General features: G+C 50.2%; 2 protein-coding genes across 6 annotated transcripts; both read left to right on the top strand.

Moving 5' to 3' along the window:
• The first annotated feature begins 2627 nt into the window (after positions 1 to 2627).
• On the top strand, positions 2628 to 4304 carry LOC149747665 (uncharacterized). The gene is made up of 2 exons (XM_089922552.1): positions 2628 to 3345; positions 4160 to 4304. The coding sequence occupies exons 1-2, from the start codon at positions 2660 to 2662 to the stop codon at positions 4269 to 4271; spliced, it is 798 nt and encodes a 265-aa protein (XP_089778678.1). The 5' UTR covers positions 2628 to 2659; the 3' UTR covers positions 4272 to 4304.
• A 28855-nt stretch (positions 4305 to 33159) lies between these two features.
• On the top strand, positions 33160 to 133870 carry NCK2 (NCK adaptor protein 2). 5 transcript variants are annotated; one of them, XM_089922550.1, is made up of 6 exons: positions 33160 to 38089; positions 65550 to 65731; positions 83291 to 83416; positions 95340 to 95578; positions 114376 to 115085; positions 132615 to 133870. In XM_089922550.1, the coding sequence occupies exons 4-6, from the start codon at positions 95353 to 95355 to the stop codon at positions 132807 to 132809; spliced, it is 1131 nt and encodes a 376-aa protein (XP_089778676.1). In that variant the 5' UTR covers positions 33160 to 38089; positions 65550 to 65731; positions 83291 to 83416; positions 95340 to 95352; the 3' UTR covers positions 132810 to 133870. The 5 variants fall into 5 exon arrangements, with proteins under 5 accessions (XP_089778676.1, XP_089778674.1, XP_089778675.1 ...); XM_089922548.1 differs by having other exon boundaries at positions 95337 to 95578; XM_089922549.1 differs by lacking the exon at positions 83291 to 83416.
• The last annotated feature ends 7767 nt before the right edge of the window (positions 133871 to 141637 follow it).

The following is a 141637-nucleotide window of genomic DNA, read 5'->3' as shown; positions in this document are numbered from 1 at the left end:
TACATCCATTCCTTTTCAGATTCTTTTCCCATATAGGTCATTACAGAATAGCGAGTAGAGTGTCCTGTGCTCTACTAGGTCCTTGTCTGTTATCTATTTTATATATAGTGGTGTGTATATGTTAATCCCAATCTCCCAGTTTATCCCTCCTCCGTCTAGTCACTCCACCCCAGTTTGAGTTATTACCTTTCTAAGTGTTGCAGACTTTTTTTAAATTTATTTTTACATTTTTATCTTTTATTTTTGTAAGTGTCGCAAACGTCTGACCACTCTTTTTTTCTTACCTTTCGGCGTTCTTTGGTACAGGCACCAAATGAGTCATCCCGCCACCATGATGATGTCCACACTTAATTCCTGTATCTCCTCGTCTCATCTCCTCAGGATCCTCTGCAGGCATCCTTTGCTCCCTTCTAAATGGAGTATCTTCTGTCCTCCTGGAGTCCTCCCACTTTCCCCCTATCTGTCCTTAGGGTTCTAAGCTCCCTCCCCATCTGTTTCCAGCTTTCAAAATCCTAGCGTTTGCATCATTCGGGGGTTTTGGTTGCAAGAAGGGAGAGTACCTCTGGCTATCTTAAGCAGAACAGGGACTTACTGAAGGATATCAGGTAGTTTGCAGAGGGCGGGGCTGGAGGAGCTGGGAGAGGGGGGAGACCAGGAGGGTTCATGGCCTCCGTAGGGAAGTTCTGGGATCCTTCCGGCAAAAGCAAACTCCATCTCTTCCTCCCTGGCCTTTGGTACCCTCTCCAGTTTCAGAGTCCTGAGTGGGAGGGATTTATTGGCCCATCCCAGGCCATTTGTTCTTACGGGGCGTCTGGGAATAGAAAGGCTGAGGAGGCCACTCTGCTTCCTGCCAAGGCCAAGGATGGAGAGAAGGAAGGAAGAAGTCGAATTGCAATGACTTTCTCCCAGGAGCTGAGATGCCTGGTAGCCTCTTGGCCAAGCCTGAGGTCACTGGAGGAGGAGCTCCCTCGGGAAGGAGATAAGTTTCCTTCTGAACCTGGTGATGTTGAAAAGCTGAGGAGCTGCCCAGAGGGGCTGCAGGTGAGCAGGAAGCTGTCCAGGCCTGCCGATCTGGGAGTTAATCACTGAACGTCAGCCTGGAAACGTACAAAACATGATCAACTCTCTTTAAAAAAAGGCACGTATCAGAAGAAAAACAAAGGGCCAAAGTGTGCTTTGGGAATGTGACTTTTAGAGTTTGGGAGGACAGCATGCCCGACAAGGACAGACGTGGGCAGGTCAGAAAGGTAGCTGTGTTACATAATCGAACAGACAACCACATTTCAGGAAATAGCACAAATGCCATGTGCTTTGGAAAACTGCATGGGATAAAGACCGAGAAAGAGACATTGGGTTTTAGATAATGTCCTTGGTGACTTTACAAAGAATCAGAGAAGGGGCTTCCCTGGTGGTGCGGTGGTTGAGAGTCCACCTGCCGATGCAGGGGACGCAGGTTCGTGCCCCGGTCCGGGAAGATCCCACATGCCGCGGAGCGGCTGGGCCCGTGAGCCGTGGCCGCTGAGCCTGCGCGTCCGGAGCCTGTGCTCCGCAACTGGAGAGGCCACAACAGTGAGAGGCCCGCGTACCACAAAAAAAAAAAAAAATAAAAAAATCAGAGGATGAGGACTTCAACTCCTGATTCAGCGAAGGAAGGTTATAAAACAGACAAGCAGTAAAAAATTGGGTCAATGTTGTTATACCCATTTTGAGTAAACTAATTTAAAATTGGGCCAGACCATTTACTATAATTCTGCTTTCCTTATTAGGAAGACAAAGTTTTCACAAAACAATGGACTGAGGGAACTTCTTTCTCAACACCATGGAGCAGGTGGCTGTCCAACTCCCTGACTTTGGACCCATCCTGGCTCAGTGCACTGTATCCCCTCCAGCCACTGACCACTGACTGCTTCCTACTGCCAGGAAGCATGCCGGGGACTTACAGAGGAGCGAGGTAAATATTATCTCCCCATTTGATAGATTTTAGATAGGTTCAGAAACACTTGTTCCGGAGTTGAAGAAGCAGAGAGTCAACCACTCAACTGCGACTTCAAAGTTATACGGGCTCCAAGGACCCTCCTTGGGTACTTCTGTTGGGGAACAAGGAAGGGGATGAGCCATTCGTTCAGTGACAACGCCTTGTCACCTTGGGTAAACTATTATTGCTTTAATATAATGAGAAACCAGGAGCCTAAGAAAGAATCTCATTAACATGGATCCGGGCTATTCCACCAGGAAATCAGAATCATTTGAATACTAGGATTTCCTTTTGGGAAGCCATATGGGGAGGGGATTGATGACAGACATCTGGATACATGTGCCTGTTTAAGGAAACTTGCATCTTTCCCTCTCCTCTGGGGTTACAGGTAAGCATGTGGCCAGGTGACCGGAGGGTCCCACTACCAGTGACAACTCCTTCTGGGGCCCACATTCCCACAGCTCCTTCCAGGATTCTGCCCGGTGGGCGGGCTCGAGCTGGACACGAGGGAACTCAGGCACACACTTTGGGTTTCCTCCCCTGCTTTTAAGAAGTGCTTCCGACGATAATAGAGAGTCAAAAAGTGTCTGGTTGGGAAAGTAAATAGATACAAGGCAAATAAATAAAAATGCCCAGAAGCAGTTACAGAGAGGAAGTGACATTTTTCTGTAAGTCACTTTTCTGATGGACCGCAGGCCTGCCTCGCCGAGGGTGCCAGGCGAAGGCTTCCCGGAGGGGGGCGGTGGCCGAGCCCCAGGGCGTCCCGATAAGAAAATCAAACAAAAAGACGATGGAAAGACCACACGCCGGTCCTTCGATACCGAAGTTGCTGCCTTGCTCGCCTCTCCCGTCCTCCTATTCGCTCCGCCAGCGCGCAGGGTCGGAGCGGGGCCTCCCCTCCCCTCCCCTCGGCGCCCCGCTCGGCTCCGCGCAGGGTCCCCCGGGCCGGGCTGCGCCCCCGGCCGAGCCGCGAGCCGCGAGCCGCGAACCCCGCGCCGGTCCCAGCGCCGCCCGAGCCCGGCCGCCGTGCGCGCCCAGGTGGGTCCCGGGCGGCGGGCGCGCGGGCCTGGGCGGCCCCGCGGCGTCACGGGGCGGAGCGGAGGAGGCGGAGGAGGAAGGGCGCGCGGCGGCCGCTGCCGGGAGGGGCGGGGGCGCCGCGGCGGGAGCGGAGGCCGGAGCAGAGCGGGCCGGCGGGCGCGGGGCTCGGCGGCGGGGGTCGGCCGGGCCCGCGGGGTCCGCCCGGGCCTGAGCGTCCGCCGAGCGGCGGGAGGAGCGAGGGGCGCAGACAAAGAGCGGCGCCTGGGCGGGCGCAGCGCGGCCGCCGCCCGGGACCCGCGCCGCTGCCCCGGCCTCGGCGGGCGGCGCGCGAGGTAAGCGGGGCCGGGGCGGGGACCGGGGACCGGGACCGGGGCCGGGGCCGGGGCGGGGGCCGCCAACTTGGGCCGCTCTCGGAGTTGCGGCGCCGCGGGGCTGGCGGGGCGGGGCGCGCCGGGGCCGGGGGCCGGGTGCCCTCGCGGCCTGGCCCGGCGGCCGCCGGCATCTCCGGCTCGTCCCCTCCCCGGGCCGGGCGGGCTGGGCGGGCCTGCGCGGCGGTCCCGGGACTGGGCCCGCGCGGGGGCGCGGAGTGGGGGCCGGGCGCGCCCCCGGGGAGGACCGCGCGGATCGCAGGCTCCGCTCAGGACGCGGGAGGCGAGCGCGGCCCACGGAACTTCTGTGGGTCGCGACTGTTTGCGAACCCTTGCGGAGCTGCTGTCACTTGGCGTACGGGAGGCTCTCCGGGCCGGGGCGCTTTGTGCCGGGGCCGGGTTCCGCATCCTGCCCGAGATCACCGGCCCCGGAAACAAAGTTTCTCACGATCGCGCTGCCCTGGGCTTATTCTGGGCGATCGAACCACCCAGCGGTTCTGGAAGAATTCGGTGTGTGACTTGAGGGCGTAGACGGTAACTCCCCTGGTGAGCGCAGTCGGCGTGGAGTGTGCGGGCGGTGTGATCGCAAAACGCTTTCGTTTGTGGACCGTGGAGATCGCCCTGGAAGGGCTGCGCGGGTGCCCGGGGGTTCCGGACTCACTGGCGTCTCTACAGCGCGGGGGACAAAGCAGGAGCGGGCTCGGGTCGGCCTCTGGCACCCAGGACAGGTCAGGTCGGCAGTGTCCCCCGTATTTGGCTTTGTTTATTTTGCCAACAGGTTTAAGGCTGAACCTGGCAAGTTCGCGTCTGCACAACGGGATGAGCAGGCCGCAGCGCTGGGCCCGCGCAGGCCCACCCCTTCCTTTGACCCCAAAGAAACTGCACCCTGAGAGGCCACCGGGTGTGGCTTGCGGGACCCACAGGTAGGGGCGTCCTTACCTGGTCCCGGCCCAGTGTGGCTTTCTCCTGGGCTTCGCCAAAGGGATTTTGGTAGGAATGAGAGTTATTCAGGGTGTGTTTCATCCCACTGCATTTGATACCGTAAGCCACAGGACTTAAAACGACTGAAAATGAAATTAATCTGGGCTGCTTTAACTTATCAAAGCAGACCTAAACTTTGCTTCTGAACACTCCCTTAATTCACTTACCCAGTGGCCCTAGATGAACGGGTAAATTAATGACAGGATTCAGGCGTGGGTGGTGGGGTTGTATAAAGAGGGTAGCAGCCAGCGAACACGAGCAGATCGAGTGGGCCTAACCGGGAGACTGAGCTGTCGGTGTAGGCTTTTAGGTGTTTGGAACAGGGGTTTCCCCAGATGTGGGTGTTAACCGTGTTTCTGAATTAGTGACCAGGAGGGAAAATCCTACTTCGATGTTTCTCTCCTCCAGGTTGGTTAGATGTAGCTTTGAAGAAAGAGGCCGGACCGTAGTGGCCCTCTGGCTGTGGCTAGTTGAGGCTGAAATTGGGAACTTAAAGCAGCTGTAAGCTGGTAGTTACCTAGAGGCCTCACCTGGGTCCCGAGCTTCTCAGCTGCTACCTAAATGCTCAGCAGGATTGATCCTGGGCCACGGGATAACATTGCCGTCTGGAGGATAGGCTGACCCGTCCCCTTCGCTCCCCATTTAAGGTGGGGCCTGATTAAGGTGATTGCAAGTAGCTGTGCTCATTTGTCAGGCTTTGAGGTTTTCTTTATTACGTGCCCTATACTTCAGTTCTCTTCATCCCTCATCTCTTTGAAGCTGCCATATTTCCCAGCCTCTGTTAAAATATTTGCATTGGGGGATTATTGAGGTTTTCCAACAAACAGATCATATGTACACAGTATTTGAGACATGTGTTGTCATCCACTGTAAACATACCTGACATCTTTCTTGTGTGTGTACAAACTGGATAACCTTTTAAAATACCCTAAAGTCTTCTCCATTGCCCAGAATGACCTGGAGCTTTTTCCTTGGTCACTTCATTAGCATTGGCTGGATGAGGCTGTGTTACACATGTTTCTCCGGGATACGCATGCTTCTAACTGCCCAGAATGGCCTCCGGTGAACCAGGGGAGAGGGCCGGGGACATGCTTCTCCTCTATGAAAAATCAAGCGGAAGATTGCTCGCTAGAACTGTAGGGTGGGTAGTGGACCATGTTTGGAAATCTAGTAAGCTAACTTTTTTCACAGATGAACTGGAAACTCCCCACAACTCCCCACAACTCAAATCCGAGGCTTGCGAGATGAGTTTTCCCATCCAGATGAGTTGCAAATGGCCCTTCCAAAATGTTTCTCTTTCCTAAAATGAGTGATGGAAACCCTTTGTGGCCTGTTTTCAAAGGCTAAAAATGACATCGTGCTGATACTGTTAAATGCTCGAGTTAAGACAGTTTAGAAGGAGGTCAAGAGAGCCATTTAACGGTTTCAAAGTATGGAGCTGAAGTAAAGATAGTTTCTTGTTTCTTTAGGCCATTTTAGTAACACAGTTTTAAAAATTAGACTTTTTTTTCTTTTCCTACATTTCACTTTGAATGGATCCCAAAGTGTGTCTGTTTCTGAAGGTATAATTAACATTAACCAGTTATAACTCCCTCCCCCAACACACACACACGCATTTGTCACAGTTGGCCCCGTGGCTTGTGTTCATTCCTTGTACACACGGATGCCCAGAAAATACTGATTGAACACGTGAATATTGAGTTCTGAGCCTGTCAGTCATTAAGGCTCTAGGTTCATAAGGTTTTGCTTCCAGCACGTCCAGGTCCAGACAATGGGAGGATTTGGTCTGGTGGCCTCTCTATTTGGTAAATTCTCTGTCAAACGAATCACTTATAGTCCTGAAGCTAAAATTAATTTAAAAAAAAAAAAAAAAGCAAGAGGAAAAGCAAACCCAGCTACATAACCCCCTGGTGGGTTGCCTAAATGTTTTACTTTTCAATAGGTTGTCTGTCCAGGTTAACCTGAACTGGAAACTCTGGGCAGAGCATTTGTTATCCTGGCCTGGTAAGCTAGCCATTTAGTGTCCTCTTACCTCTTTTTATACCATTTTTTAATGTTTTTAAGAAAAGAAGCTTCAAGTGCGCTCAGAATCGAAATACTGCAATTTCCCCTTTTGAGAGTTTTGGAAAGTGGGATCGTTTTGCTGGTTGGCAGTTAAATGAAGATCTGAAACGCCCAAGTCAGATAAAAATAACAGGTACTAGTGTTCAGATGGAAGATTATGGCTTACCAATTAGCTTTCCCATCCACCACCATACTTAGTATTGAAATAACATGGTGACGTGGGCTCCAGCCCTGATGTCTGTGTGAGGACCCCGGAGCCCAGAGACAGTGGTGGGGTGACAGAGCCCCCTGGCTGCTCAGCAGGAGGAGATGACCCCCAGAGGTGCTGGGCATGGTAGTCCCTGGGAGGCTGTGGGTCTGCCGCAGGTCCTGATGGGTGGAGTGTGTGGGCCCCTGCCCAGCTGCAGGTGGGAGCAGGGCGGGCAGGTGAGTTCACTCTGGAGGTGACCTCCTGTCCTGATTTCGGTGTCTGAGCCCGTTGGCCTGGACATTCTCTGTGAGTTGAAGGGCGCTTGTCCCCATTCAGTGTGTGCACGCCTGCTCAGGCTGCCCTCACAGATCCCACAGGCTGAGCGTGAAAAGGAAGCTTATTTCTCACCCTTCTGGAGGCTGTAAAGTGAGGATCCAGGTGCTGGCAGACTCAGTTCTCGGTGAGCCTCTCTTCCTGCTGTGTCCTCACACGCCCTGCATGTGGGGCGTTCTGGCGTCTGTTCCTCTTCCTAGGAGGACACCAGTCCTGTTGGGTTAGGGCCCCACCCTTCTGACCTCATTGAACTTTAGTTGCTGCCAGGGCTCTTTCTGCAGATGCAGGCCCGTCGGGGGTGAGGGCTTCAACATGTGAATTCGGGGGGCAGTTCAGTTCATAACAGTGCGCCACTGTGTTCAAAACCAGGCTGATGACTTTGGGGCTTCCTGTGGCTTCTGTCACCCCGATCTGGAATCTGGTGCTTGAGGACATCTGTGGCGGGGAGGGGAGGGGCTGGCAGCTCAGTGCTCATCATGCAGCCTCCACACGCGGGGAAGGCGGCCGCTGGGATCCAGATACTTCAGGCTTTGAGGAGAACCGTTAGGAGAGAGAACTAGCCCTGACCAATTCCGTCTGTGGACGCTTCCTCTCAGCCGGTGTTGGCTCAGCTGCAGCACGGTTTTTGGATCAGGATCATGGTCATATACAAGATGTACGGGAAGTGCTGGATTTGGTATGGAAGCGAGAGCGTTTCCTGGCCACGGATGGAACCTGGGGCCAGGAACATCGCTGGGGCTGCTGCTAAGACTGTGGATCTGCTGGGAGCCAGCGTCCCCTTGGCGGGTGCGGGAGGGTTCGGTGACGTCCACCCTGATCGCTGCCTGTGTTGCTGGCCTGGGCCAGTGGGAGCTGTTCTAGGTGATCACCTGTGTGACCACAGCTCTCCAGCTGGAAACCTGTTCATTCCTGACTCAGTCGGTCATTCCAGTGAATCATCCGACTTCCCTCCGGTCATTTCCACTGAAAACTCTGAACATCACAGCTGTTGGCACCGCCTCCTGACCTGCCTGCCTTCTCGTTAATGTCCCCAGCATTGACTCACTACGTCATCCTGGACTCTCCCTTGCCTCCCAAATCCCAATCTTATTAATTTTACCTCCAAAAGATCTCTTTACACCTGAGCCCTGCGGTACTTCCCCTCTCACTGGCATTGGCGGAACACCTCTTTCACCACGCCTACCACCCTGCTTATTGCGCCCGGGTACCTGAGCCTGGCCGTGGTCCCGTCGCTGGCTCTCCACTGCCCTCGGGTCAGCGTCCCCCATCCTCAATGTGGCTACTGTGGGCCTGCGCCACGGGCTCCTCACTGCTTTCTCAGCCTCTAAATATGCTTCCCCGCCCCCAGTACACACTGGATGGCAGCCTGCTAGTTGTGATAACGTTTATTGTCAGTTTATTTTTAAAGACTTCTGTACTTTGGGGCCGATTCAGTGTTACCCTTGTAATAACAGCATCACGGTGCAAGTGCCCCAGAACTATACCTGACCCTTAAGGAAGGAGGAGAGGCTGGTGCCGAAAACGCTGCCTGTGTCTGTTTTCATGTGGGGTGTTTCCTGAAAACGCCCCTTGAAGATTGTCAGGAGCCGTGCTGTCCCATTGAAATATAATGCGAGCCACAGAGGGGGTTTTAACTGTCTAGTAGCCGCATTAAAGATGTAAAAAGAAACAAGTGAAACTAATTTTCACAGTCTGTTCTTTTACCTGGTAGAGCCAAAGTATCTTTATTTCCACGTGTTCAACATAAAACGTTATTAATGGGATGATTCACATTCTTCTATTTGTGTGAAGTCTTCGAAAGCCGGCACGTGTTCTCCGTTCATGGCGTACCTCTCCCCTCGCAACATTTGGGTGTTCAGCGGCCCCATGAGGCTGGTGGCTGCATGCTGGAGAGCACAGGTCTGTACACTTTAATGATGCAAGCTTCATTTAGTCTGTGTTTCCCTAAGTTGAGATAGCTGAAAAGACATAGAGGAAGCAACCTGGGATCATAATAATGGTAATTTTTATTCTGTAGTGGGAAAGGTGTAATCTGTAGTTCTGAGGAATACTGTGGTATTTCAGGTACTCAAGCAATTTTAGAGTACTCAAACCAGATGTGGTTACCTATAATCAGGATACTTGTATATTTTACAAAGGTTTTAAAATGTGTGTAGAATTCTAGAGGTTAAGTTACCAATTCAAAATAACTTTTTGGGAATGTTAGTGTTCAGTGTATTTCCGATATATTTAAGTACTTAATTTCTAAGTATAGAACCTAAAAGTCATATTTCTTTAGTGATCACGGGCTTCTTTCCTAACGCACACACACCACACGTTGTAGTGACTGTGCTGACCACGTTACACAAAATACTAGCTCATTGAATGCCTTCAAAAGTTGAGTGTGGGGCTTGCCTGGTGGCGCAGTGGTTGGGAGTCCGCCTGCCGGTGCGGGGGACGCGGGTTCGTGCCCCGGTCTGGGTGGATCCCACGTGCCGCAGAGCAACTAAGCCCGTGCGCCACAACTACTGAGCCTGCGCTCTAGAGCCCGCGTGCCACAACTACTGAAGCCCACGCACCTAGAGCCCGTGTCCCGCAACAAGAGAAGCCACCGCAATGAGAAGCCTGCGCACAGCAACAAAGACCCAACACAGCCAAAAATAATAAATAAATAAAAATAAATACATTTATATAAAAAAAAACCTGCGTGTGATTTCTTGCTGTGTTTCTCTTTATAGTCGAGGATATGGAGACATAGCAGGTCAGGCTGCCAAAGGTTCCAGAGCTGGTCAGTGGCAGATTTGGAATTCACACTCAGGCTGTCTGACTTCTGAGGCTCTGCTCTTATCCACTAAGCTAGGCCACCATCTCTTCATTAAGGTGTATCTGAAAATGCGTAAACAGAGCTGTAAACTTTTATGATGGTGTAAGATTGGAGGAACATAATGGAAAACCATTGATAGGGAGCAGAGCTTGGAGGTCGTTCATTCTGGGAACCTCTTACCAGCCAAGTTATGCTGGAGGCCCGGGACTTTGGAAGGACATCGTGAATAAGCACCGGCTGCTCCAGTGGTCCTGGCGGGTGTGCCGCGGAGAGTCACAGAGGCGCACCCGTGAGCGTCCCCGGCCTTGCAGCTCGTGCCCGCCAGCCCTCCTTTCTGAGTACCAAGAGCCAGGGGACCCCCAGACAGGCATACTCTCCAGCTCAGAGCAGGGCCTCAGCACCCCCTGGAGGCTTCCTTCAAACTCACATGGCTGGACACACACCAGAGTGTGTCTGCAGGGGGGGCCTGAGAATTTGCTTTTCTGATGAATTCTCAGGTGATTTGGAATTTTGGAAGACTGCTGATCTAACTTTGTGGGAACTTCGACATCGGCTGCCGTCCTAAGCGAGGCTCCTAGTGCCGGACCATCCTAAACTCGCCCTTCCGTTGTTGGAGGGCCCTGGAAGCACTGGGTAGCCTCCCCTCGGGGCAGATGGAACTGACATACAATCGAGAGTGTGGTGCTGTTGGGGGGACTTCTGTGTGTTTCCAGGTCGGAAGGCGGTCTCCGATGGGCTATCACGCGGGCAGGCTCTCTGAATTCACAGGCTTAGGTTTGCAGTCCAGCTGCTTCTCTCCATGCAGGCTGTCCCAGGAGGAGCAGCAAAGATTTATTTACTTAAACAAGCTTAATAATTCTCCCAGCCGCGGTGAGGGCGGCCAGCTCGGGAGGAATCTTAGAAGAGGGAGAGATGGGCGTGAGACGCTTAGAGAAGGCGCCAGTGGCTGTCTCATTGGACGAAGCCCATCAGTGTCGGCATCGATCTTCCTTAAAGGATGTGCCTCAGTTTCGTATCCTATGAGTTTTGGCTGAGCGTTTAAGGATGTCTGCAAGTCAACAGATATTTTAATTATGTCACTTGCAAGCCTGGCTACAGAAGAGTGGTTCTGTCTCTCTTTCCCCCTTTCCAGCTGTGTTCGTTTTAAGGGCAGTCCCTTTAAAAGCCTGTGTCCCTGTTTTCAAGTCCGTGTGTGTTGGGGGCAGGGGTGGTGGGGAGATGTCGGGATTGGGGATAAACAGCTCTCTTGTTGCTCTGAGTGATGGGAACCAGCTTGGGGACATGGACGTAAAAACTGCAAGCTGCTGGAGTATTTTTAAGAGACCACGAAATAACGAGGGATTCAGAGAGTTACTTTAGAATCAGTTTCAGGACATTTGATATAGGTGAATAGTGAATTTTCACCAAACTGCTTTCTTTCTTTCTTTTTTTTGCGGTTACCGGGCCTCTCACTGTTGTGGCCTCTCCCGTTGCGGAGCACAGGCTCCGGACGCGCAGGCTCAGCGGCCATGGCTCACGGGCCCAGCCGCTCCGCGGCATGTGGGATCTTCCCCGACCGGGGCACGAACCCGTGTCCCCTGCATCGGCAGGCGGACTCTCAACCACTGCGCCACCAGGGAAGCCCTGCTTTCTTTTTTAAGGAACATACTTAGCAGAATCTGGCAAGACGGCTATAAAAGCAGAATTTTCCTTCTTTTGGTTCTTACCTCTGTATTTCACATTCGTGTGTGATTCCCCGACCCTGGCCATGCAGCTTAAGTCATCTGCCTTCCTTACCTGCACTCGGGTGGTTTTCCTTTATGTGTTCACTTACTGCCTTCTTCGGACTGGCCTGGCTTGTGTGTACAGGCTCCCCTCCCTTTATTAAGACGCCTGTGCTGCGTCATTTCCCTTCTTAGGGTCTCCGTCGTAGGTTTCTCTCATATGGTTCAGGAGATAAGACCCGGTGGTGACTATAAAGAAACTGTCCTCTTAAAACTGGGGGAAGGACAACCGACCCTCTGCTGTTGTCATTTTCACTTTGAAGGGTGCCTGGGTGGAACTGAGGCTCCGTCGAGGGTCGTAGATGAGGGCTCCGGTGCTTGAACTTGACTGTGCCTTGCGCCAGGCGAGCTCAGCCCGGGAGGGAAGGCTGCCCTGCTTTCTGGAAGAAGGAGGTCCTCTTTTCCTTAATGTCTCAGCTCGGAGAGGGTTGTTACAGTCAAAGGCAGAAAATGTTTTCAGCATACTGCATACCTGAAAATTCCCATTCGTTTTTGAATTTTCCTAGCTGGTAGACTTGGGTTAAGAAATAAAAGCAATTCACTTTGGCAAATACAAGAGGATACCTTTTCAGGTGTTAATATTAAAAAAAGAAACTTGATGGGACTTCCCTGGCGGTCCAGTGGTTAAGACTCTGCGCTCCCAATGCGGGGGCATGGGTTCGATCCCTGGTTGGGGAACTAAGATCCCACGTGCCGCAGAGCACAGCCAAAATAAGTAAGTAAACAAATAATTAAAAAAAAAAAAAAAAAAGGAACTTGAGACGTGACCCTCTACTCTTGTATGTAAATTAGTGGTTCTCAACCAGGGGTGGTTCTGCCCCTCTGGACAATTGGTGGCGTCTGAGGACATTTTCCAGTTGTCAAGACTGGGGAGTGGTCCTGGTACCCAGTGGGCAAAGACAAGGGATGCTACCCAGCACCACGCAATGCAGCAGACTGTCCCCACAGCAGAGGGTTAACTGGCCTGAAAAGTCAGTGTTTCAGCAGCCTTGTTACGAGCGACTGCTCGTATACTTTGCTTAAACCTTTCAATTAGTGGCCCATGTATTCTTTCACGCAGTTGCCCTCTTGGAGATCATGTTTTCCCTGCAGTTTGTTTTTTTTTAATAAATTATTTTATTTATTTATTTTTGGCTGTGTCGGGCCTTCGTTGCTGCACATGGGCTTTCTCTAGTAGCGGTGGCTTCTCTCATTGCAGAGCACGGGCTCTAGGCGTGGGGGCCCCAGCAGTGGTGGTGTGCAGACTCGGCAGCTGTGGCTCGCAGGCTCAGTAGTTGTGGCACACGGGCCCAGCCGCTCCGCGGCATGTGGGATCTTCCCGGACCAGGGCCCGAACCCGTGTCCCCGGCACTGGCAGACGGACTCCTAACCACTGCGCCACCAGGGAAGCCCTCCCTGCAGTTTTATAAACATGAAAAATAATACCTATTTAGAAAGCTAAACAGTATTTATACACCTCCACAGTTAAGTATATAAAGAAGAAAGTTTAATATAACTGAGTTAACCATGGTTTATCTGTGATATTGTTGGTGGTAAAGTATGGCATGCATTGTTTTTTAAATTTTCTACTTCTCCCTCTTTGGACCAGATAAATATGAAATGCTGATTTTGTAGGAAGCATTATGAAGTCTGGCTGAACCGTGGTGACAACACATTCCCTTTAGAATGTCCACAAACAGGGAAGTAATGGGGTCCCTTAGCAGTTGCTTTTAATAGGTAGTTGATTTTCAGAGTTTGGTTTAATCAAAGACCTCTGTTTACTTAGCTCAGAATCCTTACAATTGGTGATTGTTTATAGGAAAAATACCCTGTTTTTGTTGTTACTAAAGTTTTTAAGATCCTAGGTTCGGCCTGCTAATCTTTGAGCTGGTCACGTCTGTCAGCTTTTGAACGTTTTATTTCCTTTTTTTGATATAGTTCTAAAATAAACTCTTCAGGGGAGAGAGAACCAAAATATCACAAATTAGACCTCATCCAGGGAGGAGGAAAGGGAAAATGATAATTGGGTTGTTCGTCTCTCTCAGCGTCTGGCTCAGCGGCAGAGCTGCCTGTTAGGTGGCCTGGATCGTCATGTTCTCTCTGCCCTTCTTTTTCTTTAGAAGCAGGCTCTGACTTGATAAAGTCAGAGAAGCCTAGAAATTGAGAGGGCTGCCAATTAGAAGTTTCCTTGGCTTAATCTAGATCTGTTTTCTGTAAATCATTTCCTGTTGTATTGCTCTTCCCTTTTACTTGGTCACTTCTTGTATCTGCTCTCTTCCTGTTCTGTTGCTAGGATAAACACAGAATGAGCCTGCTGGAAATTTTTGAACTTTTCTCGGTGGAGATGGTTACAAGTACAGTCAGTCTTTTTCTTTCCTTAACCTCCCATCCTCGTGTGCACTGAGAAGGACCTAGGAAAGGTCAATAGTCACTCTCTGGACAGACTTGGAGGTTCTGCAGTTGTGTGCTGCCTATTAACATTGTGTGTGTCTAATTGTTCTGTGTGTGTCACTGTATCATTTGATCCTGACTCATCGATGGAGGAGCAAGTACTGTGACTTGGCCACTGTGGAGAGAAGGAACGTGAGGGTCACAGGGACAGGGGCTGGCCGCAGGGGTCCTGCTGTCAGGTCATGCCCTGGATCTGGAGCTGCGGACGCAGGGCTTCCTTAGGGCTTTGTCTTTACGGTATTGAAATCCCCTCCTCCCTCAAAATAAAACGTTTGCCGGCATGCAGTAACTTCCTGACTTTTCATTATGATAGGGGCTGGCTTAAAACAGCCTCATCCTGAACTTCAGTAATAGCTGGTCTAAATGTGAACTCGGAGACGTCTGGTTTCCTGTGAGCAGTGAGGGTGCGCGTGTCCACCTGCTGCTAGTTTGGCCCAAGCTGCCCGGCTCGCTTCTAACACCTCTCCACCTCCGTCTCACCTTCTGCGAAGCAGGGGCTTAAGGCTGATGTTTTCAAAGACCTTTTGTGGCTCTGCCTTCCCTGTTTAGAAATTGCAGCTGTGCAGTTCCTTATTCGAGAAGGGTCTTCAAAACAGAGTGGGCTGAACCGGCCTGCGCGTGGTAAACTGAGGCTGCTGGTCCCTTTTTGTGAATCTGGCTGGAGGACCGAAGGGCACGTGTGCGGGGACAAAGGACAGGCTGCCTTCTCCATCCCGATCTGACCCACAGATCAGACTGCCGGACTACGTTGCTGTCCCTGAATTGTCACCCAGTGAATACTTTTGAGTGCCGGCTACAGCAGAAGCACCGTGCTAGGAGCTATGGACATACAAAGGTGGACCACTCAGAGCCCTGCCCTCAGGGAGCTTGTGAACCAGCAGAGTGATTTTGCAGGTTCACGATCGACTCTCATCTCAGTGTACAAAATGAGCGCCCATGCTTCTCTGTGGGGTCCTGTGGGTGGTGCAGGGGAGACCCATGGAAAGTCCTCAAGGCCAGGGAGAATTCATTTCAGATATTCTCGGGAGAGTCAGGTAGCCCTGAGACTGTGGAGTGTCCGCTGAGCAGGGATGGTCCCAGTTGCCGCTGGTAAAGCTCTGTGGCCGCATTGCAGCTAGGGCTGGCACCCTGTCCTCCCCCGACACCAGCCTCCCTTCCCGGGACGGTGCTGTCTTCCAGGGCCTGCGTGAGGCCATGCTGTCAGTTTGCTTAGAATGAACATGTGGTTTTGGGGTCAACTACTCCGTAATTTTCAGATTATGTAAACTCTGCTTACATGTGATTTATTTGCCTACGACTTTTAGCTCTTAAAAAGAAAAAGAACAAAACTACTTATTGCTGCTTTTAATGGAATGCCGGTGTCAGGAAGCCCACTGATACTTCTAATTCCTTTTTTTTTTCTAATTGATGACGGTGTAAGTGCATTAAATTGCCGTTACATTTTAATCTAGAAAAGATTTAGTCAGATTACTGCTTCGCCTGGATTGGTGATGAATATTGTAAATCCGTCCTGTTCAGGCATTTTGCAGGTTTGTTTTTTATCCTGATTGTCGAGTTCGAAGTGTTTCCTTTGAAATGTGAACGATTTGTTCGCTCCATTATAGATGTTATTTTTTGGTATTTTTTCAAATGCAGTGTTTCAGGTCGTTGACCTCGGCTTCATCTAGTTCCCAAATCATCGTGCCCTTTTAACAGCAAGTCGGTGGACCAGTTTCTGTGTTTCTGTTTAGCATCCGGAAATAATTTAATCCTGGCATTCAGAACAATTCAAATCATAATTAGTGATTTGTCCTCTGTTTCACACTGAACTAGTTTACGGTTCCTCCTTTAACTTTTGATGACATGGGTTAGGGTAAAATAGTTTTTGTGATGCATTGTAATTAATTTGTGATACGCTGTAATTAATGCTTTGTGTTTAAGTGAAGCTTAATTTGAGAATAACGAGAATTTAATTTGAAGTATGAGTTTTGTGTTGGCCGTTTTAAAGATTGATTGGAATACATTGATTCCTGGCTCTCAGGGACCTTAACAGGAGAAACTTTAATGCCTGCTAAATAAGTCTTTTTGGGTCTCATTCAAGGAAGCAAGGTCTTTGTTGTCGTTTACAGACTTGTGCAGAGAGTATGATTTTATGTGTGTAAGTACAGGTCATGTGTTCTCTGAGGAATAGCAAAAATTGTACTGTTTCAACCAAGTAAATAACTTTATACTGTCGTGTTGAGCTAATCAATAAATGTGTTTATCTCCTTTTACTGAGTACGCTTTTTACTAAGTTTTCCAAAGTACACTTTGTAATTGTTGAAGGGCGTTCATGTTATGCTTTGCATATATGGATTTATGTGTAGTATGTATAGTACATATATATTTTAAAATAAACCTTTAATTTTAGAAACGTCTTAGATTTATAGAAAAATCCCAAAGAGAGTACAGAGAGTTGCCATACCCAGCATCCGGTTTCCACTGTTGTTAACATCTTCCATTACTCTGGTACACTGGTCACAGCTCATGAAGCAAGACTGGTACTTTATTGTTAACTAAAGTCCATACTTTTTTGGATCTTCTTACTTTTTCCCTAATGGTCTTTTCTATCCCAGGATCCCATCCTGGAAACTGCATTCCATTTACTCATGGTGTCTCCTGAGGCTCCTCTTGGTTGTGACAGTTTCTAGACCTTCCTCCTTCTGACGATATTTTCAGTGTTGAGGAGGACCAGTCAGGTGTTTTGTGGAATGTTCCTCTGTTGGGATCTGTCTTGTGTTTTTCTCGTGATTAGGCTGGATTACAGGTTTGGGGGAGAAGACCACAGAGGATGAGCACCCTTTTCATCACATCCTGTCAAGGGTGCATGATATCAACGTGGCTTGTCCCCACTAACCTTGACTTTCTGGCTGAGGTCGGCTCTGCCAGGCTGTCCACTGCGGGCCCACTGGGGAGTGACCCAGGGCTCCTCTGTTTGCGCTGCAGCCTTGGAAGGAAGCCCAATGCCCTCAGAGGTCCGGTGGAGGGAAATGGAGTCACAGCCGTGAACCCTGCCCTGCAAAGGTCAGTCTGGGCCAGAGGAGGGCGGTCCTCAGTGCCCGGCTTGTCTGAAATGGTTCTGTCATGTGTGTGTGTGAGCGAGAGCAGGTGAGTGTGTGCACGTGTGACGATGGGGGTGTCTGTGGACTTTGTCCAATTTGGGCAAATAAAAACCAGCAGCAGATCTTCCTGGTTTCGGCACAGGCCCGATGCTTCACGCTCTGAGATGGCCATCCTGTGCTCAGGCAGACCCGGTGAAGGGGGGGCGGAGGCCTGAGATGGTTCCTGCACGAGAGGAGGTGCTCAGTGGTGACGGAGGTCCTGCTGCGGTCCCAGCCCAGGGAAGGTGCACTGCATCTGTGGACACAGCCGCTCTGGCGGCCCTTACCAGCTGCCCAGGTGCCCTGACGCGGCTCCAGGTGTGCATGCTAGCAGATTGGGGCTGCGGGGCGTGGGGCTTTCCTCCAGGGGCTGGTCAGGCGGAAGAATGGTTGGCCTTTCTCTGGGGTGCAGAGAGGGTCAGGTTTAATAGGGCCGGTCGCCTCTTTCACTTTCCTGTTTGTACCTCCCCTGCCACGGACGGGATGCTTTGAGGGTGGAGGTGGAAGGCGCCCTGTGGGGATACTCCTTACCGTTCCGCCCTCCCCAGAGCTACGTACATTAGAGAGGATCAGTTACGTTCATTCGTGTTCATAGAACTTGTATTAGTGCATTTTGTCTATTAAAATTGACTGCATATAAACGTCTGCTGTGGCTTTTTTGAACATTATTTTCTTTAAATCCATGCCTCCGTGTTAAAGTATAATTTATGATTTCTATTTTGACCTGTAGCTTCTGATAATTGTTAAAAACTCTTTTACTGAAGTTTTTTGTTTTGACTGGGGTTGTTTATGTGAGTTTTGGCGTCTATGTGTAGAAGAATCATGACATGAAAATGAGAACTCCCACTTTGCTGGGAAACGTTTAAGGACAGCACTTTTGGAATTGGCTGGGCTCGGGTTTTCTTTATAGCAAGTCTGCTGGAAGCAGCGTTCCATACGTAGAAGCAGGGCTGAACAAGGTGGCCTGTTCAGCTTCCTTCCAGCTTCAAGTTGGAAGAGGACTTGCTGGAGGAAACGGTAGTGAGTAGGCGGCAGAGCGTCAAACCAGGGGAGTGGGAAGGAGTGGGGGACCGGTCCAGCCTTGGGCTCCCGGGTCGGGCTCTCTCCTCACATCCGCACGCGTTCCTGTTACAACAGCACAGGAGCCTCTGCTCTGACGGATCCTCCCTGGGGCCCCGCCCGAGTCTGGAATCTAGGGATTTGTTGAATCCGCCCTGGTTCGTGGCATCATGGGAAGTTCTGAGTGGTTCCCCAAAGGCGGTTCTTATTCCGGGGGCCCTGTGGGGAGAGGATGGACTTCAGGGGGTCCGTGGCCTTGGGGTGAAAAACTTACATTTTTATCTTCACTAGCTATTAATTAGTGTTTCCTTCCATTGTGAAAGTAGGGAGCACAACCCGTGACGTTCACGGCCATCAGAGAAGCGAGCGGGGCTTTTGCATCACCGCGTCGTGGTGGTTCCAGATGGTTGGGATTTGGGCTACTCTCATCTTCCTTTGGTTACGGGGGTTATTAGACCTGCCATACCCTCTTGGTTAGCGTATTCCTAAAGAAGCACATGTGCATCTCAAATTCTTTTTTTAAATCATACTTTAGTAACTGTCTTCTCATACAATTGCATAAAATGAAAACCATTTAAAAGCATCCTGAGCGGGAGGCCCTGGGCCTCCCCTTCTGACGGGGGGGAGGGCGTGCATGGCACAGGGCGTGGGCCTGGCAGGTCCGGTGCTGTCTTGTCTGATGACGGAGCTGCTGGGACCCAGGCCTCGGGCCAGAGATGGTCCACATGGGCATCGTGGAAAGTAATTTAATTCTGTTGCCTCGCAGAAGTCTCTCCAGTCATGCGGTGATGACAGAACATCCCCCAAGCGCATAACATAAAATCCTTTGTAAGAAAAACCCAAGAATAATTGTACTTAAATCAGATGGAAGGCCTAGTCATTGTTTTTGTAAATTTAATTATTTCAATCGTCAGAGTGGGAAAATACATATCCGTTTATTATCTGAAAAAAATGAATGTAAATAGTGTTCTGGGGTTTGGGATGAGTTAATAGCCTAGTGATTGGGTTGGGCTGTGGATTCGGGACTTAGGGGTTTAGAGTAACTTCCAGCGTCAGGAAACTGTCAGGGACTTTTAGAAATCTCTCGCATTAAAGAGTTTGACTTTTTGGTTCTCGGGTGTTAATGGCAGAAGGGTCCCTGGAGTCTTTGACCCGGTATTGAACAGAAATACGTTATAAAATAAGAAGTGGCTTGGAAGAAGAGTTGGTGCACGGAGCTGTGACTACCAGCTGCGGGGCTGTGGAGGACTCTTCCTCAAGAACGAACACGTCAGTAACGACCGCAGACCTTTACCAAACGTTCCGTCTGCCCTCCCCTAATATTGCTCTTGACTGCGCCCCTGCAGGCTGCCTCCGCCCCGTGTAAATAGGGAATTTATCCGAGTGCGGTCCTGGCGGCCTTTCTGGAGCGTTTTCACGTGGGTGTGTTGTATTTGCACACGTGTGCGGTGACCCTTGGTGGCGGCTGGCTGGGCGCCTTCACCAGGCAGGTGGGGGGGGGGGCGCAGCAGACACCCGCATCCCTAACGCACCGGCATCCCTAAGGCACCCGCATCCCTAAGGCACCCACATCCCCGCTGTGCCTGCCTCTCTCCCAGCTGCCCTTCCCTAGGGGCAGAATGGTCCCCGTCACTTGCTCTGGTCTCCGCAGGTACGTTTGCAGCACTGCCAGGTACAAATATGAACGTGCAGGCTGAACATACACCTTCCCATATGAGACCTGGCTTTTTGAGACATCTTTTCTGGCACTGCTCTTTTTGTCTTTTTTTGGTGGAGTTTCTTTTAATGATAAAGGCAACCTACTAACTAACTCTTAAAGACCGTATTTAAAAAGGAAAATGCTTCCTGTCACCTTAACATCCTAAAAGAGAGACTTTTCACGTTTGTCATTAGTCCTTGAAATTATGTGTGACCATTTGTACAGTTTCATATTCTTCTTAATATGAGCATTTTCCCACCTTACTAGTAATTTGGTGATGTTTTCTTGTTGCCCAATGTCCCGTAGAGGGACAGCGCCCTCTGTAGTGTAAGGTGCTTCCCGCTGACTTGGTCATTTAAATTCCTGCTCCAGTAGATGAGGTGCCTGTGTGCTCCTTTATATTTCTTTTCTTCTACTGAGCTGTTCCTTGACATAAGTTCCTCGGCGAGGGGTTGCGGAGTTAAGTGGTATGGATGTCTTTATGGTTCTTGATAGGTGTTTCCAAAACCCCCTCTTCTAAAGGGGCCGCGCCAATTCTCGGTCAGGTACAAGCATCAGTTTCCCCCAGGGTGTGAGGGCCCCTCTGGACAGGCACCTGGAGTCGACAGGATCCAGAAGGCTTCGCCTCAGAGTGACCGTGAAACAGGGCCAGAGCTCTCTGCTGTCAGAACTCCCTCCCGGTCATCCGAAGGCCAAGCTTGGAGCTTACTTCCTAGCTGGTGGCTGTTCTTTTTTTTTTGCGGTACGCGGGCCTCTCACCGTTGTGGCCTCTCCCGTCGCGGAGCACAGGCTCCGGACGCGCAGGCTCAGCGGCCATGGCTCACGGGCCCAGCCACTCCATGGCATGTGGGATCTTCCCGGACCGGGGCACGAACCCGTGTCCCCTGCATCGGCAGGCGGACTCTCAACCACTGCGCCACCAGGGAAGCAATGGTGGCTGTTCTTGAAAGGACTCTGTGACAGCATCTGGAGTGTCCCCAGCATGTCTTGTCCCTTTGAGGGTGAATTTAGTTTTTGTTAGTAACGGATCATTCTTTGGAGCCTTGTTTGGGGCGTAAAGGGGGTGATGGAATAGGATTAGCTTGGTTTTGGTCACTGGCCAAGTGAGACAGAGGTAACGGGACCACTCTTGTTTAAACAGTAATCTGATCTCGAAGGACCATTTCAGAGAAAGCGTTGCAAGACGTTTCCAGTACGTTTGCACGCCTAGAAGAGGTACGTGGGAAGAGAGTCTCTAGCCGGGTGTGAGCTGTCTGTTGTCCGGTAACAGGTGAAGTGCCCAGGTGAGCTGTGCAAGCTCCAGAGATGACACAGCCGCATGGTTTGGAGCCGCCGTGTGTGGTTCCCAGCGGAAGGTGACTGATGGCATCCGGGCCTGACAGTCCTCACTGCCCCGCAGCCGGCTGTGCTCCCTACCAGGCAGGACTCCCTGAAATGACAGCCCTGCTTCTGTGTCGGGTTTCCGTGACCAACCCTAGCCGGCTCAAGGCAGAGTAGAGATCACTTTATCGTGTACCCTTTAAAAAGATTTTCAAAGAAAGTGAAGGAATGAAGGGGGGGAGGGGAGCACGATGCGGGCAGGGATGGGCAGGGGCCCGGCCGTTCCAGCTGCGGGGTGCTGGGGGCCACAGGGAGGGGGCAGACTCCATGGGTTTCTGTCTCCCTCGCCTCCTAGTTTCGATGCTCTTTTGCGCTTGCGCTGCGTCCCCTGGGGGTTTATCCACCAGGCCCCCTTCAGGGTGATCCGTGCAGAGAAGCCAGGAGTCAGGGTCCCCAGGTGCACAGCCTGGCTGCCTCGCTCGGTCCCCACACCTCCTTTCCTCGGCCTTCCCTCCGCCTGGAGGGCGGGTGGGATTTTTCCCCCAAACCATTTCCATCTGTAGTGAGTCTTAGATTCATGAGCCAATATTTTTAAAAGTGTTCAGATTAGTTTGATAATTGACTGGAGCCTTCCTGCTGCATTTTCCTGCTGTGCTGAGACTGTCGGTCAGAGTCGGGAGTGGAGAGAAGGCTGGCGTGGGTACCTCGTCCAAGAGGACCTGGCACCTCGAGTATGGCGGCGCTCACCCCCCCATGTGCGTGGCATCTGTGCAGGAAGCCCCCCAGGTCAGGACACATGTGGGCCCTGCTGTTCCCCTCCCTCTGCAGAGGCAGGACCTACACTGACCAGGAGGCCTCCTTATTCCTCCATCTGTTCCCTGGGTGAACGTTTTAATTTCATTTTTGTCACGTGTGTCATCCACGTTGAAGCGAGTCATTTGCTGTGAACTTACTACCTCTAGGGACGATACCTAAATGGCCTGCCGTGATGTCCGGTAAAAGTAACAGTGAGTGACCTTGCAGGCTTTCACTTCCCCGGGTCAGCCTTGTTTCAACAATACCCTATTTTGTGAAAGGTATCCCTTATAAATGTTGTATTTTGGCATACCGATGTTAGATAGAATCACGTATTTAGGAATGTCTATTTCTGTTCATGGTGTTGTTAAAAAATAAAATCCAACTGAGTAAGTGTTAGAGATCTTACTGGCTTTATTCAGCGTTCATGAATCGGCCAGCGTCCCATCTGCAGATAGAGAGGAGCCTCGAGGAGCTGGACGGATGAAGGACTTTCATCCTCAGAAGGGAGCAGGGACAAGGAAGTGACGCTGGACAGAGCGGGTGGGTTATTACAGGGTCACTTTCCTGTAGGGGACAGGTGGCAGGAGTCTACCAGGCGGCTGACCAGTGCTGGTCAGGCGGTTCCTGACCCACTGGGTTAAGATTCCGTTTCTGGGAGAGCGGAAACTGTAATGAGGTCTCTGTTTGGTGACGTAGGGTTACAACAGGTGACTCCACTTGGGGGCCGTGGTCTTGCTTTCAGCTCATAGAGCAGGGGTTGGCATACGCTGACCTGGGGGCCAGACCCGCTCCCAGCCTGGTCTTGTGAGTAGTCTTATTAGAACGTGGCCTGTGTTTGTCTTCCCGGTACGGGGGCAGAGCTGAGTCATTGCAGCAGAAACTGGCTCGCAAAGCCTGAGATATTTATCTGGCCCTTTTCCAGGAGAAGTCCGCCCACCCTGGTGTGCAGGGTCGCACGGGGGTGAAGTCGGAGGTCCTCGCTTTGTCACTTTGCTGGCGGGAGCTCGGCGCCTTTCTGTGCTAAGAGGCTGGGATGCTCGTCACTAAGGGGGCGTTAGGGTGAATCCAGCCCACGGACCCTGCACACCATACACCCTGAGTGCATATCAGCTCTTTCTTCCCGTTGTTGTCACGCACACCCTCCCATCCTGGTAGCCGCTTGCTTTCTACATGTAAAAATCTGAGGTGCAAAGAGGGTTTCAGTCCCTGAATTTTCAGAAATGAAGGCATTTAAAACAGCGCTGCTCACTAGAACTGTAATATAAGCCACAAATGTGAGCTAAATAGGGAACTTTAAATTTTCTCGTAATCTCATTAAGAAAGCAGGAAGAGAGATGAAATTAATTTCAGTAATGTGTGTATACAGCCCAATATCATTCCAACTTAGAAAAAAATGACCAGTGGGATATGTGATTTTTATTTTTATTTATTTATTTTTTTAGTCCATTATTTATTTATTTAATTATTTATTTTTGGCTGCGTTGGGTCTTCGTTGCCGTGGACGGACTTTCTCTAGTTGCGGCGAGCGGGGGCTACTCTTTCATTGCGGTGCACGGGCTTCTCATTGAAGTGGCTTCTCTTGCTGCAGAGCACGGGCTCTAGATGCGCGGGCTTCAGTAGTTGTGGCACGTGGGCTCAGTAGTTGCGGCTCGTGGGCTCTAGAGCAGAGGCTCAGTAGTTGTGGCGCACGGGCTTAGTTGCTCCGTGGCATGTGGGATCTTCTCGGACCAGGGCTCGAACCCGTGTCCCCTGCACTGGCAGGTGGATTCTTAGCCACTGCGCCACCAGGGAAGTCCGGGATATGTGATTTTTAAACGTTTGTGCTTGTTTCTTCCGTGCCCGTCTCTAGACCCGGTGTGTCCTTAGAGCAGGACACAGCCAGACCGGCTGCATCTTGGGCGCTCAGTAGCCGCGGGACCAGAGGCTTGTGAGTGCAGGTCTTGGATCCTCTGGCGCCAGCTGTGTCTCCCGTACTTCCGTTGCATTCTGACCCCAGCTACCGAGAATTGGTGCAGAGCCCATAGGTGAAGAGCTCAGTCCCACAAGACCACCCCTTCAGATGCCAGGCATAAGTCCTGAGGCTCCTGTGCTTCTGACCCACTGGCCATGAACTGGGGCTTCCCGTGACTGCCCCCCGCCCCCTTTGGGTTTGATGATTTGCTGTAATGACTCAGAATCGGGAAAGCACTTTACCATCAGTGGCTTATTAAAAAGGATACAGCTCGGGGACAGCCCGAGGGAGGAGAGGCATAGGGCCGGGGGGACGGGGGGTGCAGAGTCTGAGTACCCTCTCCTCCCAGCACATTGGGGTGTTTAGCAGCCCGCAGGCTCCCTGCATCTTGTTCCTGCAGTCCCCTCCTCGCCCTGGTGGGGTAGACAGCTCTTACTCTCTGGTCTTAAGGCTGGTCCTTCCTGGCCCCATCCCGAAGCCATGAGGGGAGGCCAGCTCTGGGCCACTTCATTAGCCTCAGCTTGGGCGTGGGGTAAGGGGCTGGTTACCAATAACCAGGGACGTTCCTGTCGCTCCGGGCATTCCCGGGCCTTAGGAGCTCTGTACCGGGAACTGGAGAGCAGGACCGCGCATATCTGAGCCGCATCGGGACGCCTGGCTGCACCCCCACCCTTCCTCCTCCCCAGCGGGCTGTGCCCCCTTGGAGAACATTCCTCCTCTGTGAAACAGCTGATGCGGTCTTGTTTCACATTCTTCTCTACCCTCCGGACTAATCACGGCTCTCACTGTGCTGCTAACTCCCCCAGTTCCCGGTTCTCAGGAAAAATATAGTAACATTTCTAGGGAAGCTCAGAGATACAGACTGTGTAAGTGTGGCACAAAAATTGCGACTCTGCTTCTAATAACTTCAAGAAGAATAATGAAACTGTGGAAGATAGGCATCTGTGGCTGCAGGTTTTCTGAGAAATGGGCTGTGTGGAGAAGCCATCCTGCCGCCTGCTGCAGGTGGAACCGCAGGGTCAATTAGATCTGGGTCCTGGCAGCTCCTGCTGCTGGGAGCTGGCTGTCAGGCTCCTCCCCGGCGTGGACCGTGTGCACTGAGGATAGCCAGTAAGACTGGTTTAGGAGGAAAGCCAGGGAAAAACTGGGATTTTTATTCCTCACGTAGGCTTTGGTCTCCCTTCCTTGTGTGATGTTTCTGCATTCTTTTTTTTTTTTTAATTTTAGTTATTTTCTTTATTTTTGGCTGCATTGGGTCTTCGTTGCTGCGCACGGGCTTTTTCTAGTTGCCCCAAGCAGAGGCTGCTCTTTGTTGCGGTGTGCGGGCTTTTCATTGCAGTGGCTTCTCTTGTTGCGGAGCATGGGCTCTAGGCACACGGGCTTCATTAGTTGTGGCATGCGGGCTCAGTAGTTGTGGATCGTGGGCTCTACAGCAAAGGCTCAGTAGTTGTGGCACATGGTCTCAGTAGTTGTGGCACGCGGGCTCTAGAGCTCAGGCTCATTAGTTGTGGCGCATGGGCTTAGTTGCTCCGCGGCATGTGGGATCATCTCGGACCAGGGTTCGAACCCGTGTCCCCTGCATTGACAGGGAGATTCCCAACCACTGCGCCACCAGGGAAGCCCATCTGCATTCTTAGTGTTGACTTCTTAGCTTTTCTTTGCAGTTTGAAATCCAGGATTCTGGAAACAGTTCAGATCTTGGCCAACCAGGAGGACTCTGTCTCAGGCCTGTTGTCTCGCCTCTCGAGGCCTCAGTGGCCTTCACTGGAAAATGGGTTGTCGTGAAGACAAAAATGAGGAAAAATGAGTGAAAGCAGAGAGTCCGGGAGCTGTGTGAGTGGGGCATGGCTGCTAAAGAAATTTCTAAGAATCACAATTTTAAAAAATGCAAAAATGTAATCAGAATTTTAGACATGGCCTACGTGAAATTCTTCAAACCTTAAGGGCATGATTAAAATTTCTGTTACTGTGACTTGAGTTAGAAGTAGACTTAGTGCTAAGCTCTGTCTAATGTTGAAGATCTTTAAAGGGTGGTGTTTGTACCTGGCTTTTATTTTTCTAGGAGTTATAGCTACATCAGTGATAAAATGCAGTGTTTTTCTACAGCTAAGAAGTGCTGAAACTTACTGTAAAATGCATGTGTGTGATCAAAATGATCCCATTTAAAATAATTTTATTATTTTAAAATTATAAATAATACATTTATTTTAAAATTAGAAAATTAATAATAATTTTATTATTTTAAACCTATCATTTCCGAAGGGTGTGCTCCAGAAACATGGGCCTCTGATCTGTAAAATAAGGGCGTCCCACTTTAGAGTCTGAATCATGTGTTAAGTCTCACTGGGCTGCCTGCCTATATGGCCGCCGAAACTCAGTGGTCTGAGTTAATTTTTGTTGTTTGACATTCAGACACCTTGATTGTAACAGGTCAAGAAAAGTATGCTTGAAAAAGTATCTTCAGCCTTTTTATTCCTTCAGATATTCAAGAAAGTCATTTTAGGGGAGTAAGCTCTAGTGCATTAGACAGATTTTTCGGTTGCTTATCATTTGTTTTCCATGTTGACAATCCTGCTGTTGACATCACTGGTTCCGTCCTCTTTCATAGTTTTCGTTCTGACTGTATGTATAGTGGGAAGCATGAAACTAAGTTACGGTTTGGACAGTTATTTTAAGAGTATTTTCTTTCTCATCACATGGCTTAGGTGATTTATTTTAAATGTTATTTTCTTGTGACTAAAGGATAATTTTTTAAAAGCTAATGTTTCTTAAGTAGAGGCTGTCTTAGCTCGAGCTGCTGTAACAAAATACCACGGACCGGGGGGCTTAAACAGCAGACCTTTATTTCTCACCGTTCTGGAGGCTAGAAGCCTAAGGTCAAGGGAACAGCTGATTCAGTTTCTGCCGGGACCTACTTCCTGGCTTGTAGACGCTGCCTCCTTGCTGAGCCCTCACGGGGTGGAGAGAGGGCTCTGGCCTTTTCCTCTAAGAACGTTTATCCCGTCGGAGCCTCACGCTCTTGACCTCATCTGGACCTGTAATCACCTCCAAATGCCATCACCCTGGGGATTCGGTCTTCAGTGTATGAATCTGGGGGAGACACAAACGTTCAGTCATAACAGAAGCTACTGAGACGCGCTGTGACTTCTTAAACCTTTCTAGAAAAAGCACGTGCCTTGGTTTAACACAGCTTGCCGTCGCTCCTACCTGACTTTCTTCCGTCTGAAGTGGAAAACCCTTGTGGTGTCCAGGGCTCCCTTCCGTTGACAAGCCGGCCCACCGCTCAGCTCTGTGCTTCTCCTGCAGCTGCTCCCAGGGCTTCTGGCTGACCCGCTCCCTCCCAGGGCGGTTGGAGGGCCTGATTTTCCGTTTCCTCCCTGTCGCCGTCTAGAAATTTGCTGCTGCGGAAGCGTCCAGAACTTCAGCTTGAAGCCTCGGGGAGCTGGAGCAGGCACGCTGTCCCCTGTCTGCGGCCGTGCCCCGGAGCCCTTCCCAACCGCCTCTCGGAGCCTCTCGGGGATGCTTGACCTTTCTGGCCCCAAGCTGGGGAACCACGAGTTAGACTGTTGATTTTAACTTTCTCAAGGCCCAGCTCATACACTCCGCTTGCTTTCTTAGTCCCCAGAGAGAACCTTCCAGATAGAACCGTGTCCCACCCACCTGCCCATGGCTAGTGAGGGTGATGCCTGGAGGAAGGAGAGCGCGTCCTGGTCCCTCCTGTGAGCGTGGGGCGCGTCCTGTTCTCACTTGTATCCATCGTGCGGACGGCCCGTCCCATCTCAGACTCTCTGGAAGGGGCTGATCTCCGGGCCTGGACCCCCTGCCCCCGTGCAGGGCAGCCTCGCGTTTGGACGCCTGGCCGCACCGAGCCTGGATGTGTCACTGCGGGCTCAGCTCGGGACCCTCCCTGCAGAGGACGCGGCAGGAAACGGCACACCTTTGGGGGCTCTGAGTTTTGTTTCCTGAGCCCCTTCTGGAATTGGCTTCTCGGCCAGGGAGGGCATCTCGGAGGGCAGCCACGTCTCCCGTGCCCTGCTTGTGACCCTCCGCGATGTGTGTATGTAGCCTGCAGAGCAGGGGACTCTGGGCTCAGTGGAAAGGCTCCTGTGTCGTCTGCGCCCCTCCCACCTACCCCCCCCTTCCCCCAGTCCTGTGAGAGCGCGCGCACTATAGTGACTGGCTCGGTTCGTGCAGGCGGATGTCATGAAGTGCCGCAGACTGGGTGCTTATAAACACGGACGTTTATTTCTCCCAGTCCCGGGGACTGCACGTGCAAGACCCAGGGCGGCGGTCAGTGAGGGCCTCGCCCTGTGTCCTTACTTGGTGGCAGGGGCCGGCAGCTCTGTGAGGTCCCATTCAGGGGGCTTCGCCCTCACGACCTGATCCCCTCCCAAAGGCCCCACCTCCAGGCCCATCACTTCGGGGGTTAGGATTTCAGCGTGTGAACTTGGGGGGGATACAGACACTCAGACCATAGCAGCGACCGCTCAGCACATCATAGTGCGTTACTTAAATGCTGTAGCTTCTCGGTCTGTGGTCATCTTTTCCTTGAAAGGTTTCAAGCTTCAGTCTCCTGTTCAACAAGTATTTGAGTGTCTGCTCTGAATGCTGTGGGAGGCCCTGGCGCCCCTACAGGGCAGGGGGCGGCCCTGCTCCCCCAGCCTGCGACCCCGGCGGCTTCTCAGAGAGCGTGCGGTGGTGTGGACTCCTTTGGGTAGTTTGAGGATCATTTGTTTACCTGATTTAGTTTGTTTTTTTCAAAAAACAAACCCTATTTGTATCATAGGAAAATGCCAGAGCCCCCAGGTGAACCACACGTCTAGGAATCCTAGCAGGTGTCTCCGTGAAGGAGGTTTTAGGTACAGGGTCCTCTGCACAGCAGCCCTTCCTCTGCCCTGTGTGATGATGGTCTGATCGACGCTCAGTGTTTTCTATATGAGCAAAAATAAAGCTGACGTATTGGTCGGAATCTGGTGGCCTGTGTGGGGAGGGTAGAGGGGTGCCTTTGGTGCCGAGTCCCTGGAGTGGTGTGTCCGGGCCCCAGAGCCCCTCCAATTGTCTGTTAGGGCAGCGGTCCACGGCCGGTCTGGTCAGCTGTGGCCAGAGGACTCACAGACCCCACCATGGGGGACACTGGCAGGTGTGGGTGGGTCTCAAGTCGTGTAGGGCCCCATCACAGAAATCTGTGTCCACGAGCAGATCCAGGTTTAACTCACGTTTATTTAGCAACTTGTATGCGGTATCTGTGGGACTCCCATTGAGTAATACCTAGTATATCATCGATAAAGCAACTTTTTCTTTGAGTTATGTGTTCATCTAATGAAATACAGGTACAAACTTTTATATGACGTGTAATTGAAAAAAGACTTTCTAAAATGGGTACCAGATTGAATCGTTTAGAAATTCAGTGATGTCCAATCGTCTGAATACCCTGTGATCTGATTTTGACTGAACTGTACTTCGTGAAAAACAACAATCAGTGATGATCACGGGCGAGGGCGGCGTTTACGTGCCCGTTCTGCGCTAAGTAATTTGCACTGTGTGTGGCGCAGGGGTACCTAGTTGATGAGAATTTGCTTGTTTTGATGTGGATTTTAAATTCTTGACAGTTTTGAAATATAGAGAGTGGTAACCCCAGCAAGCATGTCACACGGCCCCAGCGGTCAGCAGCTGGGGACCACTCTTGTCCCATCTTCGCCCGTCCCTCCACCCCCTGCCGTGCTCCCACTGCTTTATTGTAAAGCAGATTCCAGCTATATATCATTTCTTGATATTATTTTTAACCAAGAATGTAATTTTTAACTTTCACTTCAAATTGGTTTGTTTGAAATTGTGTTTCCTCCCATTTGTTTATTTTTCTCACATGTCATGATAGCCCCTTGATATGCCCTTTATTGTCTCCTTTGGGCTTTAAACGTTATTGATGAGTTTGCGGCTTAATTTGAACGGCTTCTGCTGTAGAGGCGCTGTCTGTCTCAGGCTGCCTTTCAAGTGAAGAGTCCTCAGCTAATGATGCCCTGTTGACAGTTAGGTTTTTTCCCTTCTGACCGCCGTGCCTGGTGGCAGAAGTGAGCGCCCCACTTCCCAGTGTATAAGCGTCCCAAGGGCCGCACTGATTCACTGGGATTCTTCTGACGTGAACTTTGTTCCTGTATGCGCTAGTCATGTTCCTGATCTCCTCGTCTGTGAACAAGGTGGACTAGCTGGTTGTTAAAGTTCCCTTTTGGTTTTGCGGTTGCAAAAAACAAAAAACCCAGAAAAACCCAGTATGAGGCATGATTGCTGACCCCCCGTTGCTTAGGGAGTTCATGACTCCCACCCAGGACGTGGCTTGAAGAAAATGAATGTGTGGCGTTTTGCTGTGGCACAGCACGCGGATGTCCCTAACTGCAGGCCACCTCCGGGAGAGGTGGGTGCGAAGGAGGCCACGTGGGGCCCTCGGCCGTCCCCAGGAGTCCTGGCTGGGTCTGCGCTGCTGTCCTGTGTCACCGGCAGCTCTCGCTTCCCTTTCCTGTCCTGGGTGGGGTGGGAGGCCCCCAACTTTTGTCCCACTTATAGTGGTCACATCCTGGATTTCCTGTAACACACTCGGTTCCTATCGTTTTCCCTTATTTTCATAAAGCATTCCAAATGTCTTGAAATTTCAACGTCATCTGGAAGCAGCCAAAGAAAGTTTGGGGGCGGGGGCGGGACCCTCTGTCACCAGGCGTGTGACAGGTAGGCCATCTGTGTGGCTGGTGCAGGGCCACCCAGCTGTGGATGCCAGCTGCTCCCTGTGCCTCCCCTCCCCGCCCAAGGAGGGCTGTGTGTGAGCATGCTGGTTGTCCCCTGGCCCAGAGAAGGATCTTTGACGTTTGGAACATGACTAGGGAAAGGAACTTGAGAATTTTCTCCTAGGTTTGGTTGCTGAGTGGCTGTTGAGGGCTGGCTGCCTCCATCCCTCCTGCGGCCCCCCTCCTACGGCCTCCCTCCTGTGGCCTCCCCCTGCGGCCTCCCCTTCTGGCCTCCCTCCTACGGCCTCCTGTGGCCTCCCCCTGTGGCCTCCTCCTGTGGCCTCCCCCTGCGGCCTCCTCCTTTGGCCTCCCCCTGTGGCCTCCCCCTGCGGCCTCCCTGCCCAGCAGGTTCTAGTGCTGCTGTCCTGCAGGCCGATGTGGGCTCTGCCCCAGCTCCAGGGATCGTTAGCCATCAGACCGCAGGTGACAAGTGAGGAGTGACACAGCCCTCTCTGGTCTCCTTCTGTTTCGACTCGACTTGGAGTCACCACTGCCGACCTCCTTTTCCAGGTGACTTCTGCTTTACCTGGGCCGCAGGTTCTTCCTTGCGGCCTCTCTCTTAGGAAATGGGAAGCTGTCAGGAATTTCGGCCAGGCCGGATCGGACAGGGGGTGCGTATGAAGTGTGAGAAGGGCTGCAGCAGCCACGGGAGAAGGTGAGTCACCCAAAGACGGGAACTAAGAAACTGCCGCTGTCCTCGGTCTGGGGAGCAAATACAGGACCCCTGCACTGCGCCCCGAGCAGGAAGTGGAGCTGTGGGCTCACACAGGCCCCCAGCCTCGGGAAGCAGCTGGAGCCTCCCGGCGAGGACCGCAAGTCTCTGCCCTTCCGCCTGCCTTTTAATGTCGCACCAGGGCCGCTGTCCGGCTGGCTCGGGCCTGGGAAACAGAGCTTTCCAGCTTTCCTCCCCGGCGGCGTGAGAGCGGTGCTGATGCCCATACCAGCAGGCCACAGGTGGTGCGGGGGCACTCGAGATGTGGGCGGAGCGAGTGACCCAGTGCGCTGGCCTGTGGTGGGCAATGGTGGTGGCTGCCGTGCGTCTTCCCTGAGGGGTCAGAGGTGGACCAGCAACGGTGGGGGGGGGGAGGGTCCACTCGTCCCGCAGACCTGCTCACCCGCTGGTTTTGACACGCGAACCAGAGCAGGGTTGGCACGGCCGGCCTGGGCTAACAGAGGTGACCGGCACTGCTGGACTTGGATAACAGGTCGTGGGCGCCCGCGTGTGCGTTTCTCATCCAGGTGCTGAGTGTGAGGCCTCGGGGGCCTGCGGTTCCCCTGGCATGTCACGTGGTGGGTGGAGGGACAGGCCTCTCTTTGAAGCCCTGGTGCAGACGGTTCACCAGCGACAAGCAGGAAACAGCCCCAGGCATCTAGAGGATGCTGCGCCCTCCTGGCTCTCACCGGAAGAGAAGCTTGTTGGGGTGATGGCTCAGGAGGGTCGGGCCAGGGCAGAGGGCTTTCTGTGTCCATCCGCCTAGCTTCCCTCTGACTGTGGGAGGCTGTCTCGTTTCAGGCTAGACTTGGCGTGGCTCCCAGCTTCTGTCACCACATGTGCCTCTGTCTTCTCCAGTGGGCCTGGGGAGGTGACACACGCCCTCTCCAGCTCCCTGAGCAAGAGAGGAAGTTGTCACTAGGGCAGGTGTCTTGTCAAGGGATGTTGGCGGCGCTGGGTGGGGCATGTAGGGGGCCTGGGAAGCCCCTCCCTCTGTCCCCCTTCCAGAGCGCATGGTGGAAAGTGGCCTCCGCCAGCCGCGAGGGGAGGGTTGTGTGTCTGTCACTGGCTCTGCTCTGAAGCCCACCTCCCGGGTGGGGTGCTCGGCCAGTCAGGGGACCATCCCCCACGGGGTAGAGGGTGTGTCCTGCAGGACAGCCACCCTCATAATAACCACGCGCTGGGCGTAGGGAAAAGGGCCCCAGGGCAGGGGGCAGCGTGGGCTCGGGCAGCCTCCCGTGGGGTTTGCACGCCCAGCTGGCCTCCCCGTGCACTGCGCCTGGACGGGAGGAAAGGATGCCCTTGTCACCGTGCTGGTTGTGCACATAAATTGGGATAAAGATTATTTTAGAAAGAGCTTTACGAACATGCTCTAACAATATATAGTTTTCTAAATGCAGAAATCTGGTTTTAAAAGACTTAAGTTGAGAAATTACTGAGAGTAATTTTATGAACAATGATTAGTGTTTATCAGAATCACTGAAAAGGCCAGCATTCAGGGCTCTTCATCTCTTCGCAGTAATTTAATTAAGCGGCTGCCTTAGGTCAATTGTCATCTAATCGTTGTAGTGTCTTTTGCGTATCAGAGTGTGGCAGTGTCCCCCTCTACCCCCGGCCAGGGGGAGGGTGCAGCATCGCAGCTAACCTTGGTTTCCGGGGCCCGACTTTGGCCCCCGAGTCCGGACGCCGTGGAGGACCAGCTGGTGCGCCGTGTGCTGTGACTCGGCTTGCGGTGCAGGAGGGAGGGGGGAGCCTCCCCCGACTCTGGGGTGGGGGGAAGGGGTGCACAGGAGAAGGAAGGGGGACGGAACTCTGATTTTATTCCACGAATCAGCTTTGGCGTTGGACTTCTTGGTGAGTCCATGGTGTATAGCCCACCCCTGTGTACACACACACATCCCGGGCAGAATGTTTATTTTGGGGAGCTCCTAAATCTGTACGATGGGCTTAATTTTCTTAGCTGTAGAGAAGGAGGAACTGACGTGAGAAGAGCAGTTTGGGGGACCAGCGCTCACGGGAAGCGGGTGTGATCAGACTCCCTTCTCCTTCCTGCTTACGTAACATCGCATACACTTTACCACTGAGAGTTCTCTGGCGTTTATGTGTTTGCTGTCCCTCGATTGTTTAATTCAGCTCTCCTCTGATTTTCATAAGCCACTCCTGCTTCTGTTTGTTTACTGTTGCCTCTTCCCATGATATGGCGGTTTTTTGTTTGTTTGTTTTTGCGGTACGCGGGCCTCTCACTGCTGTGGCCTCTTCCGTTGTGGAGCACAGGCTCTGGACGCGCAGGCTCAGCGGCCATGGCTCACGGGCCCAGCCGCTCCGCGGCATGTGGGATCTTCCCGGACCGGGGCACGAACCCGTGTCCCCTGCATCGGCAGGCGGACTCCCAACCGCTGCGCCACCAGGGAAGCCCGATATGATGTCATTTTAACCAAGTATATTTTGGATGCGTGAGAAACTAGGCATATGTTTTTTAATTGAAAAAAATTTTCTAATTGCGTGATTAATCAAGAGTAATGAGTTTTATTGTAGAATATTTGAAAGGATTTAAACGTGGTATTTTCAGTATTAAAACCTTTGCTTCTCAGCATCTGGGATAAGTTGGGGCCTGATAGTCATAAACACGTAGATGTCCATCACCAAGTTTTCATACTTTGGCTTCATATGTGTGAATTCATCTAAAGGACACACACACGCGCACACACACACACACACACACACACACACGTATTTTTATTTGGTCTCTGGGTTAAAATTCTTATGTCCACCTGCGCATTCTGCTTCTCCCTCGTGCCCTACAACCTGTCCAGATGGAATGGAGCAAGGTGATCGTATTTTTGTCTACACCAGGACCCCTTTGCGAGTGGACAGTGGCGCTGAGCCTGCAGCCACAGGGCTAGGGTAGCGTGTGGTCACCGGAGCCTTGAGAACCCGGCCCCTCCCTTCTCATTGCCCACGCGGGACCTTTGTCTCTCGCTGGCTGTGTGTTCTGCTCCAGATTTTTCTCCCTCTCATCAGCCTCTTTATTGCATTCGACTTTGTAATACATACGCCTCACTGTTTCACTTCTCTCCTACGAGCCTCTGGGTCCCCACGTCCTGCTAAGGATCCTGCCCGTGGAAACCATTTGGCCGGAGCTGTCCGTGGAGAAGCAGCAGCTGCGGGGGGTTCGGGTGGCAGTTATGCTTCTTTCCAGCACTGGCGGCACCGAGCGCGTGTCCCCAGAACTGACCTCAGATCACACGGGCTGACGCAGCGTCCCTGACGTTCCTGATCGTGAGGCTGGCTGGTTTTGGTGGGTGAAGGCGCAGTGACTGCTGCCCGCTGCAACGTGCCCGTGGGTGAGATGCGCGCTGCCCCTTTATTTCAGGTCGTTACTAGCACCGCTTGCAGCTGATCTGTCGGTGGGGGCAGCTGTCCCGCCAGCATACAGGCAGTGAGCTGCTCTGGGGCCAGGCCCTTTCCTGGGCACCTCGGACTGATGGACGGGAAGCTGCCTTGCTGGAGCTTGTCGGCCAGTGAGGGTTAGGGGAGGGCAGAGCTCTGAGAGTCGGTTGTCTCCCCTCCTGGGATCTGCTCTGCTTTCCCCTGCCGCGGGCCAGGAAGGAGAGAGCCTGGCTCTGGGCTGCCGCTGGACTTGCACCAAAGCGGCGGCAGCGAGCCTTCACGTTGGGCTCTCTTTGAACTACGTACGGATCTAGAAGGGACACGCAGCGGCAGTGAGAGTGTGCTGAGTGCTGTTTAGAAGTGTCCAGGGCCCTCTGTAAGCTGCCTGAGCCTGGTTGGCCCCCAGCCCCACTCCCCGGGGAGCCTGCACTTTATCACTCACTGGAGGAAGCTTCCCTAACTCCCTTCTTGCGGGCGGGTTTGTTCGGAATGGCTGAGGCTGTGCCGAATCCAGGAGGACGGACGGCATCCCCACAGCACCTGCGGCTCCTCGTGAGCCCCTGCCCCAGGCACGCTGTGCTCAGAGACGCCGATGGTCATGTCAGGGGTCAACCGCCCGGGCACGGTGATAGATCTTTCGAAACTGAGAGCCTGGGTTTGTGCTTTACGGGAACATCTTATTACAATCCGATGAGCAGGCACGTGCGGGTACTTTTCTATCTACCGAGGATGGTGGAGGGCAGATGGTAAAATAAGATACGCATCGTCCCGGGACATGCCCCTCCCTGTGGGGGTCTCTTCCGCCTCAGGTGGGTGGAGATTGCTCGGGTGGGAAGGGGCAGAACCCAGGGTCCCGTGTGATGCTGTTGGCTGATGACAGTTCAGCACCGATGGTGGGCACGGAGTTGGCCTCAACCCCGATCGCTTCTGCAGAGCGCTTGGCAACTTGTGAACTGTTCCGCGTGTTACGTGCCTTATGTCTGCTGTGTGTATGAGATGATGTAGGTTAGTAGCTGCTGGTGCTGATAACGTTACTGACTTGTCAGTGTTGGTATTTGATTTTCAATACGTATCCCCTGGAGGTGACTTTCTTGACCCTCCCCTATTAGAGCTTTCATTTTGTGTAAATGATTAAGTCACTTCTTTGGTGTTTCTTCAGAGCATTATAAATTTCAAAGAGCGTTGTTTCGTGGTCAGCAAGTTGAGTGATTATCGCGGTGTATTTCTTTCCCCAGAGATGTGAGAGCACGTGTCTGATCCCAGGTGTTTTTAATTTCTTTGATCCAGCTCTAAAAGAGAATCCTTCGTGTTTTGTGTATGGCTTTACAGACATTTTTAAAAGCCCCCCCCCCAATTATTAAAGTCGAAGAGGAAGTCATTTGCTTCTTTATCAGGTCTGGCTCCTTGGTGCCACTTAGTTTTCGCTGAACTGTAGGGTGTTGGCCGTGGAGGCTGGAGCCTTTCGGAAGAACAGCCACCGTCTGGCCTTGGAGGCTTCCCTGAGTTCCCAGAAACTCACCGTATCGGTTTCCTAGGGCTGTGGCAACAAACTGGGTGTCTTAAGACAACAGAAATCTGTTGTCTCACAGTTCTGGAGGCTGAAAGTCGGAGGTCAGGGCGCTGACACTCCCTCTGTAACCTGCAAGGGAGTCGGTCCCTCCTGGCCCCTTCCAGCTTCAGGTTCCCGGGTCGTGGGCGCCCATCCTTGCCTCCCGAATCCCTCACGTGGCAGCCCCTGTGTGTCTGCGTCTTCTTGCCAGGACACCAGTTGCATAGGGCCAGGCTCCCTTTGCTGTGCTCCGGCTGTGATGGGTGCAGTTGGGAGGGGAAAAAAGAACGTCCGTCCAACCTTCTTCCATGGCCATCTCGGCCCGACCCCGGCTCAGCTGTTGGGTGCTGGCCTGTCCCTCGAATGGGCTTGTACAGTTGCCGTGTCACAGGTAAATTCAGAGACGTCACTGCTCTGAGCACAGCAGGTGGAAGACCAGCCTCGTATCTGTTAGAAGAGGACACGCTTAGCAATTCGCGACCCTAGCGCCAAGTTGCTGTAGATAAATCCCTTTTCTGTAAATAAAAATACTGCTGCACGGAACAGCTGACATGGGTCCTGGAGAGGTGGGAAGCAGGCCCTGCCACTCCCTCCCTCGGCCGCTGTGACCCCCGCAGGTCCCCCGTCGGGCACTGGGGGGCCGCGGAGGGACGCATGCATGTTCGCAGCTGCTCCTGGCACAGGTCGGCCCACAGGGCAGGCGCCTGGCCTCTCGCGGCTCCTCCGAGGCTCAGCCCTGGCAGCAGGCAGCGTATGCGGGGTCCTGGGTTTGCCTGGGCTCAGCCAGTCCGGCCCCTCCCTGGGAGGCATCAGGGCACCCCTTTAGCTCTTGAGGCGGAAATGCACGGGGTGTGGCTGCCATCTCAGCTGGACCCTCCCATCGCGGTGGATGCAGCCTCGCCGGCCTCACTGTGCTCTGTGTTTCCTTCTCCTCCCCCTTTCCCCTGACGGCCCCGCCGGCAGCGAGCCCTGAAATGCTGGCTGCTCTTCTTGTTCTTGGAGGTATGGGCTCGGCTGCTGTGAGATATTTGTCGACAAGGTTGACACCAGGGATGAGGGAAGAGGGCAGATCACCCAAAGATATTTTGAAAGAAGAACCCAATAAGCTAATGAGGAAGTAAATAGGTGGGCTGAGGGAGGAGAAAAAAAGTCTTAAACGACTTAGAGCCTAGCCCAGAAGATGGGAAGGATGGAGGCCTGGTTAGTGGCCTCTGCATTAATTTGTTCCTGATTAGATGTTACTGAGATGTGAACTGGTCTACAGCTGGATAGGAGTTGCCTCCGATAGAATTTTCGGTCAAAGGCAGAGCTAGTGAGTGATTCAGGGCGCCCATGTGCTGGGACTCTGCATGGAGCTCACGTATAACATGCTTTCTCTTTAGGATAAAATAGCTTGATGCAGACGTGACTCCGAGCTGGCCCTTCTTGCTGGCCGTCAGCTTTGCACCTGAATTGGCATGTGCTGACCTGTGGCAGTTCCCGCAGTGGGCGGGTTCCTAGGGAGGCAACCCTTACTTAGAAGGAGGATGTAGTTTTTCCACTTTGCTGCCCTGGGGGTTGTAAACCAGGTTGGCATGAGGAAACCCAATGAACATTCCAAGTAGTAGTCCTGTATAAATGTGTCCAGGTTACATTTGTCTCTGGTAAGAGATTCAAAATGGAAAAGTTCAGCTCTTGGAGAGTGAAGACAGCAAGGCAGCCCGTTCCCTGAGTGTGTGGTGGGGATTCATGCAGAGGCCCCGGGGACGGGTGACAAGGACCTTCCTTCCTCAAAGTAGGAGTCATTTGTGTTCTTTCTTTATGTTATTGCTTGGGACAGTCAGAAATCTGAATGAATTGGGGATTTGCAGGACAAAATGAAATGCCCTTTCCCTGCGATGCATTTTAGGGTCACCGTGTAATTATCTGGACCCGCTTCCGCTAAGGGGCAGGTCCCTTCTGTCGGATGCTGCCTCCATGCCGCAGCCCAGCGTATGGCATTTGGCAGTGATGTAATCCATTTTTATTCAGGAAAGTGTTTACTACGTTATTTTGAACAGAAATTTGCCATCTTTCTTCCCACTCCAGTGGTGTGCCCAGGGAGAAGCATTGCCACCTGCTGCTTGAGCTGGGGGGTAGGGGAAGGGGGAGGAGGGGTTAGGGGTGAATTCTCTCCCGTAGCAAGGTGTTTAAAAGAGCCTGTTCAGGCCCGTAAGTGTTGGTGCTGCTTTTACTGAGGCGAAGGGACACGTTAAACCCAAGAAACACTTGGTGTTTCTACTGTGAACCAGACACTGTGCTGAGTGCAAAGGAATATATGTCGTTCTCCCCGCGTCCCAGTGGGGAAGGGTCCAGGGCTATGCAGTGTGAAGAGGTTTGTGGGTTTTTACAACATAGGTGAGCATAAATGCACTGACTCATTCCTATAATAAAAATAATAATCACATTTAAATTGAGCACATCTGTGGGTCAGGCTGTAATAAACACTTGCTTTTTTAAATTTATTTTTTATTGAAGTAGAGTAGATCTACAGTGCTGTGTTCATTTCTGCTGTACAGCAAAGTGATTCACTTATACACATGTATTCTTTTTTCATATCGTTTTCCATTATGATTTATCCCAGGAAATTGAATAGAGTTCCCTGTGCTCTACAGGAAGACCTTGTTGTTCATCCATCCTGTATGTAATAGTTTGCACCTACTAACCACAGCCTCCCACTCCATCCCTCCACACCCCTCCTCTCCCTTGGCAGCCACAAGTCTGCTCTCTATGTCTGTGAGTCTGTTTCTGTAACTTGCCATTGAAAGGTTCTCGCTTCACCTCGTGGAAACCGTAGCGCCATCACAATTGGGAACAAAGGCATGAAAGGCTTGGCCTGGGGAGGGCACGTCTGCTCCCTGCTCCGGGCCTGAGGTCCAGCCACTGGTCAGTGCCCCGAGTAGCCAGCAGGGGAGTGACCTCAGGCCACTAGCCTTTCTGACATTTCCCATTTCAGTGCTCCTAGGATACACACAAGTCGTTCGTCCTGTGATGCTGGTTGCGTGGAGATGTGGGTGAAGTTAGGAAACCGTGGGTGCACTTGGGCAGCTGGAGCCCGAGGTGGCTGTAGTGTTTATAGACAGATGGGAAAAGAACTGGGACCATCCTTTGCCCCCTCCACCGAGGGGCCTGGTGGGAAGGTTCCTTCCCTTGAGATGTCCTAGGAGAGAGTAGTCGAGGTATGGTCATGGGGGTGTAATTCCTATTATCCAAAAAGATAAAAGGGACTCAATCAAAAGACAGCCGGTGGAAAGCTGGACTCTGGTTATTCTCACACTCTTCATGGACCCAGTGGGTTTTCCTGCCCTGGGCATATGGGAAATGTCAGATTTACAACAGCTCCGGGGGCCTGGAAGCCGCCTGAGCTCCTCTGACTGGCTGGTGTCATTCCAGTGTCCCCAGCCTGGAACCCTCCCCTCCCCTGCCCCGAGGTGCCATTTGCCTTGGGGCTTGGCAGGAGGTCGGGGCAGGGGGCTTACTTCCCGGGACCTGCTGTGTCTGTCTGTTCTCGCTGGTGTGCTCCAGCGAGCCCCTGCTCATAGCTGCTGGTGGTGAGATAGGTCCATTCCCGAAAGATACCCGAGGGAGAGGCAAACGATTCAACCCAGACCGCCTTCCCCGGCACTGAGCATCTTTCACCTCTTTTTTCTTCGCGTCTTTTCATCTACGTACGTGTGGCTGTCGCATTTCTCCTTTACCTCCTGCCTCACCAGCGTTATTCTCATGTCCCTTCCGCCTTCCGTTTCTCTACCAGTTAATTCATCCACTCATCCAGCCTTTGATGGATCCACTCTCCTGTGGAGGGCAGCGTGACTAGGGTGCTGGACGGACCAGCAAATTGCAGACATCTCAGCACCCGATGTGGGGGGGGAGGAAGCGTGTAGACAGATGCCTGTGATACCGAACACATAGGACAGAGCGCTTATCCTGAGTCCGTAACTACACAGTCACCGCCACCTGAGCGCGAGCTGGGTGCAGGGCCTGGTGCCCGGCACCCCCCTCGTCCCGGCCGCCCCGGTGCCCCTGGGCTGGCCCCGGAAGGCCTGTGACTGGGGGCCTGGCCTCCCCACCTTGGGGTTGGCCTTCGCCTCCCCTCGGCGCTGTGCCCGCCCCTCTCTGGGCCCGAGATGCCTGGGGGTTCCCTCCACTCAGGGCCGTGAAAGTTAACCCTGTAAAGGACCTGGCACCTGCCGGCCCCTGGCAGCCCCGTGAGTGCTGTCTGTCTCCCCAGATTAACTGTTCTTCTTAACAGGGATAGTCGTTCTGCAACTACTGTTGCTTTTGTCCTCATCTCTTGTCAGATATTGGACTGGCCAAAAAGTTCGTTCAGCTAGCGAATACATGGTTCGATAAAATTCTCGGTGAAAATGAAAAATGTGTCTTTCGGTCACTCCAAACCGAACAAACTTTTTGGCCAGCCCAATCATAGGAATACTGTATCTTTAAACATTTACGTATGTATATGTAGCTGTACCACCTATCACAGTTCGCATAGGGCATGTAAGACTCTTCTGTTTACCATTGCAGAACTGACTGACCTTCCCCCAGTGTCCCTTCTCCTAGGGCTTTCTGGTGTTTGTTTTCTTCCAGTGTTCTACATCCATAAAATGCATACTTCCCCCCCTTGTTCTCTTCTTTCCTTTTCTTCATTCTAGGAGAGCTTAAGTCAGTTATAAACCATTGCCATTCCGTTCCCTGTGCCTTAAGACAAAAGCCGCCTGTGCTAATTCTGTGTGTTTTGACGCAGGATGACTAGAGAGGACCACAGAGCTCTCACTTACTGGTTTCAGTTCTTAAAAGTGTATCGGAGTTGCATTTCATCTTTCCAGAATTCTAAATGGCTACAGACAAATTCCTATTGAAAATGTATGATGACCGTGATCTGCTTAATGCACATTCTCTGCCAGTCTCCCCTCCCCCAGGCCTCCAGTCTCCAGTGCTTGGGCCAGTCCAGGGCCTGAACTTGTCCTCCTTCCTCAGCTGATTGACCGGGACCCTCCCGTGGGGTGATGACCAGGCCGAGGGTGAACTTGAACCCGGGTGTTTAGTAACTTCTTTCAATGAGAAAAAAATTAACCGACTTCTTTTGATCCAAATAAGAGAGTTCTTTCCCAGTGAAGAAGTTTCTCTGAGTCTTTCTGATGAAGTTGATTCTCTTGCCAGGTACCATCCTAATAATATTGCCAATATAAAGGTCTGAAAAACACCCGGTAAAGCATTATTGCCCATCACGGCCTCTTCTGAGGATCCGGCCCTGTGTTTCCTGGTTCTCAAACTTGAACTTGTTCCAGATTAACCAGATGGCTTTTTAAGACACAGAATGCTACCCCCACCCGACCCGTGCCCAGTTCCTGCCTCAGGAGTCTGGAGTGGGCCCCAGTAATTTGCATTTCTAAGAAGCTCCCAGGTGATACTGCCGCTGGCCCACTGGTCCCGGCGCGCAGGTGGAGCCACCAGATAAGGAAGAACAGCCGGGGCGTTGGTAGCATTAGCTGACCTTGTACACTTGGATGTCGGCTCTGCCTTCTCCCTGCTTTGATGGGGGGTGTCTGCCTTGGAGTCTAACATCCTGGTGTCCTCAGGCATCCACTGAACGCAAAAGAACAGAAGTGGCCCATCTTCAAACACCTCAGTGTTCATTGCTTTTGCCGTGTGAAATGTTATCCCCTGTTTGTATGATGGGAGGGATTAAGAGTTGATTTGTGAGCTAAATATGCGGTACCCCATTTCTCTTTCCTCGGAGCCCCCAGGAGGGCCTGCACGCATCTTACATGTAAAAGTAGCCATTAGGAAACGGCGCTTTTGATGCGATTATGATTGCAGACTCTCGTCTCCTCCCTTCCTGCCCCCTGTGTAATCGCTTATCTCCTATTTTTAGTGGCTCTCGCACAGTTGACTCAAGGTGGTAATGCTGGGCTCTGCCTCTCAGGCCCCTTGGCTGGCAGGGGGTGAGGCTCTGGGCCTGGCGCGGGTGACGTGGCCCGCTGGAAAGTGGATCCCTGGGCAGGGGGCCTGGGAGCCCCCGTGAACCTCCACCAGCCCCTCCTCGCGAGCCACGCCCCCCATCCCAGGGGAGCCCGGTAGAGACTCCGGTTCCAGGCGAGGCTGCATGGAGTGTCTCACCACTCGTGGGAGGGTCTTGCTGCCCCCAGCCTGTCCTCACTTTCAGGCGAACAGCTGGGCGCCGGGTGGGCTGAAGGTGCCCCTGTTCTCTGAGCACCTGGGGGAGGGAGTCCCCTGTTCAGGTGGGCCTCTCACCGCCAGCTGGTGTGCACGGTCAGGACGTGGGTGGAGTGTTCGCCTCTTCAGCTTTGGCCTCTGAGTTGTGGCCCAGGAGGGGTCTGGCTGGCTAGTCCACTCCCGTGTGGCCGGCGAGGAGAGCTTTCGCCCCCAGGGGTTCATAAAGAATCAGCCAGAACCCGACGACCCCCCTTTGACATCAGCACACAAACCCCGAGGACAGTTGTCTTGTCATTGGAACTTGACAGGAGTTGGAGGACACTGCGGGGGTGCTGCCCTTCCAGCTCAGGACGCTTTGGGGCTCTGGAAATACCCCGGACCAGCGTAACCGAAGGCTCCTGATACTGTGAGCCGCCCCGAAACCCTGTGGCCTGGGGCTCACCCGTCCTGCACCTGCCTTTTCTCCTTTGTTAAATGAAGTGCTTAGAGCGGAAGAGCTTTAATCCTTCCCTTTAGGGTTTAATTTCTAGTAATTTGTAAGAGAATGTGGATTTCACCTGGAGGAGCCTGGGTACGGATGTCAATTTAAGGACTTGGTCATGTTTCCTCTGCCCCCCTTTAACCTCCCGCGCTCTCATCTCTGCCTCTTCACCCCAGAAGACTAGTGAGCTATGCGGATTTCAGGATGACTGTCCTTTGGGGCCGGCAGGGGCCGAGGGTGTATGGGGTGTGGGTTCAGGGAATGCACGTTCTCCCTCTCACCGTCCTCACCAGCCAGCGCTTCCAGCAGTGATTCGATTCACCGTCCCTGGGATGTCCTTACTCTTGTATGTTTATGTGTGTAGTTTATGTTTATACAGCACTCCGATGTGTTCCTTTGTTTTATGTGGTCACCTTTTCTAGAGGAAGGAGCATTTCTAATTGGCTCACTTTATACTAGAACTGGTCACCGTGACCTCTGTAAGGAAGGACGTGATGCAGGTTTTCATTTCTATTATTTTATAATTCAGATGTATCAGGGCCTCACACCCTTCCTGTCGCCCGTGAGCCGGGAGGAGTGTGCAGTCTGATCGGTGTGAAAAAGACACAGCTGCTATTAGTCATCGTGTTTTCGTAGGACACTACATTTTTTTTTTTTTTTTTTGGCTGCATTGGGTCTTTGTTGCTGCACGCAGGCTTTCTCTAGTTGCGGCCAGCGGAGGCTACTCTTGGTTGCCGTGCGCGGGCTTCTCATTGCAGTGGCTTCTCTTATTGCGGAACACGGGCTCTAGGTGCGTGGGCTTCAGTAGTTGTGGCATGCGGGCTCAGTAGTTGTGTCACGCAGGCTTCGTTGCTCCGCGGCCTGTGGGATCTTCCTGGACCAGGGCTCGAACCCGTGTCCCCAGCATTGGCAGGTGGATTCTTAACCACTGCGCCACCAGGGAAGCCCAACACTAAATGTTTTAATATCTGTTGTATATGCAGCCTTTGCATAGGTGAGACTATCGAATGAACGGATTTCATTTCGGGCGGGTAGCAGGGGGGAGTTCAACCTGCTAAAAACCTTTTTAAATTTTTTTTTGGAAGTATGTTCAGAAGCAACAGGAACGGCCTTAGTGTCTTAGCAGTTGATTGTAAACCGCAGGCTCGTGCAGTGTGCACGAGGCTCTGTAGCGATTCCTCTGTGGCCTCCCCCACCTCCTCTACCCGGTCAGGCCTTGATAACTGGAGAGACAGGAGGTGCCGTTCGTGGCCTCGCGGGTAACAGCTCTCTGCCCTGGAGCTGCTTCGCTGGCCTTCGTGTGTAGAAAGCAGTCTGGAGCCTAGAGTTTTCTAAAGGCCCTTCAAGCTCTCATATCTTCTGATGCTGTCCTGTTGTAAGATGGGACTTCTTAGTTAACAGCGTAATCAATTCAGTGTAGTTTTCATAAGGTGTAATCAAAGAATGAATCATGCATATGTCAGCTTCAGGACTTACCAGTTAATGGCCAGTCTTGTTTATCTAAACTGCCACCCTCTCCAACAATTTATTTTTAAAGCAAATCCCAGATATCCTTTCATCTGAAAATATCATAGGAAATATTCCAGTAACAAAAATTCCTTATTAATTTTTGTTAATTAATAAACTGAACCGAATAGGCAGCCAGTGTTCAAATTTCCCAGCTCTCTCAAACATTTTATTGAAAAATTGCTTGTTCAAAGCAAGATCCAAATAAGGTCCATACACTGCAGTGGAATCATGTTTTCCCCACTGTGGATTGACGGGTTGCAGGAACCGGGTCTTTTGTCCCCAGTTTGGGTTTCCCACTGCTGCGGTTTGCTAACTAGACCCCCGTTAAGCATTCATCTGTGTCCTCGTGTGTCCTGTAAACCGCTGGCCAGATGGAAAGCTGATTCTGGTCTGGTTTTCTGGCAAGATGACTCCAGGGTGCCATGCATGCTTCTGTCAGGGTGAAGCCGAATCCGGCCTCTGGATCCTGACACTGAATTAAATCTCGGAGACAGTTTTGAGTGAAGTAGAAGAGCTTTATTGCTTTGCCAGGCAAAGGGGGCCACAGCGGGCTAATGCCCTCAAGACTGTGTGTCCCAACCTGGAGGGGGTAATGAGGAGTTTCATAGTAATGGTTCAAAGAGGGCGTGGTCAGCTCGTGGACACTCTTCTGATTGGCTGGTGGTGAGGTCATCGGGAGTTGGCATCATCAACCTTCTGGTTCCAACCGGTCTGGGGTCTCCGTGCTTGTGAGCAGCAGACAGTTAACTTCTCCCACCTGGAGGGGGTTTCAGTACCTGCAAAACAGCTCAAAGATATTGTCGTGTGCATCCCTTGAGGGGAACCAGGACCCTGCTCCAAGGCTGCACTATTGTTTCTCTCGACTGTTTCTCCCTGGTCTCTGCATCCCCTCCCTTCCCTATTTACCAACTGCTTGAATCTGCCCATTGGAACTCAGGGAAGGTTCTGGAGGCTGAATGAAGCCTGTTTCCTGTAATCAGGAAGTGGGGAAGGCAGAAAGGTTTCTGTGCCCAGGAGCCCCACAGGGTCCTGCTTGGTATCAGGGGGACACGGGAGGCGTGGAGGTTGTGGCCATGGTCGGTGATTCATCATTCCAGAGGGATGCTGGCCCTTGGCCCCGGCTGCTCTTCCACACGTACCAGCCCAGCGAGGAGAGCCCGCAGCTGTGTCCAAGGCCCAGTTATGCTGGGAGATCAGTGCTTTACTTGGCAGTTTTCAGAAGAAATAGTGCTGCTTCCCCAGCATCCTCATAAGCCACTAGTGAGGTTTTTGTCTGGTTTCAGAGAAATCAGGAGCTCGTGATTTCTGGTGTTTCTCAAGTGTTTCCGTCGCTTGCAGCTGACATCCGTGCTGCTGTGGGGAGGCCCAGCTGCGGCCATTGCCGGCTCCCTGGGGGTGGTTGGTGAGGACCTGTGGGGCTTCAGGCTCCTTAGGCCAGTGTCTGCCCCTGGCCGGGCTCCCTTCAGTAGGAGATGGAATTTGGGGACCACAGTTTGGGAGTCAGGGATGCTCAGTGCTCCCTGGTTGGCCATTGTGTTTGGGGCTTTTCAGTGGACAAAGGTGGTATTGTTTTGATCTATTTTTTTTTAACATAATCTGTTGTAAATTTACATGATTTTTAATTCAAAATTAGAATTACAAGGTATTTTACTTCTTTGATTTTATATTTGTATCTCTTTTCTCTTAGGCCGAAAATTTTTGTCCCTAAGAACATGAACGTAATCACTTATTCGCTTGATTATCCTACTTTATTTATACACAAACCATAGAAAGGTTTAGGATATCTCCACCAATACTTTTGCCAACACCGTGAGTCCTGAAAACAGCTGAAGATGTTTTGTCCTCACCATTTATCCCACTAGGAAAATGTAGTCAAATGACTGAGCTTCAAAGTCTTTCAGAGTATTTTCCCTCTGTGTTAATGCCACCACCTCAATATATAATTTGGTTAATTTGTTTCCATTCTGCTTTTGATTTTTAGGACTTAAAAAATTAATACTGGTTTATAATTCTGTAAACCGTTTACATGGTCCAGAGCCAAAAGAATGTCCTCAGAGAGGTTTGCTTTGTGTTTCTCTCTTCTCTCCTTCCATCGCTATTTTTAAACAGATGATTTTTCTTTTCCCCCTTGTATTTATTGTTTTCTAATGCAAGCACATACATGTCTTCATAAGTTAGATTTTTTTTTTTTGTGGTACGAGGGCCTCTCACTGCTGTGGCCTCTCCCGTTGCGGAGCACAGGCTCCGGACGCGCAGGCTCAGCGGCCATGGCTCACGGGCCCAGCCACTCCGCGGCATGTGGGATCTTCTCGGACGGGGGCACAAACCCGTGTCCCCTGCATCGGCAGGCGGACTCTCAACCACTGTGCCACCAGGGAAGCCCTAGATATTTGTTTTTAATACTTGATGTTTTCTTAAATAAACAGTAGCATAGGCTATACACTTACCCCAAACTAGAGTTTGAAGGGTTGTCTTCTAATGATGGGGCAAGTTGTATCTTAATCATGACATTGAGTTAAACCGTGTGTGCCTACTTATTCGGTTATTTTGGAAGGGATAATTAAGGCGACTGCCGCCTAAATATTCTAATCCTATTCCAAAATAGTTAGAAAATGCGTGAATATTTCTGTCTTATTTTTGCTGTTTTAAAAAAAACCCAAACCTGGCCTGTTTAATTTACATGTATTCTAGTTCAGCGGTTCTCAGCCCGGTGATTTCATCCCCAGGGGACGGGCGGCATCGCCTCAGATGTCTGGGGGTGTTTTCGATCATCACAGCTCGAGGGAGGGTTGGGGAGCCGCTCAGCTTCTGCAGTGCATGGGGCAGCCCTCCAGCCAAGAAGCATCAGGCCCCGTGTCCGTGTCCGTGCGTCTGGTCAGAAACCCTGCCTGGTTCCAAGGGGCCTTGAGAGCTTGGGTCGCCTCCTTCCCTCCCTCCTTCCCTCCCTCCCTCTCTTCTTTTTCCTCCCTTTTCTCCCTTCTTTTCCAGTAAAACTAGATTTTTACCTCTAAGGCTATAGGAAAACGTAAACCATTTACAATGAAAAGACAGGAGAACATCAACGACTTGTGCTTTGCCGGCTTGTGGGGAGGGAGAACCCAGCACCAGAAAGAGCCATTTCCTTTACTCTGGCGTAAAAATCCTGTGTGTGACCAAGTATTTTGGAGGAAGCAGATTCTGCTTTATGGCGGGTCTCGGGAAGATGGGATTTCTTGTTCGGTGCAGGCACGCGGAACACCCACCAGCGGGACGGTTTAAAGTGCTTGAAGTTGAAATTGTGACTCCGGTGACACTGCAGCTTCACAGCGGGTCCTGGCGCGCTACCCACTTGTGAAAGACGTTCGTTCAAAGGCACATGTGAGTGTAGGTGACCAGTGGGCAGTGGGCGGCTCTGCTGCTCTTAGGAAGTTCTCTTGTCATTGATGACATTCCCCCTTCCTCTGGGGGAACTTCTCCCATCTCTGTACTTTCCGTGCCGCCCTTCAGTGTCTTATGAGATCCTCAGTTTCAACTAAGAGGGGTGAGTGATTCATTCCATCTCGTTGTGGTTTAAGGTGACGTGGATGTGGAGCTCGCTCCTTTTCTCATGTCGGGACACCTGAGGGGTGTCGGCGAGGGCCCTGGTTGCCCTCGAGCATTAGCAGAGGGGGGCCCGGAGTGTGATCGCGGGGCGTCGGAAGCAGGTGTTGGAGGTGGTCGTGTCTGGTGCTGTGATGGGCTTGCTGGCCTTGGATCTCAGCATCCCTCTTGCCTGTGGTGATGCAGGAGACAGGTGATGTGGTGTCCTTCCCTAAGGTCCTGCGTCACCGCTCTTCCCCTCCCCGGTACCGCCCAGCCTCCACCGGGTCAGTTCAGCCAGCTGGACACACACTGATCACGTCTCTGTGACACAAGTGAGCGCAGTACGGGTTGATCCCGTGGAACGGAAGAGGTGTCATGGGAAAGTCAGACACTAAGGTGACAGCTCACATGTCGTCAGCCCTGGGGAGCTGGGTTAATAGGATCATTTTGTTCAACGTTTTCCTGTGAACTTTGACTCTTGGGGCTGCTTGGATGGCACTCGTGGGGGTGAAAGTGTCCTGTGATGGTTACAAGGGTGGTCCTGCAGAAATAGATCAAGTCACCGAAATCCCTTTTGATTTTAGATTCCCGGCCCCAAGACATAACATTTATTATCCTTTTTAGGCCTTTGACTGGCATCTTATGCCACCAACCTTTTTTGTTCAGTGTTTCCCCTGCCTCCCCCCATCCCCTCTCAGGAAGAGTTGACATTGACTTACAGGCCCCTTCCCTTGGACACTGAGAACCTTTGGAAGGACTCACCCCTATTTCAGCGTTTATACTAGCTTTGGGGGCAGCCCCTAAGTGTTAACAGGGGTCTGAAGCCTTGGTTGATTTTTTAACTTATTTAGCACAGAAATAAACGGTGTGTGTTGTTTTTGGGTGGTGGGTGTTGAACGCAGGGTCTAGGGCAGGGAGTAGTGCCCTGTGAGGGCAAAGTGGTTTCCACGTCTTTCCAAGGAGGAGAAGAGGGCACCCCTAGCGGCAGGTGGCCTTCTGATGGGGGCAGGTGGGATGAAGTTCTTAAGCACTCCTGCGCAGGTATGGGGGGACCACGTTCCAGACAGCCCCTCGGGCTTCAGGATTGATGGGGGTCACGGTCCTGGCCTTGTGGGATCCCTGCCCAGCGGTGGACAAAGCTCCTCATAACAGTAAAGGAAGACGTCATGGATTCATTGCGAGTCTCCCATGGTCGGGCTTAGGGGTGGGTACCAAGCCTTTGGTAACCATAATCAGTTAAAACAAAGCAAAAGGCCTTAAACTGGGAAATCCTATTGGTGTCTGCCTTCCCATAGAAACTGGATGTTTCTAGAAAAGAAAACCAGCTCAGAAATCTGACACTGAAGAACTCTGTCAGTGATGCAGCATGGACTCATGGGTTTATGGTTTCATAACTTGTTAAAGGTTCTGACGCTGACTGCGGATTTCCAAGCAGTTTCATCCCCGTAAGTAAGGTCTGACTGCAGGATGACTAGCTGTATTAATCCGATTCAAGTCATTTCCTAGGAGAACAAAATTGCAACTCCATTTTCATTAATTTACCGTGGTGATCCGTCTATTTCAGAGCCAGGATTAAATTATCTCCTACTTCCCGAAGATGCGTGTTTGAACATAACTGTCTGTGGGGTTTTGATATTCTGTGAAAGGTGTAGGAGGTAAAGGTAGCTTGTTGTTAAGTTTTGTTTTCTTCTGTCGACTATTATCATTTTGTCGAAAAAAATTTTTTTTAAATTTTAATGCATGGTTTTTTTTTTTTAAAAGGCAGCTGAAACCTAACATCAAGGGAAGCCTCCCTTCTGTCTCAGGCATCCAGATGGTGCCTCAGCAGGGCCAAGGCCACGGTTTCTTGTGTGTACATCCAGAATGTTCTGGAAATAGCTAAGTACTAGGTTACTCAAGCCGTTTGTTTTCTTCTGGCTTTCTGCCTCTTTCTTCTTATAATATGAAGACACCTCTCCTTTACTTATTTTTTAAAATAAGTAAAACCACTGAATTGTACACTTTAGTTTGTGAATTTTTATGGTCTGTGAATTGCATTTCGATTTAATAAAAAGTAGCCTTAGAGTTTGGGGACTGATTTGGAGAGAAGAAATGGATGAAGCGTGGAACGCTTTCATCTTCATGTTGTCACAAGGGGCTAGTGAGGTTCCCCAAAGATCTGCGTAGCTTGGGTTAAAAACATGTTTTTATGTATTATTTAGATGGAGAAGCCTGTGGTGAACCCACCAAGGTTCCTGGTACATAGTTAAGTTCACTCGGGTGATGCATCTCAGCAGGAGGGTAAACTGCGGGTCTGTAATTAGAGTCAGCTTAACTGGGCAGCAAAGTGGTAGTTAAGATTCTTCGTGGGTAAATACATTTGCGGAGAAGAACCCAAAATGTCCTTACCTTACTTTTCTGAGTTAAGTATGTATGTTGGAAGTCTTGCCTATTTAGAACTTAGAGACATTCATCCTGTTTTGCAGGTGGATGGCACTTCAGTATGGTGCTACTTATTAAACTGTTTGCCTACTGATGGCATTCCGGCCGTGTCCTTTCGGTCCATTTTGATACGTCCTACCCGCATTCCCCGTGGAGCCGTGTGGCTCTGTACTTTCTTCACCAGCCTGTGAGCACCTGCGCCCACTGCCACCCGTTGCAGTATGCTATTTCATCACACTTAAAATTAATTTTTTTTACTTCTACTTTTGAAATACATTTTGGCTTACAAAATGTTGCAAAAAATAGTGCAAAGAATTCCTGTATACCCTTCATCCAGCTCCCTCACATCTTAACCAAATTGCACAAAGTAGGAAGTTGACCCAGATGCCTTGCTACTATTATCCTATTGGATGGGCCAAAAAGTGCCTCCGGTTTTTTTAGGTAAAAATAAAAGACACATTTTTCATTTTCACCAAGAACTTTATTGAACAATGCATTCCCCCTTTTGTCGTTCCACTGCCTTCTGCCATATTTCAGGCAACATCGTAATTCCATCTTCCCCAAACTTTTTACCTTTTTGAGCAAAGAACTGTTCCAGGTGCCTTTTACAAGTCTTCCAGGGAATTGAATTTTTTTCCATTAAGAGAATTTTGTTAAGACTTAAATCAATGGAAATCCGAAGGTGCAATGTCTGGTGAATACGGTGGATGAATCAGAACTTCCCAGCCAAGCTGTAGTGGTTTTGGCCGGTCATCAAAGAAACGTGCGGTCTTGCGTTATCCCGATGGAAGATTATGCGTCTTCTGTTGACTAATTCTGGACGCTTTTCGTCGAGTGCTGCTTTCAGTTGGTCTAACTGGGAGCAGTCCTTGTTGGAATGAACCGTTTGGCTTTCTGGAAGGAGCTCATAATAGAGGACCCCCTTCCAACGCCACCACAGACACAACACCACCTTCTTTGGAGGAAGACCGGCTTTTGCTGTGGTTGGTGGTTCATTTCGCTTGCCCCACGATCTCTTCCATTCCACATTATTATACAGTATCCAGTTTTCATCGCCTGTCACAATTTGTTCTAAAAACAGAACGTTTAAGTAGAGAATCGCATGCGGAAATACGATCAAGAAGGATTTTTTCCGCTTAGCTTACGTGGAACCCAAACATTAAAGTGACTCACAACCAAACCTGGTGCAAATGATTTTCAGCACTTGGTCAGGATATGTTGAGTATGTCGGCTATCTCCCGCGTGGTATAACATCGATTGTTCTCAATTAATGTCTCGATTTGATTGCTGTCAACCTCAGTTGGTCTACCCGACCATGGAGCATCGTCCAGCAAGGAATCTCCAGCACGAAACTTTGCAAACCACTTTTGACACGTTTGATCAGTTACAGCACCTTCTCCATACACTGCACAAATCTTTCTATACATTTCAGTTGTGTTTTTACCTTTCTTGAAATAATAAAGCATAATAGGCTGAAAATGTTGCTTTTTTCCTTCCACCTTCAATAGTAAAATGGCTACACAAAAATTCACCAATTATGATTAAGTCTTTTTTTTAAATGCACGCTGACATGACAGTTGTCACATACAATCTAACAAAAATTGTTTCGAATGAAGTTAAAGACAACCAAGTGCTACTAGAGCCATCGTACAGAAAAAAACCAGATGAACCTTTTGGCCCACCCAGTACTTTCTGATCTCACAACCTGATGGGTGAGAGGTGATATCTTGGTGTGATTTTAGTTTACGTTTATTTTATTATGAGTGAAGTGCAGTACCTTTTCTTATGTTTGGGAGCCAGGTATTTTCTTTCCTGGTTTTCCTGTGTCCATTGTTCTTTTGATTTGTTTTTCTTCTTTCAAATTAACCAACTTTTCTTTTCCTCTAATCATTTTTTTAACATCTTTATTGGAGTATAATTGCTTTACAATGGTGTGTCCGTTTCTGCTTTATAACAAAGTGAATCAGTTATACATATACATATATCCCCATATCTCCTCCCTCTTGCATCTCCCTCCCTCCCTCCCTCCCACCCTCCTCTAATCAATTTTAAGGAGCGCTCACTGTGTCAGGACAAGTAGCCCTTTGTGTCATGAATTGCAAATATTATTTCCCCTAACTTTTTGTGTTTTGAGTTTGCCTGGAGTATATTTTGACATGTACAGAAGTTTTTATATTTATATATATTGAATTCATCTTTTGTTGTTTCTGGAGTTTTAATCTTAGATTTAAAAGAAGTTCTTCCTTCAAGGTTATAAAGTATTTCTTCCGTATGTCCTCCTGTGCTTCTGTTTTTCACTGTAAATCTTCAGCGCATTTGGACTTCGTCCTGTCGTAGGATGTGAAGGTTCCGGACGGTTACCAAGGCATCCTGTGGCCTTGTTTGGAGAAGTCTTACCTTTTCCCCAGGGCTTGAGCTGGCACCCTTTATCATGCACCAAATTCCCAGACGCTGTGGGTCTGTGTTCCTATTTCCTCATGTGTCATTAGTCTGTCCCTTATAGCCCACACCAAACATGAACAGGTGAGTTCTTTGAAATCTTCCCATTACTTTAAATAAACAAAACAAAATGGCATTATATCAAAGTCTAAGAAAAGCTCATTCCTGTGCTTACAGGTAGGTGAATGAGACAGCACAGGCCTGAAGGTCCCTGAGTGTTTGGCACGGGGTAGAAGGCGGATGGCCCCCTCCATCGTGCACGCAAAAGTGGGTAAAAAAATGAATATCCATTCAAGGAGTCATTACGGTGGCCTCGCCTGCACTCCCCTCCACATCCTGCCAGCCGTGTTCTTGGGTGCAGGAGGGTAAGGATGCCTGGTGGGAAATTTGAATGAAAATAGTGACAACTTTGTTTTTTTTTTTAAGATTTTTTTGACGTGACCATTTTCAAAGTCTTTACCGCATCTGTTACAGTATTACTTCTGTCTTATGTTTTGGATTTTTTGGCTGAGAGGCATGTGAGATCTTAGCTCCCCGACCAGGGAGTGAACCCGCACCCCCTGCATTGGAAGGCAAAGTCTTAAGCACTGGACCGCCAGGGAAGTCCCAGTGACAACATTTTTTTAATGGGGGCGGGGCGAGGAACATTTTGGGAAGTATGTAAGAGTTTCCTGAAGAACTTTCTTTAGTAAGTTTAGCTTCTGGTCTCTAGGAAATCTGTATCATTTAGAAATCTTGTCTGTGTCCACATGACACAGTGAAACCTCAATGGTTGACAGAGATCGTTACTGGTTTCCCCCTAAGCACTTGCTCCTCTGGAAGAAAGGGTCAGTGCAGCATCTGGCTCGGTCACCCTGCACTGTCTGGCTCTCCTTGGTCTCTGCACGAGGGGCAGTACGCACAGGGTCAAGGCTAGGGACTCCCAGGTCAGCGGGCTTGCAGTTCTCACTGCACCTGTGCACCGGGCACACCTGTGTGCATGGCACACCTGTATGCATCCCCTGACTTCTCTGGTGTGATTGGGGACAGTGAAGTGGCATCCTGGTGTTAGGACGGAAGGTGATGATGCAGGAGGAGCCTTAGCCTTGTCTGTATCCCCAGTAAGTGCTGAGTAAGTGACAGCCAGTTCCTTGGTCTGTTTCCTTTCCTCGGTGTGTGTAGCTCCACGGCACAGAATTCTTGGACTCGTGGGCTGAAGGTGAAGGTAGGCAGGGCAGGGCTTAGGGTAGATAAGAGAGGGGCAGGTGCGTGTGAGGAGAACGCAGAAAGCTGGTCCCGGTGAGGGAGGTTCGCCCACGTGTTCCAGGGTCTGATTTTGGTCTCTCTGAAAGGACGGCGGGGCGTCTGGGCTCGGCGCTCGTGAAGATGCCACCGGGTGCAGGATCCCGCGGGATCAAGTGTCACGTGTGTCTGGGTGTTTTGGTTGCTGTCTTTTGTCCACAAGAATGATCTCCAAGACAGGGTGTACTGAGCACACACCGTTGAGAAGGACTTGCGCCGAGACGGGAAGCAGCCAGTGGGAGAGCACGTCGCTGCTGCACGTGCAGAGCTCGAGCTGGGATGATTATGTGCGTTCATGGCTGGTTGGCGTAAGTCCTGCCGGGATTCTCCGGTGGCCTTGAAGGAGAGGAGGGCTGGAAGATTGGAGCTGGCAGGTGTTCTGATTTTCTAAATGGAGGGAAGAGCAGGATCAGGAGAGAGACTGCTGCACAGGTTACAGAGTGGGCGTGAAGCCGGGAGGCCTGTGGGCGTCTCTGCCAGCCCCCAACGCCCTGTGGCTTGATTCCGCAGGCGGCTGGGTCAGCTCGGACCCCCTTGTGAATGCAGCCCTCAGGTCTAGATGTCACCTTACCTTCTCGCCTTGGACGCTCCCTGCTGCCCTGGGCCGCCGGCTCCTTGGGGACGGCCGGTGGTCATCCGCCCTCGCCGTGCTCTGTGGGGCCCCGGCCCCATCCGCTGACCAGCTCCCTTGCCTCCCTGCATGGTCTTGTGACACAGCGCATGGTTGAGGGACAGTTGCGTTTTTACTTTCATAGTCTGGTTACACACACAAAGGGTGTAGGACGTTCACAGAAAGAAAAGGAGAAGGTCCGAGGGACAGAGTGGTGAGAGGCCCTAGTCCAGGGCTGGCTCCAGGGCACAAAGGAAACATGGCGAGTGCCTCTCCTCCCCCCACGTCCTCTCACCCCCCACAGTGGCTTCTCTCTTTCTTTGTCTTTTTTCCTTCTTATTTTTTTAAACCGTTGTATGGCACACTTTTAAAAACACTTTTTAATTTTTTATTTTCTTTTTGGCTGCACCACGTGGCTCGTGGAGCTTCCCCGACCAGGGATCGAACCTGAGCCCCCTGCATTGGAAGCGTGGAATTCTAGCTACTGGACCGCCAGGGAAGTCCCCCCCCCAGCAGCTTCTTATCTCCCCAGCGATGGCAGCTGCCGGGGTTGTTCGGGTCGTCTCCGGAGGCCCAGTTCAGAGGTGGAGTTTTTGGGGCAGGGTGGTCCTCTGTTCACTCCCCCCGCCCCCCCGCCGGCCCTTTATATTAAGATGCTAGTACAGGAGACAAAGTAGCCTTTTCTTTGAGCACCTACTGGGGACCTGGAACTTTGCCAGGTGCTTTGTATAGTATTTACAGCAGGTATGCAAGGTAATGCTTTTCTCCTTATCCTACATCTTATAGGTGAGAAAACTGAGCTTTAGAGACAGGCATTTTGTCGCAAGACAGGCCAGTCGGGGATGGAGCTGGCATCTCACGCGCCCAGGTGACACGCCCGTCTCCCTACGCGGGAGGACTGTCGCGTGGAGTGGTAGCTGATAGGATGGCCGTCCCCAGACTGTGGTCTGCTAGTTTGCTCCCTCCCAGGGAAGGTCTCAGGTATGTCCTGCCCTTGACCTTGATCTGAGCAGCAATGTGGACAGAGCCCTGGAAACCGGCGTGTGGGGTCTGCAGGTGAGGAAGTGATGGAGGGATGGGGTCATCCAGGGCTGAAGCAGAAAGAAAACTCTCGAGAAGCTGGAGCGCTGGACTGAAAGTGGAGTGCAGAAGTGGCCCAGGAGGGTCAGGGAAATGCACGTGTGCCCTGCTTCCTCTCAGAAAACACCTGCCAGGTGCAGTGTGAGAGGCCGTGCAGCTGTGATGCTGCCTACGCGATGCGTCTCGGGCAGCACTGACGTGCATTTCGCACTCTCTGCAAGGATGTCCCCACCGAGGCCACGTGTCACATACAGAGGTGATGGAGGGTGACCCACAGGGGCCTGAGCTCCCCCGTTTGGGCTCTTACCTTCCACTCGTCTGTGTGTCTGCCTTGTGGAGGCAAAGCCTACGTCTGTGTTGCCTGTTGTGTGTCCGGCACCCAGCACAGTGCTCCGAGGGCTTCAGAAATACTTATGGGGTGACTTATCTTGAAGTCCATCCAGAAGAGAGAACATTTAGGAAACCTGTCATTTTTCAACTTAGGAAGGTTTTGCTTGCAGAAGAGGCCCGAAGGGACACTGCAGTTCCTCTCACTGTTGGAAGGTTAGTCTCGGGAAGGGGAGATCAGACCTGCTTTCTGGTCCATCATAAGTTACTTTTTATGTAAAACTATTATGTTCATATATCCACTGTTTGCTTTTTTAATTCTAAGGCAGGTATTAGCAGGTATTTTGGATAGCACACATCTGCTTTAGAAGTTATCTAGAAAAGTTTAACTGAATTTTTTTATAGGTGGGTTTTCTCGCAGCAGATACAATAAAGAAGCACCACTGTGTCATCCCACGTTTGACTTTAGCCCCTCGCTGGACCGAGTCCCTTAAGAAGGACGGCATCTGTGCTGTGCCTTATTTACATACGGTGTTTGCACGGAGCAGATGTGCATCACATTTCCACTGAATAAGTGTGACTTTATTTTTATCAACGAGGGGACTGATACTGTCTCCAAGGAAACCCAGCGTCCAAGGCCAAGTGGCAGCCTCCACTGCACGCAGCTGGTGAGATGCAGACTGGGCTGTGCAGCCACTGGAAGAGGTTCCTTGTGTCCTTTGTCACATGCGGAGGCGTGGCTGGCCTCATTATCTGGGTGACTCTTCTTTCAGACAAGCCTGGTGTTCGATATGGAGGGTTCGGAGATAAATGTTTTTGCCTGGACCCTTCTCACTTGCTCTCCTTTTCTCTGCAACAGTGGTTCTTACCTGGGGCTGGTGTCATAACCAACTCCAGATGGTCCGATACAGCAGGTCTCAGTGGGGTCTGCGTGCAATGAACAGGCAGGGGGGACCCTTTCGGTCTCTGGAATGTGTGGTTAGAACACGCCGGTTTCAGCTCTTGCACGTCACCTGAAGATACCTTGTGTTTTGCTGAATCGTAAATCTGAGTAATGGATCACAAGGTACAGGGGAGATTTATCTTATCCCCTTACTGTCCTGTCTCTGCTTGCACATTTTCACAGAACAAGTTACATGCGTGGAGACGGTGGTGAATTTCAGGGTTTACTGATTTCAGGGTGTCCTGCATAAGGGGTTGGTCAGGGAAATGAATTCAGAGAAGGCTTGAAATCTCGTCTTGATTCTGTTTCCTCTGTGCACAGAATGGCACGGTGGAGCCCAAGTTTGTCATTTCGCTGCGCGCGTAAATGAATGGATTGCGGCTTTTCTTTGACACGTACGGGGGATGAGGATTATCTAAGGAGACCTGGCTGCCCCGGGACGTGGGCTTTCTTTCTGCCAAATGATCGTTGAAATGTTTCCTTTGTGCCCAGCTGAAAAGCTGGGCATGGAGATTCTCATGCTCTTGCTGGGTTTCGGCTCTGGAAGTGCTTACACAGCTAATCTGCCATTTGCAATTATTTCCACTTCAAACTCAGCAGGAGGCTCTTTGGGGATATTCAGACAGAAATGACTTAATTGGATATCAGCCCAGACACAGTATTTAAATGGCTTTTATGGATGACATCAATTGGGCAGCTGCCATGGGAAGTCATCTATACATTTTTGAGCTTTAGAGTTTAGAAGTCCTCTTTGATTCATTCAGTCTCTCTCATTGGCTTCTTGCTAGTTTATATAGTAAATGAAATACTCAAGAAAAATAAATTTATAGCAATAAAATGAAGACATATGGCTCGTAAGCAGGACCATCATTTGGTTTTGGCATAGACGTGCTGCTTTCTGTGTTGAAGGCTCCGTGTCGATACTGAAGGGCTGGTTCAGGTAGTTGTGTAAGGGATTTGGGGTCTCTTGGTTTGAAGTTTGGGAGAAGAGGCTTCTGGACTCTGGGGCGCTGAGTGGGCCAGGCATTGCAACAGTAGTTGCATCAGATCTTACAGATACCACTGAGGAAGTGGAAGTTTATTGGATGATGAATGTCTGATAAGAGTCATGTTGCCGAGAGCCATATGGACACCAGCCTGTGGACATCCCTCCCTAGAGGCACTTCTGTCTGCACAGCCTTTAAAAGGGGAGTTTGGTTATAAAAGAGCGATGGCTGCAGGAATGGAGGACATCCCTCTAGAACGTTCCAGAAGATGGGGCGGTTGAGTTCATTCCTGGGCGATGAGTTGGATTTGGCTGGACAGTGGTTTTGGGAGACTGGAGGTGGGAAGCTGTGGCGGAAGAAATAGCAGACATAAAGGTACAGGATCGTGAAAGCAGCTGGCATTTGGGGAAAATGTGGGTGAATACACTTTGACCGTTTTCAGAATATTCAGAAACCCCTAATTATACTTTAAAAACACAGTGACATTAAAATTTCTATTCAGTTGGAATAATCGTAAATTTGTTCTCTGAAAGTTACATTTTTATAACTATTAGCCTTTTTTTTTTTAATGGGAAAATTTAGTTTATTCAACTCCCTTTTCATTCTATACTTTGTGGAATTTTTATGGAATACATTTATGGGATACTATAATCTACATGAGCATCAACCGTACACAGAAATGGGGGAAACACATCACGTTGACTCACGACCCATCAGAAGTGATGTAGGGCAACGTGAAGGGAGACGTTTTCTCACAGTTTCTTAGAACCAAATCCATTCTGCAGGAGGCTTCTCAGTTACCAGTAATTTATGAAAATTAACAAAAAAGCCACAACCTTCCCACGAAACCTTTCCCGACCTTTTGGTGCAGAACTTAATAGTTCTGCCCTCCCAGGGGCTGCTCAGGCGCCAAAGGTCATGCATGGGCTATTCCCGGTCTCTTTTTCCCATCACCTTCATCTAATTGCTGTCAAAACCCTATCCTCCACACTCACGGTGAGAGGCCTGTTCTGTCTCTTAAAAGGCCGGCGATGTGATGTGATCTAGGACACAGGTGGGTGTGTGACACGCCAGATCCCTGGAGCCCTATAACCCGTTTTGTGCACGCAGCCTGCTCAGCGACGGGAGGGTGGAGGGGCAGGCTCCCCGTGTCCGGCCGGGCTTCTGGCAGAGGGTGGAGCGGAGGAGGGAAGGGAAGGGAGGACAGAGTTGATCTCACAGCTTCCATCTTAATTACCCGAGTGTGACATAGTGTGAACGTGTTACAGCAAAGAATCCAGTTAAAGGTAAAGTAATACCTCCCCCCGATTCCGCCCCACAAGTTTATTAGTTGTAACCCCTCTTAACACAACCTGGTCTGGGCTTCTTGCCTGCTTTCCAAGATTCTATTTTTAAAAAGTGTGTGTGTGTGGCCTTTCTTGCAGTTTCCCTCATTCTTTCAGTCCTTCATCCCCAAAAGGTTAAGGGACGTGAACTTCAGCAAAATAATCAAAATAGTGCTTCCACAGACTCACAGTTAGACGGGCCCTTTGGATCACCTGGTGTCTAAGTTATCTCGGATAAGAATTCAGTGTCTGTGTGTGTCTTTCTTCCTTTCTGTCTGTCTTTCCTTCTGTCTGTCATTTTCAACCAAAGGGGTTTTATTCTAGTGTGTTTTTGTGTTGAAGGTTTATTTGGTCAGCGTGCTTTTTATTAGTGGTGTAGTTACCTGGACAACAATGAAATCCTGCAGACACTTCATAAAGAACGCGGGTGACCCTTTTAAAATGTTTTATTTAATTAGACTGTCTAGTTACGGCGTTGAGATGTACACACACACACACACACACACACACACATGCTGATTCTGAAAACTACGGTTTGGGTTAGTGGAAAGAGCTTAAGACAAACACCTATCAGGACTTTTGGAGGATGGAGGACTATTGTATTTAAGAGGCTAACATCAACTATAGACACAAAAGCTTCCAAACCATCAGAATTGGTGTTACTGATATAATTCCTATCTGCTAGAATTCTGAGGCAGCGACTATAAAATTTAAGTCCACATTAAGGTTTGCATTATGACTTCCTTGTCATGGTATTTTAGATAAGCTTTAATACATTTTTGGTACCACATCATCAAGGATAATTCTCACGTCCACTCCCATGTGCTGATCTCACAGCTACAGGTTGGAGCAGAGGGACCCTCGTCACGGAAGATGACACAGAGGCACAGGACCACCGGGACGTGTGGTGGCTGAGCCGGGCCTGGGACCCATGGCCTTGGGCCACTTTGGTCCCGGTGTGTGTGGTTGGCCCACTGCTGGCAGATTTGTTCTCAGTCCTGGAAGACTTGTCTCCCTCAGGCTGTTCACAGAGTTAGAAACTCGTACTTCTTCTGCCCCATTTTAATCAGCTTCTGATCCACAGACACAATCAACTGATAACCAGCGTTATCGTTTAAAATCGATTCCAGCCCATTGCGGGAAAATGTGATGGCTTCCTTTTCAGGACAGCTTTATCTTGAGTAAGAGTCCTGGTTTCGGCGGGACCTCCTAACATGTGGAGCCCCGCATCTGGCCGTCAGCACTGAGGCCTGGCGGGGCCGCTGCGCGAGCGGTGATGAGAGGTGGGTGGGTCCTCTCCCTGGAAGCCCGGGTGTCAGATCCAGAAGCGTTTTCTCAGCGGCCCAGTGTCCGTCCACACGAGGCAGGAACCAGGGTTCATCTTCAGCCAGGTCATTCAAGGAGACTTTTGTGTACCTCTGTTCCGTGTCTGAAACCAGCATTCTCCCACTCAAGTTTTCCACCAAGTCGTTGAGTAGATGTAAAATACGGCTAGTTCTGTGGGAGGTCAGCGAGGCCACGCAGGCCCAGGTGGGCCTGGTCAGGGGGCGATCCTGGTGTTCATTCTGAGCTGGGCGACCACCTGGGCCACCGAGGGGTCTGGTCTGGAGAGTGGTGTCCCATTGGGATGGGGAAGAGGCCGAAGAAAGGGCCTATAATAATCATGGCTTGTTTTTTCTTTTCTTTTTTTTTTTTTTTAAACTGCAGGTCTCGGTGACTTGTTCTTATTAATTAATTTATTTATTTTTGCTGTGTTGGGTCTTCGTTTCTGTGCGAGGGCTTTCTCTAGTTGTGGCAAGCGGGGGCCACTCTTCATCGCGGTGCGTGGGCCTCTCACTGTCGCGGTCTCTCTTGTTGCGGAGCACAGGCTCCAGACGCGCAGGCTCAGTAGTTGTGGCTCACGGGCCGAGTTGCTCCGCGGCATGTGGGATCCTCCCAGACCAGGGCTCGAACCCGTGTCCCCTGCATTAGCAGGCAGATTCTCAACCACTGCACCACCAGGGAAGCCCTGTTTTTTCTTTGTTAATAAAAGAAAAAAGACATTTGCCTTTAGCTCTGTCTGCAGATCAGGGGTCTGGGTGGTTCCCTGGGTGTGTTTTGCATAAAGTATGAGGTTCAGTCATGAAGCTCACCTGCTGTAACCTGGGAGTCTTCAGCTTGTGTGCAGTGTTCAATAGTCAGATAACGTTGCTCAGTAATTTTTTTTTCTGCATTGACATCTAAGAGAAACAGTACCTTTGTTTTGTTTTTTTTTTTATTTTTATTTTTTTGCGGTACGCGGGCCTCTCACTGCTGTGGCCTCTCTCGTTGTGGAGCACAGGCTTCGGACGCGCAGGCTCAGTGGCCATGGCTCACGGGCCCAGCCGCTCCGCGGCATGTGGGATCTTCCCGGACCGGGGCACAAACCCGTGTCCCCTGCATCGGCAGGCGGACTCTCAACCACTGCGCCACCAGGGAAGCCCCAGTACCTTTGTTTTTATTTATTTATATAATTTATTAAAAAAACTTTTTGTTGAGGTATAGTTGATTTACAATGTTGTGTTAATTTCTGCTGTACAGCAAAGTGACTCAGTTATACACATATAGACATTCTTTTTTTATATTCTTTTCCATTATGGTTTACCCCAGGACACTGAATAGAGTTCCCGGCGCTCTGCAGTAGCACCTTCTTGTTTATCCATCCCATATAGAATAGTTTGCATCTAGTAACCCCAACCTCCCAGCCATCCCTCCCCCACGCCCCTCCCCCTTTCTCAAATTAAGGTGGTGTGTGTGGTCGTGGGCTTGAGTCCTGGAAGCCGTGTGATGCTGTCCCTCCCTGGTGTGAGGGGCTGAAGCAGGGCCCTCCAGCGTGGCAGACACGCCAGACAGATGGTGGCGACAGATGACCTTTGCCCGCGCCTCGAGGTTCTGGTCCTTTAGTGGTGATCTTTGTGGGGAGGAAGAGGGCTTTGCAGGCAGACAGGCCTGGGCCCGAATCCTGGCTGCGGTCTGAGGGTCTGGTGGTTTCGTTCCTGAGCTGATAGTCAGGTGTGTGTCCCAGGGTTGCCGTGAAGGTGGATGACGCCTTGGCGAAGGTGGAGCCGCCGGGGCTGTGTCTCCTGGGGCCTGTCCGAGCGCTTCTCCCCAGCCTGCTCCTCTGTTTCTGCGGGTCAGGAGGAGGGAGGCTGGTCTCTGCAGGGAGCCTTTTGGGGATTCTAGTCCTCTGGGCAGTTTGGCCAGTTGGCAGATAGGCAGGGCAGCGTGTCCAGTGACCTTGGGCCCCAGCAGAAGGGCACGGGCCTCTCATGAACCCTGAAGACTCCACTGCAGGGAAGCCCGTTAGTGATGGACGCCGACACTGGACGGCCACACGCACGGAGGTTTGGGGGAAACTGCCCAGACTCCCCAGGAGGCCAGCTGGGGCAGGCACCCCGGGCACCCTCGGTGGTGTGGGCGCTCAGCCAAACGCCCCCCGAGGCTGTGGAGAGCCCCAGGTCGGGCCTGGGCTTTCCAAACATAGTTGGGAAAAAGAAAACCTCATTGTTGCAGGGAATTCAGATATCGCGTGGATTTTGCATTGGTAAAGTGATTCGGATCCAGATCATTGTGGAGAAAGAGGTGCATTTGGTATTCGTGTTCATTCCTTTCCACTCCTTCCTCCTCCTATTTCTGTGGGGAGATGCAGGTGAGGCTAGTGGAGAAATAGCTTTAAAGACGAGCGTGCACCATCCCACGTGTCCCCTCCCGCCTGAGCGGGCTGTGCGGAGTCCTTGAGTGACCTCTTGGGTGAGGGCCTCCACGGTCCCAGTGACCTTGAACCTGGCAGTGTTTGCAGTCGGAGGTGGTTTTCTGCACAGAAGTGTACGCTTTCCTGATGGATTTGATCACAGGTTGTAATGAAGACCTGATCTGAAATGCTCATCCTTAACAGAGGTTTTGAAAAAGCCCATAACCCACGTTAAGCATGGTAGTGGGCGGACTGCATGTAGACCCAGCAAGAGAGCGGTTTTGGTCTCTGTGTTCATTTCTGTCTAAGGTGTGTGCTTCGTTCATTGGCACTTTGTCAGTGAAATGCTTTTCTCAAGGAAAACGCTGCCCCTCCATCTCTCACAGTCAGTCCCCAGGTGGCAAGGGCATCTTTACGTGAACTTGACGCGGAGCCTCTGGTTGGGGCTTCTCCGTTAGCTCAGATCCTGCACCTTTGTCTGGCTTTTCCGCCACACCGAGTGTCAGAGGACGGGGCTTCCAGAGCCAGGCCATCGTGCTTTTGCACTGGGCAGGTAAATTCTCCAGCACTAAGTTTGCTACTGGTGCGGTGGGTTTAGAGCTTTGGAGGCCTGCATTCCTCACTCTAGAGCCAACTAAGGAGAGCCTTTCACCTCTCTGAGATCGATAAGCCCCGTGTAATAAAAGTGGGTGTTAATATCTAACCCAGGTGGTTATTGGGAGGGTTAAATAACACCCCCTGTGAGAGCATTGTACACGCGGAGGGCAACCCAGACAGCCCTCCAGAGGCCCACAGGCATTGGTTTGGGGAGATCTGACTCAGGCATGTTCACTTTTCAATGAAAAATTTAAAACTACAACTTAAGTCCAGAAGGACCCATGAAAATACTAATACAGCGCTGGTGCTTGCGGGCACAGCTGTGTTTAGCTGGTGGCTTTCTCCAGTAAACGGCACGTCACGGTAAGTCCCACAGTGAGAAGCCAGAATCCTTGGTCAGGATCCCCAAGTCCAGACACCAGAACGTCTATTTCTGCAGAACCTGTCGTGTTACTGTAAACACTTGGCAGAGAGAAGGGCACCGTCTTCCTGTTGTATGTCTAACATCTTGTCCCAATCTCGTATCCCCGCTGTGTTTGCCCAGTGCCTTGTCCTGTGTTAAATCATACGTTTAAAAAGAATCATGCAAGCCCTTAAAATAATACCAGAGAATGCATAAAGAGGAATTCATTTTTTAATCAAAATTTATGAACTTGCCTTATAACATTTTTATGAAAGCCCTACTTGAATTATCTTTTTCTATTTGACTAAAATAGAATTTGACTTTTCTGTGGGTTATTTAACGTTTTGGGTCATCATCATGCTGGGGATGAATTAATAGATCTTGTCTGAGTGAACTGTCAGGATGGATCCCTTCTGGGTCTGAAGCATAATTAAAGATGACAGTGAACCCCCTCGGAGGTCCACAGAGCCTCAGGGTCCCCTGAAATGATAGGTTGGGACTGAAAATGGTTACCCAGGTGTGGTGGCCATGAGGTGACAGCAAGCTCCACGGCCAGGAGGGAGGGGACTGCGGGTCCCCTCTGTCAGCTCCTCGGTTTGACTTCCTTGTAGTTTCGGGATGCTGTCCTCAGATTCCTGCAGGGATTGGTTTTGTTTTTTTTTTCATTTTTATTGGAGTAGAGTTGATTTACAATGTTGTGTTAGTTTCAGGTGTACGGCAAAATGAATCAGTTATACATACACGTATCTCTTCTTTTTCAGATTCTTTCCCCATAGAGGTCATAACAAGAGTGTTGAGCAGAGTTCCCTGTGCTGTACAGTAGGTCCTTGTTAGGTATCTGTTTTATACAGAGTGGTGTGTGTATGCTCACCCCAATAAGCACAGAGCTGTGGGTTGGGGGGAAGGGGTGCACCTCTCTCAGTGCACGGCCAGTGCAGGAGATGGAGTCTCTAAATCATAGCCACGCTCTGTAATTCTTCTCCCTAATTAGGCTCCCAGACAGGCTTTTTGAATTTCCGCTTGGCAGCCGCTCTTTTCTTTTCGGCAGTCTTTGAGGCCATGGGCATTGGGGCATTGGGGCGAGGGGGCTGGGAGACACCTGGGAGCTTAGGTCCCTCGGCTATGGCCAGCGGTCCCCAACCCTCCCAGCCTCTGCCTCCGAGCCGGCCCGGGGCCTGGAAGGTGGAGCAGGGTGAGGGCGTTTCAGTTTGGGTTGGGGTCAGTAAAATATAAAGCACCTTTTTTCTGGGGTCTATTAAAAAGAATGGTTTCAGGCAAATAAATAATCAGTTATTTCTCAAGCAGTGACTTAAAACCAATCCAGCAAGCGGTCCTAATCGACGGTTCTTTCTGCTCCTTTTCAGATTTCCCATGTTCCTTTTCTACAAGTGATTTCGCGGATCGTAACCCTCCGCTGAGGTTGGAGTTGGATTTGAGAATTTGGAGAATTCCTGCAGCTTGGTGACCTCGGGGGTGCTGTCAGGTGAAGAATTCACTTGCTGAGGAGCTCCGTGTGCGCGTCCTCTCTCATAACTGAGTGCCGGAGGTGAGTGCAGCTTCCTGCCTAAAGCAGACGGGAGCGCTTGCCGCTTTTGCCTCAGATGCTCGCTCTGCATAAGTAGAATGGCAGTAAATGCAGCTCGGATTCGCTGAGCCTCGTAAAATGTAAGTTTCCAACGGATCTGGTTCAAAAATTAGACTCACCGCTCCTGCTTTGGCGCGTGGTGGCATCAGGTAGCTAGGAAGCAGGGCAGTGGGCATATCCAACCTGTGAGCCACCCTAGTGCCTCTGCTCCTGGGCCGGACAGGTAGTCTTGGGTCTGGAGGAGCTGAGCCTCCTGCGTGCCGCCTGGGCCGGCGGGGGGTGGTCCAGGATATATAGGAGTTGACTTCAGGGTGAGCTCCATCTAGTGAAGGCGTCATTCCAATTTGGATGCTGGGAAGATAAGTCTCCATCAAAACATGCAAGGATTCTGAGGAAGGGTTTGCATGAGAAATCTGCTCGTGCGTTAAAATCGTGCCTGTGATACAAGCATGTGGATTGAGGTCATGACAGACCCTGGACAAAAGCATGTGTTGTAACAGACATTTCTTAGCCCTAACGAATGGTTTGGGACATTTGATTTAGATCATAAGAGATGCTGTCTCATGGTTCAGTTCATCTAGGGTCCCGGCTCTGGCTGGGCAGTAGAAGTGCTTTCTGAGAAGGTCCAATTTCACCTTCAGAGTGTTGCCCCGAAGTGTAGGGGTAACACCCAGTTTATGACCTTTCCCTCAAAACCTTATTTTGCTTCTAGTATTCATAAATTGCTTTGAACTATTCTATTTCTTTTTTTTAATTTTTATTTTACATTGGAGTGTAATTGATGTACAGTGTTCTTTTGGTCTCATGTGTACAGCAAAGTGATCCAGTCATATATATATGACTGAATATATATACACACACACACATACCCACCCTTCCCCTTTGGTAACCATAAGTTTGGCTTTAAGCTATTCTTGAACGTATAACTTTGGACTATAAACTCTCTTGGTTTTATTGCTGTAGATTTATTAGTTTAATATAAGTTAGAATTTTCCTTCATTTGGTCTAAAGCTACTACTAAAAGTTTTGTAAGTCAGGTTTTTCTCCTCAACCACTTTTTTTTTTGGAATCACCTTGAGTTCAGTTACATTCCCCGTTGGTGTGTGGTGAGCAGAAGGGCGTGGAATCAATGTGTAGCGTTTCATAGGGTAAGATGATGAATTCTCCTTTATGATTTCTTTGGAGCAAACGACAGTCCCCCACCTGTTTAAAGGGGCGAGGCGTCCATTATGATTTCCAGTTCTGGGTCCTGGTTTGGAATTGAGAGACTAGAGCTCATCTCAGCAGCTGATCCAAGCCCTCCCCCTTACTGTGTCCCTGTAAGTGACCCTGAGGTCCCCCTCCCCCCAGGACACTGCTGGTTTTCACTGGCTTTACATCCCCCCAGGCACTGGTTGGACCCTCCAAGGTTTCTCTTCCAGACCTTATATGGGTGGAACGCCTTTGGGTGTTTCATGTCTAATCCTGGGAGGTTTCCATTACATAAAAAAGCCTTGGCTATGACCATTCAATTTTTTCAATAGTCATTGAAGTGGAACCTTTTAAAACTTGGTCGTTTATAAATGCATTCACGTATTAATCACTTTGTCAGATTTCATGGGAATGTAAGCTAGGAGTTAGCGCCAATCCTGGAATCTGGTCGTCAGAATTCTCTAGTGATTCGTCAGTCACAGAGTCTGGCAGGACTTCTTTAGAAGGTCTTGGTCATGGGTGACATTAATAGACTCTCAGTGACTGTCAGGGTCCTCTTCCAGAAAGTGGTGAGTCGGGGAAGTCACACGCTTAATTGGGGCAGTATATTCTGCACAGGTGCCCAGGAGAAGTCTGTTACCATCACACAAACAAGAGTTGACGCCTGGGTACCACTAGAGGGACAGTCATACACAGATTATCACATGGATATACTTACAAAAATATTTATACGCATGTAATATAAAATAATTACTCCTATAGTTTATGAGAGCCACACCAAAGCCCTGATTTACTTATTAACAATCATGGTTTTGAAAACTGTCCAGTGGGAAAACCACTAGGGCTGTCCATTCGTGTAATAAATATTGACTGTGAGCACAGCTGGATTCTGGGCTGTTTTTCCTGCAGTGACTGTTTTAGCAGCTACAAAAATAGATGAAATACAGTTCCGGACTCTCTTTCTCGTGGCCTTGTGGGATGGGGCGTGACCCTGACAGCTCTGGGGCTCTGGTGACAGCTGCAGTCAGGCTCTTAAAGCAAGTTTCAGGTGCCCGAGGCAGGGTAAACTGAGTGAATTTTAAAGAAGGGGGGAGTGGGGCTGAGGCGTCATGGGTCCCGTGGCACAGGGCAGGCTGGGTGGCTTAGCGGGTAATGGGTCTCCACATCGTTTAAGCAGTAACGGGTGGGAACCCGCACGTGCTGCTGGGTCAGGGGTCTTTGATGTGCCCGCAGGAAAAGTGACGGCTTGGCCATCCTGTCACTTGCCCTGTCCTGGAAAGAAAGGAGAGCAGTGCCGACCTGGTAAAGTGCTACGTGAGGGGTCAGCCTCGGAAGCGTTTCCCCGCTGCCGGGCAGCCCAAGCTGGTGCCGTCTCAGCCCGCCTACCCCTGGGGCTGGGCCGAGGGGAGAGGTCTTGGGGAGGGATGTCTGAGCTGCATCTCACGGTGACATGAGGGGGTCCCTGAGCCCGCTGTGTCCAGGGGCTGCATTTCCCTGCCCTGTATTCTTGTACACACACACACACACAGACACACACACACACACACATTGAAATTATGGACTTCAGAACTCCCTGGCTTGACTTTGCCTGATACAGGGGGAGTGGAGCTCATGGGAGGAGTGTGGCCGCAAGCCCCTTCCTTTTCCACTGGAATGAACTTGACAGTGTATAGTCTGCGCTTAATTCTTCCCTGGATAACTGAACACTGACTGTGATTCACTGTTGTGGGAAGCTGGCTGGTGTTTCCTGGGGATGGAGGATGTGAACAGCGTCATATGCTGTACGGAAGTTTGTTTATCTTTTGAAAATCTACTTGGAGACTTTTTCAGGAGAGAAGCCTGGTGAGTGGAAGGACGTGGGCGTCAAGGGGGGGAAGATGGTGCTTGGGGGACATGACTTATGGGTAGAGGAAAGTAATCGAGACCTGGATTTCAGACTGTGTCAGTTGCTGATGTGAATATACCCAAAATGTAAATGTGAGCATAGGCATGATTTTCTTTTTTTTTTTTTTTGAACTTTATTGAGGGATAATTGACAAATAAAACTGTAAGATATTTAAAGCATACATTGTGCTGATTTGATACGCATTGTGAAAGGATCCCCCCATCTAGTTAATTAACACACCCATCACTTCACATATTTATCCTTTTTTAAAAATGAGAACAGTTAGGTTCTCCTCTCTTAGCAAATTTGAATTATATAATAGTGTTGTCAACTGTAGTCACCATGTTTTACATTAGATCCTCAGACCTTATTCATCTTAGAGCTGAAATCTTTTTACCAGCCTCTCCCTGTTTCCTCCACCCTCCAGCCCATAGCAGCCGCTTTTTTACTCCTTGTTTCTATGACTTGGACTTTTTAAAAAAATTCCAGATGTAAATGCTACCATGCATTGTCTGTCTTTCTCTGTCTGGCTTATTTCACGTAGCCTAATGTCCTCAGGGTCTGTCCATGTTGTCACAAATGGCAGAATTTCCTTCCTCTTTGTGGTTGAACAGTATTCCTGTGCATATGTATGTGTGTTTACACGCATATACATACCTATGTATCACATCTTCTTTATCCATCCATCCATTGATGGACACTTGGGTTGTTTCCATGCCTTGGCTTTCATGGCTAATGCTGTAGTACATGGGGGTACAGATATCTCTTCCAGATCCTGTTTTCAGTTCCTTTTTATGGATGCCCAGAAGTAGGATTATTGGACCACATGATAGTTGTGTTTTTAATTTTTTTGAGGACCCTCCATACTGTTCTCCATAGTGGCTGCACCAATTTACATTCCCACCAACAGTGCACGAGGGTTCCCTTTCCTCCACGCCCTCATCAGACACTTGCTATCTCCTGTCGCTTTGATGGTGGCCACTCTGACAGGTGTGAGGTGATATCCATTGTGGTTCTGATCTGCATTTCCCTGATGATTAGTGATGTTGAGCACCTTTTCATGTGCCTGTTGGCCATCTGCACATCTCTGCAAAAATGTCCTCTGCATATTTTTTAATCTGATTGTCTTTTTGCTGTTGAGCTGTATGAGTTCTTTATATATTTTGGATATTAACCTCTTATCAAGTATATGATTTACAAATATTTTCTCCCAATTCACTGGTTGCCTTTTCACTCTGTCGATGGAGATGCTTGTTACTTATTTTTGGTTTTGTTGCCTTTGCTTTTGGTGTCAAATCCAAAAACTCGTCACAAGAGAGATGTCAAGGAGCTTACCACCTATGTTTTCTTTTTAGGAGTTTTATGCTTTCAGGTCTTATGTTCAAGTCTTTAATCCATTTTGAGTTGATTTTTGTGTATGGTGTAAGATAGTGGTCCAGTTTCATTCTTTTGCATGTGGCTGTCCAGTTTTTCCAACACCATTTATTGAACAGACTGACCTTCCCTATTGTATGTTCTTGGCACCTATGTGGTAAACTTAGTGCCCATATAAGGCCAATTAAGTGACCTTATTTCTGTGTTCTCTATTCTGTTCTATTGATCTCAAGGTCTGTTTTTTTGTCAATACCATACTGTTTCGATTACTGTAGTTTTGACTATACAGTTGACCCTTGAACAACTTGGGTTTGAACGGTGGGGGTCCACTTTTACTCGGATTTTTTTCAATAATAAATACGACAGTGCTGCACTTTCCATGGTTGGTTGAATCCATGGATGTGGAACCACAGATACAGCAGAACTGTGGATCCAGAGGGCCAACTATAAGCTCTAAGTGGATTTTTGATTGCCTCTAACCCCTGCATTGTTCAAGGGTCAACAGCAGTTTGAAATCAGGGAGCGTGATGTCTCCAGCTTTGTTCTTCTTTCTCAAGATTGCTTTGACTATTCAGGGTCTTTTGTGGTTCCATACAAATTTTGAGATGGTTTTTTCTATTTCTGAGACAAATGCCATTGGAATTTTGACAGGAATTGCATTGAGTATGTAGATTTCTTTGGATAGAATGGACATTTTAACGATGTTAATTCTTCCAATCCACGAGCATGGAAAAATCTTTCCATTTATTTGTGTTTTCTTCAGCTTCTTTTTATCAGTGTCTTATCGTTTTCAGTATACAAGTCTTTCACCCTCTTGGTTAAATTTATTTCTAGGTATTTTATTCTTCTTGATACAGTTGTAAATGGGATTGTTTTCTTAGTTTCTCTTTCTGATAGTTCATTGCTAGTGTATAGACACAACTGATTTTTGTATCATTCAACTTTACTTAATTCATTTGTTCTCACAGTTTTTTGGTGGAGTCTTTAGGGTTTCCTTTAGGGTTTTTGATATTATGATACATAACATCATGTCATCTGCAAATATAGACTGTTTTACTTCTTCCTTTTTGATTTGGGTCCCTGTTATTTCTTTTTCTTGTCTGATTGCTGTGGCTAGAACTTCCAACACTGTGTTCAATAAGTGACAAGAGTGGGGATCCTTGTCTTGTTCCTGCTCTTAGAAGAAATGCTTTCAGCTTTTCACTGTTGAATAAGTTGTTCGCTGTGGGCTTGTCATATATGACCTTTATTATGGTGAGGTATGTTCCCTCTATACCCACTTTTTTGAGTTTTTATCATAAATGAATATTTTGTCAAATGCTTTTTATGCATCTACTGAGATAATCATATGATTTTTCTCCTTCATTGTGTTAATGTGCTGTATCATGTAGATTGATCTGCAGGTATTGAACTATCCTTGCGTCCCTGGGGTAAATCCCACTTGATCATGGTATATGATCTTTTAATGTGCTGTTGAATTCAGATTCCTAGTATTTTGTTCAGAACTTTTTGCATCTATGTTCATCAGGGGTATTGGGCTGTAGTTTTCTTTTCTTGTAGTGTTCTTGGTTTTGGTATCAGGGTGATGCTGACCTCTTTTTTTACAAAAAGTTATTTATTTGTGGCTGCGCTGGGTCTTCGTTGCTGTGCATGGGCTTTCTCTAGTTGTGGCGAGTGAGGGCTACTCTTCGTTGCAGTGTGTGGGCTTCTCATTTCGGTGGCTTCTCTTTGTGGTGGAGCATGGGCTCTAGGCATGTGGCTTCAGTAGTTGTGGCATGCGGGCTCAGTAGTTGTGGCTCGCGGGCTGTAGAACACAGGCTCAGTAGTTGTGGCACACGGGCATGGTTGCTCTGCGGCATGTGGGATCTTCCTGGACCAGGGCTCGAACCCATGTCCCCTGCACTGGCAGGCGGATCCTTAACCACTGTACCACCAGGGAAGCCGACGCTGGCCTCTTAAAATGAGTTTGGAAGTGTTCTCTCCTCATTTTTTGGGAATAGTTTGAGAAGGATTGGTATTAATTCTTCAATTGTTTGATAGAATTCACCAGTGAAGCCATCTGGTCCTGGACTTTTGTTTGTTGGGAGGTTTTTGATTATTGAGTCAACCTCCTAATAACTGGTATGTTCAGATTTTTTATTTCTTCATTATTCAATATTGATAGGTTTGATGTTTCTAGGAATTTATCCACTTCTGGGATGTCCAATTTGTTGGCGTATAATTGTACATAGTAATCTCTCACGATCCTTTTTACGTCTGTGATATCAGACGTAATGTCTCCTCTTTTTTTTTTTTCTGATTTTGTTCGTTTGAGTCCTCTCTTTTTTCCTAGGTGAGTCTAGCTAAAGGTTTGTCTATTTTCTTTGTCTTTTGAAAAAAAACAGCTCATAGTTTTACCGATCTTTTCTATGATCTTTTTAGACTCTATTTCATGTATTTCTGCTCTGATTTCTATACTTCCTTCTACTAACTTTGGGCTTCATTTGTTTTTTCTAGCTCCTTGAGGTGTAAAGTTGGTTGTTTATTTGGGATCTTTGTTTTTTCTTAATGTGGGTTTTTATCACTCTGAACTTCTCTCTTAGAACTGCTTTGAATGCATCCCATGAGGTTTGGTCTATTGTATTTCCATTTTCACTTGTCTCCGGGTTCTTTTTTTTAATTGAAGTATAGTTGATTTACAATATTATATTAGTTTCAGGTATACAACATAGTGATTCAATATTTTTATACATTATACTCCATTTAAATTTATTACAAAATAATGGCTATGTTTTCCTGTGCTGTACAATATATCCTTGTTGCTTATACATAGTTGTTTGTACCTCTTAATGTCTCAAGATGTTTTTTGATTTCTTCTTTGACCTATTGGTTGTTCAGTAACATGCTATTTAACTTCCACATATTTGTGAATTCTCCAGTTTTCTTCTTGTAACTGATCTAGTTTTACACCATTGTGATGGGAAAAGATGCTTGATATGATTTCAGTCTTCTTAAATTTATTAATACTGGTTTGTGGCCTAACGTGATATCCTGGAGAATGTTCCCTGTGTGCCTTAGAAAAAATATGTATTCCGCTGCTGTTGGATGGACTGTTTTGTCAATGTCTGTTAAGTCCATCTGGTCAATTTCCTCATTGATTTTTCTGTCCAGATGCTCTGTCCATTGTTGAAAGTGGTATATTGAAGTGCCCTACTATTATTGTATTGCTATCTATTTCTCCCTTTAGGTCTGTTGATATTTGCTTTATATATTTAGGTGCTCCTATATTGGGTGCATAAATATTTACAAATATTATTTCCTCTTGTTGGGTCAGCTCCTTTATCATTATATGATTCCCTCCTTTGTCTCTTAGTACAGTCTTTGGCTTAAAGTCTATTTTGTCTGATATAAGAATGAGCTACCCTGGGTTTCTTTTGGTTTCCATTTGCATGGACTGTCTTTCCATCCCCTCGCTTTCAGTCTGTGTGTGTCCTTAAAGGTGAAGTGACTCTCTTGTAGGCAGCACATAGATGGGGCTTGTTTTTTATTCATTCAGCCACTCTGTGTATTTTGATTGAAGAATTTAGTCTATTTACATTTAAAGTAATTATTGTTAGGTATGTACTTCCCTTTTTAAAATTGTTTTCTTAAAGTTTTTTAATTCTTTTGTTTCTCTTTTCACCTCTTTGTCTCTTTTCTTTGTGATTTGCTGATTTTTTTGGAGTGGTATGCTTCAATATCTTTCTCTTTCTCTTTTGTGTCTCTGTTATAGGTTTCTACTTTGTGGTTACCATGAGGCTTACAATAAAACATCTTATAATAGTCTGTTTTAAGCTGATAACAACTTTAAGTCTGTACGCACCATTTTCCCTTCTACTGTAGAAGCAGCAGTGGTTGTTGAATTGTGCATCCAGCAGGAGAAAATAAGTTAAGCATGTCTGTCACTTTCATGTTTGTAAAAATGCTGTCCCGTCATATTTCTTTTAGTAAAGGAAATTTTTATTACTTGTCTTCATATCAGCCTCAATTTTTATAACAACAGTTTCCCAAAGTTCATATACTAAGTAAAGTTGACTTAAATTTACTCCTGTCTTTTACCATATCCCAGCTTTTTGGTATTTTGGAGACTGCTGGTCACTCACTTTGCACCCACAGAGATTCTTTAGAAAGACTTTTCACATGCAAGATCCGTTTCTCTGTCATTACGTTTTTAGGGTCACAGCTGTTGCTGGGAGGCTAGGTACCTGAAAGTAACTTGTTGAGTTTCTGCCAAAATAGAAGGGACCATCCTGTCCCCTTACCACCACTCCCCCTTCACTGGGACCCCTGAGGCACCTGGGGTAGGGCCTCTGCAGCTGGACTAGTTGGGTCTTTCTAGGGGCTACTGAATGTCTAGGGATGGCCGTAGCCTTTGATGTTCCAGTCGACATAGTGGTTAGATCTGTAATAATTGGTTAAATAGTTGACCAATAGGTATTGAGCGTTGCTAAAAAAAATATTGCTGTGTTGATTCTACCACAGTTAACATGCTGGTGAGTCAGTGGGAGCAGCTATAATGTACCGGGCACTTGCCAGGTGCTTGCCCCCCCCACCCCCGTGTCTCCTGCAGGATATTATCTGTGGCTGGAATGCAGATCTTTTTACCCCCATTTCATAGGCAGAGACACTGAGCCTCAGGGGAGCGAAGAGGGTTGCCCAGGGTCACAGAGTGGAGCCCACAAGCAGTGTTCTGTTCTGGCCACGAGCTGCTGCTTCCAAGCCTGTGTTGCTTCTGCTCCCAGGCTCTGACCTTCCGCGGCAGTGACACGGCAGCGACCTGTTACCTGAGTGCTTACCTTGAACCTGGGACCTCTTGATGCTCTGAGAGATGAAACAACTTGGCCAAAACCCTGTGCTCGTAGGGCAGAGTGGGCTGTGAACCCACATCTTCCTGACCCAAAGCCTTTCATTCTTACTTGACCGTGAATTTTATTTATTTATTTTCCCTAGCAAAATCTCGAGCAACCAATGAGGGTTTGGAAGCGAGTCCCTTTTGGAAACCTAAAGAAGGGAGGAGGGAGGAAGGCTTTGGGAGGGGTTGGGGTGTAGGAGACAGGACCTGAACCTTCCAAAGGCCTCGGTACCTCCTGAAGACCCCAGGGCCAGCTCAGCAGGCCTCAGACCTGCACCTGTGCTCTTCCCAGATGTTGCCATGTATTTGTGACTCCCCGCTGACCAGCTGACCTCTGAGAGGGAAGTCATCTGTGGAGGCTGAAGGACCTCCTACACTTCCTGTGTGTGGGGTCATCCCTGGGGTCCCCTGCTCTTCCCAGGGCACCTGTGTCCAGATCGAAGCTGCATAAAGTCGAGATTTACCATTTCTTTACGTAGCAGTGAAATCATCCTTTTCTGATGGTTGAGGTGACGGTCAAAGTTTAGCCAAGCATTTCTCTTTTCTGTCACAGCCGACATGCCCCAGCAGTGTGGCTTCCTCGAAGGCTGGACACAAATTAAAAACACAAAAAGGGAATCCTTTCCCACCCCCCACCCCCCAGTTCTTTTCCTTAGGACAGATAGTAGAACTGAATTAGTAACTTTGCAGTAATTTCTCCACTGTTCTCTGAATTGTACCTTACGGTTTACAAAGGCATTTTCATATAAATTCTTTCGAAGATCAGGTGATGTGGCTATATGTCTCCCCCACCCCTGTTTTATAAAAGATGGCAAAGAGCCAGGAGAGGTTGCTTTACTTGCCAAGACGGCCCGGCAGACGGTGACCCGTGACTCGCGGCTGCACCGGGGCTGCTGGGTGCTGACCTCACACGCGCTGTTTGCTCTCAGAGTCCCTGGACCAGGCGTGTAGACGATGCAGATGTGAGAGAGCGATTCTAAAAAACAGGCCACACCGGCCACACGGAGCTTTAAATAAAGCACTGCTGCTCTTGAGGTTCCAAAAGTAGGAGAGGTGAAGTGTTTTTCTTGGCCTCCTTCCTCCAGAAAAGCAAAACGTATTCGTGCTGTGTGTTTGTGTGTATTGCCGGGTAGGGGGGTGTAGGCTTTTGAAAAGCAAACTAGACCTTGAACGGGTACATCTTTTGGAGGTGATGGGTGTGTTTATTACCTTGTTTGTGGTGATGGTACCAAGTGTGTTTGCATATGTCCAAACTCACCCAATTGTACACATTTAATACGTGCATCCTTGCATAGCTAAGTGTACCTCAATAAAGCTGAAAAGCACTAAACTGCCACGGCAGGATGAGAATCCCGCTACGGCCCCACCTGCAGTACGTGCTGATCTGAAGCGGGTGTGTGGAAAAGTGCAGTGAGCAGCCTGGTGGCCCCAGGGACCCCACCTTCCCCTGTCACTGGCGTGTCTCAGTGCAGAGAGCAGAAGAGCACCTTGGGCTTTAGATCTCTGCTGGTCAGGATCGACTTTCCTGTTGGCCTTTATTATAACACCACAAGTGCGTTCTTTGGAAACTGTACGGCTGCAAGATGGTGATAAAACAGTATGAATAACTCAGACCATGAAAGATCACAGTTTAAGGAGAGCGACTTTTGGTGCTGTGTTAATGAACAGGATAGTAACAGAAACGGGTTCTGAATGGAGGCCAGTACCCCTCAGTGCTTGTTGAGTGGGGTAACCGTGTCCACCTGCTGGTCCCTGACTGGGGGCCAGCCCCACATCTCCCTGTGCGATGACATTTGCTTTCTGAGCCTCTCGGAGTCGACCCTGACCCACAGTCGCATTGACACGTGAATTGGTGGGATTGGTGGAGGCTCCCTGGCCTGCCCCTGGCTCTGCCACCTTTCTGTGTGCAGACCTCCCTGGGCACACAGGGGCAAGCCGCGGTCAAGGACAGCCCAGGGCAGCCCCCAGCCCACTGGGGAAGCAGAATGCTTCATCCACAGATGGGGTGTTTCTGCAGAACGCTGCTTTCTGCTTGGGAATGAGTGGGAAATGGAGGGGATACGAGACCCCCTCCCGCAGTCAGACTGGCTCTGGTTGGAGGCGTTGGGCATTTGTAGCCTATGCTCTGAACCTGAGTTCTTGAGGTAGATTTTGTGGCACTTACAGAGGCTAAGAGGGACGTTCCGTGCCCAGATGGCAGGAGCTAGGAAAGCCGTCGACCCCAGGAGCGGCAGGAACATCTTCCCTGTCGGCGGCCTGGGTCTGTGGAGGCCTGTTCTGTGGGAGGAGCGGAACGCTCACAGGCCGTCTTCACATGACCGCGTCTTATCACCCGGAAGCTCAGAGTGAAGGCGGTTTCGCAGAACGTGGGCCATGTTTTCCCGGTGGGTAGATCCCAACTTGCGCTCGGAACAGCGTCAGGTGCGCGGTGGAGGGGCTGAGCGTCCCATCGTGTGTGTCGCCCTCTGGGCCTTAGTTTCCGGGACAGTGACGCGGAGGGACTGGGTGAGTGCTGGTCTGTGATTCGGGCATCTAGGGACAGGACCGCAGCCAACCCCACAGATTCCGGGCAAAGGTCAGGCTGTGCCACAGCTTAGACCCCTCCCTAGGCGCAGCAACCTCGTGGCTCCCGTTCGCCACCTGAGTCCCACCTCCAGGACAGGGCTCCGGGGCCTCCCTGAGCTTCAGCGGCCGAGGCTGCTGGTCCTCGTTCTCCCATTGGCCACGTGGGGCGGGCGCAGGGGGACACGGACGCTGGATTAGGGGCTGGGGACGGCGTGGAGAGGGACACACCACGGCCCACCTCCCTCCTCTTTCCAGAAGAGGCACACAGGCCTCGGGTGCCTCGTGCCTGACGGCTGCACTCCGGGCTGGGCAGGCAGGTCCGGGTCTTAGGGGCTGAAAGCTCCCCAGGATTCCAAGGAGCTGGCGGAGGAGAGAACCGAGGTGTCAGTGCTTCATCAGAGACATCCCCATACCTGCTTCCTTCTGAGGGTCGTGGAGGCACCTCTGAAAACACGCACCCCGGGCCCCAGCTCCAGGGACTCGAATTCGGGGAAGCCTGGACGTTTGTGCTTTTTCTGTGGAGCTTCCCAAGCCCTTCTGCTCACCAGTTTGGAAACTGCTGACCTGGACCCCGGGTTTTGCATCCCCTGCCAGTGGGGGCGCCGCAGGGCTCGTTTGGGGCTGAGGCCTAGTGAGGTCAGAGGGAGGCGGGGTGTCGGCCTCCTTGAACCTGCCGGCTCCCCTTGTGCACGTTCGCCCCCGCTGTGCCCTGGGCCACCTTGAAATGTGCACCGTCCTTGAGCGGCCACCTGGGATGCTCGGACCCCACTCCAGACCAACGTGGAGCGGGCCGAAGGGGCCTGAGCATCTGTATGTTCACACCCGTCTTCCCTAAAGGGACCTTCTGAGGTCCTGCACTTGAGGATTTTCATATGTTCACACTTTAGGTAATTCATGAGCCTTTAAAAAATTCCATTCCATGCCTATTTACAGTGCGTGTTGGCAGTTGCGGTTTTTGATCCTTGCAGGGAGCTAACCCTCGAGGGAGAATGCTCTTAGGCCCAGAAATCGAACAAGCACGCCGGAGAAACAGGCAGCAGCGCCGGGCGCCGTGGTGCTCGGATCACAGCAGGCCCGGGAGCCGATACCCGCCCTCCATGGCATGTGTTCTGTGGTTGGAGACCCCAGCCGGGGGGCGGAGGCTCTTGGTGGAGAAATCACATGGCAGAGTCCTTATTATTTGTGTGAAAGGGAGATGATCATTTCTCTTCTTTTAGGGATTTCTTGCCCAGTGGGGCCAGTGTCTGGGTCACCTGCAGAGGAGGGATGGGAACTGGTTCCACTCATAGAAGGCAGTGCACGTGGTCAGTCCCACTCTCGCGATGCCTTCCCTTCCAGAACTGGACCCTCCCGCCCTCAGGGTCCGAGTCCCTCCCGTCTACGCGTCCTGACCATCTGGATCGGAGGTCCTGGCCCTGGAGGATCCCAGCGGCTCTTCTGATATAACCAGAACATGATTACACTGTGTCCTTCCTGACTCAAGGGCTGGGCCTCCGGTGTTCCCTGTCCCTGGGAGGCTGACCCCGGGAGACCCAGTTCTGTCCCCACAGGTGTTTTGCTTGCAGTGTGGATGACGTTTGTGGGGGGCTGGGGAGGCTGTCACTTTGACTGTCTCAGGGATGGAAAACTTGAGGGGGCCGGTGTTCAGAGCACCTGGTCACTCAGGGCTTGTCCTGCAAAAATATAACTAACATGCCGGACAATTCTTATTCCCAGATGAGAGCCAGGTTCCAGATGGGTTCCCGGGTAAAGGGCCCTGAGCGCCTTTGACCGGCGCCAGCCCCGGGGCGGGGGGCGTTCCTGACTGGTCCCCCACGGCACCCCTCCCTGTCAGCGTGAAATACCAGCCAAGTGGGTGTCCTTTACTCTCCTGGCATGCTTTGTAGACGTTTTAGATGTGTGTGTATGTGTTGACAATAAAAGGATGGAAGAAGATAGACCATGGAAACGTTCATCACAATGGAAAGAAAGCAGGAATGTATGTGTTAACATCAGATAAAGTGTCTTTCAGAGTGAGGACGACCCGCGGGTGTGGACGGTCCCACCAGGACCCGCATCACGCACGGCACAGGTAGTTGCCACGTGTCCTCGGGCTGTGGATTCCTCAGGCTCGCCCTGTTTTTATGAGCTGACTGTGGCAGTTTTGAGGAGGACGTGTTGGGTGCCCCTCGGGTGGCATTTGTCTGCTCTTTTTCTCCTCGTCGGACTGGGATAGCATGTCTTTGGCGGGAGGACCGCGGAGGTAAAATGCCATCTTCTCCGCAGGGCATCTGACCTGTCGGTGAGTTGGCGTGGCTGTCAGCTGTCCCCTGTCCGCTCCTAGCTTGTCCTCTCTGGGAGGGCGTCTGCGGGCGCAGCCCGCCCTGAGGGTGGGCGTGACGCCCCACCTCCTCTAGGGGGAGGCTCTGTGTCACTTCCTGGAATTCTCCTGGGGAAGCCGGCCTTCTCCCCCATTGGTTGACTTACTCGGCCACCCGTTGCCTTTTTGCTCCTTTCTCCTTTATTCTCATTTACGGCCCCTCTTTAACCGACGTAAGCAGGGCTGCTCTGCATGCAGCTTGCAGGCCCCCTGACCCAGCGCAGAGTTTCTCTGCGTGGAGATGCTTCCCGTGTGCTGTGTCAGCGCCCAGCTTTGCCAGATGACCCCACGTTGTCTTCCCGGGCAGGGCTGCCGTGTTCCTGTCTTGGCAGAATACGAGGACTCCCACTGCCCCGCCCCTCCCCGGCGTCCCTGACACTCACGCCATCACCTGGTCCATTTCTGTCCATCTAGCATAAAAAGGCATCTCACTGTCAGATCAGATCATGGACGAGGTGCAGCTTTTTCTGCGTCGATTCTTCATCTGTGCTGTCCTTCTGGGCAGTGACTTGGTGTTCGCTTGCTTTCAATTGAGTTGTGGGTCTGTTTCTTCATGAATTGCAGGACTCTTCATATATTCTAGGTGCCAGTCCTTTGTTATTATATGTACTGGTTTCGTTACAAGTATATTTCATCATATTTTGATCTATGAAGATCGATAATTCTCACTTGAGAATCCACACTTTCTTTGAACAGAGTCTTTTACTGTGCCAGCAGTGGCACGAACGGCATACCACTATTTATAAACGTTAGTGCTTTCTTGTAAAGGGAGTCTTGTATTCTTATAACTCTGCTGGAAGGGTTTTATATATATTTTGTGTTGTTTCAGTGTTCAACAACCTATTTTTAAATTTGGGGGCTGATAAAGATAAATGCAAGGCTTTGAAATGCCGGAATTTTATTGACAGTACTTAACTGATTTTTGCCAGGTATATCATAGAGTCTGAGACGGTGCCTTCTCAGTAGCTTAATGAGCTTTGCTAAACTTTCATCTTTCCTTTTCTGCTGCTGCTCTCACCAGCTGGCAGAAAAAGTTGGAAGATGCACCCTTCCTTATTGATCTGTATTTCATGAATATTTATGTATATTCCATGTACTTCCCCCGTTTTCTTTTTTTTTTTGGTTTTTTTTTCTTTTTTTTTTCTTCCCCCGTTTTATTCAAAGTAGCTGCACGACATAAAATTTAAATTTTCAACTGGAATTCTTCCATGGCTTCCCTCATGAGTGAAGAGCCCGTATCACATAGAGTAACAAATGACGGTATCCAAAGGTGAGACTGTTCTAAATGAAGTTTCTTAAATTTGAATCCAACCGCAAACCAGGGCTTCAGCATCGGAGGCAGCATCTCAGTGGCCTGTGTCCACCGGGGGGCCTGGTGGTGGAGCTAGCACAGCTGCAGAGCGTCCACGCACGCCTTCAAGCGCTTGCTGGGTGCACGGGCTCAGGCACTTCTAAGCTCTCGGTTTGCGCGGAGACAGAATCCTTGTCTGCAAGGAGTCCCACTCAGCGAGAAAACAGCCAAAAATATGTGTGAAGTCCCCCGTCAGTGCCAGGAAGAGAGAAAGCAGAGCAGGGAAATTGTCAGGCGGGGGCGGCAGGGGGGATGCAGCAGCTCTTCTAGATGAGCTGGGGCCGTGGGGCTGGGCGGAGGCTTGGGTGTCATCAGGGGTGGGATGTGGACGTGAGAGGGAGGGAGATGCCAGGGAGCAGGGCGTGCGGGCCTGGGGGAAGAGCTGGCGTTGGCAGTGGCTTCGGGTTGTGTTCTGGTGTGACGGGAAGGGATGGCGGGGCTTCAACGGAGGAGGCCCAGCCCACTGTCTGTTTGCAGGTACCACAGGCTGCTGCTGGGGAGTCAGACCAGAGGGTGGGGACGGACCGGGGAGGAGAAGGCTGCCTTGTCCGGGCCCTGCTGCTGCTGGCTTGGAGCTGGGCGGTGGCAGGGCCAGCGCTGGTCGCATCTGAGACAGATTTTGAAGGCGAGCCTCTGGGGTTTGCTGATGAAATGGATGGGGACACCACGTTCTGTGGGATGTGCTAGGATTCTTGCCCCGACGGGCACCTGGGTGAATGGTCGTCTCACGTTCGTATACTCAGAGGGGACCTGGGGAGACGGGGGGTGGGATTTTGTGGTTGCTGTTCATGTGATTGGTTTTCTTTTGGTTTTGGTTCGGTGTGGATGGTGATGAGCTCTGTCTGGATGAGTCTGGAGGGCAGTGGGGCGTCCACGTGGAGGTGTCGCTGAGACGGGGTAGCAGGCGGCATCTGGAGGGGAGCCGGGCTGGAGGCCGCATTTGGGAGTAGCTTGGGTAGAGACAGGGGTGAGAGGATCGAGGCCTGGCTGCTGCATCTCTGGGTCAGAAACACGAGGAGGGGCCAGTAGGAGACAAGGCAGGAGGCAAAGCAGGGCTGCGTGACCCCAGGCAGCCGAGTGAAGGGCGGCTCCCCCCGACGGGCTCATGGGCCGTGCCCACCGTCAGCGGGCAGGAAAGATGACCCAGAAGAGAGAGGGGTACTCATGCCACAGTGGAGAGAAGGGGCAATGACCAGAGGAGCCGATCCTTCGGGAAGAGGGGGTGGGTGGGGTCCAACATGGGGGAGGTGGCCCCCGACGGTCACCCGGGGACCGGAGGGACAGAGGCGCCTGCAGCCCTGGGACCCCCGATGGCTTCTGCTTCCTCAGCGAAGGAAGAGGCAAGGTCATTCACCAGCTCCGCGGCGGGAGTGGGAGGCGGTGCTCAAGGGCGGAGAAGGAAGGTCTGGAACGGCCCTCACCTCACCGGGGATGGCGTTCACGGAGGACGTGGGCGTGGCTTGCCAGGCAGCACCAGGCTCCCTCGAGCCGGCATCAGACACAGGACGACAGGACGTGGGCCGGGGGGCGGGTGCGTCTCTTGCACGATCGATCGGTTGCCCTGGGCCAGGTGGGGAGTGGGTGCCACCAGAGTTTCCTACACGTGCGCACGGACATCGCTGCAAATGCTCCTGACGTGTTACCGCGTCCTGGCTCTGCTAAGTCGAGGGTAAAGGATTATGCTTGGAGGAGCTGAAGTACATACAGCAAAGACCGCAGGTGGAACCAGGGCAGCCTGGCCGGTGCGGGGCAGGTTAGCGAGGGGCTGATGGCGCCGAACCTGGAGAAGCAGACGCTGTGAAGAGCAGGGTGGGGACCCAGCGGAAGGTGTCACTTAAAAGCATCGTGTGGTGGGAGGGAAGGCGCGTGGAAACAAGTCAGATCCCATCACTCACAAGAGCTTCTTTCCTTTCAACAACACCCAGGAGCTGGACTGGAGTCAGCGCAGGAGAGCTCTGTGTGTAACACACACAAGAAGTGGGATGTAGGTCCTGCTGGTTCCAGTAAAATCTGCCGTATTGGTCCCGAGACTGGGGCGGCAGGTACACAAGGTGAGCTGGAGTAGCTCGCGGCGCCAGAAAGTCAGGATGTGCTCAGAGCACACGCGCACGCACATGTGCACGCACAGATACAGACACACACACACATACAAAAACACACACACAAACTCACACACACAGACACGCATACAAAAACACACAAACTCACACATGTACACATACAAAAACACACACACAAACTCACACACACAGACACGCATACAAAAACACACAAACTCACACATGTACACATACATACAAAAACACGGACACAGAAACTCACACACACATATAAAAACACAGACACACAAACTCACACATACACACATACAAAAACACACACACAGACACACATAAAAACACAGACACACAAACTCACATACACACACAGAAACACATATAAAAACACACAGACACACACATACAAACACACACACACAAATACACACACACATACACACACACAAACTCATACAAATTCACACACACATACACAGACATACAAACACACACAAATAAACACAAACACACAGACTCACACAAATTCACGCACACAGACACACACTTGCAATGACAGGGTATGTCACAGGGACACAGGAGCCAACGAAAATAGCTCCCAATAGCCAAAGTTAGCACAATTTGAGCAACAAAATAAATAAGAAGTATTGGTTGTAGCTCAAAGTATAAAATAAATGTTTATACTACTATGAATAAATGATGGAATAAATCTAAAAATGGAGAGGAAGAGACAGATCTCCCAGGCAGAATCCCAGATAATTTCTGCAGATCCTGTTCGTCAAGGAGGTGGAGCATCACCCCCACGGCAACCGTGGGCTGTGCTCAGAGCCTCCTTCCCCAAAGCACGGGGTGGGGGGAAGAGGAGAAGAAGGACTTTGCAGGGGGAAACCGGACAGTCAGGACTCAGCCAGGTGACGGGGTCAGCCCAGGGGGCAGTCACAGTGACAGCAGGCACCCCGAGACAATGCAGGGACTGTGGGCTTTCACCTCTGTGGTCTGCTCCCCAAAGCCCGGAGCCCAGCCCTTGTGGGGAGAAAGACATCAGACAGATTCCACCCGAGGGACATCGGGCAGAACACCTGCCTGGCCCTCCTCAAAAACGGAGGGTCATCAGAACAAGGGAAGTCTGCAAAACTGTCACGCGGAGAGGAGGCTTCGGGAGACGTGACGAGTCAAGGCAAGGTGGTGTCCCGGATGGGATCCTGGGACAGGAAAAGACATTAGGGAAACACCTTAAGAGGCCTGAGTAAACTGTGGACTCCAGTTAGTGTATCGATACTGGTTTATTAATTGTAACAAATGTATCGTAGTAATGGAAGGTGTTAAAAATAGGGGAAACTAAACAGTTCTAAAAAATAAAATTTATTTTAAAAAATCGCGTACAGATGCTAGAAATCTTTATTTCCTCATTGTTTTCTTGAACGATAGGGAAGATTTCCTTAAAAGAAGCGTACATTCGGGATAAATGTTAGCGTTTATCTCTCTAGAATTTGTAGAGGTGTCTGTTTAGTAATTAAACCAGAGTAGCTCAGGTCCCTTCTCAGGAACTGGGTCCCTGCCCTGCTGAGCATGATGGGTGCGGGTCCTTGTCCCCAGAGTGAGGAACAGAGGAGCTTTCTGTAATTACCTTTCCCATTAAATAGGAAAATCTAAACCAGAATGTGTAGGAATGTGGGCATAAAGCACATACATCTGAAGAACGAATGATTGTGGCAGCTTAGTCATATTTGAAAGCTAGGAGACCCAGATCACAGGGAGTGTTTTGTAAATCACTGCTTCTTTTACCCTTGTAAGTTTCGTAATTAGGCAGAGAATCCTGAATAATAAGGTAGCCCGGAAAAAGGTCAGGTATCCAATAGTGTAGCTGAATTCATTAGCGTGATTCAAGGAAGCTCATGACATTTATACTTTGATATGTTTATGAACCAGGTGTTTAAGTTATAGAAGTTACAACTACTTTCATGGTTGTGGAAAAAAATAGCAAGCCTTAATAAACCCCTAAATACAGTGACAGAGGGCTGTTTGTTTACTTCGGGAGCAGTGGTATTGTCTGAAAATACTTCATGCTCTCTTGACGTTTTAGAGGAAGGTCAGGTTTCACCAAAGATATCAATGTCCATTTTCAAAAATGGGTATTTTTCCTTTTTTTTCTTTTTAAAATTTCAGCCTTATCAAGGTATAATTGACAAAATTATAAGATATTTAAAGTGTACATGGTGGTGATTTGATATAGGTATACATTGGGAAAGTATTCTCCCCATCTAGTTAATTAGCACATCTGTCACCTCACATGTTTATCTTTTTTTGGTGAGAACATTTAAGTTCTACTCTCTCAGCAAATTTCTATTATACAATACAGCGTTATCAACTGTAGTCACCATGTTTTACGTTAGATCCTCAGAGCTTATTCATTTATAGCTGAAAGCTTCTACTGTACCCTTTTACCAACCTCTCCCTGTTTACCCCTCCCCGCAGCCCCTGGCAGCCACTCTTCTGCTCTGTCTCTGTGACTCTGACTTTTGGGGACATCTTCCCACTGCTGGTGTTTTCCCCATCACTCCATTAACTGTGATGTCTTCCAGGTTGGTGTAAGGCAGTGTTGATTCCAAGTGCAGTGCAGTTTTATGGACTTTCATTTGTTTTACAATTAATACCATATAATAAAATTGGCTTATTAAATTGACTGTGATTCTCCAAAATGATGGTGCTTGGCTGTTACCTAATGTTCGTGACCTTCTTCCCCGTGTGATGAATGTCTAAGACACCCAGGAGGAAATTGAGAGAGGTTAGCAAAAGTTAGCAGAATAGGAACTCCATGGCTTGAGCAGTAAATTATGTGGAAAAATAGTATTTCCCAGATTCTAGCTGAAACAACAGAGTCCCCAGTCCTATTTCTTCTGTAAAATTTCCTAGGTGCTAGTGAGTTGTATTGACTTACAGGCTAGTCTCTGGAATACTGGTTTTGTCCAGGCATTTCACATAGTAAAATGAGTTGCTGGGTGATTATCTCTTGAACACTGACTCATGTTTTAAGGTATTTTCCTAATGTGATTTAATTTGGGGCGGGAGGGAAGCGCTGATCCTGGCAGTAAGGATGAATTAATGGTAGAAATTCACTTTATAAAAGATGGGGAGAGGGTGCAGCAGAAACCCTAGATTTATAATAAAAGTATAAAATTTGGTCTTTATTGAGAATTGCCATCCACTAACAAATCCTGTTCAAGAAAGTTCATTTAGGAAGTTTTGTGTACCTCATCACACCGAGTAGAATGTCTGCTACCAAAAAGCAGAACGACAAGTGTTGGTGAGGGTGTGGAGAAACTGGAACCCTTGTGCACTGCTGGTGGGAGTGCAAACTGGTGCAGGTGATATGGTGCTTCCTCAAAAAATCAGAAATAGGATTATGGTCCCGTGAGACCTGCCACTGGGCGTCACACAGACGCAGGTAGAGCGGGGATGTCTAACATTTATCCAGCACTGACCAGGTATCGGGTACTTCCTGTGATTGTCTCATTTCATCCTGATGTCTGCAGACAAAAACGGAGGTCGGAGGTTAAGCAGCTTCCCCCCAGGGTCGCTCACTGGTAGGTGCTGAGCCTGGATCTCCCATTCCTGGCCTCCTCCGACCAGAGAGGAACATTCCCAGGAATGGCTCCCATCGGTGCCCACAGAGGAGACCTTTCCAGACTCAAAGACCGAGACTGTACAGGCCACAGCCTTTGACTGTGATCCAACAAAGTTAGAAAAATCATAAAAAGACCTTCTCCAGAATAACGCACGGAGCAAAGGTCGCTGGGGTCTTAGAGCCTCAGAAGCCTCTGCCCTGTACCGTTCAGCCACGCCCCCGCACACCCCCAGAGGGAAGGGCGTGAGGAATGGAGCTCTTTGACCCTGTGGGGGGTTTTGGTTTTGGTTTTTTTTGCGGTACGCGGGCCTCTCACTGTTGCGGCCTCTTCCGTTGCGGAGCACAGGCTCCGGACGCGCAGCAGCCATGGCTCATGGGCCCAGCCACTCCGCGGCATGTGGGATCCTCCCGGACCGGGGCACGAACCCGCGTCCCCTGCATCGGCAGGCGGACTCTCAACCACTGCGCCACCAGGGAAGCCCTGACCCTGTGTTTTGAAATCGGGAAAGTTTACCCTTCATCTTGGGCTGGGCTTCCTTGGCCTCTCCTCAAGTAAAACGTTAAAACACCAGCGAGGCTCTTCCCAGATCAGACCTGGAAGATCAGGAACTACTGCTCTTTCCCGCAGGTATTTTCACTGATGAAATTTATCAAAATGAAATTGAAACTCAGTTTTTGTTTATTGGCACCTGCCTTACCCTTGGGATTTCTTTTTTTGGGCCATGCTGCAAAATTCTGCTACCCAGGACTCTACCAGCTGCAAGAGGAAGGAAGCTCAGGCTTTGGGATGAGACAGTTCTCGTGGGTTTGAATCCCAGCACAGGCACTTTCTAGCCTGTGAATTTGGATGAGTTATTTGATATCTCGAAGCCCCAGTTTCATCACTCATTCAGTATGTGTATAGATCCTCTCTGTTTCAGAGGGTGTCTGTAGACCTCGGATGAGCTCACACTTAGGAAACAGCCCAGCGGGCACGAGGGGAGTTGGCGGCTCCTCCTGTGATGGAGTGCCCAGCCTGCTCTGTTGTTTATTTTCTCTTTTATACGTGGTGTATTTTGTGCCTCAGGGAAGTGGTAAGACCTTGACCCCCGTCACGCGTTAATTAACTTGCTGAGGGTGGAACAGCCATGAGATTCCACATCGTGTCCTACTTAAAGTTGAAGCGTATCAGCTGTAATCAGTGATACTGCTTGTACAAAGCCACCGACTGACCTTTCTGTCCCCCCCAGGACACCACAGGTTCCTGCCAACTCCTGTCAAATTCGCTGGCCTCTGTAAAGTCTTTTATCTACAACACGACCTGAAACTTTCATCAAGAATTTATAAGGTCTTTTAAAGCTGCTTCTGAGACTTTCTTTGAGTGGGTCTCCTTAACGCAAGTGTACTATTTTGAAGTGTTTGCAAATAAGAACCAAGGGAGGAAAACACGGTGAGAAATGAGGGAAAACGTAGAAAGTGTTCCTTGTTTGGACTGACCTTGGCACAGTTGCTCACTGCGTTGGTTTTCTGCGGCTGCTGTATTCTCTCCCAGTTCTGGAGGTCACAAGTCCCACCCAGGTCTCACAGGGCTAAGTCAAAGTTGCACAGGGCCTCGTACTTTCTGGAGGCTCCAGGGGAGGGCCTGTTCCTTGCTTCTTCCAGCTGCTAGGGGCTGCCCCCGTCCTGGCAGGTCCCTCCTTGACTCTTCTGTCTCCTTTCCGACTCATGGGGGCTTTGTGGTCACTCCGGGCCCGCCGGGATACTCCCTCAAGATGAGCTGACCTTAATTCTCCTATGCCATGTAGCCTGACATATTCACAGGCTCCAGGTAGGAGGATGTGGACCCCTTTGGGGGGCTGGGCTATTATTCTTCCAACTGCATCTACAGAAAACCTCTGTTTGAGTGAGTTTCCATAATAATTGGTTGACTGCCTCGAAGGCATGAGACGGTACAAAGAAAAATCCTCGACTCATCTTGAAGTAGATTGTATTATTGGAGTAATTCAGACTGTATGTTGAAAATCACGGCAAGTTTGACTTTTTTTTTTTTCCATGTAGTCAGTCTCTTTTCTTACCTGGTTCTTCTCTAAACCAGTTATTTGCTCATAGCTCTGTATTTTGATATGTCTGTATCCATGTGTACACACAGGTATTTTTCTGAAATTCCAAGTTAACATCCTAGAGGTAAAATGTTACACCTGTTCTGTCTCTGTTTTGAATTGAATTCAATAAATCGTATTCCATCCATGTAAGGTTTCTATTACACAGTGGGATTGGCAGTTTTTTTAAAGCCGTATGACCCTGGTCTTCTCTGAGGCCAGCTAGATTGGTCCGTCCGTAGAAGGATGAATGAGGCAGATGTATTGAATACGTTCACTTTGAGTCATCAGTCTCCCTTCACCTCCCCATTAAACCGGGCGGCTGAAGCCTCAGCAACCACTGTCAGCACATAACAGGGTGTCCCACACAGTGAACAGGTAAACTCAGGTGATGCAAGTGCTCTCGGGGAAGGACAGCCAGAGGTCGTACACTGATGACCTCTGGGGAGGAGACCCTGGACAGTGGCACTTAGATGGGGAGGGAAGGGGAGGGGTCTCTGGAGAGGTGCTTCTGTGCCTGGGGCTTGAATCACAAGAGAGTAGACCCTGGGTCTGTACACTCTCCAGGGAACCCTGGTGCCCTGGAAGCATATCTGCTGCTCAGGAGAGCCTGACGGAAGGGAGGAAGGAAGGGAGGGAGGGAGGGGCCACTAGGACTGGACCAACCCCCCCGCACCGGCCCCTACACTGACCACGTGTGCTGCAGTGCACACAGCACTTTCCTTCTGACTGTGGTTCCCGTTCTGAGTCTCTCTGTGTGGGCAGGGGTCTCGGAGCTCTCTTCACAAGCTCCCAGGTGAGGTGCTGTTCTTACCTCATGTGACAGAAGGGCAGCTGGGCTAAGGTGCACAGAGGACTCTAACCCCGGCCCATATGACACAAAACCCCGACCCCTTAAACACGACATTATCAGGCTGCTTCCGAGCACCCAAAGTATCTTCTGAGGCGAGGCAAATATTGCTGTTCCCATTTTACAGAATAAGCTGAAGGCCAAGGAGGACGCACAGATGGCTCAGCTAAGCGTCGAACCCCAGATTCTTGACTGTTTTCTGTTTGCAGTTATGACCGAGTGGTTCGACTTGGTCCCCATGACCCCTTTGGAAGTACCTGTGAGCATTTTGGGGTGTTGGCTATTAGGAGGATTATGTAACCCAGTCATAAACCGGCAAGACGCAGTTAAGGGGATCCTTTTTAGAAAGAGAGTCCCAGAATAGGATTGATATTATTTTAGGAGTTAAGTGACAACTACTGGGCCGAGAAAGTTTTTATAGCTATTCTAGTCTGTTTGGGTTTTTTAAAAAAATCTTCTTCCATCTAAGACTTGGAAACGCAGCTTATCATGTTAGGTTTTCTGAGAATTTCTTTTGTTCAGTATAACATGGGGTTCCTGCTAAGCTCTATTGCAAACTGGTCACATGACATGAGACATGATCTGGCTATAAAGTATTAAATTCGTGGCTCTTCCTTCTGTTGTCTTTAGGTGGGTGATAACTAGCTTAGTTAATGAAGGCAAAAAATAGATTTTCTTGAACTGCCCAAACTGGAGGGATAAACGTGCATTATGCTTTGCATCTGACCTCTGCGATTCTTAGACTAAATCAGAATCCCATTTCTGACTTAAAGCTTCAGTAGTCAGAATGTACTTTTTCAGACTTTCCTCTGTTACAGCTTTTCCATATTAGGAATTTAAGTCAGTTGTACTCTCCTTTCTGTTGTGGAATAATCTTGTTTCAGCTCCAGCCTCTCCCTATTGCAGTCCGTCCTACGCTCATAGCAAAGTGCTTGTGACTGAAAGGAACCGCTCCGGCTGGGCTCGTGGAGCAGTTTCCCGGGGCCTCGGGTGGAGCCGCCAACTCTCGCCTCCCGCACGGCTCCCTCCAGGATGGGCGTCCGAGGGGAGGCCGTGGGGTCTGGGGCCCGGGTGCTGGGGGGCGGGGTGGGGGTCTTGCTGCACCTGCTCCTGTGCGCTGACTGGCCACAAGCAGGAGAGAAAGCACGCGCGGTTTTATTCTAAGGCACTTCCGGAGTCACTTTCTCCTCCTCCTTAGCCCTGGGTTCCTGCCCCGTCCTGAGCACGGCCCTCACATCCTATCCCTCCCTCAACCACCGGGTCGTGCAGCCCCCAGCCCGTGTCCCCGTCCACGCGGCTCTCCTCTTCTGGTCCACAGCGGGGCCCTAAGGGATGCTGACCGCATCCGCCTTCACGCAGGACGCTGGCTGCCCGCTCGGCCCCCACCCAGCCCAGCTCAGGAAGCTTTGCGGACCACCAGGTCGGTGTCTGCTGAGTATCTGAGGCGGAAGTTCTTAAGGATTGGTTGCCCCTTAACTGCGGGTGCTGCTTGGGACATCGGGACAGCTGTTGATTGGCTGACATGACATGCGAAGCGCTGAAGTGAGCAGGTTGTTGATTGGTGGACTGTACTCGAATGAGGCGTCCTCATTGGCTGGCCTTCAGAGGTGCTGGGATAGAGCTTGGTGGTTGGCAGCCTTCGCTGGGGTGACGTGGTTGTTGATGGGAGACTGTGGTCCCTGGGTGGGGTGGTTGTTGACGGGGGCTGTGGTCCCTGGGTGGGGTGGTTGTTGACGGGGGCTGTGATCCCTGGGTGGGGTGGCTGTTGACGGAGGGCTGTGATCCCTGGGTGGGGTGGCTGTTGACGGGGGGCTGTGATCCCTGGGGGAGGTGGTTGTTGACCGGGGACTGTGATCCCTGGGTGTGGTGGTTGTTGACGGGAGGCTGTGATCCCTGGGTGGAGTGGCTGTTGACGGGGGGCTGTGATCCCTGGGGGAGGTGGTTGTTGACGGGGGGCTGTGATCCCTGGGGGAGGTGGTTGTTGACTGGGGACTGTGATCCCTGGTGTGGGGTGGTTGTTGATTTGATGGACTCCTGAAGCTTTTATACTGATGGGAAACTTTCATAAGTCAATTACAACAGGTTTAAAGCCCTTTGCTATGTCCAAGGAACAGCTGCTCATTTTTTAGGTGCTTGGAAATTTATTTTTCTTCTGTCCCAGAGTCATAGATTTCCTGGGTGGATTAAGTCTGTCAAAGACCCCACACTAGTTCTCACCCCTCCCCAGCTCACCCCAGAAGTGAGCACAGGAACACAGCCCTGCGCTCAAACCGTGGCTCTGTGGTTCAGCAAGGCACTGAATCTCTGATCCTCTGTCTCCTGAAAGCTCACACTTCCCTGAAAGGCGGGTGTTTGCAGAGTGAATGAGTGCCCCCATGTACTCCAGTGCCCTCCCCGAGACGGAGCAGTGCGCTGAGTTCACGCCCCGGACCCAGGAAGAGCACCTGTGAGGAGGGCTGTCAGAGTGACCTGGGGCCTATGACACACTGTGGATGCTCAGGCCCAGCTCCTCGAGGGTCCCATGGGGGTGAAGCCGGGCACAGCATTTTCTAGGTTCCCTCCCATGTGCTGTTCGATGTGCACTGAGACGTACCAGGCCCAGCCAGTGCCTTACTTACCTGCTTTTCGTGTAGTTAAGTCTTGCAGAAAATTTATAAATTGTTTTGACTGGTCTTAAGTGATGGGCTGTTCTTGTTCAAATCTCTTTTTGAAACTGTAATTAAGACACAAACCCGGTATTCAAATAAAATATTCTCTGAAGCCCATTCCTATTACTGCTCTGGTCCCTCGCATTATTATTGAAAAAAGAGAAACGACCTTCATGACCTTCAGAAATCTAACCTGACGGTGAGTTCAGTATATAGGGAGATACGGCGCGGACTTGAGATTCTCTGAAAGTAGATAACAACATTGTCTACAATTTGGAAATGAGATTTCTATAAACACTATCTTCTCAGATATTGTGTACATTATGCCTAAGGTTTATGAAACATCTCCTCCTTCCCCAAAGGTTTGTTATCTCTAAATTTGGAAGTTAATTCATGAAAGAGGAGAACATGTATTATTTATAAGTGTCTTTAGCATCTAGCAGCAAATGTCATGTTATTTTAAAATGGGATCCATGCTTTTGTGGAGTCAGTGCGCTAGGTCCCCTCTGTCTTCCTGAAGCCATCCCTATAAATAATGAGAACTCCTCTCTGTCAGAAAAGAAGGGGATCTGAGTCAATAGCCTTTCCATTATTCATCTCTTCCTAGTTTTGAGTAAACTTCTAGTCATTTAAAGGACTGAATGTTGAATTTTTCTGCTGCAAAAATGCCCATCTTCTACCCGAGAAGTTACGGACTAGCTCATGACTATATTCATTACAGCCGTTCAGGTATACCTTTGCTATTTATTACTTCCAGGATTGACTTAACTAGGTATGCAATGTACTGTATCTTTTTGTTTGTTTTAATAAACTTTTAATTTTGGAGTAATTCTGTATTACGGTTCACTCTTGGTATTGAATGTTTTATGGGTCTTGACAAATGTGTCATGACATGTGTCCACTACTATAGTATCGTGCAGAATTGTCTCACTGCCCTAAAAATCCCTGTGCTGCACCTAATCATCCCTCTTTCCCCTGTGCCCTTGGCCACTACTGATCTTTGTAATGTCTCTGTAGTTCTCCCATTTCCAGAATGTTATATTCTTGGAATTATCAAAGAAAAACTGACACTTGTTAAAGAACGGTTAAGCAGACTTTACTCAGGGGAGGACTCCGAGGGATTTTTGCCATAGGGGAGAGAGATTGGGCTCAACCCCACATACAAGAAGGAAGAGTGGGGATTTATAGCCCAGGAGCTGGGTGGGGAGTAGATGGATGGAAAACTACTAAGAGGAAACATCAGAGGTAAGGGGGGATTCTGGCTGCACTGACCTAACAGGGTCCTTCCTGAAAACAGGTCAGGATGGTCAGACATCACCTGGGTGAGGGTGGAGGATTCTGGCTGAACCAACTCAGCAGGATTCTTGCTAAAATTGGGCAATGGACATGGAAGTACAGACACAGAAATACAGTAGTCAAGGCCTAGTCTGGGAAGAGGATTCAGAGGAGCCTGACGAAAGTTTGGTCAAGGAGAGAGTCTTTGTGAGAATCATAGTCTCACCCTTTTCAGACGGGCTTCTTCCACTTAGTCGTGTGCCTTTGAAGTTCCTTCATGTCTTTTCATGGCTTCACAGCTCATTTGTTGTTGTTTTATTAATTTTTTAAATTTTAGGCTGCATTGGGTCTTTGTTGCTGCGCACGGGCTTTCTCTAGTTGCAGCGAGCGGGGGCTACTCTCCTGCAGTGCGCAGGCTTCTCATTGCAGTGGCTTCTCTTGTTGCGGAGCACGGGCTCTAGGCGCGCAGGCTTCAGTAGCTGTGGCACGCGGGCTCAGTAGTTGTGGCTCGTGGGCTCTAGAGCACAGGCTCAGTAGTTGTGGCGCATGGGCTTAGTTGCTCCGCGGCATGTGGGACATTCCCAGACCAGGGCTCAAACCCGTGTCCCCTGCATTGGCAGGTGGATTCTTATCCACTGCACCACCAGGGAAGCCCAGCTCATTTGTTTCTATCACTGAGCAATATTCCATTATCTGGATGGACCACAGTTTATTTGTCTATCACCAACTGAAGGACATCTTGATGGCTTCCAAATTTTGGCAATTATGAATGAAGCTGCTATAAACATCTGTGTTTCAAGTTCCAGGAATAATTTTATATTTATGAAGAAGCTGCAAAGATAGTACAAAGCATTCCTGACAGCCCACACTCAATTTCCCTTAGTGCTAACGTCTTACCTAACCAGGGACATTTGTCAAAAGTGAGAGATTAACGTTGGTTAGTGGTAGACTATTGACTAGCTTCACTTGGATTTCACTAATTTCATGTTTTAGGATCCAATCCAGGATACCAACATTGCGGTTTGGGTGTGTCACGGTCATTAAATATGGTCATAAAAGTCAGCTTATCCTGAGAAAATGGATGTAAAGATACCAGCTATAAGGATCTGGTGTTACTTAATCTAGTGAACACGTTTAATTGTGATACGGTTATTTAGAATTTTTTGGAAAGTTTTCTGTTGTTGTTGTTTGTTTTTAGCAGAGAAGCAGAATTCCCCATGTGCAACATTAAGATTCGCTTTATAAGGTCACCGTTTCTAAACAGCGTACTAAAGCTTGTTGAAAGGAGGTCATCTTAAGGTTGAGTATTTGAGACCCTGGAGACAGCTGGTTGCCGAGCCGTAATAAAAGCTGTCCGGGTGTAGTTTTCCGCGTGGATGCAGCAGCCGTGGCGCTCGGCCGGGTGTCTAATGAGCCTCTCCAAATGTTTTGCTGGCAGAAGGACTCCATGAAAGATGACAGAGGAGGTCATCGTCATAGCCAAGTGGGACTACACAGCGCAGCAGGACCAGGAGCTGGACATCAAGAAGAACGAGCGCCTGTGGCTGCTGGACGACTCCAAGACCTGGTGGCGGGTGCGCAACGCGGCCAACAGGACGGGCTACGTGCCGTCCAACTACGTGGAGAGGAAGAACAGCCTGAAGAAGGGCTCCCTCGTGAAGAACCTCAAGGACACGCTCGGTGAGTGGCGGGCGCGGCAGGACCCCGGCCCGGCCTGGAAGGCGGGGGCCTGGTGCTTTCTCAGCGGGACTCGGGGTGGAGGTCATCTCTTTCATTTGCATTTGAGGAAAAAAAAAAAAAGGGTATGTTTTAAATATTGACATCTTTCTACTTGTCTTTTTAAAAAATCTCTGGACATTGAGAGATCCAGTGCAGAAATATCCGGCTGGTCATTTCCTAGAGGTTCTCGAGTTTGGAGGTTTATGTGAGCTGGCCTTTCTGTGTGTTTCGGACCCGCCTGCGTGTCTCTGTCTCCTGGCATCAACTTTCTGGAGGGTCCTGAAATGGAATGACCACCTCCGGGCATGTCCCCAGGTCCGCCCAGGTCATCCCATCAAATCTTTTTCTCTCTCACGAAATCCTGTGTGTGTGTGGTGTTTGCACATAGAGGAGGAGATGGCAAAAAAGTACTTTGCACCCGGGGAATTTTTTCCCTCTGTTAAACTGGTGGCGTTTCATGGCGCAGTCCTGGACGGTGGCAGCTAAGGTGGGGACTCGAGCGGCGGTGTGATGCGAGGCCGCCAGGGTGACCCGCAGGGGGCCTGCTGGGTGCCCAGCTTTCTTCCCACGCGCCTGTTCCCTTCCCTGGCGTCCGGACGTGGGAAAGAGCCCGAGTCCCCTGAAGTTGATGGTGTCCGATCTCACCTTTGCGTGGACGTCCTGCAGAGGATGCGAGAGGGTGACTTCCTGAAGGTCAGCGGTGCCTCCTTCTGTGAGCACCATGTGGGTGGCCCCCGGGACCGCTGGTTATCACGGAAGAGTTTGCTCTTGAAACAGGTCAATGTTGTCACCCACATTACATTTCCTTGAGGCTTTCCTTTTTATTTCTAACAAGAGAATTAGTTTCACTTGAGGGAGGGGAACAGGCAGGAAACCTGAAAAGAAAATGAAACTCTGAATGTCATGGGTGTTGCAAAATATTGATCTTTCATTTTCTGAAGTCTTGAAGGGGCCACTGACTCTTCAAAACCAAGTAAAGGCTTCCCTGGTGGCGCAGTGGTTGAGACTCCGCCTGCCGATGCAGGGGACACGGGTTCGTGCCCCGGTCCGGGAGGATCCCACATGCTGCGGAGCGGCTGGGCCCATGAGCCATGGCCGCTGAGCCTGCGCTCCGCAACGGGAGAGGCCACAACAGTGAGAGGCCCGTGTAACGCAAAAAACAAAAAACAAACAAACAAAAAAAACCAAGTAAAGCCTTCATTCATTGGGTAGTAATTTTGTGTTGTGGGTTAGGTTATTTTCATGACTTGGAGAGAGAAATGAGACACTGACCTGCGTGAGAATCACACCAGCTACCATAGATTCTGCCTGATGGAGAAATTCCGTTTTTCACGAGCAATCTGATTCTTTTTCACAAAAGCGACCCTCTTTATCGTTTTTTCCAAGCATGTCACTTGAAAGAAACGTTGTTTCTTTCTCTATTAACTGTGACTAAGAAACGCGGGAAGCGTGAGTAGGTAAATACTTTAGGAGTGCCCTGCGCTTAATTTTATTTATTTTTTCCAATTTCAGCTTCTCACCCACTAAAGTACCTTTTTTTGGAGATGCTCGACATTGTTGACTTGTTTTGTCTTCTTATCCTTTTTCAAAACTACATTCTCAAGATTCTAGTAAAGAATGAAACACCCGGAAATGGAACGGAACGCTGGGGAGTGAAATAAGGCGAAGCAAGCCCTCTGACTTACCTACAAATTCCCTGGAACAGCTCGTCATCCCTCCCTTCAGTTTTTAGAACGAGAAGACAGCTGAGCTCTGCAGCACATCTGGCGCTAGGGTTCGGTTTTTCACGAGTGGCAGTCAGTCCCCAGGGCTCCTCTCAGAACTCGGGGGGCCTGGCTCAGCCAGCCTGTCCTCGTGTGGGTGCCAGGCTGGCTCCCCCGCCCCGACAGATGGCCCCCCAGCTCTGCGGGCACACGTCTCCTTCCACAGAGCCAGCCAAGTTCCATTTTGGGAGAACACAGATTGTTAGAAAGCTCTTCCTTAAATAGAATCAAAGTTGGCTTCTCTTTAACCCTCTCCCCTCGGCTCTCCTTGGCCTGCGAAAGCCGTGCTGGGGAGACCTGCTGCTCTTCTGTGGACCGACCATCCTTTTCCAGGCCTCCTCCCCCGTCAGGCACATTACTGCCTTGGAAACGTTTGTACCTAGCATTATTTAATGTAAAAACACCAACAAAGCTATGTTCTGAACATCCATATCCGTGGCACTTAATATTTGTAGTCTAGAGGCTGTTGGAGGTCAGTATGCCCATTGCCGAGGAGAAATGCCCCCATTCATTGTCTGTCTTTTTTGCTTCCATGTGTTTGTCGTGGTCACCCAGAGCCTTGCTTTTGTTGGACAAAGAGAGACCTTGTTGTCTCGGCATGAGTTTTCCATTGCCCCCCTTGAACGGAGTCACAGAGAAGGGAGGTACCCAGACAAGAACCACCGTTGCGGTGTGACTTACTATTTCTCCATCGTCAGACCTGACAAGGCACCAGCGTCGAGAAGGAAGGTGGGAAAACTTTCCGCAGCCTCTCCTGCCGCCCACTGGTCTCCGTTACAGAGAAGACTGGAGCTAAAGCATCCGTGGCTTCCTGTGTAAATTACCGTGACGGGTGTGCTGTTGGAATTATAGTGTGATCATAGACAGATTATGCACCCAGCGGAAGTTCTCTCTACTGTGTATTAGAAGGAGTGAAAACAACGTCAAAGGCACCACCACACATGTTGACCTTCTAATAGCGACTCATGACATCATCCACATTTGTAATTCTACCGCCATGGAAATCCACCCAGTTTCTAAAGCCGTGGTTAAGATTTCCCCGGCAGGCACCTGGTTTGAAACACAATAGCACTGGACTCCCCGTCAAAGTCCCTGTGTTCTCCTTGTGTGTTGGCATCTCTAACTGCCGGGGACCGTGACTTGGCAGAGCTCTCTCCTGCTTTTCTGTATCCCTGTGCTGTGCTGAGGTCGGTCGCCAATTTAATTTAATCGCATGTAATAGTTTGTTACAGTAACCTCCAGAAAGCGGTACCTTTCCCAAAAAGTTCTCTCCGTTAGGAAAGGACTAACGCTCTTCCTTTTCCCTTAATAATTTATAATTAAATAAAACAGTATGGCCTCGTGTTTGTAGACGGGTAGCGCGTTGATGCACTAGGTCTCCTCTCACGTTCAGCATGATCACGATTAGTCAAAGAGAGCTTTTCCACAGATAACAAGGAGCCGTCCTCAAGAACCGTTCCTGCTGGCAGAGCCCAGGCGATGTTTTGAAAGGCTCGCTGCCTTCCTGGGCTCCGGCCTGGCCTTGGTGTTTTCCACGACCCGACTCATAAAACCATGCAGGTTAGGTGTTGGAAAGTGTTGTGCTAAATCTTGCGAGATGGGGAAGCTGCTCCCAGGGAGGGATTTTACTGAAGAACGGTTTTTGTCACCACTTGACGACGGCAGCTGGAACCCGCCGAAGCCCTGAAGGTTAACTGTCTTCGTGATGGTTGCCTTAGGCCCAGGTGCTGACTTGGGCTACCCAGGAAGCTACGGTTCCATTTATAATCTGTTAGCATCCGCCCGTGGAGGGTTTGTTCCAAGGCACACACGTCCTTCGCTGACCACCCTCCTGCGGCATGTGGAACCAGAAGTAAGCTGCCCCCGGGGCTGCCGCTTTAGCCTTGGCCCCAGTGTGACCCTGCCTGAGGCCAGTTAATCACCTACCAGTGATGAGCTCCAGACCGGTGCCCACCTCTGCGACTCCAGGTCAGACCTGGGAGCAGAGAGCGGCCACGGTGGGGGGACCAGTGCTCACTAACTGAAAGAGCCCTTGCGCGGTTTGGGTTGATGCTTTTGGTCGGGGAGGGGCGGTTCCTGGGGGTGAAGTTCCCAGGGTTCCTCGAGGCATATCCATGTACGGTTGCCTGAGCGTCTTCCCCAAGAGAAGGCCTGTGACAGAGACGGGTCACATGCCTTTAGCATGAACTTGGGTTTTTTTCACCAAGTTGACTATCAGGGCTTACTGGGTGGGCATATGTTAGGGCTGCGTCACAGAGATAAGCAGCTAGGATGTTAGAGGGAATCCTAGTGATACTGGGTTCCCTGTTTTAGAGATGAAAACCAGGGCCTTACTAGCAAAACCAGAGTGGGGTCTGAGTATGACAGTAATTGTGTATCGGTGTTAACGTCCCGGTTTTGTGCCGAGGATGCCCTTGTGTGTGGAGATGGCACCAAGTGTTGAGGTGATGGGACAGGGCGCCGGCAGCCTACTCTCAGATAGTTCAGGGAAAATAACGTCCTTTGTGCTGTTCTTACAACTTATCTGTACATTGAACAAACGGGCAGACGTAGGTAGAGTGGTTTGGGGACCACCCCAGGCCGTGACGCTGGATCATAGCAGGGGAGAGGCTGTACCTCGGGCTTCCTGTTCTATCCGGGCATCTGCGGTGCCGCAGGGCCTTACAATCGTCATCGGTCTTTCAGAGACCAGAGGATCGCCGAGGACCTGCTGAGACTGGACCTAACACACGAGGTTGCCGCCGATTCTTCCTCAGAACGGTTCCCCAGGACTTGGTTCAGAACTTTCCGTAATCATCCAGCAGCTTCCCGCCGTATCACTGGCAGGCAGGTGAGGGAACCCCGCTTCCTGCCGGAGCGGCCCAGGCTGCTCTGTGCCAGTTCAATGTAGGCATTTTTGTTACAACAGAGATGGGGCGAGAGATGGGCTCCAGCCTCCGTGATGGTGAGGCCGTGGGGGGATTTTCTTTCCGGCACTGCAGGACTGTGGGTCTTTGCTGTGATCAGAAGCGTTCTCAGTAGGGCTGAAGCAGGGCAGGCGATCTGTCCAGATGAGCCACGGGTGATGGATGCTGTAGTCGCTGGTTGTCACAGGCTGAGTTGGAGTCGTCCCTCCCTCGCTCTGTCCCTTGGAAATGCTTCTAAGCCACCTGGTTCCCCGCTGAGTGACTTTTGGGAACAATAACCGAAGGCTTTGAAACAGGGATGCAGACGTGGTGGGATCGGCTCCGTGTCACAGGGTGTGTGTGGATCAGACGGGGGAGGCCGGCTGGACGTTCTTTCATCTGGTGGGTAGAGTTCAGCCCCTGACTCTCTGTAGCCTGTGATGTAACTGGAAGAGTAACAGTGGCCCGGATGCGCGGGGGTCATTAGGACAGTGGCGCTGCCCCTCCTGGCCCACCAGAAACGGCTGGATGAGGCCACTCCGGCCTCTCTTATCCTTGTGGAAGCAGCATACATAGGAGGGTGAGGCTGAGGTCTTTTCAGATCCAGGCTCAGCACACGCCCACACGCCGGTTGAGCGATTTGGGGCGAGCCGTGGAAGCCGCAAAGCCTCAGCTGCGGCGTCTCTAGGGCGGGATAAGGGACCACTTGTCTCCTCAGATGGTTGAGACTGAACTCCTTCACGTGGAGGATGCTCGGGGCTGGTCTTCGGTGGAGGGAGAGGCAGAGGCTGGGAGCGGGGGGCGTGTGGGAGGACGGTAAGTGAGCTGGCGGCACTGAGGGCCCTGGGTGACCCACACTGGGGAGGCCCCCATCATTAGGCCTGATGCTTTTGCAAAGGGGAGCCCCAGCGGTTGTCCTGTGGTGGATGGGGTGGTGGCCGTCGGGGTGTATGGCAGGCATCTTGATTCTGGTCCTCGGGGTGGGAGCGGCGGTGCCAGTGTGTCAGCAGGAGGCTGGGGACGAGACCTCAGGGTGGCCCGGGGGGATGTCACCAGCCCTGGGCTTCGAGGGAAGGCCCAGAACCCTGTGCCAACCAGGTGTGAAGCAGCAGGTGAGTCACAGGTGACTCAAGGGTTTGCAGCCTGAATGAACAACCGGCAGAAAGACCAGAGGGTTAGGGAAGTAGGAGGAGAACCTGGGCCGTGATGACGAGACGCGCTGGAGTTGATGGCGGGCCCTTCGGTGGGAATGTTTCATGCTTCAGGCATGAGTCTCAACTTCAGGAGACAAAATTCAGATTTTTGCTGTCACATACGGGCTGTGCTGACAGGAAACTTAGTTTTTGACCAGTATAAACAGTTCTGCCTCGGCCTGCAGGGGAGCCCTGGCGTTTGAGGCATTTCGCGAGGTTCCTCCACCAAGCTTCCGCTCCGCTGTGGTCTCAGGGGCCTCCGTCTACTTTCTACAGCTGCCCCCAAGCCCTCCCCTGGGAGGGAGGCCCTGTGACAGCCGGTGCCTGGGACCCGCGGGCTCCATAACCACCATCCCCGCGCTCCCGACACCCATGTCACGCCCGAAGCCAAAAGGAAAGCTTAATGCAGCAGCAAAATTCAACCCGAGACCCAGAACTGATGTCGTGTGCGTTTTCCAGTGTGTAGGCAGTGATAACTTTCTGTGTGCTTCTCTGGTGATACCTACCCGTACACCTTTTTGTTTAATCTTCCCAGTAACCCTCAGAGGAATATACTAACATCCTTATGTTTCACGTGAAAAAAATGAGACTCGGAGGTTAAGGGATGTGTGTGCCCAAGAACACACAGTAAGTGATGGGTTGAAATTCAGAGCAGGTCTGCCCGACTCCTCAAGCTCTGCTATTGTTGGTCAGCCTCGGGGGTTGGGGATTCAGATTGCGGGGAGCCCTGGGGGGCGAGGGGAATGCCGCCTGCTTGGCATCGGTATTGGTGCATCCAGTCGCTCCCTGGTCCCGCCTGCACGGCTGGGTTGGTTTTCTCCCACCCTTGCTGCAGCCCCTGGGACTCGAGGGGACCAGCTATACTTCATAAGCATCGTTTCCTCCCGGCCCTGGGGGTTCAGTTATCAATAACCGCCTGGTTCCGTCACACTGAGGGGAGCAGCAGCCTTTAATTAAAATGATTCAGAAGCCGAGTGTCCCAGGAACTCATCTGCTTTTCCCCAGATCGATCCTTATTTCAGCAGCAGGCATGTTCCGGGGGTCTGCGCGCATGAGATTTCAGCCGTCTTTGCCATTCACAGGCTCTTTGTGTGACACGGGTTTCTGCACTCAGGTAGTCCTCAGAATTATCCTCTCTGAAATGCCTGTCTTTTATAAAACTATTCATTGAAGACTGGCATACTTATTTAAAAAAAAGAAAATTGGAAAATAGAAAAAAACAAAAATCACCTGTGATCTTATCACCCAGAAATAATCACTGTTGGCGTTTGCATCTGTTTGCTAAGTACCTCTACACACGTAGAATCAAAATCAGGTTGCAAAGGTGACTTCTTCGCATCAATCCCACTGTCGCCAGGCCGTCAGTCCTGAAACGTCTACCCGTTCGCGGAAGCCTGATCGCGACACGTGCTGGAAAGGACCTTTGCCGAGTGAGTTTGGTCCATGCCTCCCGGTTCCTTAGTGGTCAGGATGCTCTGTATAAAACCGAAGAGGGGAAGCTGATTCTTTATAGTGCATTTGTCTTAGAAGTAGTTTGGTTTCCTAGGTTGAATGTCCATAAAGAATAAGAATATTACCGTTAGTCTTTTTACATGTCACTTAAGCATACTTCCTAAACTCAGTCACCTTCTAAGGAATCAGTACAAAAAGTACAAAGTACATTTTTCTCACTTAAAGTGCAGAGCCAGACCACGCCCCATGAAAAGTTTGTATGTAACATGCGAAGAAGATTGACAGATCTCAATTTGATTTTAAAGGTCCAGCTTCTCCAAACTATCATCTCTTCCCCGTATTAAAGCAGGGACTCTGGGTTTTCAGAGCTGCATTTAACACTTGAGGTTGACCTTTTCGGGCTCTGTTGTATAATCTACCGTTGTACGAACCCGAATTAGGTATTACGTGGCATAACTCAGAACTCTTCAGAATTCTGTCTTGCGAGATCGTTCATGGTACAAATGACCCGCCAAATGTAATGCCCACAGACTATGGAAACGTCTACAGCGATTGTGGTGCCAGCGCCCAAAATAAACTTGGATTTGTTTGCATATATCGTAAGTGTCCAAGTATTTAGAACAAGAAACGTAAAACAACTCACAACGGATTAGTGGGAGGGTAATTAGAGAGAAAATAGAGACAGATTGTTCAAAAGAATGCTCATGGGAGAAGAGCCAGGAGAGGGGATGGGGAAGGAGGAGGGGTCTACTCTTGGGAGATAGAGGAGAAGCAGGTGTGCGGTGACACAGGGTCTTGAAGCCAGATGCGTCGGCCCCCGGGCCCCTCGAGCCCTGAGGAAGGACAAGGACACCATGTAAAGCATTTCCCAGTTTCTTTCCCAGCAACTGGCACCTGGGTTGCTTCTTATTAAAATCATCGTTTTTCTAAAGAACATCGATACCAGCCTTTCTTGACTCAAAGTTACTCAAGTGGGAGCCTTCGGTTTTAGAATAGAGAAAACATGGACTACAGATGCTGAGAATTAAGTAAAATCTTCTCTCCGTGTTTCCAACTGCGCTTCCCCATATGGCCCGCACCCAGTTTCAGATCTCGTCCATATGTCTCGAATGTTCCTCTTGCCTATTACACGCTCGTGCCTGTCGCCGGGGCCGGTGTGGGGTGCAGGGGGGTTTGTTCAGGACGGGTGCCGTGGTGCTGACTGCAGAGCCTCTGGGGCTGCTGGAAGGCCAAGCAGGCACCTCCTGCCCTGAGCCCCGCGCCCTGCAGCCACCGCTGCTCTCTGCACGGCGGGCACCTGCTCACATCACTTTGTCTGCAGGCCGCTCCCCTGATCAGCCCCTGCAGCCTGCCGTCCCTCTCTCTCAACTCTTAACTTCCTTTCTCTGCTTCCAAACTCACGGATTCTGTGAGCATCCAGATTGTCCCCCGTGGTTCTCACGGCTGGAAAGCCACCTGGAGGGCAGCTCTTGGTGAGTTTCCGGACTGGGGGTCTCCTGGAAGCCAGCCATCCTGGGGTGGCTGTTTGCAGGGAACCTCCATTGATTTTATAGTTTTGGCTTTTTTCAGGGAGCAAAGCAGTTGAGTGTCTAACTTGGAAAATTTACAAGTGGGTGTTTATAGTGGAGCGTGAATTGGTAGTGAAATGGTCGGGGTCCTTAGGCACTGATCTAAAGTGACCGGTCCTGTAGTATTTAGCCCAACATGCTCAGCCAGACACTGGTGACAGAAGTTGGCTGTAGGATCCAAAAGGGCCACTTACGGTTCTTCTGTGGTTGTTTTTGTGTAGCCTGGTATGTACAGTTAAGTTTAAAAAGTGAAGTTCATTCGACACTTTGGGCTCTCTGTGTAGAATTCTTGAATCCTAGAAAGGGCTCTGGAGATAACCTGGTCCACAGCTTTTCTATGAAAATCAGGCACGTTGAGTTACTTGTCCAGGGTAACAAGGTGCTTCACAGCAGAGCCAGGAGCAGGCCTTGGGCCCAGGCAGGGCACTGCCACAAAAGCCAGCCGGGAACGAGGGCCTGGAGGCCGAGCCCAGCCACATCAGGACCCCTCCCTGGAGCCGGCAGGGGCCTGGCCTCTTAGTAACCAGAGTTCGCCTTGTCCAGAGCAGCGTGTGGTCCCAGAAGCCCTTCTGTCCAGCCTTGGAAGATGGCGTGTCCCTTGCACTTCCTAACTGAAGGCCAGCTTTGCGCTGAGGAACGTCCTCTCCTGAGATGCTTCAGAGGGGCCCTCGTGTCTTAGCTGCTCCTGAACCAGAGAGCAGGACTGAGGCCAGGCTGTCCCGCAGGAGCATTTGAGGGAGAAAACAGACACGTGCACACCTCCGTGGAGAAAGCATCACCTGTTCTTTTCTCCACCGGACCTTGGCCCTCAACCAGAGAGGAGCGATAATAGCAGTAAAAGCACCACGCCCACAGTCGCGCGGCTCCTGCTGTGTACGGGACGCTGTGTTCGGTCCCTTCCTCAGGCTTTGGGCCCTCACAGCCGCCCCGCCAGTGCCACTGGCCTCCCCGTGTCACGGCTGCAGGAACAGGAGAAGAGAGTGCAGACCTGCCAAGGCCACAAGCCAGTGGGGCAGGAGCCGGGCCTGGAGCGGGGTCAGAACTGGGGTCCCCCACCAGTGTGTCGTCCCTTTACTCGCTCGCTCTCTTTTTTGTTACCATATTTCATCTTGCTGAGCAGGCGTGGGCTCAAAAAGTTGCGCTTGTGAGCTTCTGCCAGGGGCTGACACTGCGTGGTGCTTCAGAAGGTCACGTTGAATCCTTGCGCGTGCGCGGCCCACTCCCACCCCCGTTCTGCACATTCAGAGACGCTTGTGCTGTTGCAGCAGGTATGTGTGTTGAGAGGTACTGAATATGTATTTTTAATTACAATCTATAATTACAATTTTTTAAAAAATTCTTTTGACTCGCATCCGTGCTACCGTTTGGCTTTCGCATTTGGTTGACCATATCCTGTGCTTCTAAACCACTTTTCTTCAAGGCTTTACACGTTCAGTCATGTTATTCGCCTGCCTGCTCACGAGGGAACGGGCTCTCTCAGGGGCAGGGATGGAAATTCCGGTTCTGGGCCCTGGACCCGTGGACCTGTGCGATGGTAGCCTTTGCCCCCAACGCATTTCCGTCTTGTGCTGGCTGCTGGCACATCCGCCCGCTGGAAAGGGGACCATCTGGGCACGTGGATGGTGAATGGCTCCTTTGTCCCTCGGCCAGCTGGCGGCCCGACGCAGGCCGTGTGGATCTGCCACGGGGGTGGCAGCTCCCATCCATCTCATGAAGGCTCCTTCCTCCCCCTGCCCCGTCCTGGACCAGCCCTCCCTGAACTTGGGGGTTCCATACGGCCCGTAAGGGCACGTTTCATCGTAGGGTGAGGGGTATGCACCTAAGGTGCGCGTGCCTAGGAATAAAGAAGTAAACCCCCTGGGTTTGTGGCAGTTTCGCGGGGGGAGCATGGAGCCCCCAGTGTTTCCCACAGGCCGTACAGCAGACTGACTCCGCTTTAGGAAAGGGCAGTGGTTTTCACCTTCGAAAGCTCGATTTAAGCTGCTAGGGGGAGAAAGGCTCCTGGCCCGACTTTATCCTCAGCCCTTCACCTCCCTGGGGTCTGGCACATCCCGCCCGTCAGGAGAAAGTGTTCCCCGCTCTTGCTGTCAGGACCTTACAGGGCAAGCGTCTGCTTTGCTGGTGCTGACGTGGCAGCGACAGCCACAGGGCTGCGGTTTCCTGCAGGTGAAATGGGTCCCTGGGACCAGCTGGACAGTACCAGGCATCTCAGACCTGGGCATGAGAGCCATCACCCGGCTGCTCCAGGTGGCACCTGCCCTCCTGTCACTCACTCAGAGGCGTGACCGCGGTGTGACCCGCTGGACGTGCAAGCCCAGGGAGGACGAAGCTGGACGCCTAGGGCTGCATTTAGTCCTCCGTCTTGGACGCGGCTGGGAAGTGGGGTGTCCTCCTCTTCGAGTGGACCCGGTCCCTGTCAGTGAGGCAGGCGTGGTGCCAGGTGCAGTATCTTCCACCAGGGACGCGGGGACGAGGGTGAGATGGACCAGCTCTGTGCCCTGCCCGCCACAGTCATGCTGCCTCCGCCGGGTGCGTCTCTGCCCCTCCCTCCCCCCCCCAGTCGCCCCCCACCCCGTTCTCCACACACTCTGCATCCCCCCCAGGCTCGCACGTCCAGCAGGTAGCAGCGGTTGCGCCTCTGAGTGACAGGAGGGGCAGGTGCCACCTGGGGCAGCCACGCCCCAGTCCGCTTGGCCTGAGCCCCGGCTGGGTCTGAGATGCTCTGCACTGACCAGCCCGTCGCTCTCCGGGCTGCCCTGGGGGGTTCCTCCGAGACCCACCTCGGGTGGGGCCGGTGGCCCTGGGTCCCCGTGCAGAGCAGAGCAGAAGTCGAGGTCGGGGGGCTTCGGCCGGTTAGGCCTAATGTCCATGCCACCCAGAATCACAGACCTCGAGTGCGGGCTCTTGGGGTAAATATTCAACCCCAGGCTGCTCTGGGATTAGGAAGCACAGCCTGTGTCTGCTCACCCCCGCGCACAAGCCTGGGGGCTCCCCAACTTTTGCTCTGTTTTCTGCGGGGTACTCACCCAAGCATACCTGTTTTCTCAGGGGGGCTCACCAGTTTGGCCTATTTCAGGAGGTCAGGTGGAAGCAGGGGAACGAGAGTGGAGAAGGATCATTTTATTTTTTCCAGAGCCCTTAATCGAAGTGACAGAAATCAACTCAAAAGTAGCTAAAGAAAAACAACAGGAAGAAGAGGAGAATTTAAAGAGAGATTAGCTCACATCATTGGGAAGTGTGGTTGGATTCCCGGGCTCAACTCATGTCATCCAGGTTCTGTCTCTGTCTCTGGGCCTCTTCTTCACACAGGCGCCTACAGGTGTGACTGACTCTTGAGAGCCTCCACCCAGACTGCAGGGGGAGTTCTGATCCGAGCCCTGGGGATGGGCCCTGCTGAGGCCACGAGAAGAGAGGAACTCTGTTGAATAGAGATGGCGTAGAAGGTGTGGAACAGATTAAAGCAAGAGAGAACTACTGCATTAGTCCTAAATGGCGGCCCTTCAGAAAATCCTTAAGTTTAGTAAATGTGAGGTTTTTCCTTTATTCAGATACTCGACTGTGAATCCTGGCACTAGACATTCTCTGAGTAGTGGAAGCTAGTCTGAAAAACTAGATACAAACTAAATGAACATATAGGACCATGAATAGCTATTAGGAGCCAAACATTAAATATATCCTCTTATATGAAAAGTTATTTCAGCTACTTTGTACCTGAACCAATCTTGTCAGACCTCCTTAGCATTTAGTGATAAAAAGCTTCTGTATTAATAATTTCAGTTGACATTCCTAACCCTGATGGGGAAAAAGCCCCACAAATTAATAACCTCTATGCTTAACTTAGTATAAATGACATTTTAAGTGCAAGGAAATTTTCTCCTTGCATCTGGTTTATGTCACAAACCTGATTAGTAGCAAAAATAAAATGGCTTTGCTATAGAGCTCCTGAAACTCAGGTGTGCTGTGTCTAAATGTATGGGCTGGAATACTTGTATGAACTGTCAAATTTGTTTGGCATTTTATCTTAAATCTCCAGAATTCCAGCTGGAAGATGACAGAACATATTTTAAAGTCATCTGCTATAACGTCCCTTTATCTTTTTTTTTTTTTTTTTTCCGGTACGCGGGCCTCTCACTGTTGTGGCCCCTTCTGTTGCGGAGCACAGGCTCCGGACACGCAGGCTCAGCGGCCATGGCTCACGGGCCCAGCCGCTCCGCGGCATGAGGGATCTTGCCGGACCGGGGCGCGAACCCACGTCCCCTGCATCGGTAGGCAGACTCCCAACCGCTGCACCACCAGGGAAGCCCTTGCTTTTTTCTTAAGTAGTGATTTCCATTCCTTCTTCATTCTTTCCTCGTGGAAGTTACGGCAGTTTATACATTACTGAACGAGCTTAGAGAAAGTCATAACTTTGCGGGAAGAAAGTTACTCAACATCGCCGAATGCAGCGTGCTGGCAGTAGGAAAGGTTTCCTAGTGGCCACGTTCTACATATTCTCATCCATGATGTGATGGGTCCAGCGCGGGCCGCATCAACACCTGCAACAAAACGTCCAAACACCACATTCTGTACGGTGGAGGATTTTACGGTGAACTTGAGAACTAAAAGAGACGCACACCATTTGAATTCGTCCTAGACCTTGTGAAAACATGTTAGTGCTCTCCGGGCCTCGGTGCGTCCATCGTGGCCTGGCCGGAGCTGCCTGGGTGTCCCGCACCACGTGGTCGGTACCCGAGGCCAGGGTGTGGTGAGGAATGTGGCCAGCTGCTCTGGGAGGTGCTTCTGTCTGCGGCCCAGGCTGCCCCGGAATCCGTGCTCTGGCCCTGGGGAGCAGGCCTTGGAAAGGGCCAGGAAGCGCGTTCTCCCAAATGTGGCCCAGAGAGGGGGCGAGCGGAAGCCCTGGTTAGCGAGGGCACCTGGTGGGCCAGGTCCTGGTTAGTTACTGTTCAGTAGGTGAAGATGGGCTGGGACTTGGCAGAAGGGGTGTGAGGCTCTTGCCTCTCCTGGCGGGAAAAATGTGAAATCATAGAAGGAAATTAATCACATTATCCTTGTTAAAATCACAACACACATTGGAGTCAGGTTGTGTTTTTGATACAGCTGGAAGAAGGAGGTGGTCTGACTTGAATGAACGAAGAAAAAGAAAGCAGAAGATGTGGGGAAATACACAGGCAGAGAAAGTGGGGAGCAGGGGAGTTCCCACACTGCCTCCTTCCCTAAAAGATAACGGATTTGCCTTTGAATTAGAGCCTGGACGCCAAGGCCGTCCAGAGCTTGGAGCTTACACACGGGTCTCTGTCCCCTCTGACCTGGCATCTCGTAGCTGGCACGCGGTGGCAGTCACGTGGCCTCGGGTGAGGTCCAGGCAGGGGGAGATGACGGGGTCCTGAACCTCCAGAGCCTGCTCGTTCGACGTCCTTGTGATCCCGGCCGCCTGACTCTCCGGAGCCATTCACCTGGTTGTCCTTATTCAGAAAGGCCGCCCTGGCTGCTGGTGGGTGGGTCCCCTTCCCTCTGACGCCTTTCTCCTCCCTCCTGCTGTTCCCCGGGGCCCCCAGCCCTTCGGCCCCATCCACCCGGGCTCTGGCCTCGGGCAGAATCAGGGTCGGGGAAGAACTGGGGAAGAAGAGGAAATGGAGAGCCTTTGTCAACAACCCAGGACTTTGTTCTGTTTACACATTTCCACCCGACGCCCCCTCCAGCCTGCCCCAGCTGTCCCCAGACTTGTCCTGGGGCCCCGGCCTGTTGCTCCTGATGCATTTCTTATCCCAAACCTTCTTTCCCTAACCTCAGCCCCACTTCCACCCGGACACACAGGGCCCATTTCATTCCCTAGAATCAGAGGAAGTGTTCATCACAGTTTGGGAGGGTGCGTGAGGGGATCTTGAAGCCCCGTTTCAGAGCCCTGAATGCATCTGCCCGTGGAAATCATGACACAAGTAACGAGCATCTGCCATCACGCTTCACACTAGCCTCTGACGGAACTGTGCTTCTTGATGACTCTGGATTAAATAGGCTTTCATTGGATCACGGTCTGTCTGTGCCACTCCACTGGCTGCGTTTGTTGGGCCAGTTCCCTGGTCTCGTTCAGCCCCGGTTTCCCCATCTGCAGAAATGGGGGGAGCCGGGTCTGTCACAGGACCGTCGTGAGGTTCAGATCATGTAGATGTCAGTGCGGCCGGGCTCCTCCCTTCCCGCCCCTGACACACACCTGCCTCCTGCATCTCACTGCGCCAGCCGCCACGTATCTCTGCTCCCATAAGATAATGTTTCCCAGGTGCCAAACGCCTGACGGGCAAAGTTTCTGTTTGGGTGGCCGTCTGGCACGTAGGGTCACGGCCAAGGGTGTTCAGAGAGGACTTAGACCCTCTCCTGGTAAAATATCTGAGAAAAAAGAAATTCAACACCCAGCTCAACACCAGTTAGGAAGAGTAATAATTGTCATTCATAAAGCACGTTCTGTGCTTTATATGTGTAATCTGAACTTAGGTACCTGTTTTAGGGTGATTTGTCCACCCTCAAAATTCATATGTTGATGTCCCATTCCCCAGAATCTCAAAGTGTGGCTGTATTTGTATAGGGCCTTTAAACAGGTAATTAAGTTTAAATGAGGTTTCTTAGGGTGGCCCTAATTCAGCATGACTGGTGTCCTGTAAGGAGAGGAAATTAGGGCACAGAATGCAGACTCAGTGAGAAGGCAGCCGTCTGTAAGCCAGGGAGAGAGGCCTCCGAAGGAACCAGCCCTGTTGACCCTTCATCTGTGACTTCCAGCCCCCAGAACCATAAGAAAACACGTTTCTGTTGTCGAAGCCCCCCAGTCTGTTACGGCCCCCCTCGCAGACTGATCCAGTGCCATCATCCACATTTTAGGGTAAGAAAACTAAGACCCAGAGAGACTAAGTAACTTGCCCAAGAGCACACAGCTAATTAGTGGCTGACTCGGGATTCCTGCTGGGGCTGTGCGCTCAGTCATTCTGCTGTGCTACCCCCAAGACCCCAGCCCAGAGTTGCCTCAAAGACTGTTTAGGTCATGTTAGAGCAAAACAGGTTAATTTTCCAGGGCTGTTTGTATGTAGAAAGTTCCAGTCTTGATAGAGACATATAAGCTTCTCTTATGGGCAGGGAGTGTGCCTGTCTTACCTCACTCTCCCCAGAGTCTAGGAAGGTTCCTGGAAGGAGCTCAAGGCTGAAGTAATTAAATTATTTTGTGTTTGAAAAAAAGCAGACAAAGCAGTATGTTCATTCAGCGGTATGACTGACTTACGTAAGTGTCTTCCACGACGCATTATGAGGCATAAGGTCTTCCACGGCGTATTACGAGGCGTAAGGTCTGCCGTTGTCTTTTCTGTTGATCTTGACACCTTTCCGCCTTTTTTTATATATATTTTAATTTTATTGGATTATAGTTGACTTACAGTGTTGTGTTAGTTTCAGGTGTACAGCAAAGTGATTCAGTTATACATATACATATGTTTCATTCTTAGATTCTTTTCTCATATAGGTTATTCCAGAGTATTGGGTAGAATTCCCTGTGCTATACAGTAGGTCCCTGTTGGTTATCTATCTTACATATGGTAGTGCGCAGTGACACCTTTACGTCTTGATGAATATTCTAAAAGCTGCTCTTCCCTGGCTCTTCAAGTAGGCTTCCTCGCTCACAAATTTGGAAAGGTCTCCTAGAGAGTTATTTTTAAATGTTATTTCTTGAAATCTTTGTTACCCATAAAGATTGCACTCTGCCTGGCCATTCCCGCTCCGCGTGCCGACTGCCCCGGGAGGTTTGAAGGTCTTCGTGCCCGAGACTTCCGGGTGGAAGTTTACTTCCATGAACTGTCCTGTGTGCCTCTGGATTAGGACGCCATTGAATCATCACGATGCCGTGTCATTGCAGAGTTGAGCTCACCTAGCTTTGAAATCGAAGGTTGAGAGGTTCATGTTTTCAGGTGTAAAGCAAATGAACTCTTACATGGAAATCTAAATGTTTAGCTTGGTCCGGTGTCCCGGCTTACTCTTTATTTCCCGTGCACTTGAGTAAGACGCTGAAGAACAAAAAGAAACAGCAGAAGCCATTAGCTTAAAGAATTGGTGTCTCGGAGCCTCCCTGGTGGTGCAGTGGTTAAGAATCCGCCTGCCAATGCAGGGGAGGCGGGTTCGAGCCTTGGTCTGGGAAGATCCCACATGCCGCGGAGCAACTAAACCTGTGCGCCACAATTACTGAGCCTGCGCCCTAGAGCCCGCGAGCCACAACTACTGAGCCCACATGCTACAACTGCTGAAGCCCAGGAACTCTAGGGCCTGTGTTCCGCAACAAGAGAAGCCACCACAATGAGAAGCCCACGTACCGCAACGAAGAGTAGCCCCCGCTCGCCACAACTAGAGAAAGCCCGCGCGCAGCAACGAAGACTCAACGCAGCCAAAAATAAATAAATAAATAAAATATATTTTTAAAAAAAAATTGGTGCCTCCACTTGAAGATCCAAGTGAGTGAGCACTTATCACGGGTGTGCTGTCACCTCACACTCCTTGCCCTGCTTGTGGCACTGAGCGGAGCACGTGTCCCGGGGCAGAGAACGCAGCCGAGGCGGGTCTGCTCTGGAAGCCAGCGCCCAACTCTCCGTGGTCGGAGACGATCGTGATGCCTCCTTTCATTCCTCTGACCATCCCAGCTGGCAGGGGAGTAGAAGCAAAGGTAATTCTCAGGACCAAGCTGTCTCTACCGCAGGGAATTAAGGGAGAAGGAGGTACAAGCTACCCATAAAAGCGCTTTGGTGTCCTTTCAGGAGAAAAACATTTGCCAGTGGCCACAGTTTCCATGCCACGAAAACCTCCTCCCTGACTTAGCTGGGAGACGTGGCGGGTGAGCGGCATGGCGGGCCCCCAGTCCGGGTCCACGTCCACATCTCTGGGGCCGACGTGCCCTCCTCCCCTCGGCTCACTTTCTACAAGGTTCCGGAATTCCGTGCATTTTAACCAGGTTAAAGCATTTTTACCTTAGGGCTTTTCCAGCTGTGTTCCTCAGGCACAGGAAGGGATAATTTTCACATTATAGCTCAGCACTGACTCACAAATGTGACTGAAGCAGCAATTCTATGTTTGATGCACTCTGAGATTTTCTATCTTGTTCCCTTTTAAAAAGAAGACAGCATATACATACAGGCTGGTCACAACCCCGTTAAACCGATTTTCTGATCCATTAGTGGTTTTTCAATCAGAATGTGGAAAATTCTGCCGCAGATTTAATGTATCGGCTATTTTTTTTTCTTCTAATTCACTCATCACAACTTGTGGGAAGTCTCTGCAGTGTTGAAAGAAAAGAACAGGAGGAAGGAGGGGTATGGGTTTCTGCCCAGTGGGGCCACTCCACTGCCAGGTGGCCCCGGGAGGGCACTGAGTGTCCTCGGATGGAGGAGAGGGTGCTGGCCTGAACACAGGCCAGCCCTGAGGGGTCCTGAGAGCTGGGGCAGCTCTGCAAGCTCATTTTGTCCAGCTTCCCGTCCAAAACGCATAAGACGTTTTCTGTCCTGTCTTGTTTGTTTTTTTTTTTTGGTCTTTTGTAGTAGTGGCACAGGGATGCTCTAATCATTTTCAGACTTTACACTGTTTTATCCTCTTGGTTTGCTGGTGCTCTAGCAGGTTTTTGAGGAAAGCAGAGAGATCGGTTTTGGTAATAACCAGCTTTTAGGCATTTAGCCACTGTCACCTCTGCTGGTGAGTGGCTGGTCACCAGCCACGGGACCCAGTCCGTCCTATATCAGGTGCAGGTGCTGCCTCTTGGACCAGACCCCGCCCTGAGCCCTTGTCGGGTCGCCGGACGCTGAGCCCCGTGCCCGCGTGGAGCCCATGCCGGGTCCCCACGTGCTGAGCCCTGTCCCCGCACTGAGCTTTGCCGTGTCTCCGCAGGCCTCGGCAGGACCCGCAGGAAGACAAGTGCCCGCGATGCATCGCCCACACCCAGCATGGACGCGGAGTTCCCCGCCAACGGAGGCGGTGCCGACCGCATCTACGACCTCAGCATCCCGGCCGTGGTCAAGTTCGCGTACGCGGCCGAGCGCGAGGACGAGCTGTCACTGGTGAAGGGCTCGCGCGTCACCGTCATGGAGAAGTGCAGCGACGGCTGGTGGCGGGGCAGCTACAACGGGCAGGTGGGCTGGTTCCCATCCAACTACGTGCTGGAGGAGCTGGACGAGGCGGCCGCCGACGCGCCCGGGGGCCCGAGCCTGCGGCCCAGCGCCGCGCTCAGCAACGGCCAGGGCGCGCGGGTCCTGCACGTGGTGCAGACGCTGTACCCCTTCAGCTCGGTCACCGAGGAGGAGCTCAACTTCGACAAGGGCGAGACCATGGAGGTGATCGAGAAGCCCGAGAACGACCCCGAGTGGTGGCGCTGCCGCAACGCGCGCGGCCAGGTCGGCCTGGTGCCCAAGAACTACGTGGTGGTGCTGAGCGAGGGCCCGGCCCTGCACGCCGGCTCTGGCCCCGCGGGGCCTGCGCGCGCCGGCCGGTTCGCGGGCCGCGAGTGGTACTACGGGAACGTGACGCGCCACCAGGCCGAGTGTGCGCTCAACGCGCGGGGCGTGCAGGGCGACTTCCTCGTCCGCGACAGCGAGTCCTCGGTGAGTGCGGGGTTGGGGGGGCAGAGGGGTGTGCCCGTGTGTGTGCACGTGTGTGTGGGTCTGTGTGTGTTATGTGTACACGTGTGCGTGTGTGCACGGGGCACGCAGGGCGGCCCGCTCATCAGGGACAGAGAGTCCTCGGTGAGTGGAACGCGCGAAGGAAGCGGAGAGTATGTATGTGTGTGCGTTCGTGTGCCATTCCCTTCTCAGGTGTGTGAATGGCCTCAAACAGCAAGGGTATTTGGGGCTCATGTTAAGAGGGATGAACACAGTTGGTCTGTGTTCTGAGACCCTCCGCTCTGCCTTGGGCTGAAATCTGCCTGGACTGCCCGGCCTTAGCCGCACCTCTTCTCCGGGAGGTGCGTTCTTGCAGACGGCACGGTAAGTACGGTGTGTTGTTAGCTTCTGAAGGTTTGCTGCCTCTTGACTGAGATCACCCCTGTTCTGTCGTGCAGACTCAAATGTCATTCTCTCCCCTGGTTTCCCCATTAATGACCCCGTCTCAGCCCTGGCGGTTGACCTTGTTTCCTCTCTGGGTCTGAGACACATCAGATGTTCTCAGCAAGGCGGGCGCCCCGTTTCTGACACAGCCTTTTGTTGGCTGGTTGGCTTTGCTTTTTAAGCCGTGTAACCCTCGGTATGTCTCTGCCTCAGGCACCGCTGAGTTTATTTCTGAAAAGCTTTTAAAGCACTTAGGAAGAGAACAGAAAGGGAAAAGCCAGTGGTTGAGAGAGAGGAGTTTGTGTGTGTGAGCAGGGTCGGCGGCATGAGGCCTCTCGACTTGGAGCAGATTGGTTTCCAGCACAAATTCGGAGGTCTGTGTTTCAGGTGTATGGCCGAGCCCATCCGGGGGAACTGGGCTGTGTCACGCGAATTAGCCTTTTTGTGTTTTCATTGTGGAGGTACTACTAAACCGATTTTGTCGATCCCTGCAAATACACCTTCCAGAGTGAGTCCCCCCGAAAGGAGAGTTTTGAAGATAGAGTCCAGTGTAATTTACTTTGTACTGGTTCCTGCAGACTTCAGCTTAATTTTTAATTTTTTTTTCTTTTTTGGCTACATTGGGTCTTCGTTGCTGCACGTGGGCTTTCTGTAGCTGCGGCGAGCGGGGGCTACTCTTCGTTGCAGTGCGTGGGCTTCTCATTGCGGTAGCTTCTCTTGTTGCAGAGCACGGGCTCTAGGCGTGCCGGTTTCAGTAGTTGTGGCACGCGGGCTCAGTAGTTGTGGCACACGGGCTTAGTTGCTCCACGGCATGTGGGACCTTCCTGGATCAGGGAACGAACTTGTGTCCCCTGCATTGGCAGGCGGATTCTTAACCACTGTGCCACCAGTTAAGTCCCAGTTTAATTTTTTAAACGCAACCTATAAGACTGGTAAGCTCGTGCTATGTACTATAATTGTCGTCTTCTGAAAAGGTTGATACCACAATAAGTAAGTGCATAGTCAAGGTTCCTGTTGACTGATCTGGGAGGAGTTCGAGGCCCCAGAAGTGATTTTCCCCTTCAGAGAGGGGGGCAGACGTGATGGTGGTGGAAACTGGCCCCCCTGATGGTGGCGGCAGGTCGTGGAGTCGGCGGCGCCTGCCCTGTGCTTGGGCAAACGCACAGGGCCTGAACGTTAGCTGCATCTGAAGTCTGAATACTGAGCTTTTCTTTGCTTTTTTTTTTTTTTAATTTTAATTGACGTATAGTTGATTTACAATGTAGTGTTAATTTCAGGTCTACAGCAAAGTGAATCAGCTATACATGTACATATATCCCCTCTGTTTTAGATTCTTTTCCCCCATACAGGCCATTACAGAGTACTGAGTAGAGTTCCCTGTGCTAGACAGTAGGTCCTTATTCATTATCTATTTTATATATAGTAGTGTGTGTATGTCAATCTCATTCTCTCCATTTAGCCCTCCCCCCTTTATCCCCTGGTAACCATAGGTTTGTTTTCTATATCCGTGACTCTACTCCTCTCTGGTAAATAAGTTCATTTGTGCCTTTTCTTTTTAGATTCCACATATAAGCAATACCATAAAGACAAATATCATATGATATCGCTGAGGTTTTCTTATCCAGAGTTGGTGGTTTCTGGCAGGACATCACGTTAAGCTGTTCTAACGTGAGCTCAGCTCCGTGCACAGATCAGGGCGGAGGCTTCAGAGAATCGGGTCCGGAGCACTTCCAACCCTCCTGAGAGAAACTCAGAGGAAGCACCGGTTACCCGATCACAGTAGGAGGTGATCAAGGGACAGGTACGATCCGAGTCGAGGAGTATTGTCTTGATTTAGGAATGTTGGGTTTGAAGAGATGTCTTAGAAGGGAGAGGGGTGAAAGCAGCCTCCCAGTGTGGAGACAGTGCCCCACGTCCTTCTGTCCGGGTCTGGGGTAGGGGACAGTCCTTGGCAGAAGGTAGAGGGACATCGCTGGCTTAGGGAGGACCTGTCGCTTTTCCATGGGACACACATGCAGGCAGTGGTCACTGTCTGATCTCGGGACCGAGTCCTTTTGGAGGTGGAGGGGTACTTTATCTGGCCTCCATCCTTGAAGAAGCTCCAGTGTCACATTTGATTTGCATTATTAGAGAAAAAGCTAACTTCTTCTAAATCATTGAAACATTAATTGTTTATATTTTATTTTAACCATTTTTTAGGGGAGCCTTTCCAAATTTTTTTCCTTCCGTTTTAACTTAGAAAACCAAGCTCACGACAGCTCATCGTGTGCTGGGACCATTGATTCCCGGGGCAGAGGAAGAAGGGGTTTGTTTGCTGGGACCTGGTCAGCTCTGCACCCGTGGTGGCATTGGCTTGGGCTGAAGGCCGCCAGGAGGCCCGAGGGTGCGCAGGGCCACTTGTGTCCTGACGGAACTCGCCGTGACATGGCACTTCCTGCTCTTCGCGTGCCTGCCTTGTGCCAAAGGCATGCTCAGGGGACTCTCAGGCGTGTCGCTGCTCTCATCCTGAAGAGCCACGACAGAGAGAGGCCGGCTGCGCTGTCTTCCTGCTCGTAGCCAGTCCGTGCTCAGCTCGCCTGCAGCAGCGAGGAGCCGTCCGGATGTACAGATGGACAAGTCCATTGCCTATTCCTTTTCCGCCGTCCACTGCCTCTGCTTTCTGCCACTGTCTCCCCGTCTCCTTTCCTCCCCTCCTTTGTCTTTTTTTCTGTTCATTTTGGCATCTCTAAGGTGAGAGCCTGGCCTCCAAAGCCACCGCCAGGCCGGTGTGAGCCCTTAGCTTCATAATCTTGCACGGTTCTGGGTCAGCGTTCCTGCCGGACTCAGAGGCATCCCCATTGAATTTCCTTTCCTTCATTGTGGTCTGTGGGCCCAGGGCTCGCCTTGGGTTGAGGGAACTGCAGGACCTCCTCTGTAAGCACAGCTTTTTTAGAGTGCATCTTCAAGATGTGTTTCATTTTTAAAATATCCTGAGGGATTCCAAGGTAAATAAGCTCGACTCTTGATTGATATTTTGCATTTAAAAATATTTCATATTTTTCTGTTTTGAAAAGTAAAAATATACCCAGCTCTGAGTCCTGGGAAATCTGTGCTTGCGGGGGATGGATACGGGGGGGAGGGGGAGGGAAGGATGTGCATATTTCAGAAAAAGAAGCAAAACTTTGGCATATCCTGCAATATCCCGGGTCAGTGATATGCTGGGTGTTTCAGAGGTATCTGTTAGACATGTTTTATCAATGAATGAACCAGACCACCCTGCTTTGGCTGTCCTTCCTGTCCTGAATCTTAATATCGACTGTTCTTTCTTCATCTTCTCTCTCCCCCTCCCTTGCTCTCCTCCCTCACCTGCAATTGTCATTTATTCTCAGCAGCTAAAGATGAAACGGTTTGGCTTCTTATTCTCCATATTTAACCATCATACCTCCACCTGCTAATCCAAACCTCATTAAATCTAGCAAATTCAAAATTCCTACCTGCCTTCTGATGCTCATCGTAAATCCTTATGTATTTGTTCAGTCTTATCCTGTGGATATGGTTAGGAAGCTGTACTTACGATGGAGAGTAACCAGTAACTAGATTTCTGTGTGCTCTGTAAGTGGTCAGTGTTTTATTTCTTCCATTACTATAGAAAGTGACAGGTTACAACTAGGATGAGGTCTGCAGAGCATCAGCCTGTGGTATAGGAAGGCATTTTTCTCTGTAAGACATTAAGGATCCCAAAGAGAGCATCTGTTTCACCTTATTTATTGTGTCCGACAGTAGTATTTAGATACTAATTTTTTGTCATACAGCACATTCACGTGTGAAAAGACTTGCTAAAGATAACTTACTGTATATATTGGCCACACTAACAGTCTATTTGGGTTTCATCTCTTACTCTTTTTTTAAAAATCTATTAAAATTATTTGGCCAGGAAGAAACAGAATAGAAGGATTAGCATAGTTCCTTGCTATATTTTTCAAATTGCATTTCTTATAGTAATTGGAACTTTTTTTTTTTTTTTTTTTTTTGCGCTACACGGGCCTTTCACCGTTGCTGCCTCTCCCGTTGCGGAGCACAGGCTCCGGACGCGCAGGCCCAGCGGCCATGGCTCACGGGCCCAGCCGCTCCGTGGCATGTGGCGTGTGCGATCCTCCTGGACCGGGGCACGAACCCGTGTCCCCTGCATCGGCAGGCAGACTCTCAACCACTGCGCCACCAGGGAAGCCCTGTACCTGTAGTTTTTAACAGCACACACCCACGGGCAGACCCGGAGTGAGGGACGGGGGGCTACCGCCCCAGCAGGTGCACGTGGGCCCTTCCGGCCGGTGTTTTCTGCCCTGGTTGTGGTTTCTTCCCCTGGTGAAGGGGAAGCACCTTGTGGGGCGAGGTGAGAAGCCTGGACAGAGGGAGGAACGTTTGCATTCGGCTCTGGTCGGTGCTTGCTGAACATTTCCTTCTTGGAGGCAGGCAGGCCCACCTCTTCTCTCCCCGCTGCCAGGGGTCTTCACCGCGTGTCCTTTGGGAACAGTTCCTTGGCGACTTGCAGAAGAAATTCTACAAGAAGCATTTACGTTTTGGTCTCGAGATGCGGGCAGGGAGCGTACTTGTCCAGCAGAGATGGTGTCCGAGGCCGCTAACAGTCCCGATATTCAGATACTCAGGAGGCCCAGTGCGTGTACCAGCCAGAGCCGGGCAGAGTCCCTGTTGCATTTCAAGGAGGTTGAGATAGAAAAACGTCAGGTTCAGGGACAATTGTTGCCTGACCCCAGGCCAGAGGGGGGCAACCCTTTTTGGTTCAGGAGCCGGGTCTGAGCCGTGTCGAGGGTGATCTGAAGGAAATGATGGGTTTCCTTTGCACCCCCCGCTGAGGCCCCTCCTCTCAGCATCCCTTCTGCCAGGGCCCCCCTGCCGATTCCTGCAGTAACTTCCGAGGCAGGAGAGCACGTGTCCTCACCCATCCTGCTACTTCGGTTTCCTCTGTCCAGATGATAAGGTTTCCTCCGGAATTACACCAGTTTTTAGCACATAAACTTTTTTAAAAAATGTTTTTTATTGTGGTGGCAAAATATATATAAAACATAAACGTTGAACATTTTAATCATTTTCAAGTGCAAGTTCAGCGACGTTAAACGTATTCACATTGTGCAAGCGTTACCGCCATCCTTCCCCAGAGCTGTTCCGTTTCCCTCACTGGAGCTCTGTCCCCACTGAATGACAACTCCCCAGCCGCAGGCTGCTTTCTACTCTCGGTCTCCATGAATTTGACTAAGTACCTCCTCGTGTAAGTGGAATCATGCAGTGTCTGTGCTTTTCTGTCTGGCTTACTTCACTCAGCATAATGTCCTCAAGGTTCATCCATGCTGTAGCCTGGGTCAGAATGTCCTTCCTTTTTTAAAGCTGAATGATAACTCCATTGTATGGATGGACCACGCTTTGTTTATCCATCGTCTGTCAAAGGACAGGTGGGTTGCTTCCACCTTTTGGCTACCGTGAATAATGCCACTGTGAACATGGGTGTGTAAGTGTCTGTGCAAGTCCCGCCTTCAGTTCTTGAAGGTCTATACCCAGCAGAGTTTTTGGAGCAAACGGTGATTCGTTGGTGAATTTTTTGAGGAACCGCAGTCTGTTTTCCACTGCGGCTGCACCACTTTACCTTTCACCATAGGGGTTCCAGTTTTTACACATCCTTGCCAACAGTTGTCGTTTTGGTGTTTTTGTTTTTTCATAATAACCAGCCTCATAGGTGCTGAGTGGTGCCTCACTGTGGTTCCGATTTGCATCAGCACAGAGCCTTTCAGCCTCAGCTGCACTCCTGGCCTATTTGTGGGTGTTTCTCATGGCGCTGTCACCAAGCAGTTCCTAAACGTGGCCTCAGTAGCACTGCAAGAGCAGCACAGAGAAATAAGAGAGTCGCCCCACGGAGCTCGTAACACAGAAAGCTGTTTTATCATTCTGTTAGATCACCCTCCCTAGTCGTCCAATAGAGCCTTCTTTTATTTTTATTTTATTTTCTTATTTTTTGGCCATGCCACGCAGCACGTGGGATCTTAGTTCCCTGACCAGGGATCGAACTTGCACCCCCTGCAGTGGAAGCGTGGAGTCTTAACCACTGGACCACCAGGGAAGTCCCAATATAGCCTTCTTTTAATCAAAATTGATTCCCTGTCTGTACTTACGCCACAGGCTGTAAATTGATATGTATATATATATATATAATATCATTTATTATGGATAAGTCACTCCAGGCATGGCATGGCCAAAAGACAGAGAATGACAAGGGCAGTATTCTAAAAGTCTGTCCTCCGAGGTGTTCCCATTAACTTTAGGAAATGCATCTGGGGACGCAGGGAGGGATAATCACACATGCACATACTAACTTACAAATGGACCGTAAACACTTCTGTTGAAAGATTAGGTAGATGGACTTTGAGGGCCGTACTGTGTTTGCTGGTCGATTTCTCTTCACTCGTGTAAACAAGTTTATTTCGGAAGCTAATGAGAGCGATCATATTTGATCATGTCACCTGTGGGATTGGCTTTAGGCCTGTAGAGTAAATATCTCAGAGACACGTTTATAGGAGAACAGAAAACGCCAGTCAGAAGGTAAACTGATGTAAACACAAAGAGGAGAGCTCCTGTATAGAGAAGGAGTCCATTTTGATGAAAAAAGCCTCTGCTGGACGGCTGGGGCTGGCGGTGATCTAATGGGTGATGGACCTGGAAGGCCACTTTTCTGAGATTAGAACCGGGAGAGTGTTGACCAGCAGAGTACAATCTGCCTTCAGCCCACTGGCTCTCAGGTTTCTTTGGCAAAGGAGCTGCTTCTCTGGACAGAAGAGTACCTTCCTTAAAGAAGCAAAAAAAGAGAGAAAAATTTCCATGTACCAGACAAGGGGGAAAGAATGATACAGCTTTTGATAAGAAATCGACAAGGTGACCCCTCCTTGGGGGCAGAGAGAGCCTTAAATATTTGTATCAATTGCTGGTGCTTGAAGACCAGCATGACCAGAAATCCACCCAGCGCCCACCTGGGAGGTTCAGTAGACCACGCAAGGGGCACTTCTATTCTCATCTTGCCCTAAAATCTGCAGTGAAAGATATGTGGACATTGTAAGGTTATTAAAGACTCAGGAGGGCCTGGGAGCAAAGTCCCTGCTTCCTCTATTATTTCTTCACAGCCACGTGCTTAGAAAAAAATCATATGAATACCTAGGCTATTGGGGATGGAGGATGAATCAAAGGATATTATGGACTGTTCTCAGTGCTCCTTTTTTTTTTTTTTTTTTTTAATACTGGTGATGAGAAAATCGTGATTAAATCTTGAGTAAAGGAGAGAAATATTTGACCAGGGAGTCTACTTTATAAAAATATAGAGGTGCTTTTCAGCAAGTGTTTGAAACAACGGATCAAGTTGGTGAAGCTGTAGAAATAGTATCAAAGATGGTATAATTTGGTTTTCCTTTCTAAAAGTTGTTGTGAGCAGAAATTGCAAAGAGGTAAGATGTAAGAATTACCTGAAGGAACGAATAGAGGAAGAGATGCTCAAAATTGGAGATTCACCTGTCAGTGCACTTATTGAGCACCTACTGTGATCCCGGTGTGGAGATGTGGAGTTCAATCAGGTTCTAGTACTCAGAGGGATTATATTCAAATAGGCACCTAAAACCTAAAAAAAAAAAAAAAAATAGTGATAATAAAAGCCCTGAGAGAGGGTGGTTTTTTGTCAGTCTATCAGCTGTCCTCACACTCCCCTTGGAAAATGACTTCCTAAAATGTCAGGTGAGTGAATGACTTAAACTAACAGATAATCCTTCAGAACCCCAGGTTCAAAAACTGTGAGAATAGAAAAGTCAATTCTTCGAAGAACAGTCCGAGGGAAGGAGAGAACAAGAAGTGATGTGATGTTTGAATTAAATTTGAAAAGTTAGCGCAGTATTCTGCAAAGAGAAATTACACCAAATAAGGAGAAAGGGAACCATGGGGAAGTTTGGACAGTGGGAAGAAGCAAGAAGATAGGATTGAAGGGAGGACGGAAGCTAGGTGTTCCAAAATTGGAAACAGGTACAGGACCCAGCCTAGGTTTTAGTCCAGCCCAAGACAACTTTAACAACTTTAACAACTCCCGTGGTGGCTTAAAAAGATGCCCACAAATCATCTGATACCCGTCCTTTCAAAGGGTGGAGGTGACGGCCTCCCCATCAGCAGGGTGTCACTTGATAATTCACATCTGATGAATAGAATGTGGCGGGAGAGGTGGTGGGCGACTCCCGGGACTGGATCGTACGTGCGTGTGGCTTTGCTGCATCTGGGACCGCTTGATTTGTGGGGAGCCGGCCGCCATGTTGTGGAGGTGGTGAGGCAGGACTATGGGGAGGCTGCAAGACCAGGGACGGAGGCCCCCGAGCGGCTCATGTGAGCGGACCACCTTGTATGTGGACCTGCTTCCCCAGCTGGGCCTTCAGATGACCGCAGCCTCAGCCCATGTCTTCACTACAGCCTGATGGAGTTTGGTGGCTCCAGGTCAGTCAAGGTTTAAGGTACTCCCAAATTCCCAATTATAAATTGTTATTTAAGCCACTGGGTTTGGGGGAGATTTGTTACACAGCGGTAGACAAATAGTACGAGTAGCCCAGGTAGAAAACAGGACCATAATAAGATAGGAGACAACAGGAACTGAAAATTAAAGTTCAGGAGATCACGCTTTGCCCTTTGTGTTTAAAGAGAGAACAGACAGGTGGCTTTCATGTCAGCGATGTTCCTTTCCTTCTGCTGAAACCCAGGAGGAGACTTCAGAGGTACCAGGTGGCAGACGTAGGGGTCTGTACAGCCTCAGTCACACCATCTGTTGAGTGCTTATTATGTATCAGGCCCAGTTTTTTCTCCCAAATATATAAAAATAAGAAAGAAGGAGCGTCTCCCTCAGAAAGCTTAGGGCCTCGTAGGAGAACCACGTGAACAAGCACTGATGCCAGTGGCCAAGGTGCAGTGCGGTGCACTGCTTCTGTGATAGGACGTGGGCCTCTTGTAGGTGATGTGGAAAGTATGTTCTCTGGAGACTTTAATTGAAAGACGTTGTAAAAAATCGACGAGATGCTGATGGCTGTCTTTATAAAGCTTCATAGAAGGAACTTAAAGAAGGGCCACTAGGTGACAGTTTTGCTTAATACCTCCCCAAAGATGTTGTGCTTCTGACATTACTGTAGTTTATTCAACTGCCCCAGTCTCTTCCCAGTTTCAGGAGTTATCTCTGTTCCATAGTTGCAAAAACTGAAGAACTGTTGGGAAACTTGCCCAAGGTCTCAAAGCCAGTAAGTAAAGGAGCCAAAATAGGAGAGCAGGCAGCCTGGAAATGGAGCCAGTGACTCAGCTCTCCTGCTTCTCAGCAGCACGACTGTGGTGGAGAACTGGGGCCTGGATGGGTCACCGCCTGCCCGTGTCACGTGACCATCTGCTCATGGTGGACTGGTTCCTTACAGACTGAAAACAGCTAGAAAAGCTGGGCAAAACGTTGAGACAAACACAGAGCAGCAGAGAAGTAGACCTGCAGTAGTCTGTGGTGCTGGGGGGCAGAAATGGGAGATCAGGCCCCCTGAGGGGGCAGGGCCCCCAAAAGTCTATACACTGGGATCAAAGGCAAACTGGGAATAACACCAGACTATAATCAGTTACATTCCTCATTGAACTAAGGAGCCCTGCCCACCCTGGGTGCAGAAGCAAAGCAAACCCTCTTGGAGGACAGTAATACCATTGAGAACCTCAAAGTGTCTCTTTGATTTTATTTTTATACACAATATGTAGCATTCAAAGAAAAATTACCAGGAGACAAAACTAGACCAAAATCAAAGGGGGGGGGGAAGACATTAGAACAGACCCACAGATTTCGAGTTTTTATTTTATTTATTTATAAATTATTTATTTATTTCTATTTTTGGCTGCATTGGGTCTTCGTTGCTGTGCACAGGCTTTCTCTAGTTGTGTTGAGCGGGGACTACTCTTCGTTGCGGTGCGCGGGCTTCTCATTGCAGCGGCTTCTCTTGTGGCAGAGCACAGGCTCTAGATGCGCAGGCTTCAGTAGTTGCAGCATGGGGGCTCAGTAGTTGAGGCACGTGGGCTTAGTTGCTCTGTGGCATGTGGGATCTTCCCGGACTAGGGTTCGAACCCGTGTCCCCTGCATTGGCAGGCAGATTCTTAACCACTGCGCCACCAGGGAAGTCCAGATTTTGAGTTTTGAAATGCCGTCTTTAAGATATATGGATAAATAGGTTCAAGAAACTCAGCAAGATGAATGTGAGCAGAGAATTAGAAGTAATAAGGGAGAATCAAGTGAGAATCCTAGGACTAAAAAAATACAGTAACTGAAATTAAGGACTTGGTGGGTTTACAGCAGATTAAATGCAGCTGAAGAAAGGATTAGTAAATAGGAAGATAGCTCAGAGGAAGAGAGATTTTAGGATACACATGCAAAAAAATAAAAGGACAGAAAATACAGAAAAGAGCATAGAGATTTTGCTACAGACCGAACGTTTGTGTGTTGTCCTTCCCCCCCCAACTTTCTGCCTTGTTAAATTCATAGGCTGAAGCCTGATCCCCAATATGATGGGATTGGGAGGGAGCCCTCTTGAATGGGATTAGTGCCCTTATAAAAGAGACCCCAGAGAGCTCCCTGGCCCCTCTGCCACATGAGGACACAGTGAGAGGGTGGCTGGCTGTGAACCAGGAAGCAGGTCTTCACCAGACACTGAATCTCCCGGCTACTTCACCTTGGACTTCCAGCCTCCCAAACTGTGAGGAATACACTTCTGTCATTTTTAAACCACCCAGTTTACGGCATTCTGTTGTCGTAAACAGAACTAAGATTTACAGGACCAAGTGAGAGGTTTAACATACATGTAATTGGTGTCCCCAAAGAGGGGACGTCGGGGTGGGGGTGGACAGGAGGGTGGAGCCGTGTTTGAAGAGGGATGTGCCCCTGCCCCGTGACTCACTAGTGGCCGAGCCTAGTCTTCCAGTTTCAAGTTCAGCACCTTTAGAACATCTTTCATTGTGACATGTAATACACAAAAAATTTTCATTTAAAAAGTACTTGTTGAACCCAGGTCAGGAAGGTCAAAAAATAAGACCCAGGTCAAGGTCAAGAGATAGGACGTTGCCGGCCCTCTGGAAGCTACTCACATACCTGTATGTGCTTCCTGATTGCACCGTACCTCCTGCTAGAGATCACTGCTCCCTTTCACTGTGAGCTGGTTGTTTTCTTTACTGTTTTATTTTAGACGTATGTTTGTGTGTTTGGGTTCTGCCTGCTTCTGGTTTGTACAGTTGATATCGCACTGTGGCTGTTCTTACTTTCTTCTTTTGTCCACACTTTGCGAGATCGTTCAGTCCGTGTTGACGCATTCATTTTGTTGTGTGATGAAGTGTCCCCTCCTGTGTTTATTGACTCCTGCGGTGGACGTGAGGCACGTCAGCACCTGGGGCCAGCATGAGTAGTCCTGCTGCACCTGTACACGCTCCTCTGAACCCGAGCACGCCCTGGGGTGAAACAGCCGGGTCCTGGAGAAAGCGCGTCTTCAGCTTCTCGATGGTGCAGAGACCCTGTGTCCAGGCCCGCAGCAGTTCTGGCTCGTGCTCCCACCACCGGGAGGGGTTCCCGGTACAGCTCTGCCTGCCTCGGAAATGACCGTGGCTTGCTGGCTCTAGATGAGGGACTCACCCTGTACCCAGCATGGGAGGCGCACAGCACTCCCTCGTGTGGGCCTGCGTCTCCAGGTCATTCGCGCCCCAGCTGCTGGGCTGGTGGGTTTCGGTCCTCTTTCTCAATGCAGACAGGCCAGCAGACACCTGTCACGGTTCTGTGACAAGCTTAGGGTTAGAGCATCGCTGAGTCCTCCCGCCAGCACCCCCCGCCCGTGCAGGTGAGTGTGGCTCCGGCCTTCTTCACTCGACTCCCCAGAGGCTGTTTGGGAGCTGAGCCTGGAAGGATCACAGCCCTCGTGTACAAGGCCAATGGGGTCGACTTCTCAGGGATCGTGCGGGGCAAGTTCATTCTGCGTCTGGAGCAGCCGCGTCTCGGTCAGATCCAGGGGACCGGCTCAGTGTGAAGGGAAGAGAGTCCCTGCTGTCCCTTCTGGGGGCTTCCCCACAGGGACTGTCTAGAGCAGGGCCTGACTTCTCAGGACAGAGTCAGAAGGGCATCCACCGCCTGGGGGTGAGCTTGGCCCTTCGGAGCCGCCTCCTTCGAGAGGCTACTTAGCCCGTAAAGCTCATTCCTGTCTTGTCCTCGTGGCTCTGAGCATTTGAAAACACTTCTGGTGGTTGGCTCAGAGCCCACTTCTCCAACTGCATCAGCATCCCCGGGAGGGCTCATGAAACACAGATGGCTGGGCCCCGCCCCAGAGCTGCTGAATCAGGGGTTCCGTGGCGGGGCCTGAGCATTCGATCTTTCACCTGACAGATTCCCAGGAGATGCTTATGCTGTGGTCTTGGGAGCTCAATTTGAGAACCACTGATCCATTTCATCTTCAGGCTTCGTTTAGAATTTAGTGGTAACACGTAACAGTGCATTTTAGTACGTAGACTGGAAAATGTACTCCTGTTGAATTGAGATTTCCCCAAAGGTTCAGCAGCCCTGCTTGACATAAATTTAGTTCATTCTATGTCCTTGACTTCAAGGTTTCTACTCAGGAGCCCAGAAAATTAAAAATTACTTTCTCTGCTGCATTGGTTTTACTGCTGTAATGCACATACACACATGACACACCGTGATGTTAAATGAAGGAGCTTAAATTAAAAACAAATTCAGAGTCGTCTGTTGATCATGGGGCTTAATTAAAATTGAGCCTATCACATGCCGACTCTGACTGACTCACCTACTCCCTTCCTGCGATGCCACTTTGTCTGTGAATTGATTAAAGTATCTCTAAAAGTAGCTCAGTGCCTGGCTTGTGCTAAACTATAAAACTGAAGTCGCCTTCTGTCTTTATCTGAAGGCACAGACTTATGGCACAGAATGTATATGCTTATAAAAACTAACAGATGCTCGAAACTAAACGTCACTTCACAAAAACCTGAAGCCCCAGGAGAGAGCTGAGCGGTCCCTAGTGTGTATATGTGCTGCTGGACCCAGGGGCGTGGTGACTGCCCATGGAGCTTCTCCTTCACCCACCAGGACTGATCACCGTGTGACAGTGGCCCCAGGGCCAATGCTCTGGGCCATCCTGTGCAGAGCATCTGTCGGGCGGTACCTGTTTTAGTTTGTTCTATTTTCAAAACCATATACAACATGCAACTTGGGCGGGAATACTGAAAACACTGAGGCCAGCTCGCATCCATCGTGTTCAGTTTCCGGAAGATAGTAGTGATTTGAGAATTGTGCAGGGTGATTACTTAGAGTGTCCTTCTGTGCTGTTTAGCTGGTTGACAGGGTCATCGTGACATCAGCGTTCGTGATGATTCCTTTTTCTTGAGGGGCCATCCAAGGCCCCTGCACCCCATCCGCACTCGCCCTCCTGGGCTGGCTCAGAAGATCTTCACCTCATGGTGATTCATTTCTAAGAGATCAAGTTGGGGAAATAATTTTCAAGTTCTGTGTCTCCTTCCCCACCTGCTCTGGGCCCCTAATCCTCCAATGGCCGTGATTCTGAAACTAATACATAGCCCAAGGCCTAATCAGAGATAAAACTTCCTGTCTCTTCCTGGGTTTCCTCCAAGTCGTCAAGCCCTGGGTTTAGTATGGAGATAAGGTGAGGTTTTTCCCTTAAACATTTGTTTTTATTTGGTCGGTTTGGGGCAAAGGGACACGCAAATACAAACTATATATCCATGTGTCTCTGAGATGCGTTTCTGCCGACAGCTGTGACAGGTGGCAGCCCGCCCCAGAGTTGGATTTTCTCAGACCCCCATTTCCCTGAGTTGTCATTCGTTTATATGGAGTGATCTCTTGTTTTGCAAGATTTGTACACCTTAAATCAACTGTTTGCAGAGTCGTCGTAAAAGCCAGTGGATGGGGGCGGGGTGCTTGCTGGTTTTGTCCTGATGGGAGGGATGCGAAGCAGGGGCCGGGCTGGTGGGTGCTCACCAGCAATAAGTTGCTGGGTTTGGAGAAAGGAGGCAGCCTGGTCTAGGAATCCAGTTTAGACCTGGATTATCCGGCTCCCACCATCCATAGGGCTCCCTGCGGAATACAGCCGTGGATTAGACACGGCCCCACCCGGCCTGCTGCGTCAGGACGCCTTCTGCTGGACAGTAGCCAAGGTGGGCAGAGCTAGTCCGGTTTGGATGGGGAGGCTTCTCCAGGGTGGTCAGCTTGTGAGCTGAGACCTACAGGAATGGTCGACCAAGGAGGGGGACAAAAGCTGGCTCAAACCACATGAACAGGAGTGAAAATGGGACTGGGGTTGGGAGGGGCATCCTTCTGTCTCATTGGTCGGATCTGGGAAAGCGGGGACAGGTGACACAGCCCTGGGTGGGCCGTGGTGGGTGGCTGGGTTTTATTCTGAGGCCACTGAGGGAGGCCAGTGTCCACCCTCCTCTCCCTCAGCCACGCCGGCCACTTAGTGCCTCCGTTGAGGCAGGACCCTCTCCCTTTCTTCACCGACGTCCCCCCTCCCCTCTTCAGTGCTCACCCACCAGCGCGCGTCTCGGGCCCAGGTCCGGTTTCTGTGGAGGCCTTTCCTGACCTCCCGCCCCGAGTTTAAATGCCCTGTGCCACCTCAGTACTCTCTCCTTTCTCTCTGCAGAACTCAGCACAATTTGCGCCTATGTACCAGCTCCTTCTTTATCCGTTTCCCCCACTGGATGGTCACTTCCAAGAGAGCAGAAACCTATGTAGAGCATACATGCTGTGCTCTCATGCACACGCAGCCAGGGCATGGCCTGTTTGGTGTGAGTCCATGTTCAGTAAATAATTGTTTATCGAATTCAGCAATACTTTTTTTCCCCAAAGAATATTCCTCATTCAATGTCTTACCCTACATATTTTTCAATAAATGAGATGAAAGACTAATTTTAATAAAAGTAATAATATCTTTCTAAAATATAATATATTCACATATACGTAGGGCACTGACATAATCACAAATTTAAACATTTCTCAATAAAATCTCTACATGAACCATAGTATAGCCGCCTCTGGGATACTATGAACCATGTTAAAATGCAACCAGAATTTTCCACTGCTCTTAAAGTATTTATTTTTAAATAGCTGAGAATTAGAAAAATTTAAAATTTTTAAATGGACATATAGTTGATGTACGATATTCTGTAAGTTACAGGTGTACAACGTAGTCATTCACCGTTTTTAAAGGTTATACTCCATTTACAGTTATTATAAAGTACTGGCTATATTCCCCTTGTTGTACAATATATCCTTGTAGCTTATTTTATACCTAAAGTGTATACCTCTTAATCCCCTACTGCTATATTGCCCCTCCCCGCTTCCCTCTCCCCACTGGTAACCACTAGTTTGTTCCCTATATCTGTGAGTCAGCTTCTTTTTTATGTTCGCTAGTTTGTTGTATTTCTTAGATTCCACATGTAAGTGAGATCATACAGTGTTTGTCTTTCTCTGCCTGACTTCTTCACTTAGCATAATGCCCTCCGAGTCCATCCACGTTGCTGCAAATGACAAAATTTCATTCTTTTTTATGAATGAGTAGTATTCCATTGTATATATGTACCACATCTTTTTTATACATTCATCTGTTGACGGACACTTGGGCTGCTTCTGCACCTTGGCAATTGTAAATAATGCTGCTAAGAAATGTTGGGCTGCATGTATCTTTTTGAATTAGCATTTTGGGGTTTTTTTTTTTGGATATATACCCAGCAGTGGAATTGCTGGGTCATATGGCAGTTCTATTTTTAGTGTTTTGAGAAACCTCCCTACTGTTCTCCATGGTGGCTGCACCAATTTACATTCCCACCAACAGCGCAAGAGGGTTTCCTTTTCTCCACGCTCTCTCCCAACATTTGTTATTTGCGTTCTTTTTGATGACAGTCATTCTGACAGGTGTGAGGTCGTATCTCCTTGTGGTTCTGATTTGCATTTCCCTGATGATTAAACGATGTTGAGCATCTTCTCATGTGCCTGTTGGCCACCTTCATTTCCTCTCTGGAAAATCTCTATGCCGTTCGTCTGCCCATTTTTTTAATTGGGTCGTTTGTTTTTTGATATTGAGTTGTATGAGCTGTTTATATATGTTGGATATATATAAATAACCCCTTATTGGTCACATCATTTGCAAGTATTTTCTCACATTCAGTAGGTTGTCTTTTCATTTTGTCGATGGTTTCTTTTCCTTTGCTGCGCAAAAGCTTTTAAGTTTAATTAGGTCCCATTTGTTTATTTTTGCTTTTATTTCCTTTGCTTTAGGAGACAGATCCAAAAATATATTGCTACAATTTATGTCAGAGTGTTCTGCCTATGTTTTCCTCTCGGAGTTTTATGGATTCCAATCTTACATTTAGGTCTTTAATCCATTTCGAGTTTATTTTTGTATATGATGTTAGAGAAATGTTCTAATTTCATTCTTTACAAGTGGCTGTCCAACTTTCCCAGCACCGCTTACTGAAGAGACTGTCTTTTCTCTCTTGTATATTCTTGCTTCCTTTGTCGTAGATTGATTGACCATAGGTGTGTGGGTTTATTTGGGGGCTCTCTTTTCTGTTCCATAGACCTATGTGTCTGTTTTTGTGCCAGCACCACGCTGTTGGGTGAACTTCTAATAGTGGTAGAAGTTAGAGAAAGTGAAACTTCTAGCTGCTGCCTGTATAGAAATCACTTTTTACAAATTCAGGAAATAGCTTGGGGAAATGAAGATTTAACACCGGTTAACACTGGTGCTGTCCATTCCATAACGAGTCTCCAAATAACGTTATTTTCAAATAACGAAATACATTTAGCACCGAAACCCTACTAAGCAAAGTGTCAGTTTTCTTCACTGCAGAACACGAGCATCTCAGCCGGCCTCTGGGTCATTGTAAAGACCAGGAGCCGCCCCGGGCATGGACGCAGAGCCCGGTGCCCCGCCCCCGGCCCTGCTCGTGGCTCGTGGCTCGTGGCTCATGGCCCAGGGCCGGGTGGTAACTGGTGTCCTCTTTCCTCTGCAGCCCAGTGACTTCTCCGTGTCTCTCAAAGCGTCAGGGAAGAACAAGCATTTCAAGGTGCAACTGGTGGACAACGTCTACTGCATCGGGCAGCGGCGCTTCCACACCATGGACGAGCTGGTGGATCACTACAAGAAGGCCCCCATCTTCACCAGCGAGCACGGGGAGAAGCTCTACCTCGTCCGGGCGCTGCAGTGAGCCCAGTGGACGCGCCCCGGAAAGGCGCCCCGGCCCGGGCCCTCCCGCAGGCCCACTCCCGGTGGCCGCCCCGTCCTTGCTCTCTCCAGCTGGTTTCCCTTTCTGCCCGGGTCGGTTCGTTTGCCATCCGCCCTCCTTTGCCGTCCCAGGCCCTCCTGGACGGTTTTGGTGATGGGGAGGTGAAAGGGGACGAGTCAGATCACTTTAATTCCTTCTCCGTGGGATCCAGCCTTAGTCTGTTCAAATCGCTCATGCCAGCCAACCCCCCCCCTTTAAAGACATCGGGTGCGGTTTGGATGCACCGGAGCCGCCCTTACTTCCGTGAGCCACAGCGCACGTGACAGCGGGGCCGGGCCCTGGGTGGCACCTGCCCAGGGGCCACCTGTCCTGGTCCCGGCATCCCTGGATCTGTGTCATTTGCGTTCACACAGCTCCCAGACTCTCCGGGGGTGACCCCGGGCACTCGTAGCAATACTGGAACCACCGGGTGAGACGGGAGGGAAGAAGCTGTCCAGTGCCTTTGGGGCTGCACTTGCAATAAAGAAAAGAGGTCCTGGAAAGTCGGTCCGGAGACTCGGAAAGACAGAGGTTTCGGAAATGTTCCCCCAGGATGTGCCATCGGCCTATAGTGCTTTTTCCTCTTGCCCTTCGGCTCGTTTCAATCTCACAATGACGTATTTAATTCTCAAAGTAATATGTATTGTAGCCATTTGTTGACACTAATACATATGATTAAGGAAGACAGCTGATCTTTGGGGAAGGGGAGCAACCAACACTTCACACACACACACACACACACACTATATATATATATATATAAAATTTGCTTTACAGGGAAATTTTTCAGGGTTTACAAAAGGATATGTGATTGGTGGTAGGAGATACAGAATGTTTATGAAGAAATTGCATTTTCTTTTTTCTTTACATTTGAACTCCTTTATAGTTTAAATATACACTCTTGAGATGGGCACATTCCTACAGCTGAGGAAGGGGTCTTGAGACCTCCTAAACTTGCATACTCAGTTTTTTGGATATTGTAATAAAAAAGTATTATGACACGACTCTGTGTGTGTTCATCTGTGGCAAAGCTCGGACTCAGCGATGGGACAGGAGCCCCTGCAGCCTTTCCTGAAATGCTCAGTGCCCGAAGCGGGGAGCGTTTCTAGAGAGGTGTTCTAACAAATTTATCACTTGTGTGTTTTCTTTTTCTACCGCCGCATTTTTGTATCTTGAAATAATTTTAATTAGAGCGACTCCAAGAGAAACCGGAATCTCAAGCTTGCCTTTACTCTTCCTTTACTCTTTGGAAATTATCTGTTAAAAATATTTCACCAAACTGTCGTCAGCTAGCCCTCCCTCCCCCAGCTTTCCTCTCCCCGCTCCGGCTTTCCTCTCCCCTGTCCCGCCTGCCTTCCGTGCGCTCGGGAAAGCCTTTGTCGAGCCCCCAAGGGCACTGGGCACCGGGAATACAGAGCCACAGGGCACGGCCTTGGCGCCCCCATGGCTGATCACAGGGGATGTGTGCTCAGCGCTCCCTCTGGGCCGGCCATGGCATCCTCGTCCCAGCTCCTCGAGGCCGTCCTGGGATCGTCCCCATCACACAGATGGAGAAGGTGAGGGACAGGTGATCGCACGGGGCACGGCTGGTGCCTCGTGGGGCAGGTGACAAGCCCAGGACTCTGGCTTTGGGGCCATGCCCTCCCAACAGCAGCCGGTGAGGCTTCCAGGAGAAGTAAGGTATGTGGTGAGAGTTTCAACTGAATCTGCCATTCCTGTTCTCTGTGAGTTCATTGTATCTTTAGTTGTTGCCTTGGAAATTAGACATCTGGTGTCTGGGACCTGAAGTTGCGGGCACCTCGTTACATAAGAATAGAGCTCTCCAGGTGAGTGAGGCAGACCATCACCTTAGCCAAAACAGGCGGGTTGTGGACGATGTCATGGAAATCCCACTTCCTCCCGACTCTCTGATCTGCCTGCTGTGTGTACCATGTCGACATCATGCGGGAATCCCTCTACACCGTGAGTGCCTGGACAGCAGAAACACTGATTTACACAGCAATTCAGGAGGAAGCAGTTAAAGGACACACTACAGACACGTTTTGGCTTCAGGAACTTCTTTAAGGCTTATAGTTGCCATTGACAATTATTTTTCATCTCAAACGACCGTGTGGGAGTCTCCAGCTGCGTGGGGTCGATCAGGATTCGTATCTATGCGCTCCGGGACATATGCGCTCCGGGACGTCCTAGCACCAGGTGGGCCAGCGGAGCGTGAACTGCTAGTCCCAGTATGAGCCTGTCGATAGAGTGGGTGCGGGGGAGGGGATGCCAGGCAGGGTCCCCGTGTGGTTTGGAGTGTGGACCACCGACGCTCTGTCCAGGTGGCACTTGTACCATCACCTTCCTGCCTGGCCAGAGATTTCCTGGTCAAATCTGGTTTTGCCATTCCCTTGCCTCTTTGCACAGACAGCAGAGGACAATAAGGTCGATTCTGCTCATTAGTTTGCATTAAACGTGCCTTCATTTTCCACTAATGGCCTGTGAATTACAGTCTGGAGCTACCAGGCTCTTCACGAGTGGCTTTTGCCAAATGCCATTAAATCCTGTTTCTAGGAGCTAAAACTGTCCATCTTCTCTTCCAAAGTGCCTCACACATTAAAGTCTTAAATTGTAAATTAGAATCTTTGTATCTCCTGAAACCCTGACATTTCCAAACAAAGCATTTCTGGTGCCTTACAGTTTTGTCTTTGGTTTCTGTGTACTGACTGGTTTATAATCTACTCTTTTCGCCATTTCTACCGCCCAGCGCCAGAATGCCAGAATAATTTTTCAAGACCAAAGTTCAGAACTGAGAGGATAAAAAAGCTTGAAAGTATTCTTTTAAAATGCTGCTTTTCAATAAACACAGGTCTAGTTTTGGCCAGTTGCTCACTAGAATCCTGCATTATTCATCTGTGAGTGTTTGATTCACGTAATTAACATCATTTCCGCTCTAACACCTGGCCCGGGTGCCCTCTGCTGTCCCCAGAAACAGCCTCCCCCGTCCAGATGTGGCCGCTCCGGTGGGAGTGCTGGGTCATCCTTCTTGGCCCCATGACTTCAAGCAAATTATCCAGCCTTTCTGAGTGTTTGCGCTCAAGTCAGTAGGGCTGCTTCCACCTCTGTACTGAGGGTCGTGCGGGGTCAGCTGGGGTGGCGCCCTGGACAGGATCGTATGCTGTGGCCACGACCACAGGGGACGCCAGCCAGGCCTCCATGTGTCACGTGACCCGCGTGACCCTGCCCTCGCTCCCCGTGGGCTTCCTCAGGGGCCCCACCCAGAGCTCTGGCCCCAGGAGGCCCTCAGGGAGCGTGGTCCTCAGCCTGCGGTCTTAGAGCCAACCCGCCCCCTCTCTTAGAGCTCAGCCTCATCCAGCGTTTGAAGACGTGCTGCTCCAGCCAACTCCTCCAACTGGAGCTGCAGCCCCAAAGCCACGCTCGACCGCATCCTCACTTGGGTAGCTGACAAGCCCGCATCCCTGGAGGTCACCTCTCTTGAGGGGGACACCCCTTGGTTTTCTCCATGTTACTGGGAGGAAGCCCTCACCTTTCTCGGCCCCAGCTGGCAGTGCCGTAGCCGTCGAGCGTCGGGCAAAAGCTGAACACGCCAACAACCAAAGGTCCTGAAGACCTTTGCCCTGTCTCAGCTGCCGTCGCTGTGACAAAATACCGTAACCGAGTGGTGTGGAAACAGCAGATTTACTCCTCACGGTTCTGGAGGCTGGAGGTCTGAGGTGACGGCGTCAGCATGGCAGGGCTCTGGCGAGGGCCTCCCAGTTTGCAGACCTCCGACTTGGACCCTCCAGTGGTGGAGAGAGAGCCAGCGGCCCTCCGGCTGCTCTGATGAGGGTGCTAACCCCTTCAGGGTGCTCCACCCTCACCACCTCATCGCCGCCCGAAGGCCCGACTCCTGACACCTCCCGGGCCAGCGGGTTGCCTCTTCTGAGCACTTCGCTGGACGTGCCGTGTACCTAGTTAATATGCACACGTTACTGTAGGTTCCGAGGGTCGACAGATGTGTTTACGGTTCTCTGGCTGCTCTCGCTATGTGGTTGATGCTGACGACTTGAATGGATTGTAAAAGAAAGTTTTGTTTTTTTGAGTCTACCTCTTTCATGGTAGAAAATGCAGTTTTCTATTGCATTGCAAATATTACAAAAAACTATTGCAATACAAATATTTTTTAACTTAGAGGCAATGGAAAAAGTTGGACGTACTAAAAATATACACTTGTTCCGAGGAAGGTGACCAGGAAAATTAAAAGTATAATTCTTCGATCAAGACACTGCCATTTTAGGGGAATGACGATAGTCTCCTAAGTTCTTAAGCAGGATGTCATCAGATGACAGGTTTGATGACAATCTTTTCCATGTACAGCAAACTACCCTAAAGGAAGAAACTGGAGAAGTGGGATCCCTCCACCACCAGATTCTGTTGGGGGGCCGGATGCAGACATGCAGCCTGGAGCACCCTCTTCTCAGCAGGTGGTACCCCACTGCCGGATACAGCGATTCAGACCTGGAGGGTAACAGCTACATCCGCGAGAAGACACTCCTCCACGAGCTTCTCAACTGCGCTGATACCCACTGGAGGGCAGGGGCTCCCAGTACCTTCTTTGGGTAGTGGGGCCGGCACGGCAGGTATTATTCTGTCTCCCACTCTGTGTGCACACCTCCTGCAGCCTCACAGCCTGCCCTTTCTGTGCCTTGTCTGGAGAGAAACATCTGGTTGTCAATGACTAGAATGGGCTTTTTTAAAACACAGAAAACCAAACCAATCCTTATTTGCCTGCACCTCCACTTGGATCTCTCCTAGCACAGCTCCCAGCCTCACAAGCTAACTGGAAAGACGGTGATGTTCCATCCTGGGGGGGAGGCCCTGTTACTTGACTGGAAGTCACTACTGAAGATGGATGAGCCTGACGGCTGGTATAAAAACCCACTGCATGGACATATATACACTACCAAGTGTGAAATAGAGAGCTAGTGGGAAGCAGCCGCATAGCACAGGGAGATCAGCTCGGTGCTTTGTGACCACCTAGAGGGGTGGGATAGGCAAGGTGGGAGGGAGGGAGACGCAAGAGGGAGGGGATATGGGAATATATGTATACGTAGAGCTGATTCACTTTGTTATACAGCAGCAACTAACACACTGTTGTAAAGCAGTTATACTCCAACAAAGATGTTTAAAAAAACTCACGATGACAGTGTCTTAAAATGCATGGCCTCCTCCCCAGGGGACGGGCATTTGACCAGCTCCTAAGCTCGGCTCGGGGACCAGGTTCTGCAGCCAAAGTCAGGAACCAAAGACCAGAGCCTTGTACTCGAGCTCCCGCTGATGGGTGAGCCTGTGGAAGAGTAGGTCGCGGCCTGGGGAAACCCCAAGGCCAAGGAGGCGGCGGTCCTCCCTTCCTGGCTGTTGAACTGCAGCTTTGGCGTCCACCTTGGATCCAAGCCCAAGCCTGACCTGGGTCACTCCAGCTGCATGACCTCCGCCAAGTCCTGAAACCCCTGTGCCTTCATGGCCTTGGAAGCACGGGTGCAGACCTACTCTCTGGTCAGCCATTTAAGGTGATACCATAACTGTTAGACGTCATCATACGTGTAGATAAGGTACCATAACTGTTAGACGTCATCATACGTGTAGATAAGGTACCATAACTGTTAGACGTCATCATACGTGTAGATAAGGTGAGCTGCTTTGCATAATAACGTAAAATGCTTAGACTTTGTACAGCCTGTTAAATGATCGTAATGAAAAGGGAAAATAGATTAATGTGCTGAATTATTATCTAAATGAAGCCATTGGTAATCCGAGTTTCCAGACCACATCTGCTGGTGGGACCACGGAGCCCTGGTTCAAACGATTTCAACCTGGAACATGGGTCTAGTCACAGATGGAATTCAGACGCAGAATTCCTTTCTACAAAGACCAGGAGCTCCCTTCCAAGGCCATGAATAGTAGAGAATAATAATAAGGCATGACCTTGAAGTAATGAAACCAATGAACATATTTGCCCAACCAGAATGCAGATGTCCAAACAGATGTTAATTCATCACCGGTCACATTCGGTGTCGGAGGTTTAGGGGCAACATCTTTGCTGAAGTGCTTTGGCTCGTTCCTTGGAGGAAGCCCATCTCTACTGTGGTGCAGCCTTTGACTCCCCGTGGTAGATCCTTAGGGCTGTTGTTTTGTATTTTGGGGGTTTTTTTTAGGTGGGAATGGTGACCTTGGTTATAAAACTATCTAGAAATTATTTTAAGGAATTGGTGACATTTTATTTTCTTCACACTTTCTAATATTTCCCAAATGTTCTACAGTGGATATGAATGATCGGACCGAAAAGTACATTTTTAAAAATTCTTCATTTTTTAAATGGCATGGACCAAAATTGGGTGAATAAAAATCAGTGTCCAATCGGTTGCACTGGTTGTAGAAAAATATTTAGGAGAGAGATTTCTGCTGCTGACTTTGCTTGGTTTCTGGTGGTATTAGAAAATACTTTTATCTTTAGTCAATGTTTTCATCAAAAACGCCTGTTAGAAACCTGTTTGTCAATTTTTAAAATGTAACGAAGTCAGTTAACAGCACGGTGGATGGTGCAGAATACTGAATTCGTAATCTAGGTCATCTGGAAAGATTCCTTGAGAGCCTTCTCAGTGAAGCCTCCCTGACCATCCTGATCACCCTTATTCTGCTCTTATTTCCCCCCCATAGTACTTACCAATTTCTGACATCCTGGATAATTCCCTAATTTTCTCTGGTTACTATTTACTGTCTGTACACACACACCTCGCAGGGCTGGAATGAAGTTCCACAAGGGTGGGGATCTTGTGTTGTCAACAGTGTTTAGCACGTAGTAGGTACTCAATATTTGTCTAATAGCTCTGCTTGAATCAACCTGAGAGGAAAGTGGACTCAGTCCTTTCATCCCTGACGTGCCTTGAGGATGCCCTTGAAAAAGATGCTTGCTTGGCTGGGAATGGTTAGCGCATCCATATTTTTGCTTTCAAAAGTCTAGGTGGAGTTCCATCATCTTTCCGGCTTTTGGTCAGCCCAGCTCTGTCTCCGTCTGTGTTCCCATCCCCCACCCACCTCATCACCTGCTCCTGCCTTTCTCGAGCAGCCCCGCACCACCTCTTCCTCCGTGAGGGGCTCACGGGCTCCCGGTTCACAGCGCCCTGCTGCGCTGAGTAGGAACTACCAGCCGCGCTGCCTTGCCTATTGCCTCCCCTCAACCATCCGTCCTTCCCGGATATGGGCTTCCACCTCCTCACTTCGCTGCTAGGAAGGCCCATCCGCTCCTTCCTGCCCACAGACACGATGACGTCCAAACTCCAGAAGCCGGCGCGATCCCGCTGCCCTTGGCCCCTCAGGTCCTCGGCGTCTCCTGATCAAAACTAGGTTCTCACAATCCCACAGACAGGCTCTGGCAGGCACTCCCGCCTCCCTTCTGCGGCCGTTTTTGTAATAAGAATGACTGCGCATTAGGCCCGCGTCCCAGCCTCCTCCCCACGTCCTCCTTAGTCACGCTGCCCCTCCGGGAAGACCTCGGCGTGTATCTGTGCCCAGCTGCTGCTAGCCAGCCTCTCTGTGTGTCTGCGTCTCCTCTCTCCCGTCAGACTGCAACAACCCTAGATCAGGTTGAACAATACAAAATTGCCTTTTTTTTTTTTTCCAGGTCAGAATGGTTGAATGTTGGCAATTTCTTAAGGTTCAACCTAAAAACTTTTCTCAGTTCTTAACACTGTGCTCCCCGATATTGTAGGAGCTTAGCAAATATTTGTTGGTTAACAAGAGAGAAAAAGGGAAGCTGTGAAATATGAAAATCACATCCTTCTCTGTGGCTTAATGAGCGTTAAACCAAACCCCACCTTAAACACTCGGAAGGAGGCCTGGGCATATAATCGCACATTGGTCGCAAAGTATATCCCAGCTCCCACTGGTACTTTGATTTATATGGAAAGCTTGTGGGAGGACAGACCACCGGCCCCTGGGTCTGCATCTCGGATTAAGATCACGTGCCATCTGGAAAGGAGCCCAGGGGCTCGTTCAGTAGAGCTGTTATTTCTTATCTGTCTAATCTACCACAGCATTTCTGGAAAATCCTTTAAACTAGACACCACATGTGGCCTGTGACCTATTGTGAGTTTTTAAAAAATTGTGGTAAAGTACACATGACAAACTTTACCAGCTTCATCTTTTTTTTTTTGCGGTACGCGGGCCTCTCAGTGTTGCGGCCTCTCCCGTTGTGGAGCACAGGCTCCGGACGCGCAGGCTCGGCGGCCATGGCTCACGGGCCCAGCCGCTCTGCGGCATGTGGGATCTTCGCGGACCGGGCTAGGAACCCGTGTCCCCTGCATCGGCAGGCGGACTCTCAACCACTGCGCCACCAGAGAAGCCCCGGCTTCATCATTTTTACGTGCGCAGTTCGGTGGCACTAAGTACTTCCACGTTGCTGTGCAACCACCCCCCTCATCTGTCTCTAGAACTTCTTTATCTTCCCAACCTGCAACTCTGTCCCCGTTAAAAACACTAACTACCCAGCTCCTCCCTCCAGTCCCGGGCACCCACCATTTACTTTCTGTCTCTGTGCGTTTGATACCTCTGGGGACCTCATATGGGTGGAATCATACAGTATTCGTCCTTTTGTGAGCTTATCATAATGTCCTAAAAATTCATCCATCTTGTAGCATGTGTCAGAATAGAAAAGATTATCCGAAAGGAAGTTACATGAGTTAAAAACAAATATACAGTTGTGGCTTCCCTGGTGGCACAGTGGTTGAGAGTCC

Source organism: Delphinapterus leucas, chromosome 13 (assembly GCF_059928025.1).
Source record: "Delphinapterus leucas isolate spDelLeu-1000000601 "Yukka" chromosome 13, BTC_Dleu_Yukka2, whole genome shotgun sequence".
NCBI lineage: Eukaryota > Metazoa > Chordata > Mammalia > Artiodactyla > Monodontidae > Delphinapterus > Delphinapterus leucas.
This window is presented reverse-complemented; position numbering and strand designations above follow the sequence as displayed.

Bases quoted from the DNA above. Each gene is read 5' to 3' on its own strand.
- LOC149747665 (XM_089922552.1), top strand. From the start codon at position 2,660: ATGGACCGCAGGCCTGCCTCGCCGAGGGTGCCAGGCGAAGGCTTCCCG. The intron at 3,346-4,159 runs GTAAGCGGGGCC...TTTTGCCAACAG, and splicing joins CTCGGCGGGCGGCGCGCGAG to GTTTAAGGCTGAACCTGGCA.
- NCK2 (XM_089922549.1), top strand. From the start codon at position 95,353: ATGACAGAGGAGGTCATCGTCATAGCCAAGTGGGACTACACAGCGCAG. The intron at 95,579-114,375 runs GTGAGTGGCGGG...GTGTCTCCGCAG, and splicing joins GAACCTCAAGGACACGCTCG to GCCTCGGCAGGACCCGCAGG. The intron at 115,086-132,614 runs GTGAGTGCGGGG...TTTCCTCTGCAG, and splicing joins TCCGCGACAGCGAGTCCTCG to CCCAGTGACTTCTCCGTGTC.